This window comes from Chiroxiphia lanceolata, chromosome 3 (genome assembly GCF_009829145.1).
Source record: "Chiroxiphia lanceolata isolate bChiLan1 chromosome 3, bChiLan1.pri, whole genome shotgun sequence".
Classification (NCBI taxonomy): Eukaryota; Metazoa; Chordata; class Aves; order Passeriformes; family Pipridae; genus Chiroxiphia; species Chiroxiphia lanceolata.
In genome coordinates, this window is record NC_045639.1 from 55,708,731 (window position 1) to 55,852,909 (window position 144,179).

A 144,179-nucleotide genomic window follows, 5' to 3' on the forward strand; every position below is an offset into this window, starting at 1 on the left:
GAAAAATAAATCCACCCCCAAATGCTGCAAATCACTCCTTACAAGTTTGGCATCTGCCAAGATCCTACTTGGAAAAAAACCTGGGCTCCTTCCCACACTGTTCAAAGCATAAATCTTAAGGGTAGTGTTCACCATCCACAGACACACATGGACAGACCATACACAGGCATACCCAGCATGCTTATTAATAAAAGCCACCTATGCCATGGGGTTTTGTTTAATGCTTTCTAAAAAATACTACTGCTAAATCTTCATATTTTGTGCATTTTCTGTGATGAGACTTAAATACAGATCTAACACATTTCAACAGATTTCTGTATTCCTTAAAGGTAAGCATGTAAAGGTAGACCATTCGTGAGATGTTTATAGATTAGTAATCACTAATCAAGTGACTGGCTCAAGAAAATATTTCAGCAGCAAAGTATGACTACAAGTTGAAAGAAGTTATTGATAACAAGGGACTAAATTCAGCTGAAGAGAAACATATGAAAAGAAATAACTTCTGAGTTTTAGATTATTCATTTGTATTACTTTAAAAGATCATCCCAGCATATTGTCTGTTGCCTTGATTTTCCTTTCATTTATATGACGTGACTGCTACCATAAATAAATGAGCTCGCATAACTTCTAGATCATTCACTGAATGTGGCATTGAGTAAATTACAGAAGGGAAAGGCACATTCTGCAAAATGTGTTCCTCTGATGAGATGGAGTTAGTCTTGCACATTTATTTCCAACATTTTGGCTAGGCATGTACCAGAATTCCACTGTGCAATTTTTGGCATTAAAAACTAAAAAAGAAAAATAAAAGTAAACCATTCATTATTAAAAGACTTTAATTATTTGGAACACTAACATCAAAACTGTTTACTTGAAAAGATTTCTTTCCACTTTAGTCCATCTTCAAACCTGTTACACTATATTTCACTGACTAGTATTACAAATTAGATCAACATGTTTTCTTATACTTGTAAAAGATAGAACTACAGTAAATCGTTTCACATGGTGTTTAGAAAAAACATATATAAGAAATTATTCTTTCCCTCTTCTTCTATGATAAAGCAGAAATCTAGTTTTAAAGTAACAAGAACAGTCATTACAGAACCGAATATATTTGACATATCTAACCTCACAAATAAATAAATATATACAAGGGAGGTTACAGCATGTCAACTACAAAACAGAAGCTTTACATTGTAGAACTGAGAGCATTCAAGAGCTGACATAGACAGTTTAAGATTACTACATGGTAGTAAAAAAAAAAAAGAAAAAATCTTAATTCAGCAAAAATATAGGTAGCTGTACATTAAACTGATAGGTTACAGCTCAGCTTCATTCAGGATACTGTGTTTTCTTTTTATTTATATTTTACTGATGTTTATATTTTACTGATATTTTTATTTTACTTACGTTTTATTGATTCCTTATTTTTTCAGGAATGTTTTGTGTTCCTTTGATTTTAAACACCTTAATCAGGTATAAATCTCACAGTAAGCTTCTATGTGAACCCTATTATCTACAGTAGTTAAGCCAGTGGGATGATAAAATATAAGTTCAGTAAATGCTTGTACATAATCTCTCCCTAGACTATTTCACTTATTAAAGATATCTGACAACACTCATCCCTGTTATTAATAACATTTTAAGTGAATCAGGTGGCCTTTTGTTCATACCACCATGTAAGTATCTGCAGTTACAAGACTGAGGTTTCGTTAAGGCCCATGTAGCAACAACAGTGTTTCTGGATGGAACACCATCAGGACATCCTCCTCTCACCCACCAGGTGTTTGCAGCCAGGGAAAATATGCCATTTGTGCGGTCACAGCATTAAATGATCTCTACACACAAAAGCGTGTGCAAAGAGCAGAGAAAGCACAAATCCATATCCCTAATCACTGAGCATCCACCTGCTTGGCAACTGAAAAATCTCGGCACAACTTTCTGGTCACCTTCTGAATGCAAATAATTAAATATGTGGCTAAAAATAATTTGGTTAAAAAAAAGTAATTTTAAAAATGAAAACTTCCATTAGGGGACACTCTCCTCTGAAAATAGTACTTGAAAATACCTGTGATCTTTCAGTGCATGCTTTCAGGAATGTGTGCAGCTACAATTTTCATAAAGCCTGTCACTGGATCAAACATGCTTAATGAGGAGAGACGCCCTTTTGCCACTCATGGCCACATGCTAATATGTCATATATTTATAAAGTTTAAACAAGTAAGCATTTTATGCTCTTGTCTATTCTCTGCACATACAACCCCCGCCCCCAGTCACCGTGGACACAGCGTAGCAATGTAAATTCCCTAATATTGCCTGAAGACTTTAAACTCTGTGCCTCCAACAACCTCCATCAAGTCATCCAACAGGGATGCCTGGAAACATTAGGTGACTGGAAAGATGTTATCTGTTTATTACTGGTAAATGTATCCAGGTTATTCTAATGTTGCAATGCCATCTGATGGAGGTGTCTACACATACAGTATATCTGAAATACAGAGACTGATGAACTCATGGGTTTACAAAGAATTCACCTTGTATTTAAATACTTAAGATTAAGTTTTAGCACCATCCATTGTTTTTAGAATGTCTGTGGTACACTCTGTGGTTTTCTCTGTCATATTTACAGTGTGCATTATTACAAAAATATGTGTGGAGAGAGTTCTAGGTATTTATTTATAGATCTATATATAGTTGAATGTCTTCTATTTTGTTTTGTGAAAAAGAACATTAAACACAGACTTGTGATGGGAAATGCTGCATTTCACACATACCAATCAATAAATGCTGAAACATGACTTTGTGTAAATTGTGTTTCTTTGTACATGGACAAAAAATGGCCTGAATTTACAGCATATACTGTTTTGCATCATTAAGTCTATTTAGTCAAAAATGGTTTAAAACCCCTAACTGGTGTAAAAGTTTTACTCATTTCTGAATAAAGAAGAGTCAGCACTAGACAGTCAAGAAGCAAGAATCTAACAAGTGTCATAGGGAAAATCCATATTTTCCAATTGAAAAAGACCATCAGTAAACTGTTCAATGAAAGCTTGCCTGTACTGTGTGAGATGTCTGCTATTTTCTCCAGGAGTCATGACTTGTTTCTCTTTGGACTATATAATTTAAAGTTAGGCTTGTGGCTCTTTAGCCTTAAAAAATATTTGCACAGGATTACAATTAGCTGTCCAGGCATCACGTTGGCTGGCACACACTGAAAAAACAGCTCAATACCATGGTGGAAAATTGTCTTTTTCCACAACAGTAAGAAGGTAGAGAAATCGGTCCTTAAGTGGAAGCTGTTAACAGAAGAGTATTATAAACTGGGGAAAAAAAAACTAAACAGGTCACATTCTATGACATCCACTATTCTCAATTCCAGGTAGACTTTTTAACTTCCTTTGATTAAAAAGAAAATAAATCATAAGCTCAGTTAGAACTTTGTGCTACGACTAAATGTGTCAGACATGATGATATTTTTATAGAAGTTGTCGGAGTGAGGATTGCAATATCCTTTGACCTTGTCAATAACCTGGTGGACGGGGATGATTGATGTCTGTTCTCCATCCTCTTGGGCAAATTTTGAAGATGGCTTGTCAAGAAAAACATTCTCTAGGAGGAGGAAAAAGCAACAAGAAGTTAGGGCCTGTTACGCAAACTCACTGTTTAAGAGATGTGTCACTTCCATATAGATATGCCTTCAATTGCCACTACTGCTGAATGAAATTACTGCCCTAAAAGCCAGCAAAGAACTTTTAGGCTTGGCATTGCTTCTTCTAAATTCTTTTAAGATGCCTGGTTTTGTGGGCAGACCTTTCAGGTATTTCTTGAAATTATCCCCCTATTCTTTTGCCTAAAGTGTAACTGACTCCTATGACTTTTTAATGTATTAATTTACTGTTGATGCTTTGCATCTTGCAAACCAAAACCATTTTGATAGCACAGGAATAGGGGTGGCCTCCATAAATAGCATCTCCACATAATACAGTAGTGGAAAATGACAGTAAACAGATTTAATTATTTCAGCAGTGGAGGTTTTGAGCTATGTACAGAAATAACATAATCTGTGCAGAATGTAGCAGAAAATGTCTTGCATCTTAAAGCAGACAACAAGAGCTGAAACTGGCCTAAACCTTGTGCTCGTCTAGCATCACCTTTTTTTTTTCCATAATGTGAAGGGTACAGACTGAACAACTGTGGGGAGAAAAAGATGCAAAAACCAGGCATTCCTTCAGAGTCCATGAGCTATAAGCCAAGGATGAAGCCGATGAGAAAAAGGAGCAAGGCAATTCCCAGACAGACTGAGAAAGTCTGCTCCAGTGGCTGACATAAGTGCTGTTCGGAGAATGGTCAGTAGGTAGAGCTCATGTAATGAGAAATGAGAAGGAGACACCTTGTCTCTCATTTTCTCAAGTATGTTGTATTAACAAGCTTTCTTTCTTATCTCTTCCACTGCATTGAATAAAGACGGAACTAATTCTCTTAACCCAGGCAAGGTTTGGACCATTGCAAGCTGACAGTAAGGTGGAGTACCCTGGGAAGCAATGTTTTCTACAGGTGACATTTTTTGATGGCTGTTTACAAGACCTTTGAAGGTGAAATCACCTTAAAAAATTCATTGTTAAAGGATCATTTAAGAATTAAGCTTATTACTTCAAGTATGATTTAATAAAAACTTTTTTTCTTAGGAATAAATTAACTGAATATAAACAGTAACTTGCCCCTGCAGAAGTCACGATATCAAGGCATAAAAGAGTATAAAGTGCTGCAAAGGAGAAATGGCTTGCAGACTGAGAAATGAAAACAGTTTCACTCATGAAAACAGAAACAGGCAGGTTCAAGCATATTGAGATGATTTTTTCAAAGCACCCAAGAATGTCCATGAATTGCAGTGAATAACTCCATGTACCATAGCAAATTTCTGGGTACTCTGTGCCTTTCAAATGTATGCATTTACCAACCTATGGCTTCACACTTAGGTACAGAGTTAAAATCATGTATCACTGAAGTAAATGGGAGTTGTATCAGCATATTCTCTGCAGACATAATCTTAACTTCTCATTCATAGAAGTGTTGCATAGGGTATTTAAGTACTATCTACAAGTAGTTTGTTTCAGGCTTGTAGACAGCTGGGGCACAAGATGCCGAAGTGACCTCTTTCGTCCACCCATAAAGGTCCACCCAATATTTGTGCTGGTGCATTCTGCATTCAAGCAGCAGTTCACAGGATGGCTTGTAGGCATACACATTTTGTCACTCAGAGTTATTCTGGGTGTGACTGGATATAAAAAGAAAAAAGACTAATATGATAATGGCCACAGACCAAATAGAAATACATTATCTCAAAATTCCTGCGATAACTTTTATAAATACTAACAAATCTTCCGGAACTCAATCAGATTGGTTTTGCTTTTTAATGTATGCTTTGTGTATGGGTGTTTCAGGACAATTTCCTTTACCCAGACTACTCTACACAAGCATTAATGTCAGGACATGGTCTGTTTTCTAATATGGTATCTTCCAAATGCTTCATGCCCCATGCAGAGTGCAGACACCCAAAGTTTGAAGCATGCTTATCCTTTGATTCAGCATCAATGGAGCAAGATGTAACAGTGAGAAATAAGCAGTGTTTCTGATTAGCAAAATCCTTTGTGTCAATGAGGACATCATGCAAGAAGCATCCCTCCACCCTGTTTCAACCATGCATTCAACAAAAGCAATTCTCACTTTACCTGTAATGCTCCACCACTGATGAGGAAAGGGCCTTAGAAGACATTATCTATACCACAAACACATGAATGCTTGTGTCAATTCCAGGGAGCACATTATAACCATATTAACAAGACTTGCCAAGACATGTAGCTATTACATTATTTGCCTGCAATTTAAGCTAAGTCATCAAACTGAGAAGTTCAGCTATATTAAAAATCAGAATATGAATGTTATTTTTTATTACTTTAACACACGAGAAAATATGTTAGTATATGTTAGCAAAAATTCCTGTGAAGTATCACAATAAGATGTGTATTTTTAGAGATCAAAGCAAAATGCATTAAAATTTTAAAAATAAAACGCTCATATTCCCTTAATACCCAATAAACTTTTACATTACAAACTTCGATTACCTTGCCAACTAAAATCCCTTTTAGGAACAATTTATGCATGGGATTAAGCTCCTAATTTTTAAAAAAGGTATATGAACAAGTTTCTTTTAACTTACTACTTCGTATCTGGAACAGTTTCTTTGTTTTGCTTCAAGAACGCATTGCAAAAACTCCAGCCCTGAGTTTAATTGTCAGCCTGATAAATAGTCCTGAGTCCAACAAAACATTTAAGCGTCTTTTTATCATTAATCCCAAGACCAGGAGTCTAAAAACTGATCTGCCAAGAGTACAAATGGGGATTCTCTGGCTTCAGAACACAAGGCTGTCCTCTACTATTAAATCAACAGTAGCATTGTGATCGGTGGATATTAAGGATGCTATTTGTGGAAGACTGCTGGTCTCTTCCATAGGGAAGAGATGAAGACAACTTGATCAGGGCAGCTGGGTGCACTGAACCTGACACGGCAGCAAAGACAGGCAGGCACCAGCTGTATGTTCCCAGCACAGTTGTGAAGAGCAGTCCTGAGAGCAAGCTCAGGTGTTATCAGGGAATTTCTAAGATACACAGACATTTGCTATAACCAAAAAAATTTTAAACTCTTATAATACCTGATGTGCAATCCCTCTTGCTAATGGATGCAATGAATATTGGTGACTGAGAAAATAACAATTTAATTCTTAAAAAAAATGAGATTTCTAGACAAAAATGGTGTGCCTAATCAAATCAGGCAATGATCATCAATAAAAAAAAGGAAGGTATTTCTTGGAAACTATGCCATGTATCAAGAAAAGAGAGTGTGCCATCATGAGACACTGGAGACTTATGAAAACAATTTATACTTAAGAAACAACATAACTTTCATTCTAGTAAAATCATCTACTTCATATATAAACATTGTTTCTAATAAAAATTTTGAAGCAAGTAAACACATCTTTGGGTTAAATATGTGCACAGATTTTATTACCACTATGTTTATAATAGAGTATTCTGTAATAATGTATGTGACTTTACACAGGACAAAAACAGGACTTCACTAAAACAGAGTAACAAAAAAAAAAAGTCAACTATATAAGTGATTTTCTGAAATATGATCTCAGACATAACCAAACTTGCAAATCATTGCAGCTCCTCTCTTTCTTTGCTCCCTTAAAGTCTTCTCAAAATGAGCACATTTTCATGGTATGAGTGGAATACAGATGATGCCTTTTATTACATATACCATTGACATCTAAATAAATAAGCAGTAGATATGGCATGCTATTTGTAGAAGGCCAAGACAATGCATAATCTAGGAACACGGTATCCATTTCCAAGTAGGCTCCATTTGTCGTTTTACCCATAAATGTTTTACAGTTAGATGGAAGGAGTTTAACCATGTGCATCAGCTGTGGACTTGGACTCTGAAGACTTGATTCCTATTTCCAGCTGTGCTGCCAGCTTTCATGTTACCTTGGGTGATGAACGTCATCTCTCTGTGCTTTGGCTACCCTGTGTTTACAATAGGATAATAAGCAAGATTTGCTTTCATCACACCTGCTTTATTTAGTATGGGAACATACCAAGGTCAGAACTATATATTGGATGTATTGCATGTTATATAATGATTCTTATTAAAGTAACATATATTTAAAAAATACACTACACAAATTGATGAAATTTTCTCACATTGACCTTTGGGTAGAAACAACTATTGTACCTTTAACATGAAACAATGTATTCACAGACACACTTGCACACAATGTGAGAACTCACCTGTATGGCTGTTTCGTTTGCAATATGTATTTGTTGTAGATTTTGATTTGGATGTTAAGTAGGTTGAATTGGAGCCAATGGAACTAGAGGATAAGGATTTCCCAAGATTATCAGAACTCTTCTTTATAATATTGGTTGCTGTTTTGCTCCAATCTAAAAATGATTGAAAAGTTTTACATAAATAACTACCATAAATACTAAATGCCTAATTTATTCAATTATGATTATTTCAGGTAACAGATGCATTTCTTAATATTGCTTACAACAAATAGCCTATCCTTTTCCTGTTAGGCAGCCTCTTTCGTTCTTAAGAATCAAAATTATTCCAACTTAATTTATTCTACCACAATAGTTAAAATTGGTGGCTCTAACACTCTAACAATCATTTGTTAGATTAGATTTGTTAGATTAGAACTGCAAATAAGGCCTAGCTTTCCAGGCTACAAGAGAGCAGAGAAGCTCTGTAGCAGTGTAAGGATACCATACTTTCATGATCTGAAGAGTAAAATCTAAAGGGATAGATTGGATCATTTACAGTGACCTTACCATCTGAGGGCTTGATCTGCTGAGGAAGACACTACATACTAGCAGATTCTCAGCTGATTGTTTAGAATATTGGTGCACTATTATTTTACACTGTTTATTCAGTCATTCCCCATTTTAAGAGTTTTGTCCAAACCATTAACAAAAAAGGCTCTTATGCTGGAAGAACTTAAAAAATCAAATTAAATAACTAATACTGATAAACTGAGTGAGGAAAACTACCAGTGAAAAACTCAACGGTCTGTCCCAATATCAGTAGAATAAAAGCATCTAACTACTTCTGTATCAGATACTTGCAGGTAAGTGCAGGAAGTTTCACATTTGAATCACCTTGCTGTTATTCACTGTACTTCAATGAAATTCACAAAATGGAAAAGAAGTCCAAACCAAAGACAGCTAGGTCACTTTATCCAAAATCATTGCTATAGGGTTTATGTATGCAAGTTCATATTTGACTTATATTTCACTGTTCTGCCTGAAAACGGTGTCAGGTTCATGCAGATTAAAACCAGCTTGTAGAGACTGACTGGTTAATGCTAGACATAATGACATCACATTAACTATACCACTGAAGTATTCAAATCCTTCATGTTTTTATTTCTATCTTATGCACAAACTGCTCAACAGCAGTATAAAAAAAAATAGTTTGATCCATCTGTGTTTTTCAGTTCAGGAGTTACAGCATAAACCACACAGAAGCTGAATGTATGAAACAATTTGGATGTCTGATCAGAATGAATATGATTTTCCCAATTTGAAATAATGAATCAAGTTTTCTTACTACAAAATGAAAGTATGTTTTAGAGTGTACAATGAGAATACATTCCCTAAACAAAACAGAGCAAGACAAGCAAAAGTCTTGATACCAAAGCAGTTACTTAAAACCTTGAAACAAGCCCTGTATGCCAAGAGAAAAAGAAAGGACCCAAGGGTATTTGGAGAACTCTTATTACCCAGGACAGACTGGCTTACCGTAATGGGCTATGCCACCTTACATCAACTCTAGATTTGAACACTGGTCATTGAGCAGGAACCATATGAGAAAGAATGGTCCAAATCACCACATCAGGCAGCAAAGCAAAATCCAGTTGCCTGAACACAGCAATCTAATGCCATCCGAGATGGCCAAAGGTGCAGGAAACTACAAATGCAGTGGCCTAAGTGTTACTTTTACGTGCCCAAACCAACTGCTCTCCTTGCTCCCTGGCTGTTGCAGATAAAGTTGAGCTTCAGCCATGGAACCTAATCAGGCTTCTGCTTAAGGAATTTTCTATACTTCTGAGTGTCTAATGGTCGGTCTTTCTGAATTAAATGGTGAAGGACAGGCAGTTTAAAAAGACAAAGATAAAAGCAAAAGAAGACAGAATATTTCTACACGCCTTTTAAGAATTGCTCCTACATCAGCCTAGCAGTTCACACAATTCAGTCAGCATACTTTAATGCAGGAGAAAATGAGTAAAATGGATTTTGAATGACAGAGTTTGAATCTCTGGATCCTTATTTAATTTTTTTTTTTTTGCATGGCCCAAAGGGCCTTCCAAAATCATGCTTATAGCAGTACAGAATTTACCAGCTGCTTTCAGTGGAAAACTGAGAGACTTGAGAGTTTTTATGAAGTGATATCTGAAAAGTGCCTTGGCACTGTTAGTACTGAAGTGACAGTCTGTGATTAATATATTTTTCCACATCTCTGGTTTACCTTTTATTACATTAAAAGTAACTAACAAGCTGTTTACCTGGACTTTTAAAGACAACTGCAGCACCTAAGGATGGGAGCTGTGAACTGTTTTTACCTGAATTATCTGCCAGTCGGAATCTGCCACAACAGAGATGTCTCCTCCATTGTTTCTGCACATTTTCTTTCATAGCACAATGGAATACAAATATAAACAAACCTTGAAAAAAGCAAACAAACACCAAATGAAGCATGTATTTATAAACAGATAAACAGATTAACTAAAGTCTATGATCAAAAGTCTACGAAGTACAAGCAAAGAAAAAATAATCTTAAGATTTTGTTATTGTCATCTATACCTCATTTAAGAGGTACAGAAATTAACTAAAAATTTTCCCATCCTCTAGTTGCTATTATGGGTGTTTGGGATATCAGAATACAGAGAATAGGACCCATTTTACTGGCACTGTTGATATAGATTCAGCTCAGTGCTAACCTTTTAATTTTATTTTTTTTTCGGCTTAGAGGAAAATGATTAAAAGGTTTTTTCTTTGAACCAAATGACTATTTTGCAACCAACAATACTGCAAAAGACAGACTGCAAAGTAAATACAGACACTATGATATTAGCAAGGAGATAATTTATCTCCTTCTGTTCCATACCTACTGATCTGTAGGCTGCATTCTTTTAAAACCAGAAGTCTTGCAAATGGCATTAATGGGTGTCCTAAAAAAGCACACTTGGATTTATGTGCATCACATGCATGTACTTGAAAAGCTTATGAAAATGTTAAGAATATGTTCACAAGTATTAATCAGGTGTCCAACTACAAACTTCCAAAGAAAACGAACTGATTTGTGCATGCAATTGCAGTGAAAGTGTTTAAGAATGTTTTTGCAGAGTTGATCTTTCTCAAGCAATTGTTAAATTTTGATTTTCAAGACAGGAGATAAGCATCCTACCATGTGATAAAGTAGGTCTTTAACAAGACATATGGTACAATTTCATCATTCTACAGATACACTTTGGAGCTAAATATAGTAGCTGGAAATCTTACGTGCTCCTGGTTTTTCCCAGGCAGGCTCTGTCTGTGGAATCTTTCATTGTTCTCCAGCTTAGCCTATTCTTGTTTTACTCGTATTCTCCGGGAGAGAGCCAACCTGAGGCTGAACACCTGATGGCAAAATACCACTGCCAAATCCCTCATGATTATATATTAAACATGAATCAATGCTACATAAGGTGGGCAAACATGGTCAAGTGGCTTCCTCTAATACCATTCCTTTATGATCATCATGAATGGTTCCATATACTAATGAGTACTGTATTTCAGCTGGTAGAACAAAATGGCAGGGTATGGCTTGGATAATAATGCTCTGGAGACTCAAATTATCTTCTCTCCTCCAAATTGCTGAGGTCTAATTTTCCACTAATGCATGTCATTGAACTGGATTTGTATTTGCTTATAGCCATCAGGCCAGGATGAGACCTCTGAGATCACTTAATTTTAGGTAAGGGTTGTGTCATGAAACACATTTTTTTCCAAATTTTTTCAAGAGCTAATGGGGAAAAAAAAGGAAAAATACAATTTAAAAAAGGCAAACATACCTGGATGCATCTCATATGTAACCTCTCTCAAAGTATGGTTACTGTGTTTGCATTTAGTGAAATATTTTTGTGTGATTTGTTTAAAACACACGAGCAATTCCAATGCAATCATTAGCAGCTCTTACAGTCTTACAGTCTTAGAGACATGCAGTTCCTCTTAGGGCTTCTGCACAGCTACAAACTTTGTAAATTGATGCTTTATTAAATTGCAGTAAATGTTTGGAACATTCTGAATTGTTAAAAAAGAAAATGCATATTCTGTAGTAATGCAAAACAAATGTACTGCATTAAGTACTTTGCCTTTGCCCTGTCTGGGCTTGGTCTCCAGAATTTTTTTCTCTGTATTTCATTATTCATTAAGTTTACAATGTGCTTTTAGTAGTACAGCTTTGGTTTTGTTTCCCAGAGACAAATCAGACCCTAGGCTTGGCTGTAGCTTGGCTCTGACTTGAAAGTATTTGGCTTGCCCAGGCATATATATAAAATGAGCAGCCAAAAAAGAAATGTTCCCAGATTTTTTACTCTGTGCCTCAAGGAGAGAAAAATAATTTCCTATGTAGATGAAATAGCAAAGTACAGTAACACCAGCAGTTGCTGCAATTTACTTTTTCACTGCCAGTGCACAGAAAACTGCTGATGGAGGCTGCTGCTGTAGCTTAAAATACTCATGCAGCTTTCAAAAACTTAAGAGAGAATAATAATAAACGTATTTATTAAATAAACGCATTTACCAAGGTCTCGATAATTAAGCTTATACTAATACTGCTGAAAAATTTGCCATACTGAACTGCTTTTTGGCTGCTAGGAAATGCCTCCTGACACAAATCCTAATTTTTAGTTTGTTCCATTCCACCCCCTTACTGGTACATGAACACTGCACCACTTATATGTGATTTTAAACATACTTCTTTTTTCTTTAGCTTTGCCTAACTCTTTCACAGCGATAAGTACTTTCATATAGGAGATTGTTATCTTCCTGGGCTTGATGTGACATGCCCGAGCATATACTGTGTCACTATTGCTACCACAACCCAAGAAAAGCTCATCACTCTTCTTTTTGTGTTTACTCCTCAGCTTTTTCACTTTCATCTTCTGACTTAGCTGCCTTCCAAATACTCATTTTCCATTAAATAGTGCTGTTACCCCACAGAGGCTTAAACATTGGTGGTCAACCTTGTGTGCACTCTGCACATACAAGCTTAATTGATTGCACTGGAAATTCTGGTTACAGAAAACTTGTTTAATTTGATCCTTGGCACGCTTTTCAGAATTTAAATTTTTTTTCATGTTCTTCCCATACTTCTAATCTCTCAAGGCCCTTCTGAATTTCTCACACAGACACAATGCAGCAAATACTTCATTATGCTGCTAGGGGAATATCAGAATCTGTCCTTTGGAAAAAAAGGCTTCAGTAAGAACAACAAACCATTTTTGCCATTTTGCCCAGAATTTTAGGTTAAAACTGACCCAAACAAAAGCCCAAAACATTACTTTCTTTCCATGAAAGTACAATAAATCTTTTAGCACAATAAATACATCTCAACTGTATCAGATAAAATCCACACAGGATAACATTAAGTACTTTTTCCATAAAGGAAGGTATTTTGCTAACCCTAAGAAAATTTAATTGTTATCTCAATATTTGTGTTGAACACGTGTTCCTTCAATGATATTCTTGTGTTTGTTTTTTGTTTTGGTTTTTTTTCAGGCAAATTAATTTTTTATATCAATATGTGTATGGTATAACACATGTCCTTCCAATGATCTTCTTGGGTTTTTCTCTTCCTTATGCTTTCAATAGTTCTTTATTAGTGGGTAGGGTAAGAGTTGGTTGAGAATCTTATAACATTTGATACATACACAAATTTTAGCTCTGAGCTGAAATTTTTTCTAAATGTCAGCTATATAATTCTGTAATTTATAGCCATTTGAGTACAGTTCACAACATTTTTCAGAAAGACAAACTATGTTGGAAAATTAAAATATTCAAAACTTGATTAAAGGAAAGGAAAATAATCTTATTAAAACAGTCACTGGATTTTTCTTAACCAAAGAATATCCCATAAGTCTGTGCTATCTCTACACACTGAAACAGGAAAAGAGGACTGAATTTTGTTTCATGAGCTTTTCATGCCTTAATAAAATAGTTGTGAGCTTTACAGGTTCCCTACAGGAATAAAGTAAGGAAGAAGGCTTCCTATAATTGAAAAGAAACGTTGAAGGTGACACAGCATCTATCTCAACAGTGAACACTTCAGACTGTTAGTCAGGAATAGCTCTATTTATAATATAGTGCATTTTATGGAAAAGACCTTGAAATCAATGATGGCTTTGTATCAATGGAAAACCTAGAGATTGAATATGAGCTCCCAGTCAAATTACTGGGCATAGTATGCCCCAGAACAGCAATAGCTCAAATATTATTCATTTACAGAACAAAAATTCAGCTTACCTTGCAAAGAATTGAAAATTGAGAAGAGGTACAGGAAAGCGAGAGTCAAGGGACCCCAGGCAAAAAAGGCAAAGCCCCATGTCATGCCTAGCAGGAAGGTCAGGCTGACCACGCTACGGAGGTTCCTCAGGATCTCTTCCTTCAGGCTCCGATTAGTTCTTTTCCCATTCCTCCCACAGATTTGCACCATCACCACAATAAACATGGCAATATTCATTAGAAACATGATTCCAAAGTAGCCAGCACAAGTCACATAGAAGACAATTTCATTCTTGATCCAGCAGCTGTAAAAAAATACAAAAAATGATCATTTTTGGTTAATGCGAACTATCCTCCAATTATTCACATGACTACAATGAAAATCAGACTATTTCTGATTCCACTGATGCAGAGCTATGCTTGAAAATGAAACCTTTGTCCATTTTCTGTTTGGAAACAGAATGAAGTCCAGAGGTGTCTTAAGTGACTATGGTTCAGAGTACTATCACCTTGGAAATCTAAGGATTGTACCACAGTTTTGTCAAAACCAATTACAAAGGAAATCCAACCTCAGATACAAGCTGTGGGAACTGCAATCCTATCATGAAAAGTTTAAACTCAGTACAAGCAGCTTTATGGCTGTCATCTGTGTGAAGCATAGTATGTTTTAGTAACAGAATGGGCAAACTTGGATCTTCAGTGTCAAAATTTCAACTTTCTGCCACTGGAACTAAAGGAGAACTTGTACACAACTGGAGAAGCACTAGGACTTTTGAGGTAGCCATTTGACAGCCAGCCATATGAGATATCTAGCTTATACCCCTAGCAGCAAATGGCCTGAATGTTTATCATGATACAATAATAGACATATAAAATGACATTTTTATTTATCATGATGAAGCTTTGCCAGGCAAGGAACAGAGCACTCATATAAAAATTTTGTCATCTGGAGATTATTAGCTGGACATCAAGAGAAGAACACAGAAGACTATCGAACTACATTGGCAAAAGACTAGCTTACTTAAAAAGGAAACGATTTTTATACTACTTCTTTCTTTGCTCTTACCTAGAAAATATAGCTTTCATTTAAGATAAACTAAATTTGATTTATTTTATTTTCCTGACAAAACCTATAAATTATTCTTCTGCCAGAGGAGTGTTTGCACCTGGCATTGGGTAATACAGATTTCCCTCCACTTTTTCTTACAGTATTCTTCACATTTCAGATTCAAATAACTTAGAAGACAATTTTGCCCATTTTGCTTGTTTAATGCGTCTTTGACTTTTCCAAAGCAATCTGACAGATGCTAATTTTTTTTCCAAACTATAAATGCTAAATTTTAAGAGATCAAAAGAAATACTCACAAGTCATCTCCTCCTTGCCCGTTAGCATCTTTGCCATATAATTCCTTGCCATAAACATGACTTGCACTTGTATTAGCACTTGCTAAAACAATTGCTATCACCAGAGCTGGCAAACCTGTAACACAAGAAAACTTGGGAGCTTTCAAATTTCCTAAACCTTTACATTCACCATGCTAAGCTGAATTATTGATGTCTCCATCCCTATTGCTTCAGTACAGAGTATCCTGAAAAAACTGCACTGAGAAGGTAGAAGAAAACAATTTTTCAAACAGTACCAATATACAGAACTTCCAAAGCACTTAATGGGCATTAATGAATACAACTCGTAACCTTCTGTGAGGCAAAACCCATTATTTTAGTATGTGATATGGAAATGAAAATAAAACAATCTCCCTTAATTACCCAAAGTTAAATTTGCAACTTCACATAGGCTCTCTAGTGAGAAGAAGCTTAAAAAAATATTTTAAAAAATGAGTTTTAATGGAAGGATGTTATTGGGATTTTTTTGAGGGATTTTTTTCAGAGATGCTAATGGGAATTCATTAGGTTGGGTAACTGGGGAACATGAACTTAAATCTGTAATTTCTCCACTGCTTCTCTCAACTGTAAGCCCCTCCACCCTATAAAACAAAACATATATTTCTTAATAATAAGGTAAAGGGAGTATTTTGGGAAAACAGACAACTACGCAGAAGAGAACCCTGTGCAGAAAGGTACAGCTCAAACAAAAGAAATGTACGTTTCCTGATATGCCTTATTTACATGTCTTACCCTTGCTATAACAGAACAGATTCAAAGGGGAAGAGGTTAATTTGCTTTTCCTACCACTCAGTCCTTGCTCTCTGCTGAGGTTGCCAAAGAGGATGCTAGTTGCCAATGGAAAGACATCAATTATCAGCTGTACTGAGGTCAGTGCTCTAGCCGTAAGGTTAATGGTTTTGTATTGTGTTATATTATTTCAAACACAATATGTGCATTCAGGGGGAAGGCACAGATTCCTGATATAGACAAAACTGAAGAATAAAAGCCTTGCTGCCTGAGCCTTCCAGTTATTTTTCAGTATTTCAGACCTGCTTTGTACATTGCTTAGGGCAGCCAGGATCTCTCTGTGTTTTAAACACCGTACTGAAGCTCAGAAAATTTTGGTTGTCTCTGATTCCACCAACTTCTACATGTATTTGTTGGCAAGAAAATTTAACCTGGACTTAAAGTTTTTGAAAATCAATGCAAAGATGCCCATAGGCATTGCAGTAACTGCAAGAGTTTCTGCATTCATTGTGTGCTATGGTTCTTCATCTCTGATAGGACACTCTTGTTTCCCCTCTCCCATTCTGGCCTCTCTGGAGAGCAAGACCAGTTTAGCCGGTCTCTCCACTCATCCAAGGGCTGTGAGCTGCCCTGGGTGGAGGGTGCCAGTTACAGTGTATTTACACAGAATTATACAGGGGAACTTTGTGACAGAGAGGGCTGGCTGCATGCCAGCACTACTGCAGGCCGGGGAGGGGGGGGGGGGAGGAGGAAACACCATGTTGATATTAATTTTGCTCTGCACTTCTGACAGAGAGCTTTTATAAAGCAGCATTTATAGAGAGCATTTTATATAGCAGCATACATGCCATGTAAATATTGCATCTTCGGAACTCACCCCAGCCAATGATGCAAAACTTCAGTATGTATCGCCGTATATACGTGTTGAACACCTTCACCAGAGCAATGTACATATGAACAGCTTCTAGTCCCATCCATGTAAAGGTGGCCAGAAGAAAAAAGTGCAAGAGTGCAGCTACAGCTATGCAGAGGCCGTCGATATCAAATGATGCAATCCAGCCATCAAGCAAAAAAATCAGGTTAAGAAAGAGCAGGGCTGTGCTCAAATTCATCAGGATTTTGGATGGGTAATCTCTTCGCAATTTCCTAATGAGAGAAATACAGGTGCATGTGATTAACTTGCTGTACTCATGCAAGCCACTTTCAGCAGCTGGGTTTACCAGTTCACAAAGCAAATAAAAGTACAGGGATCTCCTCTGAGCTGTAAGTGTTTCTACTGTAAGATGTAGTGATGTGTACTTCTGTGTCAGATTGCTGAAGGCTTCTGCTGTGTGTAGTGGGGGTAAGCTACCAGCTCTTTAGGTCCTTAAAGAGCTAATTAACTGCCATAATATTTTAGCAACTGATTTTTTCCTTAAAAAAAACCCTTTCAAATTAAATATAAAACATTACTTCGTATTTTAGATAGAAATTGAAAACAAAAAGATACAGCTGACCAGAAGGTCATCTGTGATCATTTTATATGTAAGTCTTCACTTAATTTTTGGAATATATTGTCCAGTGCATGTTGTTTTCTGTTTGCTTGTTTGGCTTTTTTGAATAGGATCTTAGGAAGACTGAAGATCAAGTAATTTTTTTTTTAACTGATACACATTGAAATGTAGGAAATTTGGGGCAGCCAAGAACTTCTGCCCTCTTGGACCAGAACGTAGTGCCATAGGTAATTTAACAGGAATGCAATCATTGAAGACATTTAAAACTTGAAAACCCCCACCTCTTCCCTTCACCCCCAGCCAACTATCGTTCTTTAGCAGCTACTGTGTCTTATCCTGTTACAGACAGAATGGTTTCTTTGTGCTGACATGACTTCATTTTCTCTTTTCACTGTTCACAGAACTGTATCACTTCAAAACTTTTGCCTTCTCTTGAGTCACTTTCACATTAAAGTAGAACTGCTGTTGAAATTGTTGCACCACTTCACAATTTATCTTCATTTTATCTCTCTTCCCACCTCTTTCTGAAGGGCTCTTGAATGTAATTGTCCTAACTGGAAATTTATTTTTTTATACCTGGGTCATTTTATGTTCACATAAGCAAGTTCTTGTTTATTTTTTTATAAAAATCCTGTTTGAGAATTTTAAAATAATACATATCTGTTCAGAATCTAGAGCATTCTGTATTCCCAAAAGAGCAAAATTTTGACACACATTCACCTTATTCCCAGGCCTGAGCAACACAACACATTAGAAACAGGAGGAAAGACTCTTAATTTATGTCCCCTTGAAAAAACATTTCACTTTTACAATAGTGTGACAAACAATAGTTTGGTTTTTTTTAAAACAAGATTTCCCTTCTTGGACAAATAAGCCACACTATCCATGTAACTAATTTATTTTATTCAGCACATACAGGTACTACCTTTGTGATGTTTTTCACTTACTCAAATGCAATGTATGTTAGAAGAGTTGCAGCGGAAAATATAGCAGATATTCCACAGCCTATGTAAGTGATAAAGGTCAGGACCTTGTTATTCTGTGTGTCTATTTGTGTCACAGATCTCTGAAGGTCCTATGTGAGAGAAAAGGAAGAGATATCAGTTATAGCCAACACCTCTTCTACGAGCACAACACTCTTTGTTGGTAATTACTCAAGTAAAACTCAAAAGCAGTTTGGCAATACCACTATAACCTTGACACTGGGGTTCATTTTTACTGAGTGTACTTAGTCAACAGCTGTTACACCTCTCACTTCCTTCCCACAGCTCTCCAAAACATTGTGCTTTAAGTATTATAACTGCTTGGAACAGCAGATAGTCAGAGCCTAATTCTGATCCTTATAATTCAGTACCAGGAGTTCAAACGTCCTTCTCTGGAAAAGTCTCTAGTTTTTAAACTTTTTAGTTTTGTTGCTTATATACAACTGTCTTTCAGAAGATGTAAGAGTTAGGAAAATGTAATTTACAAGTTTTTCATACTGAAATGTTCAACATTATTGGGAACTTCTGACATTACTTTTTGTTATTAAAAGTTCATAAGAGTTAATGTAGCTAATCATCTACAGATGAAATCAAGAGCAAGATACTGCTTTTTGGTTTTATGGTCTGCTTTGACATAAAAGCTACAATTATAATAGAAATGGTGAGAAAAATAGCAACGAAGATGACAAAAAAAAAAGATTTAGAAATGAAGCAGAAAATTCTGAGGATTTTTTTTCTGTCTAACTGTCTGTTTTCTGTCTAACTGTAACTGCTACATAGTACCATCTGAGAATAAATGCCAGTGTTATTTCCTTTATTTAAGGACAAGAAACTATAAGAATGTTTGGATCTGTATCACTGTGGAGAAAATGCAAGCAAATGCTAACAGATAATGATGTTCATTCTACAGTCAGTGTCACTGCTGTCCCTAGCAAAACTATCTAGCAAAAAGAAACGAAATGCTACAAAACTTCACACGCTTTGTAGGAAAAGGCAGGAGCAGCTTTTTTACAGCCTTTCCCAACCTTATATGACAGTTTATATATACATAAGGAGGGTGTTATTTGAAAATAATTTAATAGCTGAATTAAAGTCAGAAGCGATTATTAAAATGGAAAAGCAATTAGAAGGGTCAAAACTGTGTAAAAATCTATTGGAATGCAGCCCGAATTCAAAGAACTTCTGCCTTATTTCCTACTGCCACTAAAGCATTCAGGGAAGAGAAGGGACCCATTGAATATATCCTAAAGAAAGCCTTTTCTTTCTCCCTTTGAGGATGGAAAGTGGAACAAGACCACAATTTAGCTTGTAAGAAGACACAAAGTTAGTGGCTTTTTCATATCTACAACTCAGCATGATGTGAAGAGAGCAGTCCTATTAAGAAGGGTCTTGAAGGCCAAAGCTGAAAAAGTCAGCATGTGTGGCTCTCTTGCGGGTTTAAACTCTTATGTGATACCACCGCAAGTTACTTCAAAACCCAAATACTTCCACTTAGGAGCACTGCTGTGACCAGGAGCCAATATCTTTTCTGCAGCTATGTTTTAGAGGCCAATGAATGGTAATTTCAGCTGGAAAGAAGTGTTTTAGGCCATTACTGAGCAAACAATCACCCAATGCTAAGAAAAGATAGCAGTATTCCGTTTTTTCATGTTGGGATTTTTTTCCCTGAAAAACACTTCACAAGTGCAAATTGTTGGAGACAGCTGAAGGCTAGAGGCTATGCTACTGAGGCTAAAGTGCACTCTATGGTTGCCTCTTTCATTTCCCTGTTAGGCATTGTTCTACCTTTCTCAGTCACCCACTCTGGAGACTTTGCTTAAGGCTCTGACAGAGAATAAGCTACAAGTTCTGTACCAGCCCACTGTTGGCAGACTTTTTCCCAGAGCAGGTCTGTAATGTAAGGCATCCCCAAAGCTGATTAAAGCCAAGCAAGAAAAGAGCCAATACATGCTTACACATTTTGCAAAAAAAGGTACTTGCTTTATACTTTTTGACATTAGATAAATCTTGTCAGATTTGCAGCCTATATTTGCGAGGGACAAATTAGCCTCTCGATCTACGGATGAAAGGGAATTATTGTACTCCCTTGACTTTTCATCCTCATTAGGAGTTTTACTGACTGTAGGACATTTTTCTTTCCCTGTTTTTCCTGACAGTATGTGTCTCTCTCCCTTTTGTTCTGAAAACAGCACTTTCAAATTTTTTTCATGATTTTTTTTCTGTAAAAAACTTCCCACTTTCCCAATCTGAAAATTTTAAATATACTTAAATTTGTTTCTCATTCACTTCCCTCTTGTCACACCCTCAGCTGCAGGTCAGTTTTGACAGATTATACTACTGAGGGATATGTCGGGGTTCCCCTGTACTTCAGGATCATTAAGATCAATTTTTTCTGTTTCTCTGTGGAAGTGTTAGTACTGTTATTTTGGTATTGCTCAGAAGCCTCAACCCCAGGTCTTTTGTGGCACAGCATTTGCAAAATTTAGAATTTTATTTTTTAAAAAAAGTAATATTTAGGCACTTGTAAAAAATGTAATAATTATAATAATATCAACAATAATATTCTTTCATTACTAACTTTATTATCTCATTCCTGAATCCTTATCACCAGTTACTTTATTATGAAAAGATAACTTTATGACAATAAGGGGGGAAGTTATTTATTATTATCATTAAAAATCATATGCAAAAGAAATAACCCAAGTAACAAAACTGAGACTTGTCTTGACACAAGAGAAAAACTGCGCCGCTGTTCCTAGGAAAGGTAACTTGGTGAACAGCGTGTTTGCCTACCATTAGGACCCCAAAGTGTGTGAGGTGGTTGCATAAGCACACCGTTTCGTTTTCATTGGACTCTGCATCCACTTGGCAGCCTGCAGGGTTCCAGCCACCATTGCCATCTGTGGAAATGAAACATGAGAAACTGTTGTCCAACAAACACGTCAACCTCTCTTTTAACAGATTTCTCACTTCACCTTGTGCAAATGCAGAAGCGCTCTCTCAAATTGAATGAGCAAGCATTAAAAACAACCAGGAGAGAAGCAAGTAACAGATTTCCTAGTTTCTGCAGAGAATCACAGCAGGTGAGTGTCCCAGTAATGGACTACTGAGCAGAAGCAATAGATGGAGATCTATAATAAAAGTCGGGAGCTTTTTGGTTAGTGAATAAGACCTACTATGTGGATCGTGCATTAAGACACACCTTAGTTTTACCCAATAATAACATAGTTTTAGAACTCCCTTCTACCCCACTGATGTGACATGTGCACCTGCCTGCCTCCCACTTATATATCCTCATTTATGGCCCAGGACCAGAGAGGGTCCTTCCCTTCCTCCCTGCAGCATGTAAAGCAGGAGGTCAGAGTGGATAATCCCAAAGATCCCTTGTGGCCTTATGAAAAAACTCGGAATAAACTATTCCCTACTCACCCCACCTGAAAAGGTCATTCTGAAAAATAAGTAGAAAGATTTTATTTTTAAAAATTAAATGTTAAAAAGTAAAATCTGTTTTCTTCGTTTTCCCCCTGCTAAAATATGAACTAATTTTGTGAAATAGTTCATATTCTCTGACTTCTAAAGACATTTTTTCATAATTCCTGACAAAATTCAGCATAATTTGCTCTGTAATGTCAAGACAATCAAATGCTCAAATTCAAGACAATCTCTCAAAATACTGTGAAGATGTTCGAAAACCACTCAAAGCTCTTCCCCACTTAAGCAGCCACTGGGAATAGTTTCTTCCCTGTGTGTTTCTCCTTTATTGTGCTTCCTAAGTTCAGCTTCATAGATAGGTTCTGTGATTTTGTGCTCTTTTTTTATCCTCCTGCATTCTCCTCAGTTGTTCTGTATTTCCTGCTTTGAAGTACAAACTTGAATAGCAAATTTTATTTCTTGCAAGACTCTGTATTAAACCTCTCCATCCAAAATTCTACTGCTCTATCTGTTTGATTGTAAAGAAGAGTAACATCTCCGTAGTGATCTCTAAAATAGAAGGATATGGAAAGTCATCCCAGAGAACAAATGAGCAGTTAAAAGTATGGCTAAGAACCACTGTTGTGTTTGAGCAGCATTATAATTTAATTTGCTCATACAGACAGATCAGTGAAAAACTGCAATCAGCTATGGAAAAGTAGAGAAACTTGATTGAAAAATTTAAAATGTTAGAAACATTTACATTAAAAACAAACTTTGAAAAGGAGTATATAACATGTACTGTTACAAGTAACTATACTAACCAGAAAAAATTATACGCTTCACTGAATGGACTTAATTGAATTCTGTAAGGATTAATTAGGAGGAAAAATGGCAAAGACTGTATCTGATTTTAAAACTCAAAGCAACTTTATTCCCCACATGAAAGAAATTACAGTATTTTTAAACTTACCGTTTTTGTCCATATCCCAGAAGACACAAGTAGGTTTAGGATCTTCCTAAGAACAGATGCAAAAGTAGACTTTGTATACCTCTTCAGGCATAAATCTCATCAACATTTACAACAGTTGTTGTAATGTGTATTTCATTTACTGAGCAGAATAATCCATATCATTTAGACTGTTGAAAATTTGTCTAGTGTCAAATTAGAATTTCTTCTGCTAGAAAGACAGATTTGCCCAGACTTTAAAATCTAGAGCACTGCTTCTCTGCACTGTTCCACTGCTCCTTTTCCACATCCTCAGAACAATGAAGTTTTATTGTCTCAGTGAAGTTATCTTTGAGTATGTCTTTATAGAATCTAAACACGTTGTACTGTTCACTTTCTCAGGGCTTCTCTGTGAATCCTTTATGTACGTCCTTGACAATATCCAAGTGCCTGCTGAACCCAAGTGGAGGTTCTTTTGCCTCACCTTAAAATATTCATTGTAATGAAACGCAAGATAAAGTTAATGGAACCGTGAAAATTACAAACCAGGTTCCTACAATTTACTTTGGTATTACATTTTAACAGTTTCTTTTTTAACATCTCTAGTGCTATTGCCTCTTTTGGATTAGATACTGACGGTGTGTCTGAGAACAGAGTCAAGCTCACCCATTTTTTAACTGAAAGAGTATGTGCCAAAAGATTGCATTTGGTCTCTATTCCCTAAATTTGCTGTGGTCATCTTTTAACATGTTCTGTCCATTCCTCCTTTGCTGAAAACCACATAACAACAAAATAATTCAGGGACGTATTAAAAAAACAATATTTGATCAAAGAATTTAAGTAATTCTAAAGTTCCAGTGTAATAAATCATGTCCCTGGTCAAAACCATGGTCATGAACAGAGGTTTTGCTTAGTTATTGGCACAGAAATTGCTTCTGAGGGACAGAATGAACAGTTTTTCAGGTAATTCTTAGACCATGAATGGAGTGCGAATGCATGGGGATGGGAGAGGTTACTTGTTTTAACTTTTTGCTTACGTGCTTTTGTTCTAGAGTTTTTGATTTCCATTTATGTTCTTACTCAAAATCCATCCCAATAAATCAGGCTTTATGCTTAGCCTTTACCACATGCACTCTGCATTCCTGTTCCTCTGAATAATCAGTCTTGTTTTACCTGAATTTTGGTATGCTTGATTGTAACCTTCACATAATCCTGAAGATCCTGAATGGTTAAGTTTCCAATACTGCATGCCACCACAAAACTGGTCAAATTGGCAGTATTTTCTGCATCCTTTGAAAGATTAAGAAAAACATAATAAATGCTTACACAGCACATAACATAAAAGCCAGAGTACATAGTTTCATTTTTGCAGCATGCCAGAATAAGTAAGTTGTCAGCATTTCTGTACTTTTGATTACGCAATATAAGAACATTATGTTTATAAAATCAAATTATGGGTTAGCTTCACTGAAGTTTCCCTATTTTCCTTATAGTCATAAACATACATGGGCACAAATATAAAGAGAGGTTAGAAGGCAAACAAAATTATAACTCAAACAATGTAGCAGGTAACAACTCATGATATGATTAGCTCATTTCCCTAAACAAGAATGAACTAGCTCTCTTATTGTTGACACTATCCTTTTGAGTAGATGAAAAGTTTTCAGAGAATAACCTGTTTTCTGTGTATGGTTGCTAAATCATCCTCCATCTTAAAATGAATGACTAAGAAGAAGTAAACAAATTCAAAGCAATGTTATGTACTGAAGGAGGTAGTATTTTCTGCAAGCTCTTATTTGATGGGAATTTAAACAGAATTCTGATATTATCACTGAGCAATACTATTTTTAACCTGCAGCTAAGAATCTTCCAACTGAGAAGTTTTCCTTGGAAACCAATTATTTATTAAAATGGAAATACTAATTTCTTTTGATGAGCTTCCATTGAGACCTGCATAGTTACATGCCTGGCTGGGAAGCTTGGTCGCTGCCTATGGCAGATCTTAGGTCAAATGAAGTCTATTGTCACTCACTTTCCCTCCCAAAATCTGGTCTGTCAAATTCCTGAACCCTTGATTCCTTCTGTCTAGGGGTTTTATTAACCTAACAAGATGTCAGGTATCAGTTCAGCACTGGGCTCATGAGATCCCACCACTTCTGTCTTCTGAAAGACAGAACAGCTTCAGTTTTTAAGTACACATTATCCCGAGAAGACTATTTCATTCCTTAAAAACCATATCCAAGAATTTTCAGATGCAGTATTTCAGATTATACTGGAGCTTTGTAACAAAATTTCCTAAAATCTTAAAAGTCGAAGAGGAAAGAAAATTCAAATATCTAGATAGTTCTTGAACACTCAAACAAGACAAAATCTCTTGGCTACCACCTAAATTTTAACATTTGACTAAGTCTGTGGAAGTCCTTGGACATATTTCTACAGGTTTCAGTCGATTGTGTCTCTAGCAGATATGAAAAACTAGAAATAAATATCAGTTGGTCTCTCTAGGGAGGGCAATTTAACATATTCTTACTTATCCTTAGAAACAAATAGAAATAATGTGTGTAATAAAGTAAAATTCAGGTAACTACTTACTTAGCTGTAAGGCCGTGTTCAGCTAAATTAAGGGAAAACACCATTCTAGTGTTTCTTAACATAGTGAATGAAAGGAAACTGGCACATCCAGGGCATAATTCATTGTATCTATTCTATACATCTAGGTCAAAATACAACTTGCCTAAAAATAAGTGTCCATTTTAGAGGCTTTAGGGTATTCTGCTCAGTCTCCAGCTGCTACTGCAGAAGATGTCACATCTCTTACAGGTTCACTGTCACATCTGTCAGTACTTTTGTACCTTGGAGTATCTCAAATTGCAATTGCTCCTTTGTCTGGAGAACTGATGCTGAGTTCTGCACTGGGATGAGTTATGTTCACCTCAACGGTGTCCATTCTTTTCCATCGACTAGCTTTGAAGGCAACTTATGAACAGCAGTTCAGGCATTGATGTGTACATAGAACACACCTGCCTTTGGTGAAATGAATCCTACTCTGAATAGCTTTTATATAGTCTTCTAATTAATATAACCACCAGATTTTAATGAATGACAAGATAAAAGTTTCTGAATTCTCCCAGTTACAATAAAAAAACCCCTCCAGTACTGTAAAGTAAAATGTTTCACTGTTTCATTGACTACTTACAAGGAATACAGCTAAGAGCATTCGGGTTTTTTTAATTGCAATTGAAATAAATGTATCTATGAAATACTTTTATTCTAATGAATAAAGTTACTGGGTTTGAGATGGCATGTGGATTAATTTATTTGTAGGCCTTATTTTAACGCCCTTTTTTTTAACTTCCTTTATTTTTAGACCTACTAAAACACAACTAATTGTGTTGATCGTACCACCCATGAATAGTTTGAAAAACACACAAAAAATAAAAGGCATTTTAGTTGCAAACTCAGATGCAATTTTTCCGGTTTTTTTGCTTTTCAATGGCTTATTAAGTATCACTTAGAAACATCCTAAAACTACTAAAGGACACATTCTAATTTTATATGATTTTATGCCACAGTGACAAGAGTCCATCTGTATTCTTCTGGGTTTTTTTATTAAAGACATCCATCCTGTTTTTCTCAAAAGCAGGCCTAAAATTAATCCATTTTAAAATAGTTAAAATACTTTGGGGTGTATTTCAGAAGGCAACTGTGGGTCATAGGTATTTTCTTGCCCTAGATTATCTGATGAATCTGGATACACTGCCAATAAAAACGATAATATAGAGACAATACAATACTACAGAGTTCTGCGGATGCACAACAGTCAAAGGTCACTTAAAATACTGATGGGAAAACAAACTCAAGTCTTCTGAGACACATTCTACAGTTCACCATGAAACAATATTTCCTTCTTAATTATCTTTTTTGTTTTTTTTCAAAATAGATATGGTTTCGGTTTTCTGTTTTTCAGGTTGCAAACTCTTCATACTTTTTTTGGCATCTACCATGCAGGCCCTATTTACAATTACCATTTGATGGGACCCCAAAAAGACAAAAACCAAATCTACCTGAGTACCTTTATTTTTCAGGTGTAAGTATTGTTATCCTTATTCCCTATTAAAATACGGAGAGCTTATGAGAACACAGGTATGAAAAGAATAGTATATATCGAAACAAAAGTTCTCTGGCTACTGACCATCAGCCCAGAGTTTCCAACTGAATATGAAGTAGCCAGCTGGATATGATTACTAACCAACTCTTATAAGGAAAAGAGAGTACTTGCAGTGTTACAGGCCAAATTCACTTCTGATAGAAAAGAACCTGGTTCCCCTGAACATCAAAGACTTATATTAATGCATTTAAACACAACTTATGCCCTTTAAAAGGACATGCTACTTTGATCATAAGCAGCTGGGATACAGTTTTCTACAGATTACTGAGAAAAGGTTTATCTTACATTTCACAGGAATCTGCAGTCAAATCACAGACTTTAACCCATCCTGGGCACTTCAACTATATTGTCACTCTGAACATAAGACTGTCTGTAGTGCCTACATTTGGTATCATCTTTTAATTCCTGTAACTCACAAAATGCTGTGAAATGATTCCTACACTATAGGAAACTTTTAGCAGCTGGCTTTGACTCACCCTATCTGAAATTACTTCAAACACATTAATGTTTACCTGAAAAAGACCATTTTTATTGAAGAAAGTAAACTGAGCCCTGGATATAACTTCAAATTCATCTTGACTTAAATTCTTCAGTAAACTTGGTGGCAGAACAACAGAAGCAAAGGCACTTGTCTGATCCTTGTCAAAATCTATCTGTTAAATAAAACAAGAGAAGAACATGTTCAAACAAAAATCAAACCATCTGTTGTCCACAACTGGGTTCACACCTTTACACAAAGATATCTAAACATGGGTATAGAATCAATCAGCACTTATATGACCTGTGTCTATATAAGAGTTGATGCAATAAATAGTTTTTTTTTAAGGCTTGGTAGGTTTGCCACCTTTCCAGCATGAGATCAGCCTTCTGCTATAAAAATGTATTAGATAAAACCAACAAAGAAACAAACTCCTCCACGGCTATAATGATGATTTGGAAATAATGAATGGCAATAATGGCAGTCATAATCATTTTCAGTAACCTTCAAGATACTTTTTCTCATAGAAAACAATGCTGAGATCTAAAAAATATGCTCTGAATCCTTCTTTCTTGAGTTGTATTAGTTGGATTGATCCACATATCTGAAATAATTTTCTTATGAGCTTTTATAGTTTCTCTACTACAAAAAGGAGATCTTAAAATAATTATTAGTGTCACCCATCTATATTTGTTGTGCTATATAGCACAAAAAAAAGACACTTTCTGCCATCAATATAAATGTAATATATACTGACAACGTGTCAGACATCTAAAAGCCCACTGTGGCCCAGGGATGTTACAAGTGAGTACGAAATAAATGAGGATGCAACCTTGCATTTTATTAGCAATTCTATGACTGCACACTTTCCCACCATGACATACTCAAGGTGTGCCACCGTAGCCATCAAAGGAAGGGGAACAAGCCATCTCACAATGGCTCTATAGTAAAAGCATTTAAGAATTTTACTGTGAGATATGGAAACTCACACTTCTGACTTCCCCAGAGGCACCCTGGTCATGTATTTATGCCTCTCACTATCAGACATTTGATTCTAAAAGCACCATTAGCTAATAAAAATCTAAAAGTCATAGGTTACTGACAGATTATTCACTGGTTTACTGTGAATAACAGACACCGTGGTAAATCAGTCAGAAGTGGTTCATAGATATCTCCTGACAGGGATAGATGTAGTTGAAAAACAGGTTTTCAGAGGGTAATTCTGCTACAGTAAACAGAAAGTGTGTGTGATAAAGATGTCCCAGGCACTGTCTGCAAATAGAGTGGAAGAGACTTCTATAAAGAAGCATGGATATATTACAGGAACAATTTAATAATATGAATCATCAAAACCTAACTTAGTCAAAGGTTTGGCAAGAATACATAAAGACATAGGGGACTGAAATAGAATCTTTCCAAATTGCCATGGATAAATTTGCTTGATATCTATCTTAAAAAAAAAAAAATCTGGAAAGATTCTGACATACAGCTTGTTATTGTTCCCTGATGAGCCTAGGATAGGACATCATATCGCTGGTGAAAAATGTGGGCTTTCACAAGGGAATCTCCCTCCAGGAGGGATAGCAAGTATCTTTCCTGACAGGCATGGAAAATATAAACAGTGACCACAGCTCCTGAAGCTTTTTCTAGCAGGAAGGATGCTAAGAATTCTCAATCAGCTGTTTGAAATGTGAAAGCCTCAGAAGAAACTCATGTTCCAATAGGAACATTATAAATGCTTTGACAGAGTTCGGATTTTATGATTATTTCGGCAGTGCTGTAACAAATGATTCCAGGACGAGAAGATTCCTGGATGTCCTCAAGCCACAGATGGTAATTCTTGTTATACAAGCGAACATCCAAAACCTGGTTTTAGAATTTTTCCTTTCCTCTTTCCATAAATAAAGGATGAAATCTGGAGGAGAAACATTCCTTTGAAAACAAAGCTGAAAACAGCTATGGAGGAGTTTCATTAATATGAGAGCTAAACAAAAGTAGATTTACAATTATCAAAAATTTCTGATAAAATTGATTCAAAGAAATTTTAGCCAAAATGTCTATGAATAGAAATATGTGAAAACTCAATTACATGAAATGTATTCATATCTATTTAAACAGCATCTGAGTTTTGATCCTAAGTCTAGATACATGAAAAAGACCTGAAGCCTACTATGTTACTACCACTTTTTTTAAATTATTCTTAGTCTCTTAGATCTTTAAAGATTAGCCTTTAACTGTTTGCATAATGACAAGTATTGTTGAATTCAGTTTTGGTTCCTCTGGCCCAAATGACAGTAGATTTTTTTCTTTTTTGAGTAATATTTTCTGTGTGTTTCTCCAAGTAATGCTCACTGTACTTGAATGGTTAAACACCCAGGAAACTGAGATTACATTGTCACAGACTTCCTATTTAACTGCAAAAAAACCCCGAAAACATTGTATTGCACTTTTGAAAGCATTCAGGTGCCATAAGATGCAGTTAGGCATATAGTGAAATTTAAAGTCTCAGCATCTCATCACTACAGATTTCCAAAGAACCTTTGGAAAATCCTATAGGTGCTCATGTGCATCTCAAATTCTATTTCAAGCTTTCAGATGTCTGATTTTTTTCTATTTGGGGGGGAAAAAAAGGAGAAAAAATATTTTTGAGGTGACAATAACTTTAATATACTAGCCTGTCTAGATACTGTAGCACCGGAGACCTTCCTGGGTTTTGAGTGATCTCTGTTTCTTTTTTTTTTATGTCTAGGCTGGCCAAGCTCCACATGAATGGCTTGAACCACGTCAGACATTCCTAAATGGTACAAGCCTATCAACCTATGTGTGGACAACAGGATCAGTCATAGGTCTCTTTCAGTAGTAAGTGTTAAAACTATACTGGAAGATTGAGGACCTATTGTATCTGAAGAAATCTGCATGTGGATACCTACATCTAGGAGTCTTATTCTAAAGCTGAAAGACATTAATGGAATTGTTAGCTAGTGTACAATGGATAATGCGACAGACTGCTGAAGATTATTTTCCTTTTTCACTAGTAAAAAACCTCACAAAACTAAAAAAGGGTCAAGTTGTTCTGGATTTATAAGCAAATCACTTTCTATCTGCATGGAATGTGAGTTTATCTGTTTCCTGTCATTCAAGGAAATACTACATTAATCTGTTTGGATGATTGCAGGAAAAAGGAAATAGAAAGTAAGGGGAGAATTGGGAGTTGTAACTGTTTTTACAGGAACCACAGTAAACACACTTGGAACAACACGCACATTTCATGTTCAAATACAACTGCTTGTTCTGTACCTGGAAATCAGATGCATTATTCTGTGGACTGACACTGAAAGAACCACCTTTGAATGAAGTTGAGTTTATAGAAGACACTCCAAGTGCAAGATTTCGTGTTGAAATACTCATGGATGGTCCAGTGAAATGGATCTTTAAAGCCAAGGCATCAATAGTTTTTAGAGCCCTAAAAACAGAAGTTAAATTATTTTAAAACAAAAGCTTTTGACTGACAGAAACTATCTGATTGACAGAAACTATCACTGCTCCTGAAATAATTTTTCAACAATACTTATATCTATGCTGTGTCATGTGTCAGAAGACTTCTTTTTTTCCATTGAAATACTTCGTCTTAGTCATGCACATTAATTTTAGTACAAGAAGAAATATTTGTGTATCTAATTTGGAAAATTCTTTTTGATGAAAATCAGAAAAGTTTGATTTTTGTGCTATTTATGGAAGGATGAATCCTTACAGCTTTGCAGGTTGCTCTCAAAAGCTTGTCTCAAATGAAGAAATACTTACTCTGAAGATGAGGCTGCCAATACACTATCTGAACTGGTTAGAATATTGGAAAAAATGGTCACCACAGTAGAACCCAGAGATTCATCAATTTCTTCATCATTAACAATTTTTTTGAGCTTCTGCACAACGTCATTTACTTTGTCTGAGGTTAGCTGCTGCCCTTCACCAGTGAGATTCAGAAGCTGATTGGCTATATCAGCTGCATTTTCTGTAAGCATAGTCAAGTAAAAAAGAGAAAATAATGCATTACAGTCCTGAAGTAATACAGAAATACAAGTTTTTATTCACATTGTTGAAATCTAGAGAATGTTCCAGGGTGCTGGGAATGATCATAGGATTTTATAATTTTGTCAAATTTATAATTTTATGAAAAAAGTATATAGAACCTGCTGATTACATACTGTCCTCATTGGCTCGGTTTTTCTTTTCTTTATTTTGATTTGAGTTTGTAAATCAGAACTATTATTGAAAGAGCTGATTGAAACAAAAAGAAAGGAATAAAAAGTCTATTTTTTCTCTTTTTTTTCTCCTTACGTTATCCTTTTTTTTTTTCCCACTGGGAAAAAGAGGTTCACTCTTTCACTATCACTGAAAGAGTATTCACTTTTTTAAGCTTTGTGAAGAAAGACTGACCCCATTGCAAATGTTTCAGTTCTTTCAGAGGATGGTTCTCTTACTCATCAGAGGGCTGGCAAGTATGACACACAAGCAAATTTCATGAGAAAAATCTTCCTGGTAAGGAAAGTTTTATAGTGTGTCCAATGGCAAAACACTAGTGTAAATCACATGTTAAACTGTAATTTCAATGCCACCTGGACAAAAACTAATGTGAATGCTAACCTTTTACAATATCAAAATATTTGAGATTTATTGGAATTCGCAAATAAGATTTTGAAATATCAGCCTTCTTCAGTCTGCAACTGGCTGTGGGTTTTTAATGCTGTTTTTTTATAATACAGCTTTTGGTACATTTAGTTTAGAATGTTTACTTTACATGACATGATGTTTTCCTATAGTCTGACTGCAAGTACTCAATCAACTACGTTATGAAGCCAGGCTCCCTAGGACACCTCTACCAACGAAGAAAGAAAAAGAGGCTTCTTCAAGAAAGCAATTCAGAACAGGAGCTTACTTGTAGGTGCTCTGAAATACACACAAGAGTATAATTCTCTTCACTAGCTCTGACAATAAAAAAAGAAAGGTCATGAAATTGTTGTCTTGTTATTTTATTACTCCTTTATGGCCAGAATGACATCAAGGGTTATTTTACAAATTGAGAATAAATCTGAAAACGTCTGATTGTAAGTCCAGTGAAGAGAGTGGGCGTCTTTCCCCTGGCAGCTACAGGCATTGGAAACATTTAAAAATTTGTCCTAACTTGAATATCAAATAGAGGCAAGATACCACCTTCATCTACTCTTGCTTGAATTGCCTGAAGAGTTTGATTTATTTCAGTAATTTGTATTCAGAGCTTTTAATGGGTGAGCTGAATTGAACCCGGTGCCCTTCCTCAGAGTTTAATTATTTACTCTGATTATTTAGAAAGATTTTCAAACAACTTAGCATAAAGAAGAAAGATATTCTTCCTTAATCTAACTTCCTTAGAGGAAGCAGTAATCAAAGTCTACCACACTATTCCTTTAGCCGAAGACCAACATCAATATACCCACCTGTGCAATTTCTAAGATCAGGTTGACCCCAGTATGATGTATAATTCTGCAGACCCAAATAGCTAAAGAGGAAAATGACAAAATTCACATGAAATATAGGAACAAAATTACATACATATTTCATAATTCTTATGCAGGTGTCACAGTGGTCCACTCTTCTCAATTCACAACATTGCTAGCAACATGGCCCTTAGTGAAATGCAATATGAAAACTTGAGAGTGGTATCGAATCAAATGTGATCGATTAAGTGACAGCGCAAACAGTCCAAATTCTTTTGGACAAATTACCAGCTGATTCCTATACTGATTTGACAAACTGCTTCAATGGAAATTCTAGCCTTTTATTTCAGGAAATACCCAAATGCTAACACAAACTATTATGCCCCTATTATGGCCACTCAGGTGCTGTTCCTATAATTTATCCTTGATGTAAATGGCTTTGATTAAGTCAATTGCAAGTCATAATACCTCTCAGAAGAACATGCAGAGGAGCTATGTGAAGATATAAATTATGCCATCCAGGAAAACTAGGGCAAGTCACTTTCAGATCTAGATCCAAAGTAAGAGGCAGATAAAAAGATTCCCTTTTTTTTGTTGCTGTTTTTAAAGCCTTACCATAGCAAAATATGGAATCACAGAATGGGTCAGGTTGGAAGGGACCACAGCGGATCATATGGTCCAACCTCCCTGCTCAAGCAGGGTCATCCTGGAGCACACGGCACAAAATTGCATCCAGATGGTTCTTGAATATCTCGAGTGAGGAAGGCTCCACAACCTCTCTGGGCAATCTGTTCCAGTGCTTGGTCACCCTCACAGTAAGGACGTTCTCCCTCATACTCTGGTGGAATTTTCCGTGCATCAGTTTCTGTTTGTTCCCCCTTGTCCTATTGCTTGGCACCACCAAGAAGAGCCTGGCTCCATCCTCTTGACATCCTCCCTTCAGATACTTAAGAGACACTGATGAGATCCCCTTTCAGTCGCCTCTTCTCGAGGCTGAAAAGGCCCAGCTCCCTCAGCCTTTCCTAGTAACAGAGATGTATGAGTCCCTTAATCATCTTTGTCACCCTGTAACAATGGCTTCAAAATTAAACACACTTTTTCCTCAATTTTCTTTAAAGACAATCATGTTGCCATAGCATGGCAAAGGCAGGATGGTGAAAGGGAAAAACTTACCCTTTCACTAAGTACATGATAAAATAACATTATTCCTCAGCTGATCACATTTATTATAACAGCACACTAGCAGGTAACCTTCTACTGTGGGATGCACAGGACTAAAAGAAACTGTCAGAAGAGCTTCCTCTTCTTTTGAAATACATCCCACCAATGCTCCATAGTGGTAAAAGCTAGTGGAGTCAGAGGGAAGGAAAGCACAGCACAGGGCAGAACACAGTAATTTTTTTTAGGAGAAGTGCTGTACAGAGACAATCAATGGTATTGTGTAGACCACAAATAAACAATAAAGATAAGCAGTACTGGGACAGCAAAGGCTAGAAACCTTAATTTTTAATGGTTCGGAAGTTCTGACATAAAAACAGTTTGACTTCTGTACTACTTGCTCTACAACAAAAGTTGGTCAATCAGGATCAGTTCTTGTACAAGATTAAGAGGCTGAGGAAGTGAGTTATTTAAATATAATGCAGGTTGCTTTCCTGTTTGGCACAGAACCTCAAAGCTGATTCATATCCATGTTGCCATACTGTTTTCAAGAAGTAAGAGATGTGGTCTTCTCAAAACATGTTCCAGATGCAATGTGGGCAGATAAGACTAATATATTGCCTTTAATGGTAATCATCCTAAATACTGTGCAAATTAATTAATATTGCATCATCATAACCACATTTAAGGCACTCGAAAAAGATCAAAGCCATAATGTTTTGGTAATACATCAACGGAGGTAATAATATTCCCATTTTACAAATGGGAAATAGAGATACAGAGTCAAAGTCTTTTGTAGATGTTTGCAAACAAAGCCTACATTAGGGAAAATATGTCCTAAACCTTAAAAACACAAGTTCAAATCTTTAAGCATAAGATTATTCCCACCTTCAGTTATGATTAACTACTGGCAAAAATGTTTGTTTCACAATTTCTTTTACTTTCCCCTGATGAGATGAGATGTTCTGGACTAACCAAATACACATCTCAAATTCATAGAATTTTATTCTGTTTCTTACACATGGGAGATAGTAGTAGTGGAGTGGTAGCATATGTGAAACTTTGGTTTCAGTAACATAAACATCATGGCCAAGTACAAGGTCCTGCACGTGGGCAGGGCAATCTCAAGCACAAATACAGGCTGGGAGGAGAATGGATTGAGAGCAACCTTGAGGAGAAGGATTTGGGGATGTTGGTTGAAGAAAAGCTTAATGTGACCTGTCAATAAGAGCTTGCAGCCTAGAAATCCAACTGTATACTGGGCTGTATCAAAAGCAGTGTGGCCAGCAGGTCAAGGGAGGTGATTCTGCCCCTTTGCTCTCATGAGACCTCGACTGGAGTGCTGCATCCAGCTCCGGGGCCCCCACCATAAGAAGAATGTAGATCTCTTGGAGCAAGTCCAGAGAAGGGCCACAGAGATGATCAAAACGCTGGAACACCTCCTCCTATAAAGACAGGCTGAGAGATTTGGAGTTGTTCTGCCTGGAGAAGTGAAGGCTCTGAGGACACCTTATAGAAGCCTCCAGCACCTATAGGGGGCTACAAGAGATCTGCACAGGAACTTTTTACAAGGGCATGTAGTGACAGAACAGTGGTGAGTGGTTTCAAATTGAGAGAGATTAGGTTTCAGATATTAGGAAGAAATGTTTTACTTTGAGTGTGGTGAGATGCTAGAACAGGTTACCCGGAGAGGCTGTGGGTGCCCCATCCCTGGCAGTATTCAAGATCAGGCTGGAAAGGGCTCTGAATAACTTGGACTAGTGAAAAGTTTCCCTGCCCATGGCAGGGAGGTTGGAATCAAATGACCTTGGAAGGGCCCTTCCAACCCAAACCATTCTACGATTCTATGACTTGAATAAAGCAGTTTCATTCTGTAAGAAGATGCTATTTTTATAGTCACTTTGAACATGTATTAATTTTGGGCCTCAATATGCCCTACAGAAGTGGTAGATGAGCCTTTTTTTCTTATCAATCAAGTACATACTCTTATTGCACGCACAAAATCTCTCACAGTATAGAAATCATCTTCCTGAAACACAATACCAGCCAATGGCAACCATTATAGAGAATTTAGATTAACAATATAACCAGAAAGTTGCATCTGAAGCAACTCAGCTTCTCAGACATTTGTACACCTACCACGTTCTTGATGCAGTCTGAACTGAGCTCCCATAGCAAAACGTGAAGTTGGTCACAGTAGGTCTGGTATCTGGCCAAAAATAGTTTGGAGGGTTTTCTTCAGCTAAACATTTTTCTGTAAAAAAGAGTGTTAATATCATTGTTAACAGTAAATTTCACCACCTAACCATCTTGCATTTCTTGTCCTCACTGCACATCAAACAGTCTACAGTACAAAACTGTCTTCAAATTAAACTCTTGGTTGTTTGCTATAAAGTGTCAATAGATACTGCTGCTGCTCAAGGGAAAGGGTTGAACATGCATGCTGCATCCATTTGCATTCCAACAGCCTCCACCTCCTCCTTCCCGAAAGAAAAGTAATCTTTGACTGGCAGTAGTTGAAGGGGAAAAGACGACAGCTAAAAAGAGACAGATTAAGGGCAGCAGCTGGTAGGAGCACAAACAGCATTGACAAGTGGGGACGAGAAGCCTCGGAGGTCCAAAATAGAGGTCATTTTAGCTCTGGCTGTAAAACATACTTCTTTATCCTCAAACTACCAGAGGAGCTGTCAGGAACTGTCCCAGCCTCTGAACCAGACAGCAAAACACTGACTAAAGCAACCTGGACAACTGTGTTTGTGTTAAAATGATATCCTGACCATGGCTCTCTGAGATTAGTGGAACAATGAAGCTTAGAGGGACAATTTAAAATCTTGAACAGTCATATCATTTGGAAACGTGTGATTATTTTAACACAGAAGATGGTTATTTATAGACAAGCAAACAAAATTTGTTGTGTAGCAAAGCCAAACACTACTTACCCACTGGATCAACATCCACAGTATGAAGTTTATATCCTTCTTCTATGGTTTGATTATTACTTATGAGCTTCTGTCGGATGTCTTCCTCTTCTAAATTGATGTTGTTGGTAGAATTATAAACCAGAAGAGCCAAAACACCAAAACTGCAAGGAAAATTATCCAAATGTTTCAGTCAGAACAGCAGAGGCCAAATGTGTGGAAATAAAAATGTCTGTCAACCTCTGATTTTCTGAGTATAGAACAGTGTCACCAACACAATGCTGCACATTATCTGTAAATTATTTTTATATATAAGGCCACAACAAGAAAATATGGTTGGGAAATTTCATCTTCTAGTTACCATTAAAGAAGTGCCTCATTAAAAGAGCTAAGAAATATTTTCAGAAGAGTTAGAATATTTTAAAAGATATTAAAAGATGAAATAATAGACTTTTGAGTTCTAAATGGGTCCTAATTAATTTTAAAAATCTGGTTGCTGATGGCTTAGAAATTTAAGAGCTCATTCATGCCACCCCCAGAGGATCTACCTCTACATTGACTACAGAGGAAGACTAGAAGATTAACAAAGAACAGATGCCTAACACTTAAATCTCTGGATTCTAATGGAATGAAAAACACCATGACACACTTCTGAAGCTTTTAGATGTAATTACGAAAGTCGAGTTGCTCAGATGAGTAATTCAAGTCTGAGCACTAATAGCTGTTTTGTACTGTGGCCCACTGCTACTTTCTTGGGCATAAGAAGTAGTTCAAAGTGCCCAAGTCTCTTTCCTGTGAGAGAAATAAAACAGTCCCCACCCTTGTCCAAAAACATAGTTTTTCTGGAAGGGAAACCATGAACAGCCAAGCAGTTCTAGAAGGACAAAGGAAATAAGCTCACAGTGGAAAGCCCAGAAATTTCCTCCTGGGACACAAAGAAACACATGTTGGAGACAAGAATATGTTGGTACCCAAGAGCATTGGTTGGCTCTGGCTAGTAGGACATGACACCACTAAAGTATGGAACACTGGATCTCCATGCAAGCCAAAATGTGGAAAAAAGGAAAAAGCAAACCTGCTTTAGGCTGTCTTCATCTTAGCCTTGCCCTTGGATACCCATCAGCCTGAATAAAGACAGACCTTTGCAGTGTGAGCCATTCCTGGCAGGCTGGGAAGCAGCAGCACTGCCAGCACACATACTGTGAGCACGGCACAAACTAATCAGAGCTGCCTTCACCTGCAGCCCCCCGTGCAAGAAAGCAACAGTCAGCTAAAGGGTCTTGTGGTCTACAGAAAGAAGCACAAAAAAACTACAGGGGTACTGAAGAGGGCTATTAGGGTTTTCAGGTACTGCTTTCTATGACAGACAAGGACTTCAACTCAAAAAAAATCTTCCAGAAAGACATCTCCATGATGACAGCTCAGAATTGTACTTTCCAGAGGTGCCTAATCTGGTAAAGTGTAAAACTACAGCTTAGTGTACAGATGTTGCTCTAAGATGGCAGATTTAACCCTCTTTCTTGTCAGGCATCATTCTGAAAACTGAGTAACTCCAGCCAATAATTCTGAAGTACTCTCTCATAAGTGAAATGGCATTAAAACAATTGGCATTAGAAAACAACTTCTCAGTCTAGGGAAAAAAAAAAAAAACAGCAAAAAGGAAAAGCGAAGTCCAAACCTCATACAGAAATCACAAATGTGAACTAAATACTCCACACATTTAACTTCTGCAGACGTAAATAAATAAGTAAATAAATATACACAGTCCCTGGTTGTTTATTTTCTTTTATTGTTGTTGAACACCAGCACACTTTTCTTTTTTCTTGCCATATTTACTGTTTTACTGGTAACATGTTACTGGAGACGAAAGATAAAAATGTCACCACCTGCTGGCTTGGCTTGCCTTTTTCCCAGTGGATGCATTTTAGCAGAGAAATGACAACTATCCCTGGCCACGTTGCTCCCGCCCTGCTCCCAGATATACCGAGTTCCTCCTAACATTCCATTCGTCTCTGTGGAGTGTTTAACATAAACAGCAAATAGCCTCGGTAGGGTAGATACGCATTAGTAGGCTTTTGCTGTATACCTCGGATATATTACAAAGCCAAGTTTATTATGGCATTTATTTTTAGAAGAAGTATGGAAATTGCCTACGCGACTGCCAATTCCTTCAGCCCTTCAGTACTTCAGCCTGAGTCTCCTGGCACTTAACCATTTTTCCTAAAAGATCCTGGCTTCACTTGTCTATTCCCTTTACTTCAGAAGAGGAAAACTTAATACATTGATGCCACTCCCTACCTCAGTACTCTGGCTGCAAAAGAGTTCTGAACAGTCACTGCTACTGTTAAGCTGCCTGTTTCAGGACTCCCAACTAACCAAAATGATATTTACTACCCATAACTGTGCAGAGGGATAATAGTAACAAAATAGAATGTATAATGATAGATGAGGTAGAACTGGTTGCAGTTATCTTGAAAAATTATAGAGGAAGGTATTGATAATGAAGCACTGATAAAAATAATCTCTTAAACCAATGTGTTACTTGTTTTCTGAGAAAATCCCAGATCGCAAGTCATGTATACTATATAATAAGAGCCTCCTCCATAATATGACAAAAAAAAGTCTATTAACTTTTCAGAATGACTCATGCTAGCTTCCCAAAGTAAATAAATATCTTTTAACTTGACAGCTGACGCAATATGAAGCTGAGTGCTTCCTTCCACTTTTGTCACACTCAGATCGCAGAAAGAAAACATTTTAATGGTGAAGAATAAATTCTCAATTTGGGAAACAGTAGCCCTACAACTCTGCCATGCTCTGCTGGGGTCACTGGATTTGCTATTTATTGTGTGCCATATAAAAGCAGACAGATTCTCACAGCAGTAATCAATTACAAATTACACATCATCTACAGTAACCTGTACTTCCAGCATTACAGTTATTGATATTAAAAAAAATGGACTGTGGTGTATGTAAACACAATGGAGATAAGTATGTTTCTCTTTTCTTTGATTGAAATGGTGACAGCTGGAGCAAGCAGGAAAGCAGGGGAAGACCAGTGTTTCTCCCACTTTGTCCTGGTCTGTTGAGCTAAGCTGGCTCAGAGAGAGGAATTTGCTAAGCTGCACCCTCATCAGAGGCACAGGAGGCGGTGGTGAAGCCTGCACTGCCATGGCTTGTACCACAAAGCCAGCTTTATTCTCTGGCAGCGTGACTCAGAGCTATTCCAGGACAGTGTGCCTACACACGGGCTGTGGTCTCACTGCTTCATGATGCGAGGAGCCTGAAGGAAGGATTAAGAAACCATGTGAACCATGCAGCACAGACTGTCTTGTACCTGAAGAGATGTGGTTGATAATTAGCAATGCACATTTCTCCTTTCTGTTGTACTAGACAGGCTGAACCAATACTGAATTACTGTTGTTGTCAAATTGTTTCACAAATCGCTATTAATTTCTTTCATAGTTAATGTTACTTGATTTAAAGAACATAAAGAATCATTTTTAAAGAAGCTAAATACTCAGGGAATCTAAATTTCCACTCAATGTCACTGGGAATGTCATTGCTAACTACCTTGGTGTATTTTAAAAAGTTTTAAGATGTCAACATTAAATTCTTTATCAATCTTGCTGTTATGTTGGCTCTGAAGACGAGCAGCGATGGGTAGCTATAACTCAAGACTGGCAGCACAGGTAGGCCCACAGAGTCACCTGTAAACAGTACTAACTTCTTCACATTAACAAGACAGACAAAAGAAGAGCTGACTATTGCGTAAGTCACTCAGTGAAGCTGCAACACAAAGAACAGACAAAATGTTAGAAAACACACAGAATGAGACAGAAATACTAAGAAAGTAGAGGGAAACTAAAAGCATTCCACAAAAGCATCTGAGTTGTGTATAAATTTTTACTTGAGGTGATTTTGACTGCAATACTACTAAAATGTTCAGAACAGAGAGCAAAAAACTATGATTCAGCATAACACAGACATTCAAAGTAATGCCAAGGATAAAGAGTTTCCTTTCTCAGGAGAAGGTGATGTTACAATAAAATACAAAATCTTAGACTTCAAGGCACAAAACTAAAAATTGCAGCTACTTTTTGGACTATTAAAAATAAAAGTATGCTAAGCCTTCATTTTTAAGTTAATGATGGTTGTAGCAGAACAGTGTTGCAAGCACCATAGTCATGCATCTGGTGCTTGTCCTTGTGTCTCTGGGCCTTGCTGCTCCTTACAGATCTGGTGTGGGAATACAATCAACTATGGTTTTTCAACAGAAGGCACTTATAATATGTGATAACTTGGTATGAAGGCTATTCATTATTACAGAATGTTGCAAAGAGCCAAAATAGAAAGGGCTGGAATCCCTCGCATTTAACATCTGGTCTTTGCTGAAATGAGGTTTTGGTTACCCTTGAACTATGTTCTGAAACAACGAAGAAAACCCCTGTTCTCCATTCCTCATTCCCCAATGCACTACTTTTCTAAAAACAGCATCTAACGATGTCAGACCTACATTAAAACTAGTTAAAGCCAGGGGAAAGATAAAGGAAGTAACTGGAAGCTGGACCAAGAGCAAGAAGCTTCAGTAAGAGATTAAGAAGGGATCATCCTTCAGTCACTTGAAAGGAATTCCCAACCTCCTCTATCTGTGATGAAGGCTTTCTTTACAGGTCATGGACACAAGATGCCAGCAAGACACTGTGGAGAAACCTGAGGACTTCTGCTTGGCGCTTTGTTGGTTGGTTTTTCAAACAGAATATTATGTGTAATATACACAGTGTGGCATTTTAAAATGTTTCTCAGCCCTAGTAAAGGCTGTCCATTACTGCCTTCAGCAATGGAGGCACTGAAGTTGAAGTTGCAGGGAGTAGAGGTGGGTCAGGTCTAAGTTGCTCCTAAAACCTCACCAGTAGAAACCAGGAAAACTTTTGAAACAGGAGTAGACATCACAGATACGTTCACTTATAACAAGAATAGCATAATTATTTTATAACAAATAATTTGAAGTAATCTACAAAGAACGTAAAAAGCCTAACACTTCACTTAGGAGTAGAAAAGCAAAATTAAGTTGCTCTGATATTCCTAACTTCTGCCTAAATCTAATTAATGTAAATTCAATCCAAATGCATTAAACTTTACATTAAGCAAAACAACACCCAAAACCACGGCATGCAGGATCCTGAATGTGCCTCACTGACACTGGTGGCAAAACTCCCACAAACTTCAAAAAGCAGGACTACACACCTGGGCAGTTCTGATTTTTTCCTTTCCTTTTTATTTTCATTCCTAAGAGAAAAGATTTCTGTTTAGGTTTAACAGTCTTTGCACCACAGCTACCACTGTGGTTTTTAATTTGGATGAGACGTTTAACAGTACTAACATTAATGTTGTTTCCCATAGTAGAAGCAATTGAACATTGGAAATAGGCCAAAATTATGACAATCAAGCAGTGGAAGCTGGAAAAAGCATAAACTTACTTGTATGTTAAGTAGAGAAAAGTTTATAAATTAATTGGGGCCTGAATCCTCAAAATTGCTTGGAAAATAAAAGAAGAAAGGCGAAGCAGGGGAGTTGAGCTGTTTGTTAAAGACCAATTCCCCTACTGTGAGGCAACACTATATAGTCATCTGACAAAACCTAGGATCAGTAGGGCCCTTCTGAGAAAAGGCAGCGGCAGCAGTCACAGGAAGCTTTGACAAGGCTGCAGAGTCATAAAAGGCAAAGAATTAATGAAAGAAACAAACACATTTATAGTTTATCTGCACAAAATCCATAAATTGGTTTCACTTTCAAAGGTTTGTGCAAGAGCAATGAGGAACAAAGAAAGCTATGTCCACAGGCCATGCTGATTTCCTGTCTATTTTGAACAGCTGGTCTCTCATTAAGAGATGGTAACAGTATGATCAGAGGTAAAAATTAAATACAAAGTCAAATATAGCTATGATAAAATTCTGTCTATTAAAGTAGTTAATAATCTACCAAAGTATTAACTTGATATATACTTCTGTCATCCAGGGATGTCACAGTATTAAAGGTGCTGATGATAATATGCACATTTGAACTTGGAACTGTCTCTCATCACCAGGTACACAAACACCTAATAAGCACAGTGTACTTTGGATTTCTGCAGCTCATTGAACACAACAGTGAAAGAGAAACAATCCAATTAAATAATTTTCTTTTGTTTTGCTGTTATCCAGAATGCAGTACAGTTTAAAATATTTTTTTGGAAAACACCTATTTTTAACGTGACAAAAAAAGCCAGCTTCCTACCTCCCACTTCCAGCTTCTGTTTCTTCTCTGAATCATTCTCTCTAACCATTCTCCCTCTTTCCCATGCAAGAAGACTAGGTGAGGAGACTGACAACTGAAGTTCCTTGATAAGGTAGCAGTGTGGTGAATTAAGGTGAAGCAAAGCAAAATGCACAGAAAAGGCTGGGGAAGGTTGCTTTGTTAGGTTTTATTTTACTGCTGTATAAAATACTAATCCAAAAGAAAAGGAAAACAAACATATGTGATCTGAATGCTAAGAATATGAATTCATGTAAAGGGAGGAAAAACCTTCTCAGAGAGCAATTTTTAAGAATTATGATAGTGTCTCAGAAATAAGAAGGCTATGATCTTGTGGAAAATTAAGAAAAGGGAAATAAGTTTTAGTGAGTTAGAGTTAAGCTTAATAGGTTAACTGCTGTAAAAGATAAAGATAAGGCCATGATAGTTACTGTTTAGGTCTTAAATTTTAACTGTGGAGTGAATTTCTGTTCAGATGAACACAAAGGGAAATAGAATAAGAAGTACTTAAAAACAAAGTAGAATGTCTTGAGACTGCAACAGTCTTGTTCTTGGCTATACAAAATGGAGAAATAAGAAAATAGTTGGACAACTATTCACAGAAATAAATTATAGGGATATTTAATTAATAGTAACTGCATGAAATCACATTGTGAGCAAGTTCCATATGACAGCCATAACATTTCAGTGGATCATCTGGGCAGTGAGAAATTACCATTACTTCCATCAGGTATTAGGAACTTCTAACCTTTAACTTAATTTTTTATACTCTGAAATGTTACCCTAGTGTCTTGTAGGATTTCCTAAGAATCCTATACAGGAAAAATCCAAGAAAGTGGAAAACCTAACAAAGAATCTTGAAAGCAATGAATGGGAAGCAGTAGGAAAAAGAAGTTTGCTTTCCAGATCTTCAGAAGTTCAACTTCCTCGCAAAATCTAGAAACCTCAAAGAACTGCCAGTCTGGTTACTAAAGCCAGGAACACTAAAGACTACTGGTAAGCTGATCATTCTTTTTTTTCATAAGGGAAGGATGTACAAGCATAAATGTATGCTCAGAAGAACTAAGACCTACAGCTGTTTCAACCAACTTTTCTCAAATGTTTCTTCTGTAAGAGGTAAATGATGCATGAAAATGTATGCAAGACATGAAAGATATACAAAAAAAGACAAAAAATTACTGTGTATATATATTCCTATATACGTATATGTGTAATAGGTGTAAATTTTGTTAGTCATCTATCATGTAGCTCACCTAAATTTTTAATTATCCCTGTGTTACCACAACAGGGTAGGCTGGGCTGGATCTTGACTTCTTTTTTTCGTTTAGTTTTCTAAGTTTTCATAGTAACACTCCTGATTATTTGGAGAACATTAACATTTTGTGTGACAAGATTAACATTTATATTAAATTATTCAGAATGATGACAAAATGCTATTTGACCTTGACACAAAGTGCACTAGAGCCTTCTCACTAGACCAGGCTACCCCTGACAAACTTTATGACATATTATGAACATGTAATTCTATTACCTCTGAGATTACATATGATGAGCAAAATAATAGAAATGGGGTTACTTCCCCATAAGAGTAATACATTATGAGAAGTAATTTACTGGCACAATCACTGTATGTCAAAAAGGGAGGAAAAGGAAACGGAAAGGGAAATTACTAGAATAATTTCTCCCTCTTCACCTTTTTTTAGTAGACCAGGAAGAAGAAAAAAAATCCAGAGGATGGGATAGTGGGAAGACGAGACAAGAAGACATCAGGTGTGCAGCCAGGCTGCCGGCCTCATAAAAGATGCAGGAACAAGGATGGGGAAAGCTTAACATTCCTCAGCCATCCCAGATTGTTGGTACGACCTGAGGCATGGCCTCCACTTGAAAAGCACTGCTGGCATAACCACATCATTTAGAAGTGGGAAAAAAAATCCTACCCACATCACTACACCCTACTGTAAATGTAGGTCAAGCAGCAAAATAGCCCATTCAGAGACTGGGTTTACAGTGTACCAGTTAAATGGTTTTGCCAACAAAAGCTGTCTTTCTGCTGTGTCTATGTGGGAAGCAGCTACTACCTTTTACAGATCTTTTTGCACCTAGGTAAACTCTGTAGAAAACTGGAAGCATCACTGGCTACTTCCTAATGGTAAATTGGGAATCCTGGTCTATCTATGAAATTAAAAAGCCCAGCTTTTACTACCATTATCATGACAGTTCTCAAGAGTCAGCAGCTAAAGTCCTTTTCTATGGGACTTTTGCCTACACTGCAAATAGATACATCCCATACCCATTTATTGTCCCATCCTCACAAGACTAATAATGTCTTGGTTTCCTCTCCTCAGTTTGGTCCTAAAATTCCCTCCCTCCCCATACTACTCTCAGAATCAGCCTGCTGCTTTCAAAGAAACCCCCAGAGGTCAAATTTTCAGGGGGTGTGACCCATCTAACTTTCTGCCTTTGAGGTTGTTCCAACTCTAGCGCCTCAAAGCCCAGAAGAAGTCAGGAAATGAGAGCATATGGTAAATAGTTTAACTCACACTAGTTTGGCTTCCAATTCTAACATGATTTTTTCAGTGTTTTGCATCTAGTAAGATGTCTATTAACTCAAAAGGCTCTGGTTAAAGAGAACAAATACAATGACAGTGGACAGACACCAGTGTACTGCAGCTTGTTGCTAAAGAAAGCTGGGTGTGCCATGCAACTTACATATCATATCTCTATTCAGTTCTCTGAGAGATGAAACCTGAGCTCTGAAAAAAATTATCTGTTAAGGTTTAAAGCTCCGGAGGTTTAAACTAAAACAAACATGATAACCAGTATTAGGTTTCTAAGCACATCCAGAGCACTCAGCTTGTCAGCAGTCATATATTTGCAGACTTGCAGCATATGCCAAATAAGAGACAATCAATCCAATAATAGAAAATAAAGCCTATTGTAAAGCCATTTGTAATAGCAGCTGTTGCCTCTATTGAGAAATTGTCTTTAAACATGTTACCTTTTAATACTTCTTTTTTCTCTTGCTCCCTCTTTTACGGAGCCTGGGTGGATGCTATAAAAGAAATAGACATTAATTAGGGTGTGCTAATTCTCCAAAGGAATACAGCATAAACATCTTCCTCCTTAATTTACCTGATGTTGACCACATATACAGTGTAATTCCAGTTCTGGAAAGTACGGTTCAACTGAAAAACAGGAAGACATAGATCACATGAATAGTGAGATGTTAATGGGACTCTTCATTGCTTAAGGCACAGTTAGAATTTCACCCTTCTGCCCCTTGAGAAACTCCCTTCAGTTTTGCAAAGCAAAGAGAACACTCACATTTCAATGAGGTGAATGTTGAATGTTGTATTTCTCACTGGTAGTGAGAAATGTGGCCTTTTTTATAGATAGAAGGAAGTCTCTATAACATCATGACACAGTGAATAGGCGAGTGCACAGGATGCTGACCTTTTCCTTTTTTCCCCTCTTAAATTCTCAGGAACACTTTGATAAGAATAGATTTCCTGACAAAGCTACCAGGTAAATATTCACCTGAACGTCTTCAAACTTTTGATGATCTTCTTTTCAGACCTTTGTGCTACTTATTCTGAGTGCACAGTGGCTGCTCGGTTTTCCTCTCAAGAGACACTTTTGCATACTCTGCTAGGGCCAAGTGACACCTTTCTATATTCTTTGGCTCAGGCACCTAAAGTACTTTGCCTGGCTACTGATGCTAAGAGAACAACCTTGGCAGGTGTGGATGATCGCATTTCTGGTTTGTAGATTACTACTATAGGTGGTTTCCCTAGCTTCTGAAAGCTGAAAGCTCCAGGTTTATTAAAAGAAAAATAAAGAATAGTTGCCATATATTCATGATATATTTTCATGTAAGTAGTTGTATAAAGACTACTTACAAACTGTGTGTGTGACTATGTGAACTGTCAAAAGAACAGAGAATATCTATATTCAGACAGGAAAAACTTTCAGAGACAAGAACTTCAAGAATCCTCCATCCAGAGGGCCCGGAAAGGTGCTTATGTCTACTAAAATGGGCTGAAAACCCAGAGACTACTAGAATACTCAGCAACTGACCAATGGGAGAAGCCTTCTGAAGCAGAGAATATAAGGATAAACTGGAAAAGTTTATTGCTTCACACAAATCAACACTGCCTGGCTTTTTTAATAATTTCTTTCACCATATAACTTCAAAACCATATTAGCATTTTGGCAGAAAAATTTTGTCCTGTATAGTGATGTTGGAACTCAAACATCTACTGCTTTCAGTGGACAATTACAATTTCTCCATACTTTTCAAAATCTTACCTAGTATCTACATTTCTTAAGAAGTGGAGACATTTCAAAATTTTATCCATAGAGCTGAAGAGCTCCAGTTCCACAGAGCTGAATTCACTACTGCACAAATCAATAATAGAAAGATATTTAGAGAACACATATTTAGAGTTTATGTGGTAGCCTATTTTTTTCCTTTTCCAACTGATAACATTGGTGCACCAGATTCATATATGTAATCACACAGGAAAGAAACTTAACTTACCCATTCTGCAATGACATCATGCACTTTTGACACTGAGTTGGAGTTGGAACTAAAGACAGTTATAGATATCCTGTAGAATAGCCCACCTGTCCATTAAAAACAGCATTATAATGTTAGAAACTGAGAAATTTTACCTTTTTAATAATGAGACTTTAGTTTCATGATTAATATAAAGATTAGGCCGAACCTCATATACAAGGACATCTCAGGCTCTTCTCGGCATTATAAAGTTTGAAGTGAACAAGGCCTGCAGGTTTGGGACCATTCTCGCTAGTGCTGTTGATTTTGACAAGAGTTCCCTTCCCCTTCATATTTTCAGAGACACTTGAAATGTGACATGGAAATTCACAAACAATGTATATAAAAATATTATTTTGCATATGCCTCTAATGTGGTGTGTTAAAGCAATATCATGAAAGTGCCATTAATTAAAAAACTATTATAATTAATGAAGTTTGTAAAAGCAGATAAATACTGCTCTAAGTCATACTGTTATAGTTTAGAACTAAACCACTGCAGGTTACATTTAAAACTTTGTGAGAGCAGATAAAGCTCATCAATTAAAAGTAACAAGGTAACTGAGGACATAGGAATAGGTGTGAGAAGGGATGTACAGCTCTTGTTTCAAAAGCACAGTCTTTGTCTCAGGCCTGGCAATGGCCAGAGAGTAGATGAACTCACATTAGCTTTACAAAACTGGCAGCTGAACAAACCATCTTTCAGTCACAAAATGTGTAACACTTGGTTTGGTGCAATTTTATATTCAGAAAGCTGTTTTGAAATGTCACTGGGCAAATACAAATTCTCTTTAAGCTCATGAGTGGGTAGGCAGCATTACAAGATTTTACATCTAACAAATAACTTCAAATCATTTCATGGTTATGTGCTGTGTCAAAAGTCTGTACTTCTCACAAGTCACTTTTTTTTTCATTAAGCTACTAAGAAGCCTTTAAGTTCCAGTTGGATAAAATTTCCCAGGATGTGGGGGAGGGTTTAAGAACTTCTGGATGAATTCACTTGCATATATGTGCACATGTGGCGTTGCTTGGTTCAGGGCTGTTACCAAACAAAGTTGTGGGTCTTGATCACAGATACATGTATTCATATAATCCTCTGCAAATCTTACAGAGACAGTACACAGGACAGAACAGGGCATGACAATAATTATACAGAAATCCCTTTCTGTCTCTGACTGTAAAGGAACTGCTCTATTTTTCTGAATCTAAATAAAAGACCTTTTATTCTAAGTAGAGCAAATGTCATAATTTTACAACTTCATAGATAATTATTGTACAAGAGCCTGAAACAGAAGTATCTGGAAAGAAAATCTGAAGCCAGCGTTGTCCAGTTTAATTCTGCATACATTGGTTACTATCTTATTCATGAGATGGCTTGAGTATTGTTCTTTCTTTTCAATATGGAATTAATCACATGAACACTGAGATTAGTATGAAAATTCCTCTATGATAAAATACTAAAGAAGATGGTTTCCTAGTTACCTTCTTTGGTAAGCTATGATTAAAATTTATATATGAGTAGAATGAACTTGCTTTTTGATTTAATGTCTTTTTTTCCTCCCTTAACTCAGGAGATACACAATTTTGATGTACAGTTTAATCTGAAAATGTATTTTAGTCTTATATTATTACTGTGATAGTTTTAAATTTAAAGAAAAGAGGAAAAATTAAGCCTTTGAAAGTAAAAAATTGGACTTTGCGCAAGTTGAAAACACTTGTAAGACCTGGATCTCATTTATATATATATATATATCTTTGTATATACACATATACAATTTTATATCTATAATGTACCTGTGCTGTACAGATACACACATACAGAAAGTGTTCATTTTATATATTCTCACACATTCATATATAATTACACATATGTATAATTACAACCTTATTCAGATAATTATACATATGGACAAAACCACCTTAATATAGGAATATGCAAAGTATTTTTAAAATCAAACATAGTAAGTACAAAACAGTCAATAGCTTCAAGATCTCCACTAGATAGTGATCCAAAGCATGGTTTTAATGAAAAAAAGAATAAGAACAAAGAACAAATCTATATTTTAAAACACTCTCAGGAGACTGCAGTGGCTGATAGTAAAAACTAAAAATTATTTCTCACTCTCCACATTAAACTGTGGAAATCCCACCTCAAAATGGTGACTGAAAAAAAATATGGCTACAAAATTGATAAAAAGTAGCCAAAGATAATTTGAAAATAAAAGAGAAAAAAATAGCATGGATATCAATTCTCCCCACACCCACTATCAACTACAAAAATATAAAGATCAATGAAGTACCAGTATTTTTTTTTAAATTCTGTTAGGCAAATTATCTAAATATTCTTTTTTTAAAAAATATCTTTGATTTTTGAAATTAAAATCTTAAAAAACATGTAAGCAAAAAACATTCATACAATCCCAAACAATTAAATGGCATAAAATTATATAAAATACATGGCAACCAATATATTATCCTCACAGTGTCATGAGAGCTGTTTTAGAGAAGTACACAAATACTAGAAATCACGTTAATGACATGTACTATCACTAAGATGTTACAAATTCCCTTCTACTGCAATTAAATTATTATTCCAAAACTTCATATGCTAAATCCACATACATCTAAAGGATGAAAGACAGCTACTTCTATGTTCATTCTACAAACTGAATATCTAATAGATAAGATGATGTGGGTTTTTGTCTACATCTAACTTAATAGCTTGACATACTGTAGGTGACCTCAGGTCAACACAGGCAGCAAGAATCAGTGAAGGAGACATAAACAAGACAAAAGGACTGCAGCAGAGCTAGTAAGTTGATTCAGTGATGGCTAAGAGGTGCTGTTTTGGCTTGTCCCAGATGGTAAATTGGCCAAGGAATGAACATGTGCCGAAACTGATGACTGATGGTATGTTATAGAAGAAACTTGTGTTTGGAACTGCATGAGAGAGTGATGGATGGCTGCTGCAGCAGCTGTTGTCAGAGCGCCTGTCAAAATGGTCTCTTTGTGCTGAATAACAACTCCACTATGAAAATGGTAGAGGTATCGCATCATTCATTGCTGCAGTTCTGGATGACTCCAAAATAGAAGAGCGATTTGCAAAATGCCCATAATCAGTATTTTCAAAATCCAAGACATGAGCAGTAACAATTTTCAGAGAAGACATTCCTTCTCTGTCCTTGCTGAAGGATCCATACACCTCCCCTTCTGAATTCCATTCAGAAAACCTCAATATGTTTCTTGGTGTCAAAACAGCAAAATTCCTTATGTCTTCATTATTGCCAATGATTTCTTGTTCTACTGACCATAGACAGTATCTCAGACCGTCCACTTGATTTTCAATGGAGTTTTGTCCTAAAACAGTTTGATAACAACATTCTACTGGGTCCTAGGACTGAATTTGTCAGTTGGATGTCAGGAATAAATTTTGTGTATGTTGGGTTTGCACATGGAGTCTCTACAGAGATTAAATTTGTAATGCCTTCTGAGTGATGTTCCTTAATGTACGTAGATTTTCTAAACTGAAATGCACTGTTTGCTGGTAACACAGAAAAAGTTTTCCTATCAGCATTGCCTTCTATCATTTCCATGTAAAAATTTTCAGGTGCCAAGTCTAGCAAATCTAGCCTATTTTTCTGGAATGGTGATATCTCCTGTGTAGATGATATAGAAAAGCCAGAAGGAGAATGATGTCTGTCTTCTTGAATGTCAGAGGTGATGTAATGATGAAATACAGTCTCATTCCACCAGTTCACAGGCTCCAAGACACACATGAAATTGGTTGTGTTGCTGTTAGAGGATGAAATCTAAACAGTTTCTTTTTTGTGTTTGTAAGCAGTGCTGCTGCTGCTGCTGCTAACAGGAGAGCAGAACGCTGGCTCAGAGTCAGAGTGATCTAGTCCATTTGCCAAAGTCCATGCTAGCTCTGCATTAGGACTTCTGCTGTGAAGAAGAGGAACTGCTGCATTCACAGAAGGCTCTGTAACTGCATCTACTGCATAAGAAGTGCCATGAAGTGCACTTCTAGAATAATTCAAAATATTTTCATTTGGCAACTGTTCCATCACAGTATTGTCTAGGTTGATTTTTTCTGTAAAAGCAGCCAAAATTTCACTGTGTGTCTCAGAAGCAGCTGATGTAGACATAGTTGGAAGAAACAAGTTGTATGGATTTTTTCTCTCTGGGTTCTCATCTGCTGAGTTTTTACTGAAACGCAGAGGCCTTTGTTTCACTGGCCAAGTAATTGGGATTGAGACAACTCCTATAATTTTGACCCCTTCTATCTTAGACTCTTGCTGCCACCGTGGTTGTGAATGGGAGAATTCAGGTGAATTTCTCTTCATTCTGAAGATAAGTGTAGCAGGAAGGCTGAATTCTGGCAAGTCTGTGTGCAGTAAGCCACACAGTTAATGGATTAAAGAAAATATATGTAATGTGTATGTTCTTAGCTGTCTGCTCTTGGTTTAAAAATCAACTTACCAAGAGTGGAGAACGACGCCAGTTAGCTGAGTGAAAGTTCAATTTGCTTCTGCCATAAGTGAATTTGGCTTTTTTTTTAGTCTTTCTACTTTGCCCTGGGTGTTTCAAAGCCACAGAAAGGACTTAATTGTCCAATTTTTATTCATATTAACATTAATAAGATTTGATTCCTTCTATCATTAAAAAAATCAGAGTAACTGCTCATGGTGAACACAGAGTGAGTGGATCCACAAAAAGGAAACAAACACAACTTGCAAGAAATTTTCAATATTTTCTTCTCACTTTTACAGCTTACTAAATCCAAAGAGTCTGGATTCAGATAAATTCTTTCACATTGTGTACTGCATTGCCTGATTGCCAACGTACAATAAATGATCTGCCAAAAGAAAAAATACTTCAAGAGTTTTAAATTCTACAGTAACAACCGATGCATTGGGTAAAAAAAGAAACCAAACCAAACAAACAAGCTAAAAACCAAATGACAAAAACCACCCAGATCCTAATTTATTTCTGTGGAGCACACTGAAAAAATAAATCTTTAAAAAAAATAAATCTTTAAGCCTCAGATGAAAATTGCAGAAGTCTATCTCTGAGTTGGTAATAACATTTAACAACCATCTTTAACAAATGAATAAATATTTTAGCAGCACCTCACAAAATGATGCTCAGTCTTTAGGAGACAGTGATATCATAGAATTTGAGAAAACCTCAAAAGAAATCCTGGCTTTAATCCTGTGCTAATAATAGGTTCATTTACTACCTTATTTTTTCCCTTAATCTTTCTAAATGAAAAGTAAACGATATGTGATACTGTCAACATTTTCCCTAGTAAAGTCTGATCCAGTTCTTCTTGAAGTCAGTGGAAAGATTCCTGTTGACTCAGTGGAAGTGGCTTTGCTCCATAGGAATGGTTCCACTTGGCTCCTGCGCCTGACTAGTGAGGAACAGACAATCCAAGCATACTACCACCCTGGCTGCACAAGCAGGAGCCACACAATCTGCAGCCTTGAAACATTTCAACAGCACAGTTCTTTTCGGACCCTTTTCAAAAATCCCTCTCCCTTCCTTAGTTCTTTGCATGGGTAAATACAACGGGTGACACAAAGTTAACCTCTTTCATAGAAGAGCCAGGTAAACATGATACAAATAAACACTGAGTTTGATTCTGTTCTCATTTGCACCATTCTGACATGGTCCAGTGAAGTTAGTCCTGATTTATTTCAGCATAAATGAGATCAGAATTGAGACATGACCCTTGACATTACGATAGTCGGAAAAACACACCTTAAAATACAACAAATTTGCTTTACACACAGTACAAGAAAAATGTAACACAGGATTTCTTACCATTGTTTGGCTTATCTTTTCTATTAGTATCAGGCATGTTAGTGGTGACAGTGGGTGGTGTAGGAGTAGTAGCATTTACAGTAGCTGGTAATAAAGATGAGAAAGAGGTGAACTTGAATGAAATATGAATGTTAATAAGGTAAGACAAAATGGGAACAATGCATGACCATGTAAAATGAAACCATCTACACACAATGCCATAAATGTTAAATAAACATATTATTTTTTCTGCACAAAGTGATGAATAGATATGAACTGAGGCCCCAGGCCTGCAATCTTCACTTGCACTGACTTCACTGGGAGTTTTGCCAGTGTAAAGTTTGCAAGATCAGTCCTATACCGCTTTCATAAACTCAAAATCCTCTTATGAGAGCTTTAGATTGAAACAGCTGTGCAAAGACCAGAAAATAAGTTTGAAGATGCACTTATTGCCTGTGAAAAGAATCACTGTCCCTACTCAAAGACTGAATATGACAAACAAATGAGAAACTAAAACATCCATCTAATTAACTCCACCGAGTTCCAAATAATAAAGAGAACTGAAATCAGACTTGGAATAGGTGAAGAGGAATATATATTTTGAAAGCTTGACGTAGGAGCTCAGCTGTACTGTTCTCACTGATACCAATAGGAGTCACTCCAAACAATTCTGGAAACCATCTGGACACTTTCCAAAATTAGAGGAAGGAGTCAAAATCTGCAATTTTTCCCCACAGTAGACTGGGTGGGTATATGTGCTAGAGGAATTCAAAGATTATGCCAATCAATTTTCAAATAATTATTTGGGAAATAATTTAATTTTGTCCAGTAATTCCCAGGGAATGCAGATCCACTCACTGACACATTTACTTTTCTCCTGAAAACTCTCAGTTAAAATCTGAAGGTTGGTATGGTAAAATCCCAAATGTTACATGGCTTTGGACGACTTTGACCAAGAAACAATGCATAAAGGTTAAACAATCGTATTTTGGACAAAAAATTGCATTTTTAATGTTTTGTTATGTGGATTTAACTAACCTTCTGAGTCTGAAAGTCATAAATTCAAGTCACAACTTAGGGAGTAGGTTCGTGTTAAGGTTTCAGTGAGACAAGACAATTAGGGAAAGAGAAGAAGTTGCACGCTGGAGCAAACAGGTTATAACTGGGAAAGTGAGCATATAAAGTGACACCTAAAAAAAGCTCTTCTCTCATGAAACCTCAGAGCTATATTGTCTGAGAAACAAGTTATAAGGCCTCTAATAGATTGTATCTTCCAGTCAATGCTGTCAAAGCAGGCATCTTTTAATGAATGAAAATATTTACTAAGCATAACGGAGAAAACAGCTTTCATCAGACTGTAGCTGATCTGGCATCCACAAACTTTTTGCCTGGTGTTATTGCACAGCATACAACAAACAAACAAAAAAGGAATCCAAACTTGCCTCTCAGTTTAGAGAAAGTCTGCAGTGTCGACAGAAATAGACAGACATCCTTTTATGATTTCCATGATTATTACAATAATGATGATGGTGCTGAACGGGGTAAATCTGATATGGCATCTTATTCCAAAGTGATGAACTGAACACAAGGGACACTTTACCAAACACTTTTTAGAGAAGCAAAGTGAAAATACTCAGTCTTTATTGAATATATGATGGCCTAGGAAGTTAAGAGAGGCAAGTTTGAAAGGCAATATCTTCAACTAGACAAGTTAATAAAGCTGGAAAAACGGATAAGGTTTTTAGAAAAGCAGGTTTGTTTTGATGAAAGTGTGCCCATTTCTGCAGCCATATTAGCTGACGTAATGATAGTCTCTTCTTTTCATCCTGCGCCACTTTCATATAGGAAAACACTCAGAGTTCTTCCAAGAGAATATACAAAGTTATTTATATGATGGCTGTATTACTCTTTACATATAAAAAGACTAATACTGAATAATTGTGGATGCCTCATTTACCAAGGTATTTGAGTGATAGTATTTACATCACACTGTGCTTTGTGAATATGACACCTGAAAATTACTGTTTGAATCTGATTATGAACATTAACAGTATTTCACTTTCCCTGTGGAGACCAGTACACTATGCTCCAAGAACCTGAACCAAATTTACCTCAGGAAAATCTGGGAAAAGTAAACTAAAGACTGACACAGATCCCCTACTGGCTTTCCAAGAAGAGTACATTTTCCCTTTTATAATTGACCTAATCTGATTTACTTGTAATATTGGTTTTGAAAGAGTTCTCAGACTTCCTCTTCCCCTCTTATATTTTATTCTCTCCTGTCTCCTTCTTCCACCATTTGTCCAGAAAAGGGTTACAGAGCTAGACATTTTTGGTGCAGTTGCTGCTGTGATTAAAGTCTAACATAAAAGGCCAACACGTTATCAGGTTTGTGTTCATGAAGGTGTTGTGGAAATGCATTGATGTTGTTCATGTAAAGCACTTTTTACGGAACTTCAGCATCTAAGGAGAACAGAACAAATTAACCATCCTTGCATGTCCACTGATTCACATGACATGGAAATCTTCAGGGTTCACCAATTCCTTGCATTCAACTGAGCTGATCTTTAAAGACATCTAACGCATTCTTATATGTGGTGATTTTTACACCATTAAACCCTCACTAAGTGCTGTAGCATGTGTTGCATTAACTAATAGCTACTGGATTTTGCTGTTTAATGTTGATTTTTTTGCCTGCTAATCTCAATGTATCTAGTCTCAAAATAGCTTATTGAAAAAAACTCTGAACAAGAGCCACTTCCTTTATTTCCATCTGCTCATCTTTTATTTACAGATGTACGCACTTCTTATACTGGTTAATATTTTACTGTCAAAATGTGCAGGAAGAAAAGAGGGGAAGAAAGAAATGAAAACAATCAATTAATGCAGTTTTGATATAATGGAGACTATTTGCAAAATGTATTATCATGGGAGCGATCACATTTTTTCCACATATTGTACATACAGGACACCCACACACTTGATGAGACCAAAGAATTCCTTTCCTTGCAATTTTTTATTGCCACTCACCCTTTTAGAAACAATAATAAAAAAGAAATGGAATAAAAAATCTCAGGATTTCCCAAAGATGAAACTGTGAAAAGGACCTGGGCTTCTTACCTTGGCAAAGGCTTCCTAGGTTTGCACAACTGGTTGGTTCAATTGAAGAAGAGGGAATTAGATATGAGCCTTTAAAAGAAGAAAGCGAATAATTTAGAAAGGGTTGACTACTGGGCATAAAGCTGTCATGTCTGAAAACATATTATATCATTCAGTGCAGTCCCCTTCCTAATTTCTCTCAGTGGTAAAACTGACACTGCCATTTGCCAATAAGACTTAATGTGTTTTCATTTTCTGTTTCCCCTGCAGGATCCTTGAAAACCCCGCTGACTTGCAAGTTACAGTCACTTGTGTATCCTCCCATGGTTTTCTTAGCTTTCACTAAATAACATCACATTAAAGGAATGCAGCTTGCATGTACTGTATGAAATGAGTTTAAGCAAAGGTTCAGTATGGCCATAGGATTTATGCAATCTTTGTGAGTAATAACCCCTGCCTTGGAGCAGCAACTACACTCTGCTGCTGTAGCACAGGTTACCCACCACACAATTCTGAGTAATCTCCCTGTGACAGACACCAACCAGATAAAAGGTAATTAAACTTGTTTCTCTGCCCAGGGCGTGGGTGTGATTAATATTCTGGTATGCATGATTTATAAACAAATAATGTTATAAGTCTGTATCTCTACAGAATTGTCCATTACAACAAGCATACACTTCGATGATCTGGAGGCAAAAACAGGGCATGTAAGAATGGCTACAGAAAAAGAAACGGTGCAACTGAATTAGTTGCACTTTGTGTATCCCAGAAGTTCAGCTGCAGACAGAGCTGCCTTTGCACATTGTGTTGAAAATAATGGGACCATAGAGCACTGGCAAAATGTGAACCTACTAAGAGTGCTGCCCTTTTGGCTTTTGCTTTACCACCTCAGAATCATATTGACTCAATGAGGTTGTGTCCTTCCATAAAATTCAACAGCCACCATCCAGCAGCTTGTAAAGATAGCTAAGAAAGTATTTCCTGTGATGCAAGAACAAATGAAGCATGGACCCTTGACACAGACATCGTATGATGCCGCAGATACCACTATCTGTATTGCGGACAAATATAAGGTAGAATTAAAAATATGATCCTCAACAAGTATTATAGCTCAGCAATTTTTTTTTAACAAATTAAGAGATAGAGGTAAATTCACTCCCTTGGTATACTTCTTATGAACTCCAGAAAGGATGTTCTAAGTGAATGTACTACATCCTGCATGAGCTTTCTTTTTCCCCCCAAAATAAATATGCTAATATTAAACAGTCAATATCAAAACCTACTCTAAGTTTAATCCCTGTTCTGTATCATGGAACGATGACCAGAGAGTTGGCTGGAAAATCTGCAGGCATTCATATTTTCTTTAGTATTTAAAACAAGACTGTGATTTTATTTGGTGAAACTAAAAAAAATCCAATCCAACTTTACAAAACATTTAAGTCAGAAGACTGTACTGAGTTTGCATGGCAAGGGTTTCGCAGCAGCGGGGCTACAAGAGTGGTTCTGTGAGAAGCTGCAAGAAGCCTCCCCCATGTCCAATGGAGACAATGTCACTCAGTTCCAAAAATGGATCTGCCACCGGCCAAGGCCGAGTCCATCAGCAACAGTGGTAGTGCCTCTGGGATAACAGATTTTAAGAAGGGGGAAAGTTACAGGACAACAGCAATGCAGCCAAGAGAGGAGTGAGAATATGTGAGAGCAAAACCCCGCAGACACCAAGGTCAGTTAAAAAGGAGCCGGAGGAGGTGCTCCAGGTGCTTGACCAGAGATTCCCCTACGGCCCATGGTGCAGCCCATGGTGAGGCAGGCTGTCTCCCTGCAGCCCATGGAGGTCCACAGTGGAACAGATATCCACCCGCAGACCATGGAGGACCCCACGCTGGAGCAGGTGGATTCCTGAAGGAGGCTATGACCCCACGGGAAGCCCAAGCTAGAGAAGTCTCCCGGTGGGATCTGTGGACCCCCTTCTGGAGACAGAAGCCCACACTGAAGCAGGTTTGCCAACAGGACTTATGACCCCATGGACTTGTATTACAAGCAATTGTGTGATACACCTCACTCCAAATGTCTAAGACTCAGACATCCATATCTGCTTGTCGTAACAGACTTTCTTCATAGTCAGTGGAGAGGAACAAGTACTCCTACAGCAAAAAAACTTCTGACTTCACTGAGACATCTTCTCCAGTATGAGATGCACTGACCTGTGGAATAGCCTTTTTGATTCCACTGTTCATAAACAGTACTGAGGGCAATTATCTCTGCCTGAAAAATTGTCCAGCTGCCTAAGGCAGAAACATCCCACACTGAGTTAAATCTGACAGTGAAATTAAGAATTCCTTTGGCCTTTGGGAATGAAGGACTCATATACAATGCATATAAAACAAATGTATTTGCAGGCATGGAGACACATGCTGTCACATTATCCTTAAACTGAGTAGGTCATATCCTGTTATAGGTGTGGCCAATTCAGACTTCAAAATCAGAAACAAAAGTTGTTTAAACACTCCTCAATTTGCCTGCACTGAACTCTGAACCAGTGTTCAGTAGCAATAAAGTGCTATCATTACCTAGGCTACTTGTTTTAAAATTAGTCCAGATACCCAGGCTGTGTATGTATACCTTTAAATGCAATCTGTGCAAAGGTATGGCAATAAAAACAGAATTCTGTCAAGTCCTACACAAGCACCCCACCATGACTGCACAGCTGTGAAAACATTAGTCTAGGGAATAAACTAGTAAAAGGTAAAACTAGGAAAAGGTTATCTGAAACAATCTGCCAGTGTTTTCAAGCTCCACAAACCTACTTCTAAAAGTTTTGTCCGAAAAACCCTGAAAATAATACCCCTTGATAAACATAAGCACTGTTCAGGTACAGATATGTTGAGATCACGGCTAAATGCTTGGCTTGCTTTTTTTTAAAGTGACATGCTGCTTCCTGGTGAAGCATTATTGGAGCTGCGTGAAAACCTCTTTTCTGCATAAATCCTTCCATTGCTGTTAAATGAAGCCTAATCAGAGTCAGCTCTCCAATGTCAGTGGTTTATTCATGGTTGATAGTCTGACTCATCAACTCTCCTGTTGAAGGATGGTTTTACAAAGAAGGCTTTTACTCAAGGAGAGGAAGGGAAGAAAATTCTAACAATTTAATCACTGGGATTAGTAATCATCTTTGAAATGGTATTGCACCCAGTATTTTCTCTCAGGAAATACTCTGGTTCAGGAAAGCCTTTATCAAAGAGGGTGATTTAACATCTAAGAAAGAAAAGCACTGACTAATGAGTTAGTTTTCTCATAGGTTGATTTAGAGGAAATAACAATGCTTATACGTAGATACATTTTAAGTGACTTGTATAGACTCCTGGGCCTAAAGTAGGAACACTAATATACTTTTTCTAAAACAGTGCTCTGCTGGACACTGATATCCCAAGGAATAAAGCTGTGCACTGAAAGTAAGTTTACTGTTTCTATGACCACAGCTGTGATACTACATTTGTGTTACAGGATTGTACAGTCTTTAACAGAAAGAAGAACAAGACCTCTACTTCAGTGAAAATTAAATGAGACTGCAGCTTTTAAAGAGGTCTTGGTAGGTTGTTTGGTAAGTGTTATGGTAGTCATCATGGTATAAGAGTGTAAGAAGAGTAAGATTTTTTGGAAAGTTATTCGCTATGAGATCAGTTCATACTGATGAAATAGAAACAACTTTCTTGTCCAGAACACCTTTATCAGCCATAGTCAGATCAGTCTTTTCTTTGTTCTGGTAGAAAGGTGAAAGTATCCAGTTGTTTGTGGTTTTATAGAAGTGTTGCTTAACCTTTTTTAGCAGAGGCACGCTGAGATCTGTCTCAATGGGTCTAGCTGTGATTGTGTCTCACACTTTGATTTGAGTACAATAAAGCAAGCAAGATAGCTTTTTTAGCCACCTTAATCCCTTATAAACTATTAGATACAGAAACTAGCACGTCTTAATGGTGCCAGCTTCTGTTCTAAACTAATGACTCTCTTAGTGCTGACAGATGCTTTGTCAGGAGATGTTTATATTGACACTACTTAAACTGTGTTTAAACCAGTAAGTAATAAGGTGTCAGAGGAGCAAGAAGGCAAAATTGGAGAGGACATTAGATGTGAAGAGACCCCACATGGTTTAGAAAGAAGCAATATCTGTAACCATTTACTTTGATTTTTTTGCTTTTGTTTTTATCAACATGTATTCATTCATTATTATTGGAGAGCTCAAACTGTGTGGACATGGAGTTTGACAGCAGCTGATTTTACAAGCATCATACGTATGTGTATAGGCTGTTCCTGGCCATGGTTCAGATTTTCCACTGTGCATTTTATAATTATCTAAATATTTCCAAAGCTATTAAGCAAAACATTCTTTAAAAATTATTATTATTATTAAATTATTTATTACTTATTGGGCTTTATTATTATTCTTCTAAAGTGACAAAGAGTTTTCAGCTTTGATTTTTTTTTCATTTCAGTAGAAAACTGTCAACCAGCTGTAAAAATATAGACATGTACAAAAAATACATCTGGACACTTGTGAGAATCAAGTGTCTGAGCCATGAAATGAGAACAGGTTGGACAATGTATTGAAATTTATCTTCTAGAGTAATCTACAGGAAAAAAGACCTTCAGTAATTACCAGTTAAAAGAAGGACTGATAATATATCATCAGGGAGACAAAATCTGATGATTTTGATCTAAAATTCTTCCTTCCTGTCTGCCTCCTCTAATTTAATATTTTCTCCTACTTTCCTGTCTCATATGAATTGTCATTTTGTCACTGATTTTGCTGGCTTTGTACACTCAGCAGAAGGCTACCAAGTGCTCCCCTGGCTAATCAAAGGGTGAAAGGGCAGGTACAAAAATATTTAGTAATTAGTTAGTTAACATACTTTATTTTTTTTTTCTCCAGAGACCACTGTAATCTTACTTGGGGCTAGGAGGTAGTTGCAGTTATCCCCCTTTTGTATGAGCCAATAAGGAGTGTTTGGGAAAAACTTTGATCTGCAGATCATTTCAAATAGCAACTCAATATACTTAGGGGACTTGTTCTTTCCCTTTAAGGAATCAACTCTATACTTTTCAAAGCCTCTGTGTATGGTAAGAGTTGAGCTAAAGTCTAAGAAAGGTAAGACCTAGCTATTTTACTTTCACAGGAACACTCTCATCTTTTTCCATCTTGGTATATGATATGTTCAGCACAATACAGAAGTGTGGGGGGAAAATAAGCAAAAAAGTCTTGGCAAGGCATACTCACCACAACTCAAATTGTTTTCTGCTTTCAGTGCTGAAGTTGGAATACTCCAGAATTCATTTTCCCAGTCTACAATGTTTCCTTTCACATCGCAGCTGAGGTTGGCCAGTGTTTGTGCATTCATGGTGAAATTCCAGAGGCGGAAGTTGTAAATGTCTCCATTTAGAGAGCTCATTTCATTGCTGTTAGAGCCCAGCACCAGCCTCCCATTTCCAGGGATAACTTTGTCAAAGATACCTGGACAATACACTATATGATAGGTGCTTTTGGCATATATACCTATAGTCTCTGAGAAGCTGTCCCATACAACACAGAGCTGTTGAAAGGTTCCTGTGAAAAACTCTGCATTTCGGGGCAATGCATTCTCAAGGATGCACTGTGTGCCTGAGATGGACAGAAAATGGCCTTTTGTGGTCTTTCCGAAGCTGAAGAATTCTGTTGACAATGCATTAGTGTAGGAGAAAACCTTCCAGTCGTCGTTGTCATCACTGTTGCCTTTGGTTGCTTCGAAGCACAGGGTAAACTGGCTAAGATCTGGCACTGAGACAGTCTCTGCCACAGACACAGCATCTATGTCGGGAACCTGGGGAATGATGACTTTCTGATTCCTCAGAGACACAGCAACTAGAAACAAGAGCAGATGAGTAAATTAACAAAAAAAATTTCATCATATAGAAATACAGGCAGACTGGCAGCGGGGTTCAAAGTAAGATTCATTAAATCAAACATTCATTAGGTAGTATTTATCACTGTAATATATCAATAGCATACAACAAGGGGAATTAGACTTAGGAGTGCACTCTGCTGAAAATATGCAGAGATCCTTTCAATGGCACAGAAAATGCTCTGTAACAGCTAACAACCCCCTAGGTTGCATTAAGAGCAATATTAGGACATATTACTTACTAATTTCCAATTCTGCCTCAGCTCACTTTATAAAAATTACTACTCATTCATCGACTAAGGATGCACGAGGCAATGGAGTAAATCAGTTATCTGAAAAACACAGTATGACTTGCTTTTAAGATATATTATTTTGATTACTTGTCTGCATGACTATATTACACCAGTGAAGTTCAGGCCTTGCTTCTTTTAATTATCACAATAGAAGAAAGCCGCCATTACATTCCTTGGCAAACTGAAGCCTTTTGCTTCTGAATTCAGCTAATGGCTTTCTGCAAAGCATTAGGCATCTTCTCATTTTGTCCCCAGCAGCTTTCTGGTTGAATACTGCAATCGTGTGTTCATGAATATTTACATCCAAGCTGCTCTCTATTTGCTAACAGTTGGGTCAGCAGTTTTGGATTTTGCACAAGTGTCTAGAAATGTCTAGTCCTCCTGTAAATTATGTACTGCTGTAAAGGTATTTAGGCATGGGCAAAATTGCTCTCTCTAATTGTTATTAAGTATTCTCACTTTCATGGACAAAATGGCAGTCACCAAATGTGAGAAGACGTATCCCATGACATATGCTTTTTCTCCATGAGTACATTAATGACAATTCTGCTCACTCTATTTTGGAGAACATTAGTTTTCAAAATAAAATGTCAATATGCTCAATTTTATTGGTACATTTATGGTAGCAAAATTCTTCCAGTAAATTTCTCCACAGAATTAAGTTTCTGGCTATCAGACATGCACAGGCAGTCAAGATCAGATTGCAGCAGCTCCTGGTTTTACTTCTGGCTCCGCAGTTCTTTGTCAGACCATATCTCCAGCAAATGTTTGCTACCTCTTACACATTTTCACAGCAAATATGCTGGAAGTGAAACTGTGTCTTGCTGCACCTGAAGGATAACTCCCACAGTAGCTAATTCCTAGACTCCTCTGGGATTTTTCATTGATGTCATAACTCTTACACTAATTACTACAACTTTTGTCTTCTCAGAATGAAATAAAAACCTTTTTAATATGAGAGAGTGAGACAGTAGGGAAGGGTGACTGTCACATCATACTTGGGAAAAGATGCAGATGTACGGGGTATAAGGATTCTGTGTTGTCTGTGGTACTGCAAGTTCCTTTTGCCAACCAAGACACAGCTGCTTGCAAAGGCTGAGCTCTAAACTACCATATTTGGATATACACAAGGACATAATTTGACCAATATATTACATACTAAAAGAACATAAAGCATTGCTCACTATCCGCCAACCCACCAACTGCAGAACGGGAGGGAAGAGAGAAAAATACTGGGCTTTTATAGTTACTGGATTTACTTCATAGATTTATTTTTCTTCCCAAGGGAAAAAGTATGTTGTAACAATTTTATAGATAGAAAATGTGTTCAACTCTCCATTGAAAACAGGGGCATTTTTTTAGTGGGGTAATTATACTGTAAGCTCCTTTATGTAACATGGAAAGTGTTCCAGAAGAAGTACAAGGACTCACGACTTGGAAAAGAAGAAAGCTTATTCATATGAGCACTATCCAGCCTGTGTTAGGGTGGTCAGGAAAGTTGTGGACCACTTGGTCAAATTTAAACAGTATAGAAAGAGAAATAAACAGAGAGGACATTGCTCCCATACTGAAGAAATCTCCTCAACTTTGCTGTATGAAAGTGCAAAACTGAGAAGTATTTTGTCCCCATGAAGAAAACAGAATCCCATGCAGGTGTCTTTCCTGATTGCTGTTGCACACTCAGTCATCACACTGACGAATTTCAGATGTTAGTACTGGAGAAACTGCTTATTCTTTGAGGAAGAATATATATATATTCTTGGGATATTCATCCAAGTGTTTATACTACATCCAGAATGATGTTAAATTGTTTCTCTTAGGAAGACAGCTGGATTACAATGGACATGGGTTTTTCTGACACATTGTGATTTTCTCATGAAGAATGCACAAAAAACTTTACTTGCATCTCACTATCTCACATCTCATACACCCCTTTATGCATAAGCAAGCCAGGAGTCCCTAGACTGCATTTTACCAGCAGGGAAAACTACTTTCCTGTCAGCTGATGGGCTTTTCACCATGGTTCAGTGCTTGACTGGTGCCTTCGTCTGCCCTGTCACTGATGCTGGAAGAAATGTGTCAAACTTCAATGAGATCTACAGAAGTCTACATACCAAGTGCCTGTTTGAGAGTGTCTTGTTACTACCTCAGTGAATTGTGCTTTTAATCTGAGCTACTGCAGTACTACTCAATTGTATGCTAATTTGACATTGTCTCGAGCATTTCTGTACTAACAGCCATCTCTTGGCTCTCTGTCCTCCCCTTTTGGCAACTGAGTGACTTTTGCTGACCAGTGGAGCTATTACTTATAAAGTTAACTATTACCAGAAAATTATTTACCACGCCAGCTCTTCAGCTGGTGTAAATAGACATTCATTTCCCTAAGACTGACAAAGCTGCATTTGTTTACCGAAGCTGAGGATATGGCCCATCCATCTGCTGTTGGTGTATTGCAGTAGGTCACAATCAGAAAATCAATATTTGTGTGGGCAGCCAACTTGCTATGGATAACAGAACACACTTTGCAAAACTCATTTTGAAACTTGTTTGTTCTTACATAACACTGAGCTGTCACAGAAAAGCTGTTCTATTCCCAATCTACTTCCAAAACTCACTGACATCTGCCATGAGGATGAGCTGTAATTTCAATGTGTGTGTGCGCTGATGTCCTACTGTCCACTTGCTTTTATAACTTGAAAAGAAAGTGGTACATTATAATACCTTTACCAAACCCATTTTCTGTATCCACTTCCAGGTTAAATGTCACTATGATCTTTGTCTGTAACAACCTTCTGAAACTAACATAATTGCACAGCTGTGGGCAATAAGCAGAATACAGTTTTAATTTGCCCTAGAAGCATGTGGCCAGCTCTCCTAGCATCCATGGTCAAAATCAAGATGTCAGGTTAAAGTTACACATTTGGAGTAATGAAGTCAAATTCATTGGCCTCAGTCTAGATGCTTCACAAAAAGCCTTAACACAGACCTTCTGAACCAATATATATGAAACATTAAAATACAGGTCGCTGGTGAAGGTCTCTGATACTTTTATTCACACCGGAGAACAGTCTTCTTTTTCAAAATAAAAGGATTTCCAAGACTATTTAATGGTGCTATCCATGAACAGAAGGCACTATCCAACATGGCATGGAGGTAATATTTTTGCTTTCATAAAAATACATTACCTCTAGGTATATATACACAAAGGGCTCTCTGACTATGTCTGTGGACTTTTCCTCTCTTCCTCATTAAACACAGCTGAGGGTAACATTGCATCTTTAAATTCCAATTGTAAGTCATCTTACCCTTACAGTGATAATTAAACATTAAAATATTAAAGAGGAATAAAGAAATAAATCATTTGAATAATCTGACTGCAAATAATTTTTATGATCCACTTGATTTTACAACTTCTTACAACACAGCAAGAGTTGCTATTTTCAAATAGAGAAACCTTTCAGAAAATTTGCTTCACTTTCAGAAGAAAACCAGTGCTCCTAGAATTATTGCTACATTCATTTTGTCAGCATGAAAGGACCTCAGTAGAAAGAGATATTGTCAGCTCCTCTGTGATGTTACCTTTTTAATTTTAAGAACTGCACACAAATCTTGCTGTCATAATCAGGCCTACTTTTGTCTTATCATTCCTGGGAGTTACTATCTTAATTATTTTAAAATATATGACGTGCAATAAATATTTTTAAAATTTAAATAAAGGAAGATGTGCTTGTGACTGAAGACAGAACCGCCGAGCCTCCCTGCTCCGTGATTTTAAGGCAGCCAGCCAATCAGCAGAACATAAGTGTGCTACAATAATGTAAATGCCCAATGCAATACTAGTGTTCAGTTTAAGGTGTGCGACTTCTACAAAAAGAAAGTCTACTGAGAGAATGCAATTGGAAACTAAAGAAGTGGAATGAACAGTGAGCCGCATATGGGGCCTGGCAGTGATCATCCTAATGCCCTCCATTTAACGTCGCAACTTCTAATTAACACTTTAAATAAGAAAACAAACACCAATCAGAAGCTATTTGTACCCTTCTAGGAGAAAAAGCAGGAGTGTCTTGTATTTTGCAGTTTTAGGCTCTTTAAAACCTTTAAAACCACTGTTATGTGTCTAAGGAAGGGAAAGAAATATCAAGGAACCAGAACAAAAGGTAGCCATTTGCAACGTCAGTTCATTCCTGGAAGTTCGTTCCAGAGACTGGACAAACTCTGAGAAGTTCTACTTTCTGCACAAACTCCTCCCTACCACTGGTCATTTCACTGGGCCAGAGGTCTGGGCTGGTGTTGTTTCTATCTCAGCTAAGTTCCCTGTCATGCTGTCTTTAGGTTTCTATGTCCTCTGCAGGTATGCTGACCTGAAGGACATGCATCCTGCTTTCAAATCTGCCAGCATAAATTGGTAGAGGCAGGAACTGTTAGGCCTAAAATCTTTGCATGTGAAAAGTTTTTCTAACACATTTCCTGTCATGTGTCAGAATAAAATAATTTTGACTCAAAGAAAAATAAATTAGTTAAAAAAACATACAAGAGAACCCTGTAGCCTGTATCCTGCAGTCCCCTCATCCTTTCCCTTCTCATGGAGGACTTGATTCCTTTAGGAAGTGTCATTCTGATCCTTATAGGACATATCCTTCTAACATCTATAAAGGGATGAAATGCTTTGTTTTTACTTACTTCGTACATAACTGGCATTAAAACCTTTCTTTTGGATACTGAAGTCACTTTTAAATGACACAATCATTTCATTCCCAGTAGAGTTATAGGATAATCCTTTGGCAGTGATGCCACAAAGGTTCATTGGGCTTTCTCCATTGTCTAATGTCAGTGAATCATAAATGCAGCCTGGAGCTTCTTCAATGTCAAAATCAATAAATGTTAGCTGTATGATAAATCCATGAGGTGCTCGGATGATCCACTTGCATGCTTGGCTGTTGGGATAGTCACTGGGGAAGCACGGGGAAGTGAAAACTCCAGAGGGGTCAGTTAGCACAATCCTACAGTCGGAGCATCCATGAGCTGACAATAAAAACAGAGAAGGCTGGAGGTCAGGTAGAAAGGTAACTTAAAAGGCAAGTAATCATCAACACAATAAGTAAATGTATTTTTATACAGAAAAACATAAACAGAGATGGGAGAAAGAAAGGCAGGAAAAGGCCTCATTTCTAGTGGGTAAAATGTTGGAGGAATAGTACAGGAAAAGAGTATTTCATATAAGAAATCTTACAGCAAAGAAATAGAAATTATACTGTTAAATATTAATTTGTGAACATGATATATTTGCCATTAATATTGGCCCGATAAAGGCAAAGCGAATGCAGTCTTTTTGAATTCAGAAAGGCAAATTCTGAAACTGCTACTTCAAGAAAGATGACTGCTATAATTTCATTTTTTGACTGCTGGTCTGATGCTGACTGGTGGCTATCCCAGCAGCTCTATGCCATGCCACTGTTTCCAGAGAAGTGTCCCCAGAAAGGAGCAGCACGAGACAGGTTGAAGAGCAGCAGAAGTGGCAGTTCCTGAAGGTTAATCACCTGCATTTCCAGCTAATGCATTCCACGTCACCCAGAAGAGTAGCAGTGAGCTACTGGCTTTTGAATCAACAGTAAATTACTGTGTTCTTCCCATGCTGAATCAGCTCCATTGACTTATTTGTGGCAGTCAGGTTTTAAGAAATTCTTATTGTATTCCTCATACTCCTTTGCTCACCTGCTGTGCTCATCCACGAGAACTGCAAGCCCAGTTAGCCCCCAGGGTTGCGTTTCTTGTTTCGTTTACATTTGCTCATTTATCATATATTTACTTAGCATAATATATAATATAACTACCATAAACTTCCTGCTGCTAAAATCTGTAACAATTTGCCAAAGCATTACTGAATAAACTAGGTGGGAACTGAATATCACCAACAGATAACCTAAGAAAGTATTTGTCACATTTATGCTGAATTACTTTGTTAATATTCCATCAAGCCACAATTCTGAGTCAAGTACCACAAATACGGAAAAAATAGGACAGTGTGAATATGCATTATTAGCTGCCCAAACTAAAAAAAACTAAAAAAGTTTGTCAAGTGCAAACTACATATGGAGCACCTATAAAAGAGCGATAAATGCAACTTACTTCTCCAAAGAGCCCCTTGATGTTTCTTACCACTACTTGAGGTCTGATATTTTTCAGTCACATTTAAATGCTGTTTGGCCTAAGCAAATGGACCCTGACCCTGTAAAGCGACATGCCAAAAAAAGCAGTTTACATCCGCAGGTAGAATTGTTACACTTTTTATAATTTTTATTTGCAAAACACAAATCATATGACCGCAAAGAGGTAAAGAGACTGTTCATTATTTGGGCTCTCAGAGCCAAATGCAGGCTGGTCACATTAGAAAAGCTCAGTGGGATCCTTCTTTGTTCAAATGAGAAAAAAGGATTGTCTGAAATATTTGCAGGTAGTTTTGGGAAGAAGTAGTGCTCCTGGCATTGGAAAACTTCATCTGTGTAGTATAAAGAGAAGCCTATCAACGCTGATTTTCTTTGCAAATCTTTACAGTTAAAGGACTATTCTAACCTGCACTGCAACCCTGGTGTTCAATTCATTAACCAGAGAGGGAATATTTACTTATTAGTATGATGACTGTAAATCCTGCAGTTGTACAAACATATGATGGTTTCATTGAGTAGATTTTGCACAGATAGGTATAGCTTTTAGAGAACCACCCTAGATTGAAAGGAGGAGGAAGAACAGGAAAAGCATGCTCTATACCACAAGCCACTGCAGGCAGTCTGCTAGTCCAGGGTTAGTGAGCCTTTACAGGGCAGAGCAGCTGTAAGACAGTTCTGGCCGGATCTGCCTCCCGTTGGAAGGCTCACTGATTCAAGCTCCTGCCTTCCTTATTGCTAGGATGAGAGCTCACAGGGGCTGAGAATTTGGCAGCATGCCTCACTCACTCTCCTACTCATTCCTGCCAGAGAAACAAATGACACAGTCATGGGCAGTTGAGAGCTTTCCCTGAGCACTCAGATGGACTTGGAGTCAGGGACTAATCTGTTCAGCGATGTAAATACATATAGGAACATGAGTGTTAATGTATGCTCATTTGTTCTTGGACACCTAATGTAATTTTAAGGCATTATAAAACATTGCTGAACCAGATAAAATATGCTACTTGTCAGTAAAACTGTTGTTCCCTTACTGGTAGAATATTGCATCCAACCTGAGACTGGAAAAGTCAAATTTGTCCATCAGAAAGAATACTGATGTTCCTTGTCTTTATTAATTCTATTGATTGTCAATAGCCAAAACAAGACTCATCTTTTCTATTCATCTCTCCCTTGAGTATGTATCATTGTTTCGAGGCTGCGTAAAAAAAAAAAAAGTCAGCACACATCAGAAAAAATACTTTTATCCCTGCTGTCACTGCAAATATTAAAACACAAATGTTGTTTCTGGTATTTTTTTTAAATAATTTAATTTTTGCAGTAATGTATTCTCATTTCATTACATCCATACAGTTTTGTTGGTTTTACAGCAAAAAAACCCAGCCCCTAAATTTAGGTAGGAAAATAAGTGCTCAAAACTTTGCATACACAGAAGAAACAGATTTGGTAAGCAAAATAGTTTACTTTTTTTGAAGTGGGTTGGCTCCATTTTGGCATAGTAGCTATTCTGTCCATGACTGCAATTTGAAGGAGAAATATCCTGTTTTCATGCAAATGTCCACAGTAGTAAGTAAAAAGAAAAGAAAACAAACAACAAAACTATATATAAACAGAATGGTTTTGAATGGAACTTTTTGCACAGCTTCTCATGAGACAGTTATTTTTCTATAAACATCACCTATTTTACTCATTAAAGAGAAAAACTGCTGTGGCAACCTTAGGCTGTCAGCCAAAGCTGACAGATATTTTGCAATCCCATTGGCCCAGAGCAGTTCTGAACTACGGAGACTGAATACTTGTTGCAATACACACCACAAATATTTCCACAAGCAATCCAAGATATTTATTGATTTTAATGCGAACAAATTTAGGTATGATATTCCTGGTCAGGAACCCCACATAAGCAGAATCTGCTGACCTGTAATTTTTACCACTGTAGACCACAGGAAATTCACTCTCTAAATATATTTTATACAAATATATTTATACAACGCCTTTCTCTTCCCCCCCCATTCTTCCCCAAATCAAAATAAGCACCCCTTTAGATAGTGAAATCAAGCACTTAATTTCAACATTTTTTAAACTCAAAATTACACTTTCTTTTCCCTGCATCATACTCATACTTCCTATAATAAAAGAATAATTAAGCTTTTAGTGTGACACTTCAACACTGTGCTAAAAAGGGAAATGAATAAATACTTCTGGAGTACCTTAGAGCTTTCACCAAAGTTATCAAAGCAATTCACAAATGTTAATTGACTTCAGAAGGGGAATTAACTATAGTGGAAATGGCATGGAGATAATGGGAGAAAAATGGCAAAACTTTCCACAGATTTTGGGTTCCTCAAAGAAGAAATGAGACTTGATTTTTCTCAACTACTTGGTATTTGTACAGGGTTTTATATGCCCAAAGCACACTATCAATGACTTGAAACTGCAGCTGGGAGAGCACTCTGCCAATCTGGCCCACTGCAGAAAATCAAAAAATGAGTATTTAATGGCCAATGGAAAATTTTGGTCACAGCAATTTGGCTATCTTTGATAGGAACTTGTCAGTAAAGGCAGGAATAGAATCCCATTCTCGTTGTTGCCGACATTCCTAACCATGAAAACATTCCCCTCTCTTCTATGAGTCTCCTGCCAATTTTACATATATACCTTTCAGTTTCTATAAAGGGGAAAGTATCTTATACTAGTCTGAATCATCTGAAGACTGCCCTAAAACTAAGGGGCTAAGTGAAACAGTATGTGATGCATTAAAGATTGCACCATACCAACAGATGCGTACATGCAAACTTCATACCCTGTGAAAAAAAATTAATTGACCATCTTGTTCTGTCTACTGATTTTGTCTCTTTATAAGACTCTTTATAGAGTCCTAGCACACAATTCCACCACTGGAACTCATGAAGACACCTGTAAGCACTGAAATGCTCAATTTGAAAGCAACTTTCATAAGCCAGTTGTGGGCAGCTGAAGCAACAATCAGACATGGAGCTACAATACTTAACTGCAGATTTGGGAAGGAAACATTCTTTATATAACCTTATCACATTTGTTCATACTTCTCTTTTTTTTTAATTTTTTCTTAAATGACTAACACATTCCAGCACTTGCCTCCAAAATCTATGTCATATTTTCCTCTAGCTTCCCACATTTCTCTACTTCTCTCCATTATCATCCTTTCCCTCCAAACCTATCTTTTACCCTATTATGCTCTGCACTTCTTTATCAGGCATGAGTTTTGACTTCTACCTCTCCACCTGCTTTCATTTGTGCACTTATCCAAGCTCGGAGAAGTGCTGGACAAGTCTTGTTTGGCTGAGAATTTTCAGAAGAGCGCAAAAGCAATCCAGCTTGGGACACTGTCTATTTCAGCCCTAAAGACCTAAATTTTGTGAAGGTTAGGATCAAAAGAAAACAGCATCTCTGGGGAAAAAAAGTCTGCATTTGCAAATTGTGCATTATCCAGTTTGTTTTCAAACTAATTGACACCTTGGATTGGGTCTTTCTTTTTCCAGCTGTGGGATGCAGCATTTTCCACCTGACAGAAGCATAAATGACTACATACGTGTAGGCAGTGGCACAGGATACCAATGATAGCCTGCGTGGGTTGAATTAACACTACTGGTATTTTTTTTTAATACTTTAAAAGGTTCCCTCATAAAACAGAATGCTGCTGGATTTCATTTTGGCATGAAAATTAAATTTACTTCTCTCTGTAGATGATACAATTTTCATATGAAAATATCCTAAAATAAATCTGTGTCGCTCTGGAATAGAATTTTCAGAAAAAAACCCAAAACATTTCATGCTGACTCTAGTCATATTGAAGTGGACAACAAAATCTCCCCTGCCTGACAGAATTAGGCCAATCCTAAACCACAGAAAATCTTACCTAGAGTACCCAGCACTTTAGGCATAAAAAGCAGTAAAGAATTAACTATAATTTGCTTTCATGTTGACATGGGACACCTTTTAAGCACTTTACATGCATTTGAAAAGGCAGCACTTTTTTTGTGATGGTGATTTGAATTAAGAAGGAGAGAAGCACAGCCAGGTGACATGACAGAGACACTTTTAAGTGTGCGGTGATGGCCAAAATAGAAAAGCTTTACAATCATTTGCTGCAACAGCATGAAAAAAAAAATCTATTTTGATGAACATTAGGTGGAAAAAAAATTTGCTTTGAATAAGCAATTAATTGTCAGGGTTTTTTTTCTATTTCAAGGATGTCATAACACAAATATGGCCAAACATTAGGTTAGATGTATTTATGACTGCAAATAGATGGGTGAATGAGGTCAGAACGGGCACACCTGCAGACAAGCAAGAGGAAGGGCCAAACCACCAAGATGTGGGTGGCCTGGAATGGCTACAGAACAAACAAACCCGTGTTATTCCAAAGAGACACAAACACCAAACTCAGAACAGCTATCACATGGCAAGGCTTCCGCAGTAGCTTATCTTCACTTTAAAAATCATTTTGATGTAAAGGGGATCTGTAGATCTACAAAAATATCTATATTCAAAGTGTGACCATATTATTTGCAAAGAAATGTCCCATCATTCACTCTGAACATAAAGTAATGCTCTGTTCTGCTTACTCACTTGTAAGTTAGTTATGAGATATGACATAGACAATTTTCATGCATAATATGAAGCCTAGCACTCTTCTGGAGCCTCTGCAGAACAAACCATGTACTCTTGCTCTCTGTGCAACCCACACTTTTTGAGTTCAGTCTGAGAAAGTGCAAATGAGGAGATGTGACAGGTTTACTTTTGCTTCTATATTTGCTATCCAAATTGTAGAAGCTGTTTAAGCTCCCCAAAATATCTTTATTATGCTACAGTACGCTGATAAAAATTACCATATACATACATAATTCAATGTTAGCATGTATTGTAATCCTCAAAGGAAACAGACAATTCTAATTCTATTTAAACATCCAGATTTAAAAAATAAAATAAAGGACTATCTCTGCAATAAATAGAAGGAAAGTAAGACTCTCATCCTGATGTGTACAAAAGTTTGTCCCTACACATACAATGTTACAGGGCTGAGGTCTACTGTTTGGAAGCATAGCTGTGTCCCCTGATTTGTAACCATCACATGGCACAATTTCTACTTCAGCATTTCTACTAGGTGTGCACAGCTCTAAATTCACTGAAGTCTTGAGCAAACCCTAAAATCTCACAGATACGATTTGAATTTAAGCATGGACTTAAAATTCAGCAGCTGTTTAAAGTCCTCTCCTGCACAATGGTGCCTTTGAGTCCTGTATTTGAAGCTTTACAGCCCTGTCTTCAGCCTTGCAGCCCCCTCAAGGCCAAACGGGAGGGCATGACTCCATAACTATTGCCGTCTGAAAACCACAGGGGAGGCACTGCACGGATCCGAGCAGGGAAAAAGACTGTGCCATCCTATCTACTTCTGATCATTTTATTTTCTTTCTAATGAAAGAAGTAATAACTGGACCAACATAGGCAGACATCCATTCAGGGAGTGAGATCCGCTCTCGAACACACATACGATGAGTATGGAAAGCTGGTAACCATGTGAATAAATAATGCTGATTGAATTTGGGGGGAGACAGAGGTTGATCTTTTATACCAAACTGTAATGAAATAGTTCCTTCCAGACTTTAAATTTCCTTTCCAAATTACTTTCCACCTCAAGACCAGGAAGTGCAAAGTTTAATATGTAGAATTCCTAACAGGATAAACATTACAAGTTTCTTTGTGAAATCACCTGCATAGACTCATCAGTAATATAACCAGCATAATTTATAAAATAAAATTTTATAAGCTTTATATGAGCAAAACTTTACATTATTCTCCTGCAACACATAATCAAACATATTTTGCTCAGCATAAGTACAATGAAGTTGTAATTAGGAAGAATCTTTTGCATCTGTGTTATTCTTTATTTGCAAATGTGACTTTTTTTTGTTGATTGGTAAGAAACCACTATTTTAAGCGCTATTAAAAACTCAGTCCAGACTCTCATTCTGCATCATTCCCATTGCATCATCTTCACAGTACTTCTTGTACCCAGCAAGAATTTAAAGCCTCCATATTCCTGACTGGAAATAGCACATAACCCTGGCAGAGTCTTTTATAATTCAATGAAAGACAAGATTGTGTTCTCACAAAATAATTCAACAATTGGGATTTGGCCACTGAATCCAGGAGACAAAGGGAGTACTATGCCTTGGCCAGTCCTATCAGCTTGCCTCACATCATCTCTTGCTGACGCATTATGTCCTGCAACATATGCTTTAAACGGCTGAACCAGTTGGTGCACCTAAGAATAAAGAAACGGTAGGAAAAAAAAATCTCACAGGCTAATATAGAGACTTATATGACAGTGTAACTGTTGTTTATGAAATAACTTATTATTCCTGCTTCCTATTGCTCTAGCCCTTATTACTTATCAGTTTATTAACAAATTAAATTTGTCATCACATGTAATTAGAACTGATTATTTTCTCTCTTTTGTAGGACAAGAACGAAGCACTTAATTAATGAAATTGTATGTGGCAAATTGAAAACTGATAAAAGACAATATTTTCTCTTATGTTACACTGTCAGCCCATGGAACTCAGACCTGAAAAGTATCAAAGCAGGGAATATAAAACGCAGAAAGCGAACAGACATTTTTCCAAGCATCTAAAGGACCTCTGAATCCCTCCAGGTATAAAATAATTGATAAGGAATTGTAAAATAACTGTAAGGAATTGTAAACCTTGTGACTTATGTCTGAAATTAATCTTAACCAACTGATCAGGAACAGTATTATAGTTCCACCTTGCTTGTGGACACACTCCCAGTCTCTGGAACTCAACTGCCCATATGGCTGTAGAACAAGGCTCTGGCACTACTTAGGCCAGTCCAGACAGCATTTCTACAAACCCTTCCTGGGTACAGCTGAGCAGCCAGCACAGGTTGGAGGCCATTCCCAACATGCAGCCTGGATACAGCTACCCTAGTTTTATAAGTGTTTGCACCTGAGGCACAGCATGAGCTGGCCTCTGAGGCAGAGAAAAGCCCTGGGCATAATTTCATTTAATTGAGTAGAATTGGCCATCGCACGTGTGGAGAAGGGGAAGAAGTCATGTGAGGCAGCGACAAGGCTCTGTCTTGTGTATCTTATGTAGCAGCAAACAGAGCAGTTGTCACTAGTTTTGATGTTCCAACATTATACTGAAATCTGGGAGAAACAGGTGGTATTACATCCTGTTTCCAACATGATAATCAAAATTATCTTTCAGGATACACGTGAGGTCAGTAACAGCAATAATGTACCAAATAAATCAGGAAGAGCAAAGCTTAATTTTGAAATCAGGTTAAGATTAGAAGAGCAGAAGTGAAAATAGTAAATTACTGACTCAGGAAGCATTTACCAAGAACATAGGCAGTCGCTCCCTACCACTAAACCCAGCAGCAAGCTTTTCACTAAAACCAAGATAGCAGAAGCTGGTCTGCACTTCCTCTTGAAACAACTGTATGATACGGTCCTACACCGAAAGAGATTTTGTTATTTATTTTTTCATAAATAAATATAGAAACCATGGCTTGATTATTAGTCCTTTTTGTAAGGGACACAGATGGACTGATTGAGCATGTACCATTTGTATTCAGGCTGTTGAGACTTTGGACAGGACATTTCAGGGAACCTCTTGACTTCTCAAGCATCCTATCCAGCCCTCAAACTCAAAGGAGTTACCTAAGTATTGACATTTTCAGCACTTGTTACACACTGGATCTCCAAAACTTTATGACAGTCCTGGAAAGGTAAGAGCTGATGCTCTTCACTCTCTCAGAGTGGGATGCTAGCACAATACAGAGACCATTAGACATTCATTGTGCTTCCAGATATTCTATACTGCACCCAGGCCCCATTTTGTGCTAGAATTTGGTAGATATTTATTTCTGTAGGGTTATTAAAGCCCTAAAAAAGCTCTGACCCCTCTTCATCACTCTAGCACAGATATCCTATCCCCTGACAGCAACCAGCTTTATCACAGCAGTGACTCCAGCAGGTTTTGATTGATCTGGGAAATTAAGGGAACCAGCTACAATAGAAGAAAATACACTCAGAGCCAGGGTGGGGGCCCTGCACTGCCTGTTTCCCCTTAGTTGTTTGGTTTTGTGCCAATGAAAATGGAAGTGGAAACAAACACACTGACTAGGTAAATCTGCCCTGACCCATATGAGTAGAGTTCACACTGTAGACAAAGTTATGGATTTCCCCCAGAGGGAGGGGGTAATGTGAAAATCCTGCGTTACACCCATTGTAACTTAAGAATATTTTCATTGGCATTCCTGTGATAATCTTATAAAAATAACAGAATTGACTTGCTGATTTTGGCCTGAGTTGGATTTTTTTCCACAAAGTAACAGAAGTTTGGGACAAAGAGTGGTATTGGCAGTTCAGTTTAGATATGCTATATATAGGTGAATACAATAAGCACACAAGCTAACGTGCATGTCAGTAAAGAGAAAATTAAGTTAGGGAAGGGATAGGGTGGGAACAGGTGAAGTGTCTTTTGAAAGGTTGATGCATGTAACAGTGTTTTCAATCTTGAGATCTACATATCATACTCTATCACAAATCATGCTAAGCTTTACAAAAGAAATGGTCATCAAGAATGTCGTGGTTTTGTCTACTCCAGCAAGAAGTTCTGGCTGCTGGCTCCCAGCTGGTCTGCCACTGCAGTGTTATAAAGAGGATCCCATCCTCAGCTGGAGTAAATCGATAAGCACAGTTAGCTTCAACACAGCTACACCAGGCTGCACAGGCTGAAGAGCTTATTATGGCTAAATAAATTCTTGGGTATCAGTCGTGCAAATGAGCGTCATGCTTGTCTGGGAAGCTGTTCAAAAAATTAGTGGGAAAACAGCTGACAATCTTTTAGTGAGGTGTGGGTTGTAGAACTTGAGATCCCACCAAAGCGCACGGATATTGGTTAAAATAAGATTACATGTAGGCACAGGTCAGCTTCTTAGTAAATCTCAATCAGACAGATGCAGACAAGAAATACATTTCTTCTACATATACACTGGACACAGACTAAAGAAATTGTTAGAATAAAATTTCTAGGTAACAGAATATTCTGTGTAGTGAAAGTAGAAAATACTGCCTTTTCACTAGGTGCTTTACCCAACAAATCCAACACACACCCAATATCCAAAGCAGTTTCCATTTGACCCATGATGCCTTCAACATCTTTTATTGCTTGTAAGAGGACAGTTCAATTGCAGAGTTTACTTTCCCAGGCTTCAGTGTTGAAATGCCTTTTCCGGCTGCTACTATCAGTATTCTGAATAAGCATAATTTTAAACTCCCACAAAGGCCTCTAAAAAACACAAGGTGGAGGGGGTTATACTACTTCTTATCAGTGATATTCTTCAAGCTTTGTGTGCTTATTGGTTATATTTTGTGTTTAGAAATTTTTTTAGAATTGCTTAGCTATCCCAGAAAATTTGCTATTAATTACATGGATCACTTGCAGCAGAGGATGAAACTACATTTTGCTGGGGTTTAACAATATATAGAAGCTATGCCAAATTACTTTACACTAGAATTCACTATTATAATACAAGACTAAAGCATTCTAGACATACTGGGAAACACCAACTCAAAATCGATTTCATACAGGGCCTTCAAAACATTTTAAGACTTTATTACCTGTCCTTTATACCAGTTTTCAAACTGTTTAGTTCACTATTATTTGGGCTACTTATATTTCAGTACTTTAGTATTTTCTGGATCATTTTATTAAGCCATTAAAAATAGATGCTGTTAGCAATATATCTGTCTCAGCTGATCTGCAAGAAGGAGCAATGTAAGTCAAAATATTTGGTTTTTTTTAACATCACAAAATAATAAAGAGTTATTCTATTACAAACAGAAATATTTTGTTCTATCCTATCATAGAAAATTAGCCATTCTTTCACCTTCCACAGAAAATAACATATTCAATGTTAACACTTATTAGTTGATCAGTTCTGTCCAGACCAAATTGAAAAGATGTCCTCAATAATTATATCAGGTATTTTCTTGTACACTGTTAATATTGAGAGGTGAGGAGACTGGAAGGGGTTAGAGCCTCTTTGCTAGCCCAAGTTTTCACCCTTCCTGCTTCATTTAGAGACTTGCTAGAAATAGTGCAGCTACACAAGTGAGATCAGAAATTACTTCTTAATATTTTTCATTGCTGAGAACAGAATAATGCCATAACAGAATAATGCCATGATATGGCAGACTAATGCAGAATGATATCTCTTGTTGGGGGAAAGTGTGTGCATTTTGGACCCTTAGTGCTACTTTGATCTCTCTAATGCTGTTTTTTGCTCCATATTCTTAAACAAGGCATTCACTATAATTTTAAATAATTTCAGTGATACAGCATCTAGCTTTCTTATCGTATTGTTTCTATCAGATGTAAATGTGGTAAGGAATGGCATACCTAACTCAAAACACTAATTCTTTCAACTGCTGTACTACTAATTTCCACCCCTAGTTTGTTGGTGTATTTGCCGGAGAAAAGAAAACATTATGAACACAGACAGCAAAGTCTTGTATTAAACAGTGAAGTGTCTCCTTATCTTTCATTAAACTTAAAATGACTGATCTTTGTGTGACTATACCCGAACCCTTTATTTTTTGTCACTCTGGGCTACGTGATTTATTTTTCTAACCTCCATCCAGTTCTCCAACTGCTCTAGACACTGAACTCCCACTGCAATCAATCAAAAAGTCTACTTACACATTCCATTGCTTTTTCCAACTCTATAAGCTTTTCCTACCAGTTCTCTAAAGACAGACATTCTGTGGATGAATGGACTTTAAAGTTAGGAATTTGATTCTGATCGAACTCCTTGAGTACAGACAGTATGTGCCCCACTTCTCTTTTTGCACCTTGCTTCTTTACTGAAAGCAAAAAAACAAATTTACAATGATCAAATCAGAAATAAATAAGTGATTAACTGTGCCTTTTTTGTTAACTATGACCACTTATCACATAAAACCTGAAAATATTCTCTCTTTAAGCAAGAAAACTATGATAAGCTTGACCAAGTTTGGCTTTAAAACCTCTCTGGTAGATTCCAAAATGCTTAGTGTCTTGATTTTATTATTTGTTTACATCTTAAAGAACAGCTTTACAAATATGGTGTGATGTTTTTAAACATGCCTGCTACAATGTTAAACTAATCTCTGTATTAAAGACATGTATTGTATTTAATTATGCAATACTGGACCACTTCAATCTCAAATACTAAGAGAAATCAATTCTTCACTGAAAGAGGAATTCTGAAAATACACTTCTTGTTTGTCTGGGGAAAGTTCTTGTTTCCACAAATCCAAATCAGTGAGTTATTCAGCTTATTATAAGAACAAGAACGCTTTCTTAGTCTTAACAGAACTTTCTTCATGTGAAGGAATTTATTTTATTTTCTGTGATGGTTCTGCAGTCATCAGCATTATTTGGACACATCTGAAGCACTTGCCATTTAATGGAAACTGCAGAGTTTTACAATTGACTTGCTCTGCAATTTCTGAAACCAAACCAAGCCAATCAACCAAAGGAAATCTCTTTCATGAATCTGTTATTGACATATAAAGCAGACAGGAAAAGGTATTTTGTTAGCTCTGGAGACACAGTTTAAGGAGGTTTTAAAAGATTAGGAAGTCTAATGACAGGTGCACAGTGTTCCTTAAAATGAGACGGGAAGTGAGTACGAGACAGAATTTTATGGCATCATCCTTCTGTAAAACTAAATGAACAAACTGTTCTCTCTTAATAATGACTATACACTAACATTTACAACCAAGTATTGTGCCTTTACTTGACCTTTAACACACTGTACTGCATTAATTGCCTTAACTATTCAATTAATGACAGCCAAGTCCTGGGTTGCTTCCATATTCCTTCTGTCTGAGATTATTTTTTAAAATATTTTCCTGAAATATTAAACTCTGCAGTGGTTTTGTATTCAACAAAACTTTGAAGTTCAAGCAAGCCAACATGTGAATTCATTTCAAAGCTTAACATTCTCACCTCGCAATTTTTCAGCTAATTTTTCTAGCAAAACCTACCTCAGAGAATACCAGTGACCATGGCACTCTCCTTTTCCACATGATTTCCAACACTATTTGTTATTACCTTTCAACTGTTTTTCAAGGAGAGCCTATTTCAAAGCCACAGTGAAAAAGATATCTTCTTATTTAGAGTTGGAGTCCATTTATGAATATTCTCTGTCTTTGCACCTGAAATATGAACTAATAACTGTATGAAAGTAACTGAGTATCTAGAGAGATTATCTGGACACCTCTGAGAATCAAAGCCCAGTTTGACTGAAAGTTTTCTATTTCTGAAATTCTCAAACCCGCAAATATTGAATCCTTCAGGATCCTAAGTCCTGGTTCTTCCAATGATGAAGCCTGACTGAGATATAAAATAAAATGGGCCTAATAAAAAGAGTAAATATGGAAGAGACACTAATCAAACTCTAGTATTGAGCATTTGATGCTGAATTTCCAAGAGTACTTACAATTCCCACTGCTTTCCCATTACTTACCTTTTACTATAGTTTTTAATCACAATTACTTTGATTCTGCAGATACGCAAAATCTTAAAGATCACAATAACTTTTGAGCTAACATTTGGACAAGCAATGGTACAAGCCCAAAGACATAAACATACCAGTGTGGAGAGTATAAGCATACTTCTCTTAAAGAGGGAGAGGATTTTGCTTCCTGAATGTAGATTTACTTTACAGTAACAGTCAATAACAAAAGTTAGAAGCAAATAGTTAAAAGTCAGTATATTTTTACCCATGACTCCAGGTTTATGATTATGCAGAGTTAATCGCAAAGTTTGGAGGGAGAACTAGAGAGAAATATCTCAAGTGTTATGGAACAAAATGATTAACAGAAAAGCAATTTGCCAGGTGTGACAATTAATAAAAAAGCAGCAAAACATAAAGCATATGCCCATTGCTATGACACACTTCATTATGTTACCAGTATGACCCATCACAATACACTAAGTACAGCAGCAAGGTGTTTAATTCGCCTCCTACAACAAAGAGAATAAAAGCAGTGCTCTTGGGAGTTCTCTTGTCATTTTTTAGTTTGGGTTTTTTTGCTCAATTTCTTCACATATGCTGTGTAATCTATTAAACTGTAAACTTGAGTTTATAAATAAACCCATCAATTACTTTTAACTCCACTCTTTTAGGATTTATCTCAGTGATTGTTTCCCTGCATTGAAAATTCGCTTCAGAGGCTACCGAAGCATATCAGTGCAGTGTTCAAAAGCAGTCTAAGGAGACTGATGGGAACAGTGGCTGTCTCCCACATACTCAGCCTATCATAGGATCAAGAACAAAGTTAGTGTGAACTCTGTTCACTGTTGTCCACCCAGATATTCTAGATATTTCATTGAAAGTCTGGATGAACACTTCAAAATAGGGATTTAGGGTAATAAATTTAAGGTTTTGAAGAAGAAGATATGTTTAAACATATTAAACAAAAATATACATAAAATGTATCTAATTCTCTTTATTTCAGTTCAAAATTCTACGCTTAACTAAAAGCTTTTATCCTTTCATCATCCTTTGCCAGATCGTCTAATTTTAGGCTTCATCCAGAACTGTTTAAACTCAAAAGAAATGCTCTCATGGTTTGCAGTGGGATTTGGATCACACCCTATAGACTCAAACATGAAAAACTGTAACTGACAAAAACAGAACCTGATGGGGTGATCTGGTTGCTGGTCATGTACAGTTTCTGTCATAGAAACAAATAACCTACCTTACTGTCTTCACACACTAAGTTCAACAGAAATATAGAAGTTGCTTTAAGGTGAATACCTGAAGCGTGGCAAGATTTCATACGGAAAGCATACTACCGGTGAGTGACTATAATATCTGATCAGAAAACAGCAGGCAACAGAGTGGGAAAAGTTCTTCTTACTAAGAAACCTCACAGTTTGAATTTTGAATTATTATTCAATGTGGTCCCTACCAGGCATACACAAGAAAGAGAAAATCTGCACGAACAAGAAGTAATTTGAAAAATTGTTCCAACAACATTGCCCTATGTCCCTCTAATATCTGAATGCAGCAAGTAATAAAAACTGTAAGATAATGAAGCAGACCACAGCACTTTTCCAGAGTGAAAGAAAAACATTAATACAAGGCCTCACCTGGGCAATGTGTTACCTTCATAGAGGTAGCATCAGAAAAGACGAGAAGTGGTCTAAAAACATAGAATTAACTTGTTTGGTGAGTCTTGTCTGTAACGCAGAGTCACAATCGAACAACTACAGCTGCTGAAAATAAGGTAAGGCATAGCATAATGACACTTTCCATGTTAAATGATCATATAATTGTACTCACGTGAGCGCGGATGAGAAAAAGGCGGACAAAGACTAGTGAAAAAACAGTGAGGGCTGTATCTGACTCTTCCTTTCTCCTAATAGTGTCTCCTTCTAATATGATATACTATATCCTGAGAGCAAGGATATTGTGAAACATCCATCAGGCCATGGTACAGATAGGAATTAGGAAAAGGCATATTAATACTGTGCTGTATAGGTTGGAACCTGCTTTACAGACCTGCTTAAACACAGCTCAGCCTACTTAACAAGGTGGTAAGTGTTCCTTGCCATACCACAGTGAGACTTTTTTAGTGGTCATATTTCACTCATACAAGTAAGAAAAGAACGAGTCGTGAGTCATTTCATAACAACTCTGCAGAAATTAGTTCAACACTATGGCTGTGGGAAAACTTAGCTGGATTGTCAGAGCACAGAGGAACAAGGAGAGAGAGTCCAAAAATCATCAGTAAGAAGCAGAGAGTAAAAAGGATAGAGCTTGTGTAAACAGGAAGCAAAGGAAGTCTTGCATTTCACCCTGACCATAGTGTCTAATTGCTATGGATAAGAAAAATTAAACAATTCCTTTCATGCTACCTATGTGCATAACCAAGTAGCTGTTGTACTCTGCATGCCCTCTTGTCGACCTAAATCCACCTTGCTACAGTCCTGTGACTGCATTATCTCTTCCACACAAGCCACTGACTAAGCCCAGAACTATGGTAGACTCCTGTGGCAGAATTTTAGGCAGCTCATCTGAGTTTGGTCAGGAGTTCATCAGTAAAACTTAGTGACTTTATGCTTGCTTTCTTCTAGAGTTTTTTTATCAAAGACTCTCAGCTAGTAGCTCAATTCAGAAACAGTCAACATAAGGAGCTCCTTAGGGAAAGTATTCCTTTTTTTTTTTCTAATTCCTTGAGTAGACCCTAGTGCAAAGTCTAGTCTGCAAAACAGCTGCTGGCCAAGAGTTAAAAAATTATTGTATCTACTTCCTTAAGAGACAGGCTATTCCAGATCTCCTAGTACTTATGAAATCTATTAAATCTATTTCTGTGTGGCTGGCACTAGCATCAATCATTGCAAGTTTCTCAGCAAAAGTTGCTGAGCAGTCAGTGTGTGCAAACCAACAGGGAAGTCTTCAGTATGGTTCAGGATAGCTTCAGTATAGCTCTCCCTTAGCACGCATGGAAAAGTCGAGACCTTTTAATACCTGCAGGTATTAAATCTAATATGAACCTAATACCTGGTCAGCTGATCCAGACATTAATTTGATGTAGCAAAGAAGTAGCATATGAATAACTAGATGGAAAACCTTATTTCAAAAAAAAAGGAAAAATTAAGAAATCTCCTTCAAAAAATATTCTGCAAAGTAATAGTAAGTAAGTGTAAAAACATTTCATTGTCATTGCTTTCAAAACCTTTAGAAAACCTTTTTTAAATATTGAAGGAAATTCAAAACAATTACTTAAAAAATTGTTTTGAATTTGCAAAGCAAAATTTTTTTCTCCATCATTAAAACATTTAATCTAGCATTTTTATCCTGTCACTTTTCTTTAAAATTGATATCCTTTTCAATTTAAACAAAAACAATATATTTGGGGAAGAAAAATCAATCTTATTTAATAACAACTGAATTCCTCATCCAAGCTTTCCAGGAACTTCAATATTTTCTTTCCTCTTTTTATTGTGCAGCAAACTCTGAAATGAGACAGAGTGCTGGAGATCCATCTGTAATCTAAAAAGCTTTTGGGTGTGCAAGACAGCTCTTCTTTGGCTGTCATGACTGCAGGTTTTTCTCAGTGAAGGCAGTTCCCATCCCCTCCTGTAGTCAGACTCAAGACTATTCACCCAGAACAGCCAAAACAGGCTCTGACAGCTTACAGCAATTACAGCATTTTGAAGTGTGTGGTAATTGAGTCATTATGATCAGGCTGCAACAATCACAAGAAGGAAAAAATTCTTATAATAGCTCAGATGGTAACTGCTTGCATATTTTCTTCAGTCTGTATCAGTTATGAAAACGGAAGAGCACTTGATGATTAGGTGGAATGCCTTCCTTCCAACAGAACCATTCAGGTACCACTTGTATCTATGCAATGCCATAGAAACAAAAAGTTGATGTCATCCTGATCTAAATGGCTACAAAAGTGTGACCACATCTTCCAGTACTTCCAGTTCTACGCTGCACTACGGAGAACTGTCAGTCTCAACAGTTTTTTTGGCTCGTCTGGTAAGTTTGCTTCAGCCTGAACTCTAAACATAAATATAATTAAGTGTCAGCAGCAACTTTAAGCAGTTTTTGGTTATGGAAATGGCAAAGGGCTGTTTATAACTAATCAGGCAACTCCTAGATTCATCTGTCAGCTGTGACTCGCGGACATTTGCCAGAAGAGTCTTCATTCATTCATGATGAGGCAAACAATTGCACCTTTTCTTTCAAAGCCAATTTTGTTATTGTCTGCAAATGCAAATCTTGCTATTTTATTTACAAGTAACCAAACCTTCCTGTTCTGCAAAAGCAGTTACTTTACAGGAAGTAACAGTATCAGAAGTTTCTTGGCATTTGGACTTACTAAAAAACCAAAACCAGCAAAACAGCGTCAAATGGAAAGGTCTAAAAACATCTGTGTCTGAGCTAGCTGATCTCTGAACTGCCCATCAATAAGAAATAATCTATTTATGTGACCATATCTGAGTTGATATGAGGATATGCAGAAGTGCTCTGTCCTTCTAGGGAGAGGTAGGACCATTAGTCCCATGGTTACCAGATCTGCACTGTGCAGAATAGCAGGTTTGTTCCCTCATTTGTGAGAAAGAACTTACAGAATATATGGTGAATTGCTGACTATCTTGGTTCCTTCTTCATCTTAGTTTATTTCTGTTTCTTCTGCATTTCAGAAGAAAGCAGAAATTAATGCTTTCTTTTTCCAGTGATGGTTCTTTTTATTCTCCTTCACAGTCTCAGGGAGCATTATATGAAAACCAGACATTTGACACCTTTCTCAAGGTGGTAAAACTGTGGTCTACCTATTTGTTGCAACTGAAAAGGTTCTTCTGCTTATGTTCACAGTTGTGAGGAGCTACCACTCAAGTGAGTTGCTTCAAGCTTTCATTACATTTTAGTAAAGTACTAGAAGTACCGCTCAGTCCTTTTCACTGCTTGTCCACATGATCAAACATATCCTAATATTTTCAAGCCCATTTCTGCCAGATGCAGTCTGAGCAGAATGCTCTGGGAGCATCTGCCAGATGCTCCCAGTCTAGAGCACTGGGAGAGGAGTGTAATTACAAGTCACACATCCTAAAGGTATGCTAATAATGTTAACACTTGTAAAGGTTGCCAGTAACTGGCAGTCAGGTAAAACTAGTTTACTCCAATTTTTCCCTCTGACCAGATCAGTGTCTTCGCTACCGCAAAGGATCTGTGGTATAAGAAATGCTAGAATTAGTGGACACCTGGACAAATAAAATCTTTACATCTGTAAAGTGACATTTTGTCTTTTAAACTTCTTGGAGTTCTCTGCAGGGTTTAGTTGTGCCATGTGGGTTAATGTAATCCAGCTGACATGGTTCACTTGGATATCCAGAAACTTTCTGGCAAAGACTCTCACCATAAGCTTTAAAGGAAACTAAGTGGAAGGTTCTGGCACAGATAAGTAACTGGTTAAGAGTTAGGGTACAGGAGCAAATATGAAGCTGCAAAAACATAAGAAAGTCACTAGCAGAGTACCATAGGGGTGTCTTTGCTGGCATCCACATTAATTAACAGACCCAGAAAGTATCTGGAAAAGCAGCAGAAGAGTACAGACAAAGTTTGTTGATGATGGAAAGCTCCTCCAGACAGTAGATACCTTGAAGGCAAAGTGCAAAGAACAGAAAAATGAATCTCATAAGACAGAGTGACTGGGCAATAAAATAACAAATAAAATTCAACATAGATAAGTATGACAGTGCCCTGAGTGCACTAAAAGCCCTTAATTGGCTTTCAGTTCTTGCTGAACATATGCTGTAGGTGTATCTGTCTCTGGCCTTTGTCTCTAGCTGCTCCTGACACGACTTCCTGCACAGACCCTGGGCCTACTTCTTCACCTCACCCTGTCTACTAAACCAGCTGAGACATGGTGAGACTGTGCCCAGTCAGTGAGAACTCTGTGCTGGAGTCAGCCTGGCTTCCAGATCCTCCTCCATCATGGACAACCCAGCTCCTACTGCTCCCAGCCAGGTGACAGCTGGGTATCCCAGCCTGGGTTCAATGAAGCTGTTGAGCCACAGGCAGAAAATGCATAGGTGTGGGTCCGAGGTGGGGATGGTCAGGGCACGAGAGGGAGTAGTCAGGTACTTTTCAAGATGGGAAAGAGATGATGTAATGAGACCTGACAAAGGTCTACAAAAGGTCTTTGGGGGACAGGGAAAAGAGAGATAGGGAGTACCTGCTCACTGTTTTCACTTGGTGACCCCATGTTATAGAAGCCGGGTTCAAAGTAAGGAGAACAAGGTGATTCTTCATGCAGTGGGAAGTAGACACATGGCACTCCCTGCCTGAGGACAACTGTGGATGTGCAAGTTCAAAGGGAGAGTGGGCAACTAGTTGGCAGAAATCCATTACAGACTACTAAAAAGGCAAGCCACACCAGCCTCAGTGAGATTTGCCTTCCCCAAATGGAAACAGTTGAAGACTGGGAGAGTTTTGAGGTGAAGCATCATGTACACAGGCCTTGTTTTAACTCTTCTGTTCCAGGTGCTCATCTATAAACACTGGGCTGCTCTGACCCCTGGCTTCAACCAGTAATAGACCTACTTCTGCTCCAAGGGCAGATGGGCATCAGGACCTTGTCCACAGTTACAGGAAAATTAAATTATTTGATGACCTGTAATCTGAAAACTTTCACAGTTATTAAACATGTCATAATTTCTGGAAGACTCATTTGTCTTACCACTGGCTACATGTCTGGAGGGTAAGAAAAACACCCTTAGTTCTAAAGGAAATCCTTTTTCAAATCTGATGTCTTAAGGATTACAATCCTTGTTCTTTTTGAGGATGTTGGCACCAAAGGCACTAAGGAAGCCGGGGGATGGTTGGCACTGCATGCCAGTTCCAGTCTTTCATCTAGCAGAATATCTTCACATCAAAGATATCCTACCCTTTACTGAATATATTTATTTATTTATTTACTTATTTGTTGCTGAAGAATTAGGAATCTTTCCACAAAGCTCTGGGCACCCTGCCATTACTTCAGATACACAAAGATTCTATGTGTTTCAGAGAACCCCACTTCCTAGCAAAATGCCACCTTCGTTCAAACCTCAGTCCACACAGGACCTACTCATCCAAACTCCAACACTCCCGAAGTGCTCCTCCAGAAACTAACACTGCAGAAGTGAAAGACTGAACATCTTTTCTCTAGATAGATATTTTCTTGTCACTGTTTTGCTAAGCGTAACATTGAATCCTCTATTCCAAACGCCAAGTGTTTTGTTTTCTTTTTCCAACAGCATGACACAAATCAATCATCAATAAACTAATAATTACAGTGCCTTAAAACAAACAAACACACAAAAAAGCAAACAAGCAAGCAAAACAATCCCCAAAACCCAAAAAACACACCAAACCAAACCACACCCATGCACAGTATCATCCTAGAGAGAATACTGGAAAAGATGGAGAAACAATATTTTTCAAATGCGCAACCAGAAATACCCATGAAATAAAAAATCAAAGGGAATTTTTTTTTTTTCAAGTGGTAGGAGCATGTGGGAAGTACCTGGAATACCTCTATGTTCTGGTGTTACTTAGGTCGTGCAGGACCAGGTTGCTGTTGACCTAACTGCTGGATCACTCAAAGGATGCAATAAATAATAAAATTAAAAAGAAAGGTCTTCTAAGCAAATTGCTTCACAGGGAAGTAGTTTGATTACTCCAATCACTGTCAATTTCAGCTTTCTTAAACTGTCTCAAAAATATAGTGGAGAACATCTCAATTAAGTGAATATGAGTGAAACAAGAAAAATCAGTAAATTATATTTTGTTAACAAGACTTTCTGCTCTGCATATGGGATACATTAAAATTCTAGCTCAGCATCTTGAAGAGTAATTATATTTTTATCTACATATACACAGTCATCTCAACAATATAAACTCCTCCCAGAAACATTCAGACACCACTAGGATTGTACAATCAAGGACTACTGAAGTTAGGAAATGCCACAGTTAACCTTCCTCTGGCCTTTGTGCATAGATAATTGAAAAAAAACCCACCTCAATTACATAACCACATACTCATTTTGGATCTCATTTAGTTCACAGGAAGGACAAAACACATGAAATAAGCAACTTTGCAGTATCCTGCTTTACCTCAATTCTTCAAAGTGTTACCCTCAGCCTTGAAGCAATTCCAGACCTCTCCTAAGACATAAACACTGATTTCCTCACGAGCTTTTCTCTGGTGTTCATTAGTATAACATTTGGACATTTCTTCAACAGTTATTTTAATTAAAAACTTACAATATTACTGTGAGGGAAGAAGTATTCTTAAATTCACTTTACAGAAGTGTAGTTGGGGAATACCAAGACCAGAAGAATCTTTTTATGCTAGGTATCTCATTTCAGACACACAGGACCTAACTTACTTGTGATTTCCAGCATTATACAGAGGTTAATATAGTTAAATACAGTTCCTCTTCACTTCAGCTGCAATTACAGATGCAAATCATTCTATAGGTTTAAATTAGGCACAGAAAATGAGACTCATTGAAGACAGCCATGAAATTCATTTGCTTAGCCACCCCTAGCAGAAAAGAGCCAGAGACAGTATTCAGTTTTCTAATATAGCCTTCAGCCACCCTAGCCATGAGATCTTCTTGTAATCCAGTACCTCATTTAGTATACATATTTTACCTCTGGCCACAGTTTAAGCAAAGACCTTAAAACCTGTTTTCAGCCTCATACCATGTCTGCTCTGTCCAAAGCTGGAGGCCAATGACAAAAAGTAGGTGGCTTTGTAATAAAAACTGCATTATCACCGTGGATGTGAAAATGGAAAAATCCATAGGCAACCTGAATTCTTCCATTCTGTTATTTCCAAATTACTGAATTGACAGCTTTCTAGCCTTAATGCGTTCTTTAAATTGTTTTCTTCTGTTATTTAAAATAAGTCAAATTTGAAAACCACCCTTGTGTTAAAGTCAAAGGAAACCTACCCCGCTCGTCTACCACACAGGTATCTGATACTGCAACTGAATTAGCAAGTGCTGATTCTAGATTATCGTTCTCTATTTCACTAGCTGAATCCCAAGCTTTTTCCTCACCTCCACATAAGACAGGAAATGATGAGAAAGTAAAAATATATAAATGTCTTACTGTCTGTCAGAATTGGTGTGATTGAAGGGTTGTGTTACTTTAAAGCAGTAACAGACAAGTAAGAGACATTTAAAAGCATGTGACATTTCAGAAATAAACATACTGTGTCATAATTAGAAAAGACAGATTACAGGGATATGGCAATATTTGTGTATAATTGGGAGCCTAGATATTTACTCAAACCTCTCTTATTGCTGCTGATAAAAAGGTGCTAACAATTAAAACCATTATTCATTCAAGTCTCATACAGATATATTTTTCCATGACCAAAGCAGCCTTTACTCAAGAACAACTTACTAAAGTGTGGACAAAGGCTCTGTGCTATTGGGCTGGACTTATAAATCTGTCAGCACACACAGGCAGTACAGGAGATCCACCTGCACAATTCAAATAAACACAGTAACATGTATCAAAGTTTAAGTTGCATTTTAAACTTATAATGTTTTAGGATAATTTTTATCAGTCATTTTTATCACATATAATTTATATTATTGTATTTTTAAAGTCGTGTTCGAGAATAAGTCAAGTAACTTTATTTATAGCAGTAGGCAAGCACAGGTAATGGTCAATCCTACCTCCAAACAATGTATCTCCGGTGAGATATGATAATGCTAACTAGTATTAGTTTACTTATGAAACTTCATACTATATGGAGAAAAATTAACCATTTTACTATTATTACTATGTAACATTTATATTATTATGATATTATTACTTCAAGGGCACAACCCTCTTGGAGTAGCTTATAAAAATAGATCAGGCAAATTATTAACCTTAATGAAAACTTTGTATGTGTAATACATACCATAACCCCAAGAAAGGTCCCTAAGGGAACATATTCACTAGATCATTGTTTAGACTGGGTGTATCGGTCTTCAGTGTTTTTCATAATTGTTGACAAATTGGTAAGCATAGCCCAACACTGATATCTAATGGTGCAGAATGTCTCCTTGCATTTGAAGTAACTTGCTCTTGAATGTATAGACTACCTCGGCCATACAAAGTCTACCTGCATAGCATTTGACTATCATGACATTTGTTACCACTGGTACTTGTATACATACCTCTAAGTCTACACTCTGAGGCTGTAATTATTATGAGGAATGATATAAAAGGAATAATGGGGACTGTTGATGAGAACTGTTGTGAGGGCCAGTACAAAATACTGAACCACAAATACGAAGACAATTAAATTATGACAAACTGCAAAGAACAAACTGCAAGCACCACAGAAGAGCTTCTCTGCACGAAACAAAAAGTTTCACCAACTGCTATTAAGTAATTTATTTTTGTGACTCACAGCATTCATGTGTTCATGACCAGATTCTAGTTTAAGACTTTCCTTTGTTTTTACACTATGTAACATTACTTTCCATTCTGCTGTCATTGTATCATTTCTGATATTGTATTCTGTAAAGGAAAACTAACAGAAACCTAATGTGAAATACTACAAATTGCTAAGAGACTAGATTTTTTTTTTAAGTTTGGCTTGATCCCTGCTAATAGAAGATGTTTCTTCAGATTTTGACATATTTCAAGTGAATAAACACAGTAGTTGATTAAGATAAGCATTGGAGACCTCACCCGAAAGATTAAAACTCTGGCCAGGCTGAGCTGTCTTCTCATTAGAAACAGAAACTACAGTAAAATATGAGGAAAGCTCAAAAACTCATGCCACTATAATCAAAAGCAATCCACTTCAAGGGGAAAAAGAAAGCTTTCCTCTGCATGTTAGGATTAAAAAGCAGTCAGATTATGGATGGATGGGTGGGTAGAAACAAGAGTGGATGTCTGGATTCTTATGATATTTTAAATGACTCTGCCAGTTACTGAACAATTCCCAACCAGATGCAGTAAACCTAACTGAAAAAGAAGATGATACATCAAAAATGCTGGCTTCTCCTTGGCTTAGTTTTTGAGTGCTGAGAATGTTATTTCTCACCAAATCTCAGAATCAGAGGTTCTCTGACTCCTGCAAATGTTACTGTGTCCTGCACAAAGCATGAAAAGTGCTGGAAGAAAAATTCAGTAATATTCCTTTCAGAAGAGATTGTGCATCTGAGTTTTTTGCTGGAGCTCAAGTCAGTTCTTAAGTACCAAGAAGGGATTCACATGACATGGGGATTACACAGACAAAAAGCAGAATACAAAAACCTCTTCCATTTCACTGGGTGAGATCACAGTAATCTGCAGACAAACCCCACAAGTTACAGCATATAATCACTGGCAAGTGTACATAGCAACTCTTTTTAGAGTTCTTTAAGCCTTTTTCCTTTGTGAACAGCAATGATGCAGCACCACATAAGTTAAATCTTTAAAGGCACGGGGCACAACTTTGGCTTCCTCTGACATAGGAACACTGTTTGGCTAAGACATGAACTTCCAAGTAGTTTCTATTTGGACATCTGGGAAGGGATTTTCCAAAGAGCTCCACGGTGATGTACCTCTGCACTTATTCAAAGATAGCATTGACTTTGGTGGGACCCAGTAAAATTAATGATACATAATCCAGTTAAAATGGAAAAACGACCAGACCATACACAGCAGAACATTCACTGAAGAGTTTTCTTATATCTTATTCCAGAAGTTGTGCAAAAATATTTCAAGGTTAAAGCATATTTGTCTCAATTTCACCACTCTTAAGCACAAAAAAGCAAATTGCACAATTGTTGTGAGATTCTTTCATTATTTTTTCAATCATACTATTACTAAGTTTTTTTCCTTTTTTGGAAAAAAATCTCTATTTAAGAAAATTCGTTCTTTTAAGAAAACATACTGAAATTTTAAAATGAACATAATTTTCTCCTTCAAATTCAGAGTATTTATTACATCAGAAAACTGATTAAGATGATAAAGCAAGATAAATGTTTTGAAAACAACAGCTTTAAAAACTGGACTCTTCTCAGCTACATATCTGATACATTCCATTGCTATGATGTGCTATTCAGAAAAGTTTTATGCAGCCAAGCATTTTTTTTCCAAATAGAACAACTTCAGATACTTTTGTTGAAGGTAAGAGTCAAAGCAGTCAGTAACTACAGGAGTTGCCTGAAAAAGGATACTTCTATCACAGACATCAACATTGCTGAAAATGAGAGGAAGAAAACCACCTAAACCAAAAGACAACCGACTATGCCAGATATTATTTGCAGGTAACTTCTAAGTTGCCAGTGTTTGGCAAGACATTTAAAAATTGCTCATTTGGTACTACCCACATGTGAAAAATCTGAACATTTAATTAGAGGAAAGGACTGTATACACAGAGAGATGTTTGCCTTTTTAATCCTCAGTACTATCTTATGATTGCCATGTGCCACCAGAAGGAGAAATTTATTATTCTACCAATGCGACGTCTTTCTTTTTGACTTCCATCAAGACCCTTCCAAGAATGCAGAAGGGTTAAAAGCAATTCACTTGTAAAGCAGTGAAGTAATCACTTAACAGAAAAGCAATTCCTCATATGCAGAGACAGATAGAGGGAAGCCCTGACAGGTAGCATTTCTGATATACATGCCTTTGCCAGTTCCAATGGCAATATCTGAACAGAAGCACACCCAATCCAAAATAAGATCAAAATACTAGACATCATGGAAACAGTATACTCCCAAAATCTGACAGGTCAAAGAAAAAATCCTATGCTTTATAAACTACTTACATGATAAACTGTAACCAGAGCAGCTGGCTCACACAGTATATTTGAGGTACCAGGCTTACCCATGTGAGGGAGAGGGTTCATTATTTTTATTGTTACATTTCCTTTAAATATCTTTATCAGTCAAACAATTTTTGTTTTTGAAAAGCCCCACAACCTGTAACTCACTGTACGAATGATGCCTTTTTTCAACACCAACATTTGCCCTTTTATTTTTGTGTGTATATTAAATACATACTTGAAAAATAATGGTTCTCTAAACCAAAGTTAAAATCCAATATGAGTTGAACACCATTTGGGTGATTTGTTGTTCAAAACATTGGATAGGTGGGCACCCACACTCAGTACAAAATCTCTCAGTTATTCTAGATTTCATTACAAAAGACATATTACCGGTGTTCCTTTGTGTATTTCTAACAACTCATCAGTCAAGATGATTTCAGGATTCTCTGTATGCTCTCAGTTTCTGTAAAGTGCAGTATAATATATGACTAACACACTTTGGAAGTGGAAGATATTTAGACAGAATCAGAAGAAAAAAACCACTAAAATATTCAAAATTTAAACCTGCTTAGAGACCTTTCCTGTAAATTGAAGACAATGAGAAAAACCAGTTGTCCTCACAACACAAGAACAAATGTCACAGAGGACTGGGTCACTTGTACAAATGCCTCTGTGATAACTTCAACCATGAGGTCTTTTTCTCCACCTAAATAGCAAGTTCTGATTAAAAAATGCCTTCAGCTTCATAGTATGGATTTCTCACTGAACAGCTCTTAATTAAAAGAGCTGTGAGAAGCCAGAGCATGCATCCGAACAAAACAAACACTGTTCAAGATAGGGAGTCACAGTTTTCTGGCTGACACCCATTAAGAAGCATATTCATGAGGGAAAAAGCTGGAATTGGGAAAACCTCTGATTGCTTTGTATCCTTTCAAAAATTAGGTTAGCTGTGTGACAATCTTTTCATGGATTTACCCTATGTTCTGCAAGAGCTAACTCTTGCAGATATTTAGCCCTGGAAAAAAAAGCAGCTGTTTTACAATGTACTGGGAGACAGTTGGACTACTTTGGGGATATCCAGAAGAAAAATGGTTTCAAGAATAGGAACTAACTTTTTGTCACTCTTTAATTGAGTAAAATATTTTCCAACACATGTTTTTTCAGTCTACAAGAACTTTCAAAAAATAAGTTCTCTGAAAATATGCCATGCTGACATTTCTATACAATATTAAGTATCTTGCATCTTAATAGATATAGCTGCAGTTTTAGAGCATTACACAATCTGAGTTACCACCGTGGTGGCCTCGATTGTCAAATTTGACTATTTGCAACACTGGAATTTGAACAAACCAGTAAATAACTGAAAAGATATTCAGAAATTGCTGAAAAGGAAATTCACAAAATGGGAATTGGTAAACATGTTTGGGGGCTGAAATCTTGAGGACAATTAGCAAAATAGTTTCCAGCCAACAAATTGAAAACAGTCAGCATACTGTTCATGTGGCTGTAGTCTCAGACAGTAGGGTAAAAAACTCAAAAAACCCCCTACGACATGGAAGATTAAAATTACAACATGAAAGATGATAATAATGGAGCACAAGTTCATAGTGGTACCAAAAAATTGTGACTGGAGTTGTGTTTAGGGCGGAAATTGGCTTGATCTTTCAAGAGAAGGCAAACAAAATTAACTACTGGAGGCCAGACTACATAAGCAGTCCTGTAACTATGAATTATACACTTAATTTTCCTGTACTGCAGCAAGAGTTAGAGCTTAGTCTGTCATTTACAGGAACTGAGCAGACCAAGAAGCACTGAACCCAGACAAAACAAGAGGTGTTTCTGGAAGTCCTCCCTTCCCTTGATATGGGAATTTATATTTTGGTTCAATGTATCACTGTAAGGGATGTACTTCTTTGATGCAACTTACCATTATTATACTATTATTTTCATTAGTTCTGTAGAAAATGTTTACAGTATATAGCTAAAATACTTTATTTTTCTCTCATAGGAGAGATACTTTTCCCTTCCATGATGACAAGAAAAAATTTGGAAACAGTACAGGTAAGTTATTTAATCAGAGGTAATTCATACACAATCTTAACAAGGAATGTACATTTTTAGGTGAGTTTTCTTATATCATAGTATCTTACTAAATTGTAGCTACAAGCCCATGATTTTTTTCCATATTCTTGAAAAATAGAAGTCATACATACTTTTCTTCATTTTAGTATTGTATATCTATCTCAGACATTTCTGTGCTGTGGTTGTATAAAAATGCAAATTTTAACATTTTATTATCAGGGAGTGATAACTGAGGCCTTGATTTAGTTAGCTGCATGTTACACCTTGTGTAAATCACTTAAGCAATCTCATTAAGTAACCAAATCCTATATTCTAGCAAAACAATCATTGACATAGCAATAGGCATCTCAAATCTGCAAGATCAGCTCTTCTGATTGAGAAATGCTGACTTTACAGTGGTAATCACTCACTTCTAAAAGGTCCACTGGGATATTAAATCAACCATTTTAATTACTCAGTATTAATTGTGATGCATATTGAAATGTGCATCACACGATTGCTAGACTCGTATGTGGGGAACTTTTATCTGGAAAGCTTCTATTCCTAATCAACACCTTCACTTCATGATGCAACACTTGTCCCATTACTAATACATGCTAGAAAAAAGTGACATTCTCAAAGACTTCAGTCCTTTAGTAAGAGAGAAACACATTTTGCTCTAAAATGTTCATTCACATTATTGAGAGGAACTGACAAATAGCATAAAGAATAATTTTTGTTTAAAATAATAACCTTTATCAAGGGCAGCCTTTTGTAAAGCATAGTCACAAGTTATCTTGGGGCTACTGTTGGATATACCACTCAGGTAGGTACTTTTATTATCTTCTGTCATAGACAAACATCCAAAATGTTGTTGGCTATGTTTTTAATTTCTAACAGTGAACAGAAAAAAATGAGTCAAAAATAATTTATAAATGGATTCTGAAATCCTACAGGTCATAAAGACTGGACCTTCAGTGCCAGATTGTTCTTTCTTTAAAGGTATACTCTTTATGGAAAGGTAAATTATTTAGCCTGTGTTCTAATAAAGGAGTGCAGAGACCCTGTATGATGAGGTCCCCGTCAGCCTTGAAATTCTGTGATGTTTGAGTGTATTCCATGTGGATTTAGCTATCAGTGCATATCAGAGGAGGGGGAAAAATCACCGTGTTTTTAAGGCAATATTGTTATGGTTACTGTAAGGAGGTCAAAACTCTTTAGGGAAAAGAATTATCAACACCATAAAAAATAATAGCTGAAAAAAGTAAACAGAGGTAATGAGAGGCAGGTTCCTGTGACATTCATTCCAATAGTAATTTACTTTTACATTAACAAATTGTCAACTAGGGGAAATACAAGAAAGCCAACTAGCAATTTTTTCTCTGCAAGGTTTGTATGAACAGAAATTCTAAACACATGCCTCAAGCCAGGAAAAAGGGAGATATTAAACAGAACATGAAGAGGATTGCTTTTCATATGTTTTGCTTAAGCTAAATTAAAATATAAAAGAAGACTGACAGAGAAAAGAGAAAGAATAAAAATACTTGAGAACTATTCATTAAATACACAGATTCCTTCTGACTAATCTCCCAATTACTTATGATGTATGTATGCCTATGTAAGGAAAGAGACTACCAGACTGAACATTTTTTCAAACTTTTTAGGTTTCCTGAGTTTTTCCATAGCTTTCAGAAACATGAATTTCCATACTTGAGTCAGGGATGGCATTCTCAGTCACATTTACCCTACTCAGCTGTTGCTGTACCTATGCACACCTGTTCCCACCTGTGGAATGCCATGAAAGAAGCTTCACAAAGCACCAGTAATAGTGTTATAAAATCATTCCTTGCTGTACGCGAGGATGGTGCTGACTGACAGGGTTAATGCCTTGGCACTTCGGTTCTTGCTGTGCACATGGTAAGAAAGAGGAAGATAAGGGAATGTGCTGACAACCATTTCATCATTTGCTCAGTGATAGGATCTTTGGCCCCTGTCTGGGGTACACAGCTTGAGACCTGTGGTGAAAAAACACACTTCCTGACTTGGCTGCTCCAGATAAAACCCAATCCATTTTCATGGATGGCAACGTCACTAACTCTTGCTGCTAGGGCTGGTGGCATGAGCAATACTTCCCACCATACTGACTTCCCATCTCTTATTAGGCTGTTGAACCCACAGGTTCAATCTGAAATACTTGCATAAACGAGGGAGGATTTTAATCCCTCCTTTATCAACATAGGCCCAATTAAGGAGCACAATAGACAGAGATGATCTGATATTGGGATCATCATCAGCCGTGTGGGTGAAGGACCTGCTTTCAGATTTATTCTTTTTTCTAACCTCTCCTTCTTGATAAATTAAATATAGCACAAAATTTTGCTTTGAATCACCACTAAAATTAAAATTTCAAGGCTTGTAATAGAATTGAAACTACTCTTTGGTGAACTTCTAGGAACTGATTAAACCCTTTTGGGAACATGGAAATGTGATTACAGACATCAGTGCACTTTACCAATAGATGACCAAAATAACAAATCCTCACCCTGGCATTAGCTACAGTCATAGCAATTCTATGATAACATCATTTTGGGGCATAAGAAATAGTATAGTAAGAATTACAAATGTCCTTATGGCTTTACTAAGATAAATACTTTCCACATTCTGAATAAAACTAAACATGGTTGCACAGCAGTCAACATTTGAAATGTCTACTGACTCTTACGTAATTACATGTTTATTAATGACATAAGAAGGTAAAAACTCTTATGAGGATGTGATCTCCTCAAATGTTCAAGTGTTCAAAACTTTGAAAGTCTAATACTGACAAGACACTTGAAAATTAGACTGGAAAGTAATTATGCAAACTGGAATCTGATTTAAGGTCACTGAGAAAACTCCAGTTCTTCTCCTGGGTTACCAGAGAGAGCACAGACAACTCCAAAAGATAGTACAATGTTAAAACATTAGATATTTTGCTATGACAACTGAAAAGTGAAAAGCAAGGGGGGACTAAACTGTGAGGCTATACACACCCGAAACAACTGATTTTTACTTTCTGTAGTGAACTGCTGCTTCCTTATGTGAGATAAAAATGAGGCCACTGCAACAGAACAAACACCAACACAAATTTTAGGCAGAGTAAAACCACTGTCATATTCTGAGAAGTGCAGTTTCCAAAGGATCTCCTCATTTCCCAGATTTTTAACCAAAATAGATTCTACAGGGCAACGATTACGGAAGCACTATAGAAATAGGGAAGTTTGGAAATTATCTAACGTATTTCTTGGCCCCAAGGAAAGAGGAATGTAGATTTAAACCATTTCTGGCAGATATTACTATACATTCCCAAGAACTGAGATTCCCCAGTCTTTCTTGGCAGTCTATTCCTCTAAACCTTTTGATGAGATGCCCTCCCTTCATTTACCTTGCTGTAATTTAGGCCTATTCTTTTTTTCCCTTCCAACTGCCCAGAAAGATCAGTCTATCCCTTTCCACTGCAGTTATCTCTTTAAATAATCTCAATTTTTATGCATTCCCCCCTCTGACTACTCTAGACCAAAAAATCTTAGTTCTTTCAGTCTGCCTTCATTAGTTATGTTTTCCACAACTCTGTTCACTCTTGTTGTTCTCTTCTGGGCTCTCTAAAACCAATGAAATGTACGTAGAAACAAAAAGTTAGGAATGTCTGAATGTGATATAAAAGCAGATTTAACTAATTCTGTTTAAAACATCCTCATTCTAACATCTCAGCTTCTATACAGTCCTTTCACTGGAAGACATGTAAGCTGTTTACAACGGAGGTGAGATATACACTCATCACGGGGAAACTGAGGCACAGTTAAATGACTCACATAAGGCCATCAGAGACATCTGCCCCAGAGAGGAACGGAAACTTGTCAAGTTACTAACTGAACTGTGCTGTAACTTCACCCTGTGTCACAACACATGATGTTAAGCCAGTCTGCCAAAACAGTTATGGCTGCTGAGATTTTAAGTAGCATGTTATATTTTTATAAATTATTTTCATTTTAATAATTCCTTTGTGTTCTTCTATTTCAAGTGTCACAGTCCATCCATTGATTCCTTTGAGGTACCAGACCTATATTTCAGGATTGCACTTTTGCTGCACCTGCTTGTCAGGACCTTACTTATCAATTTGTGGCTAAACATTGTTTCCACAGACCATCCCACTCCCATTCTAAATTTTCTGCGGCGTAATCCTTCTCCTAACCTTTGTTTCTGAAAGCAGGCCAAGTGCTGTAGTTTTTCTCAAGGTAAACTATAAAATTATTACTTCTGCATTTTTCCATGTCACAGTGCGACTGATATCCTTATGAATAGCCCCTTAAATAATCCATAAAACCTAGACCTGATGATCTTAATCCTCGCTTGTATGTAACCTCCTCTAGGCAAAGCTTAATAAGCCCCAAAAGCTTTCTAAGCTTACAGCTCACTAGAGAGGCTGGATGAATGTCAGGCTTCATGATATTTCTACTGTAACTTTAGCAAAGCTTAAGCTGCCAGAGAGATTATGAATACCATATAAATCCACAGTCAAAGTGACCAATACCTTTTAAGAATAGGAAATAAAAAATGCAGGAGCAACAGTGTTTCCCACTTTGTGTGCCTTGCTCTATTAAAAAAAGCAGATGAAAATACTCCATTTTTCAACATAACCTATGCTTTTACATCAACGTAAAAAGAAATATGAATCCTGGGGGTCTACAGGCAAGCACTGCCAAGTGACAGGTTCCTGTAAAGGTAAATGTCTCATTTCATTTCAGTTGAGTATTAACAGCAGACTACCTACTTCACTGATGAACAGCAAACATTTGTCTATTGAATGTGGGCATTTCCAGGGTACCTTATTTATCTACTTATCATTCAGGCATATAGGGAAGTATCTTTTGCATTTATTGAAAGGTTTGAAGATTTCAAATCTGTTCCTGTGGAGTCAAGAAAGGAAAAGCCCCCACAGGGATGCACTTGAGATGTAAAAGACTCAGGTTCAGGTCTTTGCTCTGATTTCCATCAGAGACCTGGTTCTGAGTTTCCTACATGCCAAGCTAGTGCCTGAGAAAAAAGCATGAACAGTTAGAGGCTGGAACACTTTGTCTGCTTTTACCAATCCAATGACACCAACCATTTTATTGCTGAAGTGGTTAGCCAGGGGCATATATGATTTCCTAAAAACACATCTTGGAGTTTGGTACAGGTCTTTTCACCCAGCTACTTGTTCAGTACCAGCACAGCTAGCGATGGCATGCTGTGATTAGCTGAATGCACAGGTGAGCCTGTGGTTGGCTTCCTCTGTCCTCACAGCACACTGGCCTGGACCTTCTGCCTCACGGGACTTAGGCTTGCCGTGTCACCTGCACTTTCAATAACTCAACTGTTATCAAGAGGAATTAGCAAAGGCTAATAATCTTTGGGTCTTAATGTTCTAGTCACCAGATAACAGACCACAGGACATGTAAATTAGATCAGGTTTTGCTGATTTACTTTATGCTAAAGATGGCAGCTGCATGGCCCAGGATCACCAGGACACAAAATCTGCCAACCAATGGAGTCACAGGTGAGAGCAAATCCCAGGTATTCTTCTGGCTACCCAATTTAATGAAAATGAAAAACACTAATGAAGTGACATGAATCTGGAAACTGTTACTGCACAGCAACTGCATTGTTTTTTCTCTAAAAAAAAAGTGCGGGTATTAAAAATGTAAAAAAATGCACCTTTTACCTAAAGAAAAAAAAAACATTATCAAAGAAGCTAAAAGCTCTTGCTATATATAAACAATCCTTTTTTCCAATGGCAAGTCTGTAAAAGCAAAACTACTCATCCGATACGGAATCAGCTGAGCATAAGCTGCTCCAAAATTTTCATATGCTCCAGAATAAACTCCAGAGATTTTTTCCAGTAAAGCAGCTGGAGCTCCTAAAATACTTTGCACTCTAGTGGTTAGGACAAGATATTTAGTAAATGAAACCTCTCATTCATATGTTTAAAGAAAACAGTCAGAATGTATTACATTATGTGTGCTGAAGTGTCACCACAGATCAAGATGATGTCAAGTTAAAACTGATTCTTCTTTACAGTGTATTATTATCTCAGATACATATAAATTGCTGAGGAATGTTTCTATTATATGAATCATAAAAACATTTAAAAATAATAAGCACACTACGGTTATTTTACAACTTTGAACTAGAGTGAAGAGTTACTGAATACATAATTTACAAGCACAAACAGTACTGTGGAAAATAGAAGAGCTACATGATTACTCACAGTATTCCAATAATCAGAAGAAATTCAAAAGAGAGAGGCAAGGTAAACACAAAGAAAGGACAGAATGAAAGAATTAAAAAGAAAAAAGCCAAAGGAAAAATTAGTAACAATTAATAACAAGTCACAAAACAAAGCAAGGCAAAATGATAAAAAAACAACAAAAAGAAAATTCAGTGGTAGCAGAACAAGGTATCAAATCACAACTAATTACTATAATGCATAACTTTCATCAAAATCTTATATTGTACATAATTCAGTCATACATAAGCATAATCCTCAGTCATCAAAACATTGGCTCCTAGACCACTTATTTATGCAAGAAGATAAATTGCTGACTTACCTGTTTGCTGCATGCATATAATATATGTGGTAAACAAAATGAGACAGTACTGCAGCTTCCATTTCCAGTGATAGCACCACATTTCACTTACATGAGACATCCTGTGGAGGGGAAAAAAAGCAAGAAAGAATTCAGGGAGTTTTCCAAGAAGACAAGAAAAAGAGGAAAACACTCTTGTTAGTCAAACTAGTAACTAGCAGTAAATAAAGTAGCACTTGAAAATTATGGATGGCCCTAGTATTGCTTAAATGGGGACACAAGTCTGCCAAAAAGGGTCAGAAATTATATTGTCTGGTTCTTAGCAGACAACAAAGTGTAAGACTGGTCAGCATTGGGCTTCTAAGCAGATATATGTGGGTGGTACTTCAGTAAAAGAAACAAGAAGCACAGTCTGAATGAGTTAAAGTGTAGGGTTCTTTTTAAATACTTTTGCTTAATTTACCTAATTTACACATATAAACACATTTATGCTATTTAAATATATATAATACATACATATATAAACTTGGTAGGTGATAATTTGCCTCTGCCCTTAACAAGGCTTTCCATCTTGCAGTGCTAATATTTTGACAGTTACAACATTTTCTGCTGAAAACTTTTATGAAAATCCTGAAACTTTCCTTGCCAAAATCTAGGAGCTCATCTGTGCTGCCAATGAAGTCAGGGACAGCTTTATTATTTAATAAAACAAATGCAATTATATAAAAGTCTCTATCTGTTATAGCTTGAAATTGAAGCTTCCTTTCCCTTGAAGCACACAGGATAATTAATGGCTAAACCAAAATGTTTCCTCCATAGTGGGCAGAAAAGGAAGCAAAAAAGACTTAATAAATTTGGACAGGCCTTTAACCAGGTATCCAAAATGAACGGTGTTCCACTACATTACCATCTCATCTTATTCAACAAGTTAGTGGCAAGTAAAAGGAAGCAACATATAATGAAACACAACACACATTATTTTGACCAACTCCTTCCCCTCCCATTTGGTGATGATAACTGACTTTTATTCAGTAAGATATTATCTACCTATACTGGGAGAAAACTTGTTTGCTCCACGGACACAGCTGTGAAGCCGAGAGTGAAAGCTGGGGGCAAATATAAAACCTATCCCAGTATCAGCTTCTGTTTCTTCCCAAAACAGCAGCTAAACTTAATGCAGCAAGATAAACCACTACAAAGGAACAACTAATGTTTCAGATTAAAAAGTGGTAGTTCATCAAAGCACCCCCCTGGGCCAGACGCCAGTGGGCCCAAGTAAATGGCACTTCAGCAGACTGCTGAAGACTGCAGTCAGTCAGGCTTTCATTTAGTGCAGGGTTACACAGCACAGGTATCTGATTACAAAAGAATTTCAGTTCTTTATGGGTAGTTGTATCAAATTAAGAATCTGAAGCAGACTTATTTTTTCTGAAATACTGTAAAGTCAAACTTAACAAGTGTTGAAGACAAGCACAGAAAACACTGGGCTCTGAAATACAAGAATCTCTTTGATGAAGCCAGACACACAAAGTAACCAGATTATCAAACAATAGAATTATTGTCCTTCAACTTAATATCCAAAATCCCTATTAAAATTTCAGACAAGAGAATGCAGAGGTTTTGAAACCATTACTGTTCAATGTATACAATTCATAAATCCACAGTATTTTAACATTAATTTACAAAACAGAATTTGAACAGAAGTCCTTGTAAGATACAAAACCAGCTGCACACCCATGCAAGCACGTACAACATACGTATGTATTCACAGAGTGGGGAAATGGAAATGTTGAGACTAGCAGCATGACATACCAGAGATACAAGAGAACACTGCTCTTCCTACAGAAGAATTCGCAGGTACTGATGAGCTACATGCCATCCTGCTCCATAATCTATGAATGCAAACGTGTAGAAGCAGTTGCATTACTAGTTTTTGACCATTGCTTTCTTTTGAGCAAGCACAGATACAGTTATCAGACTAGGAAATAGCTGCAAACAACTATTTATTAACTCAGAAAAAATCTGTGTTGGTTTTTATCAAACCAAAACATTGTCTGTATCATCACTTTTGATGTCTCTGTGAACTCAGACAAAGCTTTTGCTCATTTAATAGCTGGGGAATCCAAGACACCAAGTTTGAAATACTCGAAGAAAAATAACATGACAAGCTTCTGCTGCCTAGGTCTGGTGTGAATCTACCCAGTCACATTGCCTTTAGTGCCTTTCTTAAAGAATATGAAATTCTACATTAGTCTGAAATAGGTATTTAATTTGCCCAATTTGCTATTGTTAATGTTCACTTGCATCGCAGTAATGCTTATGAGGCCAGTACTTCATGGTACTCCTTGGTGACAATTTACATTCTGTTTCCTCATCCTTACTTATGAAAGTAGCACAAGTTAAGAAAGATTTCAAGAACATGGATAATCAACAACAGAGCAGAGTATAAATAAGTGCAAACAGTAAGGCAGAAAGTAGGTATAAAGATTTTTCCCCAGAGGAAAAAAAGCTAGATAGTTATACAATTGCTATTAAAAAAATATACACTTCTCCACCAAAATAAATAAACAAATATGTAAACAATACCAAAACTGTCTTCTCTTCTCCACTTACATTTTTTACAGTTGAAGGACAAACCAATTCTCTTTACACTACATCATCTCAGTTGACAAGAAAGGTTTATCAAACTCACACAAGAATGACCACAGGAGAAGCATGCTACCAAAACACTCCACTAATGTGGGTACCATGAGTCAGAACTGTTTCTTTTGGAGAGGATGTTTGAAGAACTATTTTACAAAGCATAACCTCTACCTGAGTGCTACAAATAAGTGAGGAAATCACTTTATTTATATATATGAGATATATATGATATATATTTGATCTTGTGGAGATAAAAAGTCAAAATTCAGAAAACTGACTGCCTACAGCTTTCCACTGTGATGTGTCACACCCTTGTCCACACAAGAAATTGTCAGGGATGGAAGTCAGCTAACATATTGCCAACAAAAAAGCTTCTTGTACAACAAAATCCATCCGTGATATTTTTTAGTGTGACATCCCAGACAATTATGATAAGGTGTTGTAGTAACTGACAAATAAATACTTCCAAGACGTTAAAAAGACACAGCCTCAGATAATATTCACCTCTTAATACCCACTATGTTTATTTTAAAGTTCTTTTTCTTGATTATTTGTGTTAATTAACATCTAGAAGTGAATCCAAACAGCATACGAATAATTCAGTACAAAAACTAGCAAACAGTTCTGGGCTAGTTTATAGCTTATCAAGGGATGATATGGTCCCCTGACAGCACTGACTTGATGGCCCTTTGGTCTTGTGTTATTATTTTTAATAGTATTAAAAAGATGTGTTCTGTCATGTAATATTCAGTAGCAGCACAGAGAATGGCTATCTGCACAGTAATGTACTAAAATACACCATGAGTAAGCAAAGGGATGGATCTTTGTCCACAGCAACATATATGGATTATTTCACTCTTTAGCTTTGGTTACATTAAAATTGCGGAGAGCATACTAAGTGTTCTTCTCTATTATTTTCTTCTCTATTTTGTATCAATTTAAATGAAAAAGCCCTGTTCTGTCCCCAGCTGGTAACAGACTAGCTGTTCTGAAGAAATCATTGTAAAGTGTCAGAGAACCAAAACATTTTACCTAATATATTTGGAAACTATTAGGACACCTATGGTAGAAGTATATCCATTACAGCTGGATGTAGTCTCAAAACAGTCATTCCTCGTAACGTTTTGGGGTTTTTTGGCCTTCTGTGGAGTCTGATAGAAGAAGTATTATTTTTTTCTGTGGACTTGCATTTCCTATAGTAGACACTGTGTGATATGACCACTCTAGCTACCAATTCAGTAAAGTCCAGTCCACAGCTACTTTCATTTCCTATAACATAAGGAGACAATGAGCTTATTCACAATTCATTCCAGAAGAGCAAAATAGACATGTAATTTATCTAAACCATAAATGGATGTAACTTGACATAGTCCAAGACGGGATTACTGCAAGTTTTACTACATCCAGCTACTAAATCTTTTACTCTGTGTGCCAGCAGCCAGCTAGCAAGAACAACATCATCACCTTTTAGGGAGTATGCAGCTCCCCAAGACAACATACACAAAATGTGAATAATCCTGGAGCATATCATTTGTATACTGTACAGTCTCAAAACATGGAATACAAATTTGAATACACCATCTTCCTTGTTCAGAGCTTTGTCAAAGTTCCCTGAAGTAACATGTGAATTCTACAGTGTGCCTCAGGCACACTGACATGACTTTCTTTGGTCTTTGACATGTCTAAAGCTATTAAGGAAAAATGTTGCTGACACTTTAAAATTAAAAGAAAGATAAGATCAATTTCACAATTTTTTTTTTCTCACAGAGGTTGTAAACAAAAATACTTTAAGCTTAATCACTCTCAAGTGGAACTACAAGTAAAAGGTGATGGCAACTCACAGTTTAGTTCACAAAGCTTAATAGAGGAGTTGATTTTAACTTTGAAATCCTTGCTTTAAACTGTAGCACATGAATGTCTTGAAAGATTAATTACACAATACCCCTTAAAAATTTCATTTTGTTAAGCACTACTTGTTCCTAATTATTCTTACAGTCAACCTTGAAAACACTATCATGCTCATCAAAAGAGATGAAAAAAAAATTAAGACTGTTCCTTTTAATTTGAACAATATCAGCTCTATCAGAGCCATCTAAGTCCCTTGGCTTTCCTTTCAAAAGAAACTTTTCCAAGTTGCAGGCAACAAATCTGCTGGCGGTTTCCAACTCAGTAGCACTGCAACATCAGGTCTTTAGGAATTCCTTTTCATTTTCTGCCTCAACTTCACGGTGTACTGTGTGGACCCCCTACCCTCTTCCCCTTGTACGGATTCCCTCGGGTCCAGCCACAGGTCTTCGCTCTTGGCTGCGAACGCACCGGCGAAACGTCAAACACCAAACCTCAGCACTTCGCCTTACCGTCGGCGAGAGACAGTCAGTAAAGAAGAAATATCTCGGGGAAGGCGCCCAGAGGCCACGGCACCAGCCCTCCCGGGTCCAGGTAGCCTACGGCAGGAGGGAGAACCCCCGACCCGGCTACGACGCCCCCGCCCGCCCCTCGTCCCCCGACGGCGGCAGAGCCCCGCGCTGCCTCCGCTCCGCCGTGCGCTGCGGAGAGTCGCGGTGGGGATGGGAACGTTCTATGAAGCCCGCCCGGCCCTGCCTCTCCCCTTTTTATTTTTTCCCTACTTGTTCTGGCACCGCACTTGGAAGGCCCCCCGTGGTGCCTGTGGTGCCAGCGCTTCTCGACGTGAACGACCGCGGCCCCGAGCCGAGAGGCCGGGACCGGGCGGGTGCCGGGGCACCGGCGTTCAGGGATGGCGGCGAGCGGGGCCGAGGGTTTCGCTACTTGTCTGCAAACACGGGGAAACTCACCAGGACGGTCCTAAGGACGGGAATAGAGTGCCCTGTGAAAGGCAGCGGCCGTCCGGGAGCCTGCAGGGCAGCCGCCGGACGGACGCGGAGCCCGGACGGGGCAGAGCCCCGCCAGTCCTGCCCTCTGAGCTCCCGGCGTGAAATTCCCCCGTTTCCCCATTCCTTCAGCCCTACCTACCTGCGCGGCTCAACCCTGGTATTACTCACCACCTACTGTGGGTGGTGGTGGTGGGGAAGCCCTGCCGCTCTGCCCGGGGTTCCCTGCCCCACGATGGAGCCCGCGGGGATTATCCGCGCTCCCCCAGCGCCGCGGGTGGCCGGCAGCAGCCCTCGCCCCAGAGTCCGGAGAAGAGACTTACATGGTGACATTACGGGACGGCTCTACTCCGGCTCTCAGCAACCATCCTCCCCCGCTGCCGCTCGCTCTGCCTCTGGCCCGCTCCCTCGCCGGCTTCTCGCAAAGGTCATCACTCCTTGCCCACCTCTCTTCCCCGCCCGCGCTGATCCGCTCCTCCTCCGCCGCGATGCTTCCCCCACCCCGCGCCGCGCCGGGACCTGCCTCTCTCTGCACAAGTGGAGGAAACTTCGGTGCGAAGGGAAGTCGCCCCCGCAGAGGGCAGGGGCCGCCCCGCCCGCTGGACGATCCCCGCGCCCTGCGCCCCGCAGTCAGGTGGCGGCTCCGGAGGCTCCGGCGCGGCCCCGCGGGCTGGCCCGGCCCCCCCGCCGCACCGGGGGCAGGACGGGACCCGCCGAGCCGCCAGCGGGGGCCCCCGCGCACTGCTCCGAGGACCTGCTCCACGGGGCCGGCACGCCCCTCTGGGGAGAGGGGTGGCTACCGGGCCCCCGCTGCCTGCGACCCCTGGGAGGGCGCTGCCCGGGCGGCACCACGCGGCACGGCCATGCAGCGTCCCGGCTCCATGGTTAAGGGCCAGCCCAGAGGTGTGCAGCCCCCAAACACCCCTCAGGGGGTGGTAGCCACAGGCCCAAAGCCACCCGCAAAGGACACGGGCCTCCTCTGAGAGGGACACTGACCTTGGTGGTCACAGCGCCCTGGGCATGTTGCACCTCGCAGCATCCCCTGGGCGCAAGCACACCCTGCACACCCACCACAATGTGCACTGCAGAGGTAAGCACCCACAGATGTACCTGCTCGCCCCAACACTCTGTCTCACTGTGTCCCAGAGCTGTTGACACAGACCCCAAGGCACTTTGTGTTGGTTTTTTTTGAAGCATACAACACACTATACTTGGGATACAAGATGGGTGGGTGGAGGTGACGCAGCTCTGACCTACTTTCTGAAGCGTGCAAGGCAGTAATGCTGCTCCCACATAGAGTGCTGGCCCACACCTCACTCCTGGGTAGCGTTTTTGGAGGATAGTAGCTTGTGCCATTTCCTAAAGATCCTGAGTTGCTTTGTTCAGTTGAAATCTGTCCAACGTGCTACTGCACTACAGGTAGGTAGGAAAACATGGATAGAAAGGAAAAACCAAAAGGTCAGCAGAGAAATCCAAAATTTTCGCAGTACTCTATGGATCTGAGCTGGCAGGATGAACAAGGATGGAGGAAGAAAGTGAATCATCCAATGAAGTTATCAGCATGCAATGGCAGTTACAAGCAAACAGAGTTCCTATTTTAAAAAATAAAGAAAACATCACTAAATTTTTCATGAACTTTATACTGAACATTAATATTCACTTATTCTGGTCAATTTTTATTCTCTGTCTTTAAAACCCATAAGCTATAGGCCTGCTTTCATTGTAAATTCCTGGCACTGAATGTGGGTGCAGGAACCTCTGGGCCAACAGTGCAGGCTTGGGCAATATCAACCTAAAAGTTCTCACAGCCTGGGTTTACTGTACACCCACTGATTGCATTTACTTCATGTGCACAGCAAAGTCTGTGCTTCTAGAATGCACTGGACTCGCTGTGAACTCTGAATCTCCTGGGCATATTGGACCCACTGTGTATGAGATGTGCGCAGTAAATCGAGAGCATCTGAAAGAAGTCAATCTGCCATTCATAAGGAGATTAGTGATATGTGTGTAGTGTATATTTGCTGGCTGTGTTGGAAACTTCCATCTTCCTTCCCTACTTGGAAGGCATTAAAGGTGATTGCAATTCCAGAACCTTGCAGTCAAGCTAAAAAAAAAAAGGAAAAAAAGAAATCATGGGGTTTTTTCCCCATCATATTTTTGTTGAGCTGTTTCTTGGTTAATTCTCCTGTTCTGAATTTGCTGTCATATAGTTTTGCAATCGTCAGTCTGCTTTCTGCTCCACAATAGGAGCACTGCTACTCCTGGATCTCAAACTGGACACTGCCCAGTGAGAAATGCCTGTACTGTCTTGTGGGGATAATGTACAGTGCAGATTTTCTGGACAGTGAAGTAGCATGTTGCTGGAGACAGTCTCAGAGCTGCAGAGCAGCAAAGAGAAGCCTAATCGGTCATGAGAAAATGCCCATCATTATCTGGCAGCAGCTCACTGTGCCACATCTGCCTTTAATCAATAGTGAAACAACTTGGCATGGAGTGGCTAGTCAGAGAAGGCTACGTTTCTGGCTGCTGCTTAGCAAGAGTGAGAGTTTCTGTGTAGATTACAGTGAAAAACTGCAGGCTACCTTACAACACTCATCTCAGGTTAACATTGCAGGCTGTGTTTAATACGATTAAGAGGAAAAAAAATTACAAAAGTCTGGAAAACAGTGCTATAATCAACAACTGAAAGGTACTTTATATTGACATCTAGTGAGTGATGCCATCAGAAAGGCAAGCACATCTTTTTATTCTCTTCTTACTGCATCTGTAGTGACAATGTGGCTTCACACTTATTTTTACTATACTATAAGCAATGGTGTCTGAATATTTTTAGGTACAGGGGTAGCATATTCTACAAATAATCCAGAACGTTTAATGAATATTCTGAGATGATTAGTGAAATATTTTGTATTCATTTTATAGGCCCCTATTTTTATGGCTTTGTTCATGTATTTCTTTAAGTTTACAGTTAGGGTGGTTTCCTTATATTTTGTGCAACTTTGCATGGACTTCTAAAAATATTTATAAGAATGTCAAAGAATGGTTCATAAATAATATGAAATACCATATTTTATGTCTGGATACTTCATTTTAACCTATGAGACACATGATTTTTCACTGAACTTTTGTTTTGAAAATTTCCTCTTTATTATATCAATTTCATTTAGGAAAAACTGTGTTTATTTTCCAAAGAAGTGCAAATACTGAAACTTTATTGCCCATAACAGTGCAAAAAAGAAAACACTTAACCTGGAACAATAAAGAGGAAGCTGAAAATAAATAGTGCAGTGCTATAACCTCATGAAGAAAATTCAAGATCATATGCATTCTCAAAAAGTCCAAGGGAAAAAAAAAGTTATCTTTGCATTTTACAATCGTTCCAGGCTTTCTGCCTGGTCATTCTCCTGTTTTGGAGAAAACATGGTAGATACCCACAGCTGAATCTGAAAGTTCAAAGGTGAGCTCTCAAAAGCTGGTTTTCAGGATCAAAGTCTGAGTGTTGGTCTAAAAGGTGAAGTAGCAGAATTTATGTGAACTGTTGGGAACAGCAGTTCACATCAATTCAAGAATTCAAGAATTCAAGAAGTACTTCAGACTGTTGACATATAGCAGACAAGGACTCTGTTTCACTGTGCTTTTACATTAAGTAATCTCTACAGTCCCACAGCTTTTCCTTTTTGAGAGTCTTCTATCCCTCTGAAGACTACTTAATCAGCTCCCAGATTTCCCAGCACCGATCGGCCTTGTTTGCCCCTACCTGGGTCACTGTAGAATTCATTTTTCATAGTCCATAAGACAATCTGACCAAACTTCCTGGCTTTTCTACCGCCAGGAGGTCTCTAAACAGCTCCTTTTTCCTTATTTTCCCTTGTCTGAGAGATTAAGAGCCTTATGTTTCTGTTTCAGGTGTAAAGGCAGTGTGAACTGTATCAGGAGTGTGGTTTATTTTGTTTAGTTCTTTTTTTTTTTTTTTCTGGGGAGATATTTTCCCTTCAGATTTGAGATGCCATCCAGACAAAGCTGGTTCCCATTAGTAAGAGACTGAAGAGGTGGCAAGTCAGTTTTCACTGTGGCCCTTAGTGCAATGGTTTCAATTAAGTACTGGACAGGGGCACAATGGTTTCGCCTAAGCACAGTGCTGAGTGAGCGAGCGTGTTTTAGAGGCTGCTGACCCAGTAGATAGTGAGGAATGGCATGTAGCCTGCGTGCTTGAGCAAGTTCCATTCAAACATGGGCTTCCAAGAACTTGAGAGGCAAGGAAATTGTAAGGACCATATTGACTCAAGTTATTAATTGGTGAAACTGCCTATAAATGATTGCACTGACATGTATGTTCTTGAATTTAATTCTTTATCTCCTGAAAGCAAGCATAAAGTGAATTGTAACTCTAATGTATTTTTACAATGCGCATGCAGAAGTTCAGGGGCTAACATACACTCAGATGTTTGCTTCATTGGTACTTTGTCTGTGTGCTTTCATATGCATAAAACTTAGGTTATGAAATATTTCCTGTCAGGGAGGTTACCACTAGCTAAAACATTGTGCTTTGTGCCAGGTGAGATGTCTTTGATGAAGTGCTGAGAGCATGGCGTATCCAGTGCCTGCACACATTGCACTCCATAAAATCCTGTAAAGTCTGTGACCTCAAGCAAAGCACGAGATAGATCAGGCAGCAAATTAATTTGGATGGTTTTCACAAAATATTTGATATCTTTGATCACTCTTCGTTTTGAGCCCATTTCAATTCCTTACTCTTGATCAGGCACTCCAGGGGTCCTAAACCTTAGCCTGCTGGATCATGCTGCCACTGGTGGTTTTGCACACATTTCTGATCTGTGGGGTTGGGAGGATGCTGGAGGACCTTGCTTCCTGAACTTTCATTTCTCTGAAGGGGAAGAGGAGCTTCATAACTTTTTTCTAGCTTCAGATGATTGAACCTAGAAGTGGTGCTCACTTTACATGGTGATGCACTCTTACTATAAAAAACCTGTAGGATGATTGTTAGCAGCAATGAAAAATTACTGGCAGCCTGATCTGAGATGGTGTCTGGTGTTTGAACAGGAAGATAAACCTGGTAAGAAAGAATCAGAGGATACGCAGGGAGAGCTAGTAATTTTGGTGTGATACAAAGCACAGGGGAAAAAGCTCAGTAGTGAAAATAGAGGCTTCATCAAAGAGGTAATTCTGCCAAGTATACTTTTGAATTTCTTAGATATGAACCAACATGGTAAGTTATCGGATTAAGCTATCCAATGTGGCTCTGTGGCTGGAAGTCATTTGAATGGTAAATTCAACATCAGCTAAACTTCCCCACCTCCTCAATAGATTAACTCTGAAATTGGAACTATTTAGAGAAGGTTACACTGATAGCTGCAGTCTCTCCCACAGTGTTGATGCTGAGAGCAAACACAGCAATATTTTTGTACAAGACCAAGATAACCTTTTCCTGCCGGGATCTGTGTACAACCTTCTCATGAATGAATACATACTTGACTGGAATGAGAATAAATATTCATCCCTGAAAGATTCTAAAATCTCAACAAATTTGAATTTTGCTCCACATATGTTACTTCACAAAGAAAAAAATTCTAAGGAGCAACAGGTTTCAGCTGAGTAGGGCTATATTTTTATGGTACCAGTTAAATTTATTAATCTCTAATTCTGGATTCTTGATTTTTTTCTTTTTTCAGTCATGGATTAGCCAGTTTGGAGGAGTTAAAAAACCCAGTCATTCACCTATTTTTAGAACCCAACTTTTCCTACAATACAACTTCTGGGCAGGATTTCTCACTTCCAGTTTCTGTCCAGATGTTAAATATTTGGAGCAACTGGAAGAAAAGCTGACTTCATGGTATTTCCATCAGGTTCCACTAGTGGAACAACTGGAAACCTCACGAGGAAAGCCCTTCTCTAAGTGTTCGGATTAGTTTTGAAGACTCAAGAGCTTAGGAAAGTTTGGATAACTTTTGAGTAAGCATCAAAATATTTGGATGCTTATCAGAACTGAAAACAGAGTGAACAGTATGAAGTTCATTCATCATTCTTTGTAAAAACTGCACAAGTGGTAACAAAATTGTAGAATCACATAGAAATAGTAATAATTGCATGTTAATCACAATCAATTAACTTTTTCCCATTTCATAAAAAATAATATACTTATGCAGAATGGAAATCAGATACTAAACACAAGTGCAACATTAAAAAAAGGATTCAAAGAGCAGAGTTGTAGTTCTATGCTGAAAACAGTAAACATACAGATGTATAAAACCTTTCTAACTTTTAAGAGAATGAAAGAAAAAATGAGCTAGAACCATGTTTGTGATTAACTAGCTGCCCACTACTCTTCTGAAACTTCTCACTGTGCTCAGGCTGAAACCACAGGAGTTCCACACCAATGTTTTAGGATAATACTGTAAAGTATTGTTTTGAAGATACAAGAAAAAGTACTTGCAATTCCAGGTTTAAATAAACTATACCAAAAAAAAACCCCCAACAATATTGGTTCAAAACTATGTAAAAATTTGTCCTGCCTTTATAATTTAAATTCCATTTCCTGTACATATGCATCATTATAAATTACAGAAGTGCATATACTGTCTGTTCCAGAATATGAGAATGAAATGAGACAGTTTCTTGAGCCTGAAGCACAGGTTGGAGTGATACACGTAATGCTTTGTCTGGCGGCCTTCAGCACCCCAAACTGAACAATTAGGAATGCTTTAAAAGCTGAACTAAATAGGACAGACTCTGGTGTGAATTCAGAGTAACAATTAAATCCATGTTTTGGGCTCCCAGGGCTCATTCAGTATGAGAGTAATTAATTAAAATAAAAAGGTGCTGATCAGAGAAAAAAAATCCAAGCCCTGAACTTTTGGAAGTACATTTTTAATTACCCTCATCATAATATCTGAAAGGTTGATTACACAGTATACTTAAGCGAATACATGGATTTACCATAATTTTCCAAATAGAAAACTGACAGAGAGACGGATTAAGAGCAAAATTACAGAAAAGTACCCACATACTAAGTGTCCAAACTAAAAATGTTAGGATATTATTTTCCCTTGAGATTTCTGTGATATATTTATAACACTTCTGAATTTTTTAGTTGTATTCCTGTTGAGCTCAGGTTTTCTCATAGTAAAAATTAATAGGGAAGTGTAAATACAGCAGTTAGTAATTATTTTTTTCCAATCTAAAATACTTTATGGCAGCAGTAGGAACCAGTTTTTCATAGCTTCCTTAAAGTAGTGTTTGTCTGCCTTCAACTCCTTTCCCAGGTATTGGTCTCCTTTTCTCACTGTTTGCAGGGATTGCACACAGTGAAGAAGCATATCAAATTCTAAAAATAACTGTGATTCTTGCAGGTGTATGTATAGACTTCTATCAGTGAACAGAGCTGGAACCTTCAGGAGGGTGTGATGAGAACCGAAAGGTTATATAACAATATATATTGTTATCTGGTTACTTCCTAACCATGTCCAGCTCATGGAGCTCCACTTGAAACTGGATCACCTACCTCCAGAACCTCTAGTTAAGCCACCATATTTTATTCCAAGTTGACCTGACACAGTGACAACATCCTGCAACTAAAGAAGAAAAAGCTGTGAGGGAAAACAGATTATAATTTATTTACTCAAAGGAATACTGCTAGATGAGCCAAAATGAGTTCAGAATCACTAGGTTAATATGTATTTGCCTCACCCAAACATGAACTTTTCCATAAGATGATTTGAAATCCACACCTCTGCAGGCCTCCTTGTGACTTCTTTGTATCTCTCTTTTCCTTTCACAGGCAGAAAAGAAAGGTAAAAAGCAATGAAAAAACCCTGAAAAGCAAAAGCACAATCTCATTAAGAGAATGATACTGGAACAGGAGTATGTTTATGTGATTGTGGCGGATAAGGAGAGCTATCAGTGGTCACTTTCCGCAGACCAGCTGCAAGAACAGGGGAAGGAAGTCAGCAGTGGAGCAACAGACATCAAAGCTTTATAGATAGATTTAATTCAGAATTGTCATAGAAGACCTAGTCTAGCACTGAACATGCTCAATTAATTGTGAAAGATGAGTTAGACGCATATGTTTTTGACTTACTTTATTTCTTTTTAAACATTGGTGTGACTCTCATCATATAAGCAAGACTGTATCTACTTGTACTGCAATGTGAATGTGCAGCCCCATGAATATCCCATTTAGTGAAGTGTAATTAAGACTGTGTTTGTTGGATGTGCTTTTAACTTGTCATACCTCAAGTCACTTAATTTTTCTAAAATATTTAAAATATTTTAAATCCTTTGTGAAAGTTTATGCATTCTCTTCAGTTTTTAGTATATAGTAAGACATAGTAAAACATCCTAAAATACAGTCTCAGAAACTGAATTAATGTAACCTTTTAGTATTACTTCTATGGGGCATTTGTTGGATGGTTAAATCTATATTTTTTTGCTTAATTTAAGAGAGAGTGCATGAGAAAAACAGTTGAGGTTTTATTTCTCTATGCTGAATAAATAAGATCTGGAAAATTTTGTGGGGAAGGGGAAAGAAACAAAGAATCTCTACTTCTCTAACTCAAAATTAGGGCTTGACAAGTCGCAGGAAAATATGCAAGGAGAAAAGAACATATTTTCCATTTTACTCTGTGTGAAAGTTTGGTGCTTCATTCTTACTATTATAAAGTTTTCCTAGTCCCCTTCCCCCCTTCTTTCCTTCCTGCCCCTTCTGCCCACACCTTTTCCCCACAAATAGTTGATGGTAAAATTGTTTCAATTTGAGATTTTAAAATAAATGTTATTCAACTTAACTCTATATTTTTGAAATTTTTAAGTGCTGTTTTTTCATTTCTGTTTGGAAAATATGGACCAGTTCTACCCTCACTAAAGGTGTCTCCTGTAATCTTTTGCTAGGACATGGAGACTGTTTATTTTATTTCCCCGAGCATTAGGGATATATGGATATATTAGGGACTGTATGGATATACAACATAATCCTGCCGACTGTACCCCTGAACTGCCAGGAGGAGTTTAAGTGTAGATATAACTGGCAGCGTAATCCTCCCCCATACCACAACCCTTTCCTCAGGGCTGGGGTTAAAAAGGCACAGGACAGTGTTTACCAGTGAAGCAACTGCAGCAAGAGACAGTAGCTTACCCACAGCAAATTCCAGCCCAAGGGAAGAAATCACTCATTACTGGAGCGAGGAGCAAGCTTTGCCCACAGAGCGGGACACAGCAGTAGAGGACAGATCCCACAGCACAGGAATTGGGGCTGCTTCTGTGTTCCTGTGGCTTGCTTCATATTTCAGACATAAGGTCTAGGTAATTGTGAGAGTTGCTATTACTTAAATGCTCTAAGTCTTACATTATAACACTTAGTAGGGTTACTGTGTTTCTAAGACAAAAGAAATAAGCAAAATCTCTGTTAATAATATAAATACTGACTACTTATATACACTTAATCTCATAAATCTATTGTAATAAACAGAGAGAAACCACTGCAAATAATGTAAATACAGGTACAAGTATAAATATTCAAGATTCACAAAGTTTAAATGTGTTTGAATATCATTCCCATTTAACTTTCTTATTTTGCTATTTTAAATCATTTTCTTTAGAGGTAGGCAATCATGACAATGCAAAGGGTTAAAGAGCAAATTCCAAAGAAATCCCTTGTATGAAATCTTCTGAACTTAGTTTAATGATATTTTTTGGTAAGCCACAAAGATTAATTGAAAAAATATAGTAATTCTTTTGAAGTTCACCATTTTCATTAGGATGTTGAAACGTCTTCCTGCAGCTAATCTTTGTCTAATCTATTCTGAACATACTTATTTATTTTTTCAAATAGAAAAGGAAATTCAGACAGTTGAATGTTAGTGCTGCTTATTAATTTCACGACACTGATATTGTCAGTAATTTATTAAGCTAGAGGTATTTGGCAAACCAGTTAGAGTTAATGACTCAGCAGCTCAACTATGTCCCTAAAGCAATGATCTCATATACAGGTTATTTTAAGTCCTAAGTTATAGGAGTCTAGTTCTGAATGACTTGGTTTTACCATCATCACATCATAGCTCACATCTGCCTTGGGATCTTCATTTAAAGTCTCAGCAGAGAAGTGAACGGGACCGTGGTGAGGGCCAACATCTCTCTTATGGCAGGTCTATACCATTCCACTTATGGACAAGACATGTTAGCTCTATGCCGTGGGAAGGCAGCAATGTCCACCCCAAACACCTTCTATGAAAAGGTCAGCAGCACTGGAATCTCACTTTCAAATACCCGCCTTAGGACATTTAAAGTAGTATGCTGAAAATATTAATGTGTTAGTAGAGTTATTCTGTGTATCATTAAATGAACCCACATTTAGATATTCAGAGTGGGTGTTCCTCTGGGCGCTGTCCTTTCTCTCTTCTTGCAAAACATGTTTCCTCCCTGTCTCCTCTCTGCCCTTATTCTCTCATGCCTTTTTGGTTGATGATGGAAAAGGAAACAGCACAAAGGCTTCCTAATCATCTTTCTGTCCCCTAAGCATGCAGCGCTCCACCTCCACCTTCTCCTTGCTCAATAATAGGCAACTGGATCCACCCTCTACTGGAATTTCACAGAGCATCTTAGCAAATAAGGCATATGTAAACAAAGGAGCGCAAAACCCTAATCACTACTGAGGAAGAAGGGTGAGTGTATGAGGTGACAGAAGACAAACATCTATAGGGTGATTAAGAAGATCCAGAAAATTTTGGGAAGTGTTTGTTCCTTTGTGCTTCTTGATGCACAGCATGCATAGGCCCATAGATATGTGTTGCTGTGTTTTTCCCATGGCTTTCCTGAGGAAGTGGAGATGTGCTAGAGGAGTGTGTCTTTTGGGTTCCAGTTCAGTTCTCTCATAATGCGCTATGTAGAAAAGGGAAGGGAAAGATATAAAAGCCTGAAAACATCCTTTAACTAAGTCTAGCTGGTGAGTAAGAGAGGTGAGAAGTTAAGAAGGAAGATGCAGGAAAAATGGTAGAAGCATTGAAAATTAATTAGTAGAAGAAGACTGGATGGATAAACCAAATAGGTACTGAAGAGGCATAGGCAGGGCCACATAATGGAGAGAAATGGAAATACTGCTAAAGAGCAAAAAAATGGCAAGACATATTGTAGCGAGAAGAGGAAAGAGTGGAAGATGACAGAAGGAGGTACAGAAGGAAAGCAATACATTAAATTGGAAAACTTAAAAAACTTTAAAAATATGAAATAAACATTAAGTTTATGAAAATTAAAATTATTAGATCAAAAGGAAGTGGATGTGGAAAAGATGATGCAAAAACTTGGTCCTGGAGTTCATACACTGGAAGTAAGTATTTTTGTAAATATTTTCACAATGGAACTGTAAATGCACTTTTCAGAGCGCTGCTTTTAGGTATCACACATATTATGTGAGAATGTGTGTGTAGACATAATGCCCACTATACTAAATATTATAAGGATGAACAATCCAAATCATTAAAAGCCATGAATTTACAATCATTACATTCTTCCTCCATTTCTCATTCCTTTTTTTTTTGTGAACTTGAATGCAGACATCCATTAAGCTAGTGAGGAAAATGGAGCTGAATTTGATCTAGCCTGCCTGGAATGGCTCCCAACACTACTTGGTTCAATAGTCAGCAAGACTTAAATGGGACTTTTTGTAGAGTTTCCATAAATAACCAGCTCAGATTCAGAAAAGTCCGAATGCACCAAATTCATATGAAGCCAGTAAGAAGAGTATCTATTAAGCTGCTATCCAAATTTTCTCCCTTTATCTTGTATCAGAAGAACTTCCTCTATCATTAAAAGCAATCTCTAGACAAAAACTAAGGGGTTTTTTTCTGAGTTATCATAACTAAATAACTTTGTATTATTGACACAGACATTTCAAAAGACAAGAAGAATCATTATGATGTCTCTAGTGATGGTTATTGAGGACTGTCTCTTGAAACTGTACTATTGTTCTCAATTTATTTACTCTCACTCATTTATCTGGTGTATTTGGTTGGTGTGGGTTTTGGCTTTTTGTTTTTTTTTTTTTTTTTTTTTTTTTTTTTTTTGGTTTGGTTGTTTGTTTGTTTTTGGTTTTTGGGTTTTTTTTGTTGTTGTTGTTTTTTTCTGGCCAGTGTTACTACTTAAGCTTCTGAAAATACAACTAAAAGACTATAATAGTAACTTAAGACATCATCAACTTAGCTGTAATGTTGGATCTCAGGACAGGTTACTGATTTCAACAAGTACTTATACTGCAATCAGCAGTGGAAATAATTTGAAACTGCTCTGCCTTCACAAGCAGAGCAGATTGCCCCTGAGGTTAAGGGAAAGGTTCCCACTGACTTCAACAGGCTTTGGATTAAGCTGTGAATAAGGATCTGTGCAGGGTAAATACTGGTGACAGAATCTGGGGCTTCGCCAGATAAACACAGAAAGGGAGACAGGGAATTTCAGAATGCTTCATTCCTGGAAGAGATGAGACTTTCTATCCTTTGTTTTTTAGCTCCAATTGTTCCCCATCCAAAAAAAAGGTCAGGAGGAAAGAAATAGGAGAAAAGACTAAATTTTTCTTTTGCTCTCAGATCTTCAGCAGAATGTGAGTACATTCATAAGAAACCATTCTGATTTTAAACACTCTTTACTAACAATCAAAATATAGGAAGGCATGATCTAGTCAGTGTGTTAGAACCCATGGACAATTCTTATAAACAAGGTTTTGGGTTAAATGTCAGAGTGTACACTGCAGAATTGCATTCCCCATCAGCATCTATTTTGTAGTTGTTTGAAAATAGTCTGATGATTAATACTGGGACATCCTCTTCAATACAATATGCAACATTACCCCTCCCTCTTATCCAATTTGGGAATATTAAGAGCTAAGGAATACTCCTTTATTGAATGCTCTTTTTAATGAGATTACAGCAAGATATCCCTTTAAAAGCTGTTTTTGTGTGGGGACACAGCAAATATTCCAATTTTTACTGAGCAATGTTTCTCTTAATTTTCCATTGGTTTTCATATTTTTAAATAAGTGAAGTGTTAATGCTTTCTGAATTATACTAGATTTAAAAATTGTTACAAAGCAGGGGGGGAACACCTTGAAAATAAATAACTTACGTACTAGACCAGAATTAAACACACTGATTTATTTTCAAAGATGTGTAGATGTGGCACTTAGGGACATGGTTTATTTGTGGACTTGGCAGTGTTGCGTTAATGGTTGGACTTGATCTTAGACGTCTTTTCCAACCAAGATGATTCTATGATTCTGTAGGCTGGACATGTATTAAAATCATCATATGAGGCACTGCAAGCACTTAAATATTGTATTCTTTAGATCATCAATGGATTAATCACCGTTTTTTTCTTCAAGCGCTTTCTGCTCAAGCCGCCATGCAGAAAAAAAGCAGCAAATGTGAGCACTGTATTAAATTTGTTGTGACGCACTGGTGTTTTTAAGAAATAACAAATAGATCATTTTTGACAGAAAAGTAGGTTTGAACAAAGACTGATGCAGGGAAGCAAGTTCATAAAGACTGTGAATTTCCAGCGCAAGGGGAAAGCATTTGTTCTTTTCTTAGCCAGAAAGCACATTCATCTGTCCCAGTGTCAGCAGTGCAAATACGTGCAATTTACACATTATTGTCTAAGCTTCTGAAAAAAATGTGGCCCTTGAGGCTTTCTTCTTCAGAAAATACAAAGTTAAGCTTCCCACTAACATTTTTTTTTGTTGGGAATCACGTAAAAGCAGTTAGGAAGCACAATTAAAAAATCCCTTGACTGTAATGCATTCACCACACCCCCAAGCCCAGACTTAGCAGGAAAATAATTTGGTGATACAGTAGGGTTGCCTTATCATGACATGCCTAAAAAAGTCATCTTGACAATTAGATTGCTAAAGCATGGGGCGAAATTCATTGCAAGTTTAGTTCATAATGCAAAAGTTGTTGCAGGTAAGTGGGATGTAAAATTTCATATTCTACTTTAGTTAGTAGATGAAACCAAATATATCAATGAGCCTTGACGAGATTGCAGGCCCTCTGATTTGGGTCTCTTTTAGCATGGAATAGGTTTTTACTTTAAACGTACAATAGATTCAAATGCCTGAGCTTTTGGGTTTTTCCCTTGAGGTAATAGTTCCTTGGCAACTGACCATACCTCTTCTACTTGATTTGCATAAGAAACAGCAGGACAGTGTGAACAGTTAGTACAGAAGACTTCCTCTTCAGAGAAAATGTCGTGTGTTATGACCAAAATATATTCATATATATCCTATACACACTCATATATGTGTGGGGGGGTACTGAGTAATAACTAATTCATTGTCTGCATGGGGACTGAAAGAAACTGAGAACTCCTAGATGCACACTGAAAAAGAAGTGCTGTATTCTGAAAATAACATGGAAAACCAATCATCTTGCAAATGTATCTGTTGCTCAAGTAAAGTATTACCTTAATAAAGGAGCTAAGAACCCACTTGTGTCTATATAGATGTAATTGTATTCTAGTTTATTATTTTAGCTCTAGCTTATGATAGAATTACTCATTTAAATTACAGATATAAAAAAAACTAGTCCTGCACAGCCCAGTGAGTAAAATCACCAAGACAACACTTAAGATCTGGAATCCAAATGAGAGTAACACTGTCTAACCAAAAATCTATGTTCCCTTGGTTAATGCTTTATTTATATATCTTTGCTTGTATTTCAAGCTGCTTAAACCATGGAAAATGCAGCCTTTTAGTCACTCCTCTCACAGCCATGATGCACTAAAATTTCAAAATTGTCTTCTGTTTGATGGATGCAGGACTGGCCCCCCATGGTGTTGATACCAACAATAGAAAGAAACAGCCTGGAAAAATTTTGGTACCTACAGTATGGTCTTCCCTCCAACATGTACTGTCCTCCTCTTCACAAGGACATACTGCCCTTCCTCTCCTGATCCTCACTGTGCCGTGGAGACCCCGATCCTGCAGATTCTATCATATCCCAACTAACAACACTGTTCCCTGTAGTGCTCAGGGCAATGCAAGAGGATATCAACCTTAAATCTTCTCTTTTCCCAGTCTGTTTTCCTCCTTGTTTTGTTCATAAAACAAATGATTTCCCATACTGTCATTTTTTTCAGACTACAGACTTTTACATACATCTCTTTTCCTTCACACACCCTCCATCCCACCTTACTGTATCCTCAAACTCTGCAAGTGGATTTGTTAAATGAGGGAGGCAAGCTGGCACAAGCCAGCTGAAAGAAAGGTACCTGGCAGAATTTCACTAATCTAGGAGTTTTTCTTAGAGAAGGTTGTATTAACGTGGCTTGGAAACCCACACAGACAACCCATCATTCTGGGTCTGAAACCTGTGTGAGTAGCCTGCTTAACACCCATACCGGGGAGCACCCAGCATCTATGCTCAAACCTTTAAGAAAGAGCAATAGCTGCCAGGGAAAGGAAGAACAGAGGAGGAGAGTCAAAGGGGACATTGCCTGGGACATGGTTGGAGACACTCTTCGAAGGAGGTGCCCCAACACTGAGTTATGGCTTTGAGGGACTTCAGCTTTGGACAACCCATGTCAGAACAGGGACACCCCAGAGGGCCTATGGCATGTGAGTCACTCACGCTGGATGTGAGTGGAGTAGAGGAGAAAGAGTAAGTAAGGAGTGTCAGAAAGTAACCATTATTCCACAATGCCAATTTCGTGCAGTGCCCTGTTGTAAAGGTACTGAGACAGTATTAGGAACAGTTTTGCCAGCAGGACCAGGGAAGTGATTCTTCCCCTGTACTTGGCACTGGTGAGGCCACACCTGGAGTACTGTGTCCAGTTCTGGGCCCCTCAGTTCAAGAAGGATATTGAGGTGCTGGAGCAGGTCCAGAGAAGAGCAACAAGGCTGGTGAAGGGACTCGAGCACAAGTCCTATGAGGAGAGGCTGAGGGAGCTGGGGTTGTTTAGCCTGGAGAAGAGGAGGCTCAGGGGAGACCTCATCACTCTCTACAACTACCTGAAAGGAGGTTGTAGCCAGGTGGGTGTCAGTCTCTTCTCCAGGCAACCAGCAGTAGGACAAGAGGGCATGGTCTTAAGCTCTGCCAGAGGAGGTTTAGGTTGGATATTAGGAAGAAATTTTTTACAGAGAGAGTAATCAGGCATTGGAATGGGCTGCTCAGGGCGGTGGAGGATTCGCTGTCCCTGGAGGTTTTTAAGATGAGACTGGATGTGGCACTTAGTGCCATGGTCTAGTTACCACAGAAGTGTTGGATCAAGGGTTGGACTTGATGATCTCAGAGGTCTTTTCCAACCTGGTTGATTCTATGATTCAATGCAACAGGTGATGAAAATGAAGGGAGTTGAAACCAGGAAGAGTAGAGAAGTGATATTTGACTGAAGCTGAACCTAGGAAAGGTGTATCACTTGGTGTTTGTTTAATTGTTAAAGCTTTTTCTGAATCAATCATTAGAAGGCTTTGTTAACAGGCAAAAAAAAAAAATGCATAAGATAATTGAATTATTTGGTTTAGAAAGGACCTTAAAGACTGTCTCTGCCCATGGCAGGGACACCTCCCACTAGACCAAGTTTCTCAGAGCCCCATCCAACCTGATCTTGAACACTTCCAGGGATGGGCACCCACAACTTCTCTGGGCAACCTGTTTCAGGGCCTCACCACCCTCACAGTAAATAATTTCTTCCAAGTATCAAATCTAAACTTGCCTTTTTTCAGTTTAAAGCCATCAACCCTCGTCCTATGACTACATGCTCTTGTGAAAAGTCACTCTCCAGCTATCTTGTAAGCTTCCTTTAGATCTAGGAAGACTGCTGTAAGGTCTCCCTGAAGCCTTCTCTTCTTCAGGTGGAACAATCTCAAATCTCTCAATGTGTCTTCATAGAACAGGGGCTCCAGCTCCCTGATTATCTTCATCATCCTCCTCTGGACTCACACCAACAGGTCCATGTCCTTTGTATATTGGGGGTCCCAGAGCTCGATGCAGTACTCCAGGTGGGGTTTCACAAGAGCAGAATAGAGGGGCACAATCATCTCTCTTCACCTGCTGGCCACACTGCTTTGAATGCAGCCCAGGACATGGATGGCTCTCTGGGCTGCAAGTGCATATTGCTGGGTCATGCTGAGGTTCTCATCCGCCAACACTGCAAAACCCTTCTCCTCAGAGCTGCTCTCCATTTGACACTGTTTTATCTGCAACAGCTTTGGAGTCACCATCTTGTATTTATAAGCCACTGCAAATAGTGTCTTCCATCTTACCTTTCTACTTCTCACATGCAAGAATGCTCCTCTCAATTTCAAAATAAGCCCAAGCATTTTTCAAAAAGTTCCAGGTACAATTGTGACCTTAACTAATTCCTCTAAATAGAAATGTTGGCAGTGGCTAACTCAGTGCTGATTTTGTTAACTGTGTGCATACCGCTGATAAACATGTTGAGTTTCACATGCTGAGAAAATACAGGCAAAATTTTCCTCCGTGCAAACAAAGCCTCAGCTTTGTCTCAGTCTGAGGAGACCGGAATGTTTGCTAAAGAGGATGAGTTATGAGATAGACCAAACTTCTCTCTCTCAGCAATTGTAAATTCAAAAATTAAGGGGCTTTAATCAAGGAAGTGTGGAAGAAAAGAAGAAATAACAACCCTTTATTAAAAGATATATGTATATTGGTAAGAACAGTAACAGAACATAAAAGCAGCTAAACAATAGTCCTGTACCCAGAAGTTCCCTTCAAACAAAAAAAAAAAAAGTCTGAATACTTCTCTGTCCTTTAGCGCAGTTCTAATCACGGTCGGCAGGGGGCGCTGTTGGATCGCTGGAGGTGCGGAGCCTGCAGTGCTCTGTGTTGACCTGCAGGGGGCGCTGTTGGGCTCTGGCGGTCACTGCGCAGGAAGGGGGGGCTGGGGCGTGGTCTCCGATCGCAGAAGAAGCCGAAAAGACAATGGGGGACCCTTCCCCCAATGGGAGAAAAAGGGGAAGGGAAGCAGTTCACTCCCACAGGACTCACTGTTGTTTCAGATGACAGTGTCTCAAAGCTCCTCCCTTCTCTCCCTGTGGGCACGCAACTCTCCGATGAAAACACAGCAGATCCGGGCTGCAGACAAGAGACAGCTTGCAAGCAAGTTGAGGCCAGTAGTCAGAGCTGACCAGGACGAGAAGCCAGAAAGGCAGGTCTCCAGGTCCCCAGGTCCCCTCTCCAATTGCACACACGCAGACACCCATCTCCGTCCCAGAGTGAGAACTCTGCGGTCTGCCCTGTCCTCTGTCCCGGCGGCCAGATCCCCACCTCTCCAAAACCTTCCCCCCTCACTCCAGCATTTGATGGACCATTAGCTAGGAATGCAGCCTGGCCAGTCATTTCTTTTGTAAGGCTAATTGATTCCCTTCCCCCTTCCTTATTTGAAATCTGTTTCTCTTACAGGGAAGCAGGGAAAGAAAAATTCCTCTCTCAGATTTATATCCTATAACAGGCTTATTTTCCTGAAAAGCCAGTTACATTTATATATACATACATATAAGCATCTACACCAAAATTCCTATTATGCAACTGGCATTATCATGTTTATTGGACATTTTTGAAAATAATGAGAAGCCTTTTCAACTGGTATGGCACTTTAATGGCGAGATGTGAAGTGAATAATTAAATTCAGTACCAAAGAACTTGATATATAACTCCTGACATATCCTGTTATAAGCTTTAAGATAGGAAACTGCAATTTCCCAGTGCAAACATATTTTAGGCTTAATCTAATCAGAATGACTGTGAATCAATGATTCACAAGTTTTATGTGTACACCCTTATTATGATATTGTTCTTAGAGTCACATAGTTCCCTTTATACCAGAAGAAACTATTCTAAAATAATTGATAGTCTATGGTTTGCCAGTATTTCTTCAGAATATCCTTTCAGTGCTGTCTGCAGAGAAATAAAGGGACTAGACTTCCCTCAAATGGCCACCAAATGAAGGAAAACCTTTTTGTAATGGTTGTCATGACCATTTATAATATTTGTTAGTTTGTCATCCACTCCTACAGTGGATTTTACAGAATTACTGGAAAAGAGAATAGACTACAATTTAATTCAATCACAGCAACCAAAGGATGGAAACAGACCCCACACAATTGCTGTATTTTTTTTCTCTCTTAAGAATGATACTGGCACCTAAACAAAGAGAATTTGAGGAGGAGAAGGAATCTGGCTTTCATTTTTGGAAAGTATAACAGTAAGCCAACAATATGTCTATGGAGACAATAACATATCCATCTCTGCAATGGCTTTGGCAGTCATTCTTTGGTCTCAATTTCCTATTACACAGTGTTAGAACTCAAGGTACAAATGCTCTCTCCACCTTGTCCTATCTCCCTTTTCCTCTTCTCTCCTAAAAAGTGAATGAAGTCTCAGCTTTCTGGAACATTATTCCCTAAAAGAAGTTATGCATCGTCCAGACTGTGCTCATCTGGCTCCTTTCCCCTCACTGCTTCTAGGAATTGGAATGGTTTTCTGAGTTGTCCTATTATGATCAAAGCCATTTGTTTTCACCTTAGCACATCACCAGCTCATTTAGATGCCAAGTGGGATTCCATCCCATCCTTCATGGAATGATATCCACCTTCCTGACTAGAATTCACTGCTGCAATGCCATGAGGCAGGGATTGTAACAGAGCTTAAATTTTCACTTTACTTCTTCTTTTGATACTCAGTTCCTCCTTCACTTGGAATGCATATTGCTTAATCTTTCTCTCTACCAAGTGTCTTTGTAACATGTTGGTTGTAGGTTTTTAACTGCATGTGGCAATCCTGCCACATTTACTGAAAGCTGCATAGTACATAGGTGTTGGACTCCATCATGGGGTCTCAAGACAGCCCACACTTTCGTGGTGGATCTGGAAGTGGGTGTACTGAACATCCCAACAAGACCTTCTACCTGTACTGGCATACTCAAACATAAACTAAAACCTGATGACTCAGAAGAAAGATCATTAGATCTAGATAAATTATTAAAAAATTAAAGCATTTGAAAATGCTTCTCCCTTGATAAGGTTGCTTGCTTTAAGTAATGGTGCAATCTTCACTTTCTTCCTCCAAGTTTTCTGGCCTGAAACATCCTGGACAAGACAAGAAGGTAAGATGCCCCCTTTTTTTGTCACAGTCACCTCAAGAAAACACACAGCACCAAGCACTCTTGGGAAATCAGAGCACCTTTCTTATACATATGCATCTGTATGATCCATAATTCAGAATTGATATTTTTTTTCAAGGTCCGAAAGCATTAATGGGACATTGTCTTTACTCTCTACAGGTTTTTCCAGAGGTAATGGGATGGCAGGCTCGTGCATATAATCTTCCACCATGTGGTTTAAGAGACTAGAGCTATGTTTTTTGAAGGAAAGTCTGTATTACCCTCCCTTGTAGGCTAAACTGTTGGTATTGTCTTTCTCTCGAGATTCATTTTCTTGACTGTTGCTTCAGTCTAGTTGACTTGCAGGAGAGCTTCTAAAACTTTTGTGCTTCCTTCCAAAGTCTTTTTTTATTTTGTCAGATGACAAATCAGCACATGGTAACAGAACATTTACTAGACTTCATCCTGTCACTGTAGGAAATTATGTTTCTGTTTTCTCCGTTATGTGCCAAGATTGTGCCTTCTGCCTGGATGCCCTCTCCATGTATTCATCGACAGGACTTGGAAGTTTACAATGCAACCCTCCCCTTTGTATGATCTACAGAATACATCTGAGCTTGTATTAATGAGTATTTCTATCTTGTCTTTTACCAGTCACATCAGAAAGAACCCTCCCTCCAACTTTAATTGGAAATACATTAAGGATATAGCTGAGAAATATCTCTGGTTTCCATTATGAGAAGTGGAAGCCTGTTAATAGTAAGGTTTCCAGGTAAAGGATAGTGAAACCAACATGCAGACTCTTTAGAGACCACATTTGCCCACTGAGTAGACATACATCTAATGAAACGTGTGAAGTATTGCAAGAATGATATATGGAAACTTGTCTTTCTGGCCTTTTTGAGGACTGTGACCTTGACATACAAACAGTTTTCTCTGCAGTAAATGGAACTACGACTGGAGCTGAAAGATGCTGGGAGAATATACCAAAATAAACATCTTGCAGTTTGGTTTTTTTTTTATAGATACTGAATTGTTGGAAAAGTCAGGGTGAGAATCACCAACAGCAGTACTTTACATTTACATCTGACACAGAACACTCATCAAGTAAGATAAGATTTCAATTCATGAATGGGTTAGCAAATGGCTCTCTGGCTGCATTATAATCCACAGCTTGAAAAAGCCATTTTTTCCAAAAATCTAATCCATAAAAACATAAAATCATTTAGGTTGGAAAAGACCCCTTAGATCATTGATTTCAACCATTAACCCAGCACTGCCAAGTCCACTACTAAACCAAGTCCCTAAACGCCACCTGTGCATGTCTTTTAAATACCTCCAGGGATGGGGACTCCACCACTTCTCTGGGCAGCCTGTTCCAGTACTTTACAAGCCTTTCTGTGGAGAAATTTTCACTAATATACAATCTAAACCTTCCCTGATAAAATTTGAGGCCATTTCCTCTTGTCCTGCCACTAGCTGCCTGGGAGAAGGCAATTCACATGAAAATTTTACTTAAAAAGTACCTAAATATAAAAAAGAAAACACTTGTTCCATTTCTGCTAAAGGGATCTACTACAGAAATATAGCTGATACCAAATACTTCTCTACATACGATTTATTAATAATATTTTTGCACGCATCCTTTGAAAAACAGGAAACATTTGGGCAGACTAAATTGGATTTGGTATGGCTCCAAAGGTGCTTCAGTGCACACTGGTTTCAAAATTGAACAATTATGGTATAGCAGTAAAAATGCTATTTTGATCTGAGAGAAAGAACCAGAACATGGTCAGTGACTAAAGTATCTGTGCTAGTGGGAAATGCAGATTTAATGCATTAGAAATAATATTCCTAAAGTAAGCTCTTCTCCAGTAAAGGGTATCACCAAAATGCTTAATTTGATGGACAAAGGCATAACTGAGGACACTGTTACTTCACTGTTCAGAGAAACCTGCCTAATTTAATGCTTTAAGAATAATCTGACTACTTAAACAGTAACATACAAATACCGATATTTTAATAAACCCAGGTCCAGAAAGCACTGTAAACCACTTGTTGCAACCATTTACAGTACTGCTGGCAGCAAGGCAGCCCAACACAGGCTTCCATTGCTATACCAGCACTCCTAACCCTATGCCAGGAGGCATAACCAGCAATGCTGAAACCCAAGCTGCCACAATTTTGCGTTAGCAGTATTAAGGTAACTCTGGTTACTTCTGCTAAAATAATGCTCCTCACTTAAAGCTAAACAGCCTTCAGAAGTATGCTCTTGCTTTGCACATGGAAACAAAGAGCTCTCTTTTGGCTTTATCAGTTGGCCTAAATATTTGGGATTTCAACAGCATGGGGAGTGGGAAAATGATATTTACACTACCCACCTTTAAGCACTTAATGTACTTCCTTCCCCCTCCTTGTCTCCAGTGTCTGCCTGGTTTACATTTGCCGCAGCTACAGCACCTCTCACTCCTCTGGGAACAAAACACCAGAAACAGCACATCACCTCTAGCTTTCTGATAAGTGGCAAGGAAACAGGATATAAATTCACATGACAAGTACTTGGCTAATCATTTTTCCTAAGTGATAGTGCTATTATATTAGATACTAAACAGGGAAAATATGTGTACAAACAAAGCCATTAATCTACTTCAAGTCATTCACAGAGAAATACTTTAAGGATCAGGTTCTCATTTACTTAATTGATTTTTATTCTCCACGTGTTTGTGCAAGATTATGATGTAAGAAGTCAAAATCAACAGTTCTGGTGAAACAACTAAAGAGAGATGTCAGAGAATACCACTATGCAAAGAATTTATGTACAGAAAGCTCTCAGTGTCATCAAAACTATCACCAAGATGAGAAATGTTAATATCAAACCAGGAGGCTGCCTTTGGAATGGACAATGTTGCATTAGTAACAATGAAGACACCAGAGTTTACAAATGCATTTCTTTCTCTAAATTTTATACACCTATAATTCCAATTCTCATAGACCACACATACCTGAAGCTTACTCAACTTGTTCCAAGAACTCTAGGTCTATATGGAAGTTGCTCTCCAGAACAATTCTTCACCTGGGCAGACAGGTAATTTAAACTGAACAAGCATCTGCCTGGTATTTTGTAAACAGAGAGGTTTTAACAGTACGTATGAAGGAAATGCAAAGATTTTGCTTTTCTATGGGCATTTTAGAATGGGATATGATGATTCTAAAGTTTTATTCTATACTGTAGCATACTACCATACATGGAATAATTAACTCCACCTACTTGGGAATAAGAAGAGGCGGAAATATGAATCTTTAATTCTTGATTGGTGAAAACATACTGTAAATTCCACACAGCCCCATACTGTGTTCCATCAGCAGAATTCACACTCTGGCCTTACAATTTACCCTTTTCTTATACATGCAGTAAGTTTAATACAATCAGCTCTTATGACATGTCACTGTATATTTCACTATAGCTACTTCTCCCCAGTGAAGTCTCTAGTCATGAAAGAGAGAAACTGAAGGGCAATTAAAACTCCCACTTATTTGGTGCATTTGAAAATAACTGTTACACTTGTTGTCATTCTCTTTATGTTTCTGTGTATCTGTCCAGAATTGGTGTGTTAAAGATGTAACTTTAATACTGATATTCTAGAGAGTTAAAGAGGTTTAATCCAAAATTCCTTATTTCACTTGGACAATACAATTGGTCCTATTACACTCATTTACTTGTTTACATACAATTTGTTTTCATTGTGATAATTTCCACAGTGCATGATAGTACAAAGCTTTAATTGTAACACTTTGTGCTGTTATTATCAGTCTAGGAGTTGTGACTGCCGAGCCTAAAGCACAGCTAAAACTCAAAACACCAGCATTACTGCTGTGTGAAATTAGAAGTATGAACACTAATGAAAAGAAAGGATTGGTTTAAGACTTTCTAGAATCACCATACTCATTTAATTCCAGGTATGGTTTATTTGGTCTCCAACGCTGTCATTATTATAAATGACATTATTAAAAATGGGACACAAATCTCATGCTATAGATGTTGCTTGAATGACAGGGACATGGTTTATTGATGGACTTAGCAGCACTGGGTTAATGATTCTATGATCTATGATCCTCTTTCTAGCATTTGGATAACTCAAATGCCATGTGGAACAAGTTGTGTATCTCCCCTGTAGTTCCATAGCGATGCTGAGTGCTTAGATGGTCTTCTGTAAGATTTAACCTGTGACAGGCTCTGGGAAGCAGAATTTACCTAGATATCCTGTCCTAAAATTACTTGCAGGGTATTGTTTCCCATTTGTTTACCTTCTTCACCACTGACATAATTTGTGTCTAAATTATTGGGTCCTGCATTGATATAGAACACACATTAGAACATGTATCTTTTTTTATGCTTGGCAGACCTACAGGAAAACAGCAGAAAAACAGTGGAAGAGGGGATTAAAACAGAGGAGGCAGATTAGATTGTTCACAGGAGTAATCTGTTGCAGCACCAGATACCAGATTCAACCAGACAAGTAAAATGGATGTAGTCACTGTTCCATTAAAGCCAAAAGTCTGGTTAGAGGGAATGGCATGAATAGTGTGAGTCAGTGTCTGCCCCAATTACTGCCCGTCTCATGCTTGCACCAGTGCAGCAAAGCATGCCAATAGGGATCCTAAGGAAACATAGTTTAGAAGAACAGAATTTGTGCTGAAAATACTCTTTGTAATTGCACATTCTCATTGCACATTTCAGAATGGTTGATTAAAAAAATTATGAATAGTTTTTACTGCCAGCTGTCTTTGCAGAAAAGCAGAGAGATCAGTTGGGGAAGTCAGAACCCCTCCAACATGTACGTTTCTTATGGATGATCGAGGAATAGCCACAGTGGTGCTCTCTCTTTTCTGGAGATGAATTAATGTAATCTTTTGTACACCAATGACATGTTTCTTTGGGAAGACAATAAAATATATTAGAACTTCATCATTAGTAAATTTTATGATTAAAAAATTGTATCAGGCGAAGCAAGAAGAACTTTGTTGGACCTTTTATGATTTTGGTTACTCTTAATAGCAACTTCTCTTAAAATTTATCAGTTTTATTAAGCTTGGGCTATAGAAAGTAGAAAACATGCTTAATAGATGAAGGGTCACTAGTTGATTGAGACTCACAAGGATTTACCAGTAAAATAAAATTAAAACTTTAGATGTTATAATATAAATCCAGCATAGAATCAAAGTAAAGGCTAGGTGTTTTTTTTTGTTTTGGTTTTTGTTTGTTTGTTTGTTTGTTTTTGTTTTGATCCTAATTCCATATTAGGGATCATTCATAAAGCAAAGTTAAATAGAAATGCACAGCTCTCCCTTCAGAAGTTTAAATCCATTATGAAGGAAGGAAAGTAAAAGCTCTGCCTGATCCTCTTCTCTGCATGCCTCCTAGTTTTGCCAAGTAAGTGCACAGTAACTGTTGACTCCAAACAGGCAAAAGTAGGAAGTCCAAGAGACTACCTACCAAGTAGGTAGACTCTGCAAAGAGATGGCCATTCCTTTGTATCTAACTGACACTGGATATACTTCATTCAACACATTAATACACTCCCATTTTTAAAAAAAGGGTACTTTGTAAAACTCTGGCATGCTTACATCCTGTTTCTTTCATAATGCATCATACTGTGGTCAGAAGTACTGCTATTGGATACCAACCAGAGCAGCTTCCAAGATAAAATACATACTTAAATCTTATTTTGTTTTCAAAACAGCACTCCTGTTTGAAAGCAATTAGTCGAAACTAAAGACAAACAAACAAACAAAACAAAAATCCCCAAACAAGAAAAGCAGCACATCTGTTGAATAGATAAATCCTCTCTATAGAAAACAGGCAGCAAGTTACATAGGATAAGGACAGCTAGAATTATGCAAAGCTCAGGGATCCTATTTGACACAATGGCCTGCTTTGAACTCTCCTTTGGTTCACACACCCTCAGGGTTTGTCATCCAAGAGTCTTCCAAAAGACAAAGCAAAACCCAATCAAAATGGAGTCTGCATTGCAAAATACCGATCCATGGCCTTTCCCCCTAAACTAGTGTTGGTTCACTGGATTGTCATTTTGACAAATCTAGTCAAGTTTCACATCCAAAACTGTAATTAGAGAAAATAAACAATGATCATGTTGAGAAATAATACATTTAAAATTATAGTGGAAGGAACAACTGAAAAAACAGTACTGGCCGATGTGGAATAAGGCTATTTAAAAAAACCCAAACAACAAACAAACAAAAACCCCCCACATATGAAGTGATGCAATTTTCTCCTTGCAGTTTACAAATTGCCTGTTTTGTATGAGATGCTCAAGAAAAATACTGTAAAGAGAAAAAAAGATCACCTTTGGTTAGTTTGCTGACTTTTAGGAGTTGGCAAGATACAGAAATAAGTGAATCCCTCCATCAAGAGCTAGGCTGCTTTGAGTAAGAATGCAGATCTGGAACCAAAAGTGAGAAGTTGGGGAAACCTGTATCCCAGGAAAAAGAAAAAAGGAAATTCTAGAGCATGCCAACAATATCATGGCACAGGTAGAACACTCTGCTCGCCAGAAGTGCCCAGATGGGGGTATGCCAGCTGGTAGTTACAACTTCCACTCCCAAGCAAATCTCGGAAGTAGCAAATACAGGTACAGGTACATGTGACAGGAAAAAACCCCTTCATTATATATCTATAGTTCTTTTTACACCATGTGCTCCACAGATACTACACCCTGGTATTGTAAAGGAAATGGACAAAATCATGACAATAATTGATGACATTTAGTCTGTATAAACTCTGAACTTGGGTTAAAAATTTTTAGGAGCAGTTTAGTAGCTAAAATCTTCACAACAAGTTAAGTCTTCAAGCTCTGAACTGATTTTTAAGAGTATTTTTTGTTTTAATCATCTTTGCTTCCACTTAAGGCAATTGGGATATAAGTTTATACCCACCCCCCGTCCTTTTCCCCACTTCTCCTTTACATGTTCTGCAATCACATGTCAGCAAAGAATATCTGTCCCTTCTCCATGAACCTACAGTCCCTGTAGCAATTACACAGGTTCATGAAAATCATGCTTGCAGCAATGCATAAAACAGCATACATATGTCCGAGTGTGCTCCATCTCAAGAGAACAAAGCAAGCCATTCCCCAGCAAGTCACACAACTTTTACAACATAATGGTTTTAAAAAAACCCCTATTGACAAGCCTAAAGTACCTGCCATTACTGTTGCTACATTGGAGGGGTGGGATTTGGTTTCTTTTAAATTGTTCACATGACTTGTTAATGAGGCATGGCAACCAAAAGGCTGGCTGGCTGCATGGAACAGTAATTGAAAGCAATCAGACAGTGGTAAACAGAATAAAAAGAATAGTTTTTATTCCACATAAATAATCATATTGCATAATCTCTTTGGAGAATTCCACATACTTACTGAAAGGCCCAATTATGTCCCCATGGAAGTGCTAATTTCATCATTTAGGTTAAAGATCTCCATGGCTCTAGATTCCTCCTCCCATAAGGGGAAAATCTGACATCTTGACACTAAATTAGATATCACAGAATCAGACATTACTAAGTCAGAGATTGATGTTCATATGCTGAATTTTATTATCTTTCTCTTCATGCAGAACTGCACCAGGTAATCTTCTTCTCTCCCTGCCTATTTTGATGACACTAATTTGAATTTGTGGTGCCAGGGAAAGGAATCACTGATGAAATATTTATTTGCATTCAATAGCTGAATGCTTGCAAAAAATTCCAGTGTGATCGTGTAGCATGCTGGCTTGTTTGTGAATGCCGTAACACAGGTTATGAACTTGCATTCAGTGGAAAGTGTGGCATTTAAAAAAATACCAGATAGAAATGCATGTGCTGTGTTTAAATGTTTATGAGGCAAAATACAAATTTGCAAACACTTCCCCAACTTTTTAATTTGCCTCTACCTGGCCTAAAATACAATACAAAGTACAAGAGTAGTTAGTTGAGCACTTTAACTTAGTAAAAACTCTGAATAAAAAAAGGTCTGTGCAAATCTCTCACTCTGGACAATCAAATGAATCAATGTGTAATCCATTAAGAAAAATACTTGAAGGATGAGTGAATTTTGCTGGGGTAGTTTCCTCTCCCACTTCTAGCCTCTCTTACATTTTACTACTGTGAGACTTCAAATATATAAAATCTTGATTTCAATTATATCTTGTCAGAAACAAATATAAGTTACATTAGAAACTGTAGTTTCTTTTATACTAGCAAGAATGATGCCCACACAGAATAAAGACAGAACCTCACAGTATTGAAATAAGCATACTTCTCCCCAAACACTCATAGGAATAAAGACGTAGGCAGTTAAATTTTGAACATTTGTTTTATTTTAGAATCTGGGTTCGTTTTTCCTCTCTTCCATCCACCTCTCTATGGAAATTTTTGTGCAAAATATGCTTTCCAAATAAAGTCCTTTTACTGGGCACTGCCCAGAGCATAGCTGGAAAAAAGGGTAATATGAATAGCCACCCTAAATTTTCTATTATTTTCTATTTTTCATGTACATAACTTCATAACTTACATTGCATTTTTCATGAACAATATATGCTATGATCATTTTAATGATGTAACCATGTCTTAAAAAATTTATGAGAGATTAGTTACCTATAACTAATTCCCTCTACGATGTATTACTTATAGATACCACAGTGTTAACTAATGAATTCCTCCTTTCAACCATCTCCTCCACTCCTTTTCAGTGGTACATTTCTAGCAGCATCTGCCCCATTGTCATCCATGGTTCTATCTCTTCCCATATCACCTCATCACAGTCTACTGAGAGGACCTCTACAATAAAACTACCAATTACTTATAGACAAAGCCAAGAAGACAAGTGAGATGAACTTCTAAGATCAGAAATTCTGACTCTATCAGAAAGTCTAACGAGGGAATGGGAGTCTCAAAGGACGAGTTCTAGAAGAGAAAAAAAAGAGCAAGAGTTCAAATGTAGCAAAGAAAAACTATTTCATAATTTTAAGCATGTCTGAGGTTACCAGCTGTCAAACACTGAGATAAATGGCATCTAAAATGGCATTAGGTCTAAGTTGTAACACACAGAGAATTAACAATTTTAATTGCATTCCAAAAAGAGTTCAGATTTAATATTTTTTAGAGTGAAGGGCGGTCCCCTAGTGACACAAAGTATGAAGTAGTTATTCTTATCAAAATGACCAGCTCACTATACAGATGCTAAACATTTCTCCCTGCAGGATAAATTTTCTTCAGGAATCAAGACACACACAACAGATATTAATCCATGTGCTCCGGCATCCTCCTGGGAGGCCCAAGGACTCGCATGACAACACTTTTGTGCCAAATCCCAGAAGAAATTATTTAGTGAGTCTTCAAATGTTATGAAGTGCTTGACAGTCCTACTATAAACAAAGCCACTCAGTTCTGGTTTCTTTACTGATTTTAAAGCCTGCAGTACACATGGTCGCTACTGCATTTGGTCACATGAACAAAACAACCCTCTTCTGCAGTCTTTTGTACTTTTTGCCAAAGTTCCCATATATTTGAGTATAATGGCAGGTATGTTGAACTTAGCCACTCAGTGAGTGCCAGTCAGCAAGACCTTTGTTTTGGAGTGATGATGGAGGAACCTACCAAGGTATAGACTGATTCAACATACTATCTTTGCAAAGTACTTCTGCCAGTTGCTTGCCAAAATGTCAAGAAACTACTTTAAATCTAAGTCTTAATAGACAAAGAGTTTCAGAAGAATGGCTGAAAAAATATGCCAGTATAAAGATTCTGAGATTAGAACTTCCAGTCTGGAGAACTATTAGCATACCAACACCTGGATCCATTAATGCCATTACGATTGTTCCAGCTGTATTTTACTCAACAAGCAAAGCTTTTTACCTGAACACAGCAAACACTTATGTCTATGAGTACTCTTACTGTTGCAATAGGACCATTCACATGAGTGAAGTTACTCAGGCAAATAAGTGTAAGATAAAGGCCAGATGTGTGTGGTTTCTATCATCAAATGGCTGCTGAGCTTAAGTGCAGCAGTTATGAGTACCTGCATGCCTGTTTTACAAATACAGATTTAGTATCTACACTGAATAAAGTATTTTTCCCAAGACTGTGCTGATACACTTGATTAACTTCAGCACAGAAGAAATATTTGCTGTTTTTTTACAACAGCTTACAGAGATTTCAGTATGGGTTTGTTCCTGCAAAGCTGTATTCACACCAAGAGATATGGTCTCTATTTTGAGTAGTGCCATATCTTGATGCTCTACATCTCAACCTCTTAAAAACTCTTCGTATTGCAAATTTAAAAGGTGTCTGCATTGAGAAACATGCAGACTGTGGATATTCTTTCACAATCACAAGCAAACATACATTAGGTATTGAATTAATACAATCTAGAAATATCTCTTCATTCTGCCCCACACTATTATCCACAAAATGGTTACAATGTTCCATAACAAACATTAGGTTTAATAAAGATGAAATTATGTATCACTGGAAAACACTGGGAGAAATGGGGTTATCACAATGTCTCAAGTGCTGCAACACCTTTTCTAATAGTTACACTTCCAGGTATTTTGGGTGATGAACAATTACTCAAGGTTGAGCAGAAGCCAGAAAAACCTTCCCAAAGCTCATCAACTTGACAAACAGAAATTTTAACTCTAGAATCACTACAATCTTGCAATCAAATCCATAAATTCATCAAGCTCTCTTAAAATAAATTAATGCTTCGTTCCTAATGCCTTAAGAAAGCCATTCTGTAACTACAGTTAATTTTTTTCAATAAATAAGGTTTTCATCATCTCAGTAGCCCTTCTTTGCATCTAGTACCGGTAAATAACTTTCATCAACAATGATGAGAATCAAACCCAGGACTGTCAAGTGACAGTGTACTTACTCACTGTACTGACAGAATCTCATCCAATGCACCCTAAATTCTCATTATTTCACTGTACTAGGCAAAGCTTATTAGAATTGCTTCAGCTTACAGTATCCTAATTTTTATTAAAAAATACTCTCTTGTTAAAACGCAAGTGAATGACTTTGTGTTTTGTGTTTTCAGTTTCACTCCACTCTAGTCCTTCAGTTGAAGTCATAGAATTTTCCCCAGTTCTCTGCAGGTCTTGCAATAATTCCCAACTTCATCTCATTCACAAATCACATGTGACTTAGACGGTGACCTCAACCTACATCACTGATACATGAAACAGGATGTGTCCTTAGGCTGATCTCTCTTCGTTTCCATCCTGAAAATAATTTATAATTTACTGTAATCTCTTTTTCCACCAGCTTAAATCCATCTTTCAATTCTCATGTTAATCTATTTCAACCTAAGTATTTTTAGAGCCTTATGTCAAGCACTACTTCAATTTGAGTAAACTAAATTAATTAATTTTCTAAGAAGTGACTATTCCAAACCACCCAGGATGAGGGGCAGAACTGAAGGGCAAGAAAGAACATACTATATGCTATCATACTCATGTTTGAACTTCCAAGACTTCTGTTCACAATCTGAAGTAAGCTTTTTCTTGTGGCTAAACTAACAGGTCTGAAGTTGATCACAACTTTCTTTTTTTTAAAAATACATTGCTTGTTATAATAATCAGCCCTTCTCTGGTTGTTACTCGTCACAATTACCAAAATCCTGACTATATTAAGAAGTGTTAAATCTAAAGAAGCCCATTTTACTGATGGGTTAACTGAGACAAAGAAAGGTTGACAATTGTACCAACTGCTTAGCTGGAGGTCTCCAAACTCCCAGAGATTAGTTTGTTGGGCTCTGACTTGGAATATGGCCCTGAGTAGTTAATTTCCATACACTCTTCTTAGGATATTGTAGTCATACTGCTGTCAAAGAGCCTCTGAAGCTCAGAAGGAAAGTACAATCACTTCCTTCTTCTTTATAGCACCTACCAGCTAAAACTCAGATCGGATAATCTTCGCAAATTACCTGAGAATGTCTAAACATGTGCACTATCAGTCATACTTAGCATTGTATTCAAATAAAGCAAGCTCCCCTCTAGCTATGGGAGCACCACAGATTAAATACAGACACTGAAAATGGGGAGGCAAATCACAACAGGAAGGAAAGCACAAAATCAGCAGACAGCATTTCAAGGCAAACATGGGTGTCTGTAGTTCTCTGCAGACACCATGCAGTTACTTACGCAAGTTCCCAAGTTTTCTAAAAGGGCCACATCAAGTCAATTTTAATTATTTGATAAATATGATGTATTTAATAAGCACAGATTCCAAGGATGAGAGGATCTGCTCCTCTCCAATTTCAGAATGCTGTCAACTTGTATTTTTTTTTGCTTCCCTTTTAGAGCTAGACTTAGTCTCTGCTATAATTTCATCAACTAGGAAAACTTTCTTCTGTGCTACAACTCACATTTTTCCCAGTCTGCATAAAAAAAAAAAAAAGTATATTTCTTTTCTTGTCATTCTAGTGCTCCTCTCCATCTCTCCTATCTTCCTGTAATCTTCAGGGGTTTTTTTGCATCTCTTTCAAGGTTCTAAAGAAATCAGACAACAACTCTAACCTCATTCCAATCACTGTCCTGCTCCATTCCCACGTGGGATTTTAAGTATTTCTTCTATTTTCTTCTGCAATCATTTCTGCATCCCTTCTCATTCTGTGGAGAATGTGATTTCTTTTTCTCTCTTCTCTTTCAAGTTTGTTTTCAATACTCTTATTTACAGGTTTTCTATTCTGAGATCATTTAGGGCATTACAACATTTATGATCAGAGTGCTCCAATACTCTTGTAAGCCAAAGAAAGCTCTGCTGACAGCATTGATACTCTTTTCACTGACAGTGAAATATCTAATGCAAATTCATATTTTCTCTTCTCTTGTTACTGCAGCTGTGCACCGAAAGGTGGTGATGCAGTAGGAAAAAAGTATTGCTACTTTTCCCAACAAACTTGGTTAAAACTGCAACATTTAAAAAGAGGTACTCTGAGGTGATTGTGAACAGTTGCTGTCAGTCTCAGGTTGCACTGGTGGTTTAGAAACTTGGCATCAAAAACCAGGTTTTCCTAATCCAGATATCCCGGCTCAGGCTCCAATTCCATAAACTGCACAACAAAGGACATTTTAAAAGAAAGCAAGAATTATACTTTATAAGCATGGGCACTTTCCAATCTCAATCCAAACATTACCACAAAGCCTTTACAATAACAGAAACCATATTTGTTCTTTAGTAAATCTAACTTCCTCTAAATTTGTGTTCTCATTCATTTTGTACCTAGCTCCTGTTTTACTGTTGACATGAAAAAGGAGAAAATCAAACACGATTCATTTGGAATACCACACAATTAAATCCTAGCTTTTGGTCCAATGCTAGCACATTTAAAACTACATTTTACATTAAGAACAACATTTGTCAGCAGTATCTATATATTTGTACCTGCTATTTTCTGAATACTTGTAAACAAGGTAGTAATTATGATTTTTGGAAGGCATTCCTATAGCTCACCATTGAATTTACATGCACTATATTATACATGCACAGACATATGTCTGCACACTCACCACCTCCACCTCCCAAATTCTATCTCAGTAAGTTTCTCTGTTGTTAATTTTTCATAGGTCAATATTATATAGTCTCAAAAACTACAATTACAATCACATGCTGGAATGTGATCATACTTAAGTCTGTGCTTCTGAAACTTATAAAGGACATCATTAAAAATTCCACCTAAAATTACTTCAACAATTTGAGAACACTGCCTCCAGTACTAGTAAATACAATTCATGCATATTTGAAAAAATCTCCACTATTTCATAAAGGATCACCTGCTCCACAAGACACTTTAAAGACTTTTTCAGGAATCCTGAAGTGTAATATGGAACTTTTCCTGGAGAGAAGTACAAAGAACTGCAAAAACATAAAGTAATACAAAAGGCCTTTTAAGTAACAAACATTGAACAGATTTACTAAAATTCTAGCTTACATGGGAAGCAAAACTGAACATGGAATATCTGACAGATATTCCTCTTTCTCCTTTTTTAAGTAAGACTGAGAAGATTAAGAACTCATAATTCAAAAGAGAATGGCCAACAAGCATGTAGGTGGCAATCACAATGAACAATGGAGCTGCTGAGTGCAGTATGGAACAAAATCAGCACTCTCCTTTATTTAACACTGTACTTGTATGTTATGGGAATCAGTTGAGAGAAGCTATGGGTTGATACTTTATCACTCAGAGCAACTGTAAAATGAATCAGTCAACACTTAAAAGCTCACACTATATTTTACAATTTTAAATTCCAGTGCCTTGGACAAATTCCAATTTGGAATAACTACAGCCTAACATTTTCAAATGTGTCCACTTTTCGAACAGTTCTACAACACTGGTTTGTACTTTTGGGCTATCTGCTGTATTTAACACTGTCCCAGAGGCTATACTTAATGGAATGGAAATGTTTTGCTATAATTTACTTTTGGCATCAGTTTGGATGATAAATATTCAGTCTGTTACATCAAACATTAGCAGCTTAAAGATGGAATTTCAAACATGGTTTCATGAACTTTTATAAAACTTCTCAACTGAAAAATAAATGATCAGAGCAAAAGTATTTTATGCAAAATAACACTCAATATGTTAAGTATTGTTGTCTGAAGGTTGGTATTCGAATATGTTAAAATTTTACATGATATTCTATACAGTATATCTTCTAAGCATTAATTTATTTTCAGAAAGAATGACCTGATAGCTTCTTTAAGAAATTCTAAAATTTTTGTACTAGCATTTTCATCTCCATTCCCCTCAGGAACACTTACTTTACTTCTTTCGAAGCCGAAGAATGTTGATAGATTTGTAAATGATCATTCAAGAAAACTGCTTATGACTTTTACATTGCTTATTGCTTTTTTACTGATGATTTCCTGATTTCCTAGAGGAATCAAGAGGTTCAGTATAATCATGACCAACAGACAATACTTTATACGCTTTAAGAAATACTTAAATTTTCATTTTCAATCTTCTTAGTTATGTACTTCCATTTCACATCATTGAATCACCAAAAAAAATCAATTTTAATTTAAAAGCCT

The 144,179-nt window shown here is 37.6% G+C and overlaps 1 protein-coding gene across 6 annotated transcripts; it reads right to left on the minus strand.

The window, feature by feature from the left end:
* Window positions 1–357: 357 nt before the first annotated feature.
* On the minus strand, window positions 358–109,492 carry ADGRG6 (adhesion G protein-coupled receptor G6). 6 transcript variants are annotated; one of them, XM_032683874.1, is made up of 26 exons: window positions 109,300–109,450; window positions 103,506–103,606; window positions 67,936–68,277; window positions 62,302–62,922; window positions 57,054–57,122; window positions 53,955–54,038; window positions 48,109–48,194; window positions 46,701–46,753; window positions 46,567–46,620; window positions 37,296–37,438; window positions 36,496–36,610; window positions 33,199–33,260; window positions 31,529–31,736; window positions 31,025–31,190; window positions 27,762–27,902; window positions 24,255–24,371; window positions 23,106–23,151; window positions 21,515–21,621; window positions 18,686–18,813; window positions 17,123–17,391; window positions 15,478–15,592; window positions 14,134–14,417; window positions 10,191–10,292; window positions 7,855–8,007; window positions 3,518–3,609; window positions 358–791 (listed from the first exon to the last, which is right to left on the minus strand). In XM_032683874.1, coding segments are annotated over exons 1-26 (3,738 nt in total). In that variant the 5' UTR covers window positions 109,302–109,450; the 3' UTR covers window positions 358–713. The 6 variants fall into 6 exon arrangements, with proteins under 6 accessions (XP_032539765.1, XP_032539766.1, XP_032539768.1 ...); XM_032683877.1 differs by lacking the exon at window positions 358–791 and adding an exon at window positions 5,730–5,776 and having other exon boundaries at window positions 819–3,609; window positions 109,300–109,449; XM_032683875.1 differs by lacking the exon at window positions 3,518–3,609 and having other exon boundaries at window positions 359–791.
* Window positions 109,493–144,179: the final 34,687 nt, after the last annotated feature.

Excerpts from the sequence above, each read along its gene's own strand:
- ADGRG6 (XM_032683873.1), bottom strand. Across the intron at positions 18,814-21,514 it reads CACACTTTGGGGTCCTAATG|GACCTTCAGAGATCTGTGAC; the intron begins GTAGGCAAACAC and ends TCTCTCACATAG. Across the intron at positions 15,593-17,122 it reads GTTTTGCATCATTGGCTGGG|GTTTGCCAGCTCTGGTGATA; the intron begins GTGAGTTCCGAA and ends CTTGTGTTACAG.